General features: G+C 46.0%; 1 protein-coding gene and 1 pseudogene across 1 annotated transcript; one reads left to right on the forward strand and one right to left on the reverse strand.

Annotated features, from left to right (window-relative positions):
• The first annotated feature begins 13814 nt into the window (after window positions 1–13814).
• PDIA5 (protein disulfide isomerase family A member 5) lies at window positions 13815–104901 on the forward strand. The gene is made up of 17 exons (XM_027061005.2): window positions 13815–13996; window positions 35708–35834; window positions 38725–38812; window positions 47058–47141; window positions 47391–47436; window positions 51433–51525; window positions 55676–55736; window positions 62273–62340; window positions 69195–69286; window positions 69380–69451; window positions 75857–75993; window positions 88524–88594; window positions 89144–89304; window positions 93427–93557; window positions 97793–97863; window positions 104164–104298; window positions 104671–104901. Exons 1-17 carry the CDS (start codon window positions 13949–13951, stop codon window positions 104749–104751), a joined length of 1566 nt encoding a protein of 521 aa, XP_026916806.2. The 5' UTR covers window positions 13815–13948; the 3' UTR covers window positions 104752–104901.
• Window positions 92662–92723, reverse strand: LOC113600018 (uncharacterized; annotated as a pseudogene).
• Window positions 104902–126263: the final 21362 nt, after the last annotated feature.

Consider the following 126263-nt stretch of genomic DNA (forward strand, 5'->3'; position numbering starts at 1 on the left):
TCTAGAAGTGCACTAGCTATTTATGCTACATAACAAAATGATTCCAAAAGTTAGACGCTAAAAACAATGCACAATTTATTATCTCATGGCTTCTGGAGTCACTCATTCAAGAGCAGCTTAGTTGGGTGGTTCAGGTTTGGGACCTCTTAGTGCATTACACTCAAGATGTCGGGGGCGAGGGGCTTCAGTCATCAAAGTTTGACTAGAGCTGAAGGAGCTATTTCCAAATTGGCTCACTCAATTGAATGTTGGCAGGAAACCTCAATACTTCGTTGGCTCTTAGCAGGAGGCTCTTCTCCTTTGCATAAGGGTCTCTCCATAAGGCTGCCTCAGTGTCCCTATGGTAGCTAGCCTCTTCCAGAACGAGTGTTCTAAGAGAGTGTGAGCAGAAAGCTGCGATGCTTTTTATGACCAAGTCTTACAAGTCACACATTGTCACTTCCACCATATTCTATCCATGAGAAGTCACAAAACCTAGCTCAGCCTCAGTGGGAGGGGAATTAAGCCCCAGCTCTTGAAGAGAGGGGTACCAAAGAATTTGTTGACATATTTTAAGTGAAACCCATTCCAGGAAAAGTTGGAGAACTGGAAAAACAGGCTGGAAGCTGGATATCCAGTAGCTCAGCCAGGGTTACACCAAGCAACAGCTTGTTAGCAGTTGACGGTAGACGAGTAGATGCTGTGGGCCCTGCTGCTCAGGCATGGGTGTTCCTCTTGTAAACATTCCCTGCTTTTTTTGTAGCACTTGCTCCAAAGATAAAATCGCTGGCTTAAAGAGCTGATTGGCTGAGTTGGACCATGGTACCCACATCCCACCTAGCAATATGGCCTTCGGGGTTTCTGTAACATGAGACAGGATCTTGACCTCTCTAAGATCTACATTGTGCAGATCCCCCCCAAACCTCCCCCCCCCACCACCAACAGAGCAATGTGCATCACAGAAGGACTCCTGTCTGATTCTCCCAAGCATGTCCAATCGTTTAATTCTGACACTCCCGGAGTTAGCATAGACCTCACGTGTTAAGTAAGGGCTTATTCTTCTAAGACTGCCCCTACTTCAAATGCAAGCCATAAATGGAATCCCCAGATGATCCATGCTTCTGCCCAGCTCACTTCAAATTTGGGGTTCCCACAATTCCTCTTGGGTTTGATAACTTGCTAGAATGACACGCAGAACACAGGAGAACACTTTACTTGTGTTTACGGTCTTATAATAAGAGTTATCACTCAGAAACGGCCAACTGAGCAAGGTATATGGGGGTAAGGCACACAGAGCTTCCATTCCCTGTCCAGGTGCACTACCTTCCCAGAACATCAATAGGTTCACCAACCCAGAAGCTCTCCAAATGCTATTGTCAGAGACTGTTTATTATATCTCAATCTCCAGCTCCCTACTCCTTGGAGGCTAGGGTGGTGGTTGTAAGTTCCCACCTTCTAATCAGGTGTTGGGTCTTTTTTGGTGACAGGTCCCAGCCAGAAGCTACCTAGGGGCCCCATCCTGAGTCACTCTTTACCATAAATCCAAGTGTTGTCAAAAGAAGCTCTTTATGAATAACAAAAGACAGTCCTGTCACCCCTTGGGAAATCCCAAGAGTTTCAGAAGCTCCGTGCCAGGAGCAGGAACAGAGACCAAATATATTTTGATTAAACCACAGCTCCAGAGAGAGGTGAGGTAGCAACATAGCGATGGGGGGGGGGGGGGGAGAGAGAAGAGGGGAGAGGGGGAAATCCCCAGCCAGTGAGGACTTCCTTGGGACAGAATGACACAGGCTTTTATTATTTATTCCATTTGGGTCATTTGCTGTTTGTGGTGTTCTCCCTTAGCTGCATAATGCAACCCTCCTCCATAGTCAGTAAAGCCTTCAATAAACCTGCTGGATCTTTGTGTTTATGCTAGCCTCAGAGAGTCAAGGGAAAAAGGGGCTGCATCCTCTTTGTGCAGGCACAGGGTGGGGAGAAACCAAAATGCCAAAGAGATTCAAATGCTTCCCTGGAGACTGGATTTGAGTTCTCATCCCTGAGACTTCTCAGAATCCCACCTGATCGTCCCCAAAACCTCAGATCTACTTGTTGGGGAAGGTCTTGGGTTTCCCACCATATGTGGGATGAGGTTTTGAGTCATGTAAATGTAACTATTAACAGAAGGGTGATCCCACAAGGGAGTATATGAGGGCATCCTGGCTTTTGACACTGGGCTTTAAATGTAAACTTGAAGTCTTCAGTAATGTGAAGACCATTGCTAAGGAAGAAAATGGTATCATCTAAGGTCAATTCTGGATTTTAGTTTTAACAAGCCAAAGATTTTTCTTTTTTTTTTTTTTTTTTTTTTTTTTTAGTGAGCTAGAGCCTGAGGCCCTGTAGTGAAGCCAGTTAGAGAGCTAAGTTATAAGAGGAAAGTAGAAAATGAAAAAGAGAGAGGTCAGGGACACAACCCTCTAGGACATCTTCTGACCAGGACAAAGGAGTCAGGATGCACAATGTCAGGGTGCTGTGGTCTCATCCAAGGTCCAGGCTTCTAAAAAGGTCTAAAAGCACAGGGCGGGAGATGGTCACAAGGGAAGGATGACTGTTCCAACAAGGCCGGCTCGTCAGCTTGAGAGGCCGAGGGTTTAAGCAGCCCACAAGCTGTAGCCAGGACCCGTGGGTGGAAAGGAGGGGTGACGCAGTCAGGAGAGAGAGATCAATCTCTGAGAGGACAAGCAGAAAAGTGCTCTTACCAGCCTGAGAACTGGGTTTTTAAATGTGATATTTTCTTAATGGAATGTCAGAGGGAGAGACCCTGCAAATGAGTCTATGATGAATTTTCAGTCAATGTCCAATAATGAGTTACTAATTATTATCAATGAATAACCACACTTTTTCCAGGCCTGCCATGGAAACAAGGGGCCGACAGAGATCCTGAAGCCATCCCCTACATACCCCTGTTTTAGGAGGACATACTTTAACCCAGACTTGTGAGGATTCTTTTTTGGTCTTAAAATTACTTGACTAACCTGTTCTGTTTGTCCAAATTAATGTTGAGAAACTTTCCTTTCCTGTGTTGTCAAACACTCCTGCTAAACTTCACTTCAAACATTTAATGAGCTCCTACTATGTGCCAGACACTGGCCTGACCATGGGGGACTGAGGTAAACAAGGTAGATCAGATGTAGTCTTTATCCTCAAGAGATCACATCAAAGTGCATGCGTGTGTTGGGGTATGGGTGTTAGGGTGGTTGAGAAACTGGACACTCCAGGAAATATAATACATTGTAAAGAAGGCTATCAAATAAGAGATAAATATTCATACAGTAAAAATGCTAGCTAGATATTTTGTATATATAATCTCACTTAATCCTCAGTATAGCCCTCTGAGGAAAGTACTATTATCCCCATTTTACAGAATGGGGATCTGAAATCACGTGACTTCTCTAAGGTCACACAGCTAGTAAATGGCAAAGACAGGATGCAAACCCATGCCTTTCTAAGGTCACAGTTCATATATATTTTTAAATTGGGGTAAAATATACACAACAGAGAATTTACCATTTAACCACCTGTTTAAAAAAAAAACTGAAGAGTCTTTTTCTTTCACTTATTTTGAAATTTTCACATTTCAGTTTTTTATACTTTTGATTTTTAAAAAATCAGAGTAAAATATAAATAATATAAAATTTACCATCTTCACCATTTTTAAGTGTACTTTCCATGGTGATAGGTATGCTTACATTGTTGTGCAACCTATCTCCAGAAAACTTTTCACCTTGTAAAACTGAAACTCTGTACGTACTGAATAACCGCCCAATTCGCCCTCTTCCCCCAACCCCTGAAAATTACCACTCTACCTTCTGTTTCTAAAAATTTGACTACTCTGGGTACCTCATATAAATGGACTCACTGGTTTATTTCACTTAGCGTAATGTCCTCACGCTTCATCCATGTTGTTGCACATGTAATTTCCTTCCGTTTTTAAGGTTGAGTCGTACTCTATTGTATGTACAGTTGAGTCTTGAACAACATAGGAGTTCAGGGCACTTCTGCACAGTCAAAAGTCTACATATTATTACTACTATTGTTGACTGGAAGCCTTACTGATAACATAGTCAATTAACACGTGTTTTTGTATATGTACTGTACGTTGTGTTCTTACAACAAAGTAAGCTAGAGAAAAGAAAATGTTATTAAGAAAATCATAGGGAAGAGAAAACACATTGATATTACTGTACAGTAGAAAATGCACATGTGAGTTCAAACCCGTGTTATTCAAGGATCAACTCTATAGACCACATTTTATTTATCCACTCATCTGTTGATGGACACCTGGATTGCTTCCACCTGGTTATTGTGCTGCTATGAACAGGAGTGGACAAATATCTCTTTGAGACCCTACTTTCAATTCTTTTGGGGGTATACCCAGAAGTGGAATTGCTGGATCATATGGGAATTCTAGTTTTAATTTTTGAGGAATCACCATACTATTATATAGCTGCTGAAACATTTTACATTTCCACCAACAGTAGGATTCCAAATTCTCCACATCCTTGCCAACACTTATTATTTACTGTTGTTGTTTTTTTATTTTTTCATTTTTTATTTATTTATTTTTTTTAAAGTTTATTTATTTTTGACACAGAGAGAGAGCGAGCGTGAGCTAGGGAGGGGCAGAGAGAGAGGGAGACACAGAATCCGAAGCAGGCTCCAGGCTCCGAGCTGTCAGCACAGAGCCTGACTCGGGACTCGAACTCACGGACCGTGAGATCTTGACCTGAGTTGAAGTCAGACGCTTAACTGACTGAGCCACCCAGGAACCCCTGTTGTTGTTTTTTTAATAGTAGCCATTCTAATGGGTGGGAGGAGGTAACTCACTGTAATTTCAATTTGCATTTCTCTAATGATTAGTAATGTTGAGCGTGTTTTCATGTGCTTTTTGGCCATTTGTATATCTTTTTGGAGAACTGTCTATTCAAGTTCTTGGCTTATTTAAAGAAATTTTTTTTAATGTTTATTTATTTTTGAAAGAGCGACACACACAGCAGGAACGGGAGAGGGTGGAGAGAGAGGGAGACATAGAATCTGAAGCAGGTTCCGGACTCTGAGCTGTCAGCACAGAGCCAGAGTGAGGTTCAAACCGTGAGACCATGATTTGAGCCAAAGTTGGCTGCCCAACTGACTGAGCCACCCAAACGCCCCTCTTTGCTTATTTTTGAGTTAGTTTTTTTGTTGTTGTTGTTACTGAGTTGTAGAAGTTCTTTAAATATTCTGGATATTTACTCCTCTCAAAAGAAACATTCAGAAAGCTTTACTTGGTATGAATATTTTATTGAGCAAGAAAAAACTGCTTAAAAACAGGGAGACTTCAAACCCAAAGTGGTTGGAAGCTTGCTTTCAGCAGTTACAGCTCAGTTTATAAAGCATGAATGAGGGAACACCTTATTTTCTATTGTGACTGATTACTAGAATCTTACATTTCTTTTCATTGCATAAACTGGCTTGTTTGTGGTTGCCTGGCTGGCTCAGTTGGGAGAGCATGTGACTTTTGACCTTGGAATTGTGGGTTCGAGCTCCCAAGTTGGGTATAGAGATTGCTTAAAAATAAAATTGTATTAAAAAAAGCGTCCTTGTTTGTAGCTGATTGGCCGGGAAGCTATAAGATCATACTGACCTGAAGAAAGCTTAAGTCTTAAGGGTGGAGTCAGTATAACGAGAAAATCAGACCAGTGTTAAGTTTTGGTTATGTGACTCTGACTGTTGGGTCTAGGGGTATATTCAGACTGTGGCCTCTGTTTTGGTTTTTCTTTAATGCCTTTTATCGAATATATGATTTGTGAATATTTTCTCCCATTCTGTAGCTTGCCTTTTTACTCTGTTAATTGTGTCCTTTGATGTAAAATTAAAGTTTTAAATTTTGATGTAGTCCAATTTATCTATTTTTACTTTTGTTGCTTGTGCTTTTGGTTTCGTATTTAAGAAATCATTGCCAAATCCGATGTCATGAAGTTTTCCCCATATGTTTTCTTCTAAGTGTTTTATAGTTTGTTTTTTCATTTAGGTCTCTGATCCATTTTGAGTTAATTTTTGTACATGGTGTAAGTGAGGCTCCAACTTCATCCTTTTGCATATGGATATCCAGTTTTCCCAATACCATTTGTTGAAAAGACTATCCTCTATTTTTAACCATTTTTAAGTATTCCGTTCAGCCATATTAAGCACATTCACACTGCAGGGCAAACATCCTCACTATCTGTCTCCAGAACTTTTTCATCATCTGACTGAAATTCTGTACCCATTAAACAAAAACTCCTCATTCCCCTCTCCCTTCAGCTCCTGGAAACTACTGTTCTACTTTTTTTTTTTTTGTCTATGAATTTGTCATAGTCCATGCTCTTAAGGACCACATTTCACATGGGAAATTGTGAGCGCACAGAGAAGGGACATTTAGGCCCAGACTTGGTTGGGGCAGGGGGGTTGGTGGGAGACTGTTGAGGGTCTTCAGAGGGGGGGGTCCCCAACGTGGGTGGGTACCAGCCGAGCAGGGGAGTATGGGTGGAGTGACACATCAGCAGACATGATGAGCAGAGGCAAAGGCTCGTAAACAGCACAGGGTATCCTGGGCACTAGGAGTCTTCATGTTCAATCTCTCTTTGGTGGGACTAGCTGTTCCCCCAGGTGTATGGATCGCTGAATGACTTCCAAGCTATCTCTTCTTTGGATTCTCTCCCCTGATTTTCACCTTCCCTTTTCAGAGCTGACTTTTCTTTCCCTCCATCTCATTCCTCCTCTTTTTAAATCGTAGACTTAATGAAATATAACATATGTACAGCATAATCCATGAATGTGTGTGATGAATTTTCACAGAGTCAGCATACCTAGGTGCCCTGTACTCAGACGGAGTAACAGAACCCAACCCAAGAGACCCCTTCCAGAGATTCCCCACACACTTCCCTGCGCTTTTTGTACCTTGTATAACTGACATTATACAGAATATACTGTTTGTGTCTGGCTTTTTTGGCCCAACATTCCTCCCATTTTGTTCTGGCTAATTCACATCCTCGCTTGAGTGTCATTGTGCTAGCTCTCATCCCAGTTGAGATGATGGAGAGGAACTGGCTACACAAATATAAGGTAGTGTCACAATTCACAATAAACCACAGGACAAGAAGTTTCTCTGGCCTGGCCCTGAAGGGCTGCTGCTGGAAAATGGATGGTTCCCGTTGAGGGCTGTAATGGAGGAGGGACAGCACTTGCCCTGTGCTGGTCTCCTAATATTTCAAAGAGAGTGGAGCTTAGAATCGTTAAACATTCCCAGAAGGGCCATAAATCTCATTTTAGTTAGTTTCAATTGCAGAATTAAATGGCCTGTTTTCTTGGCAATTTTTATTTTTCCCTTTCAGTCCCTTGTCCTCTGGTTCTCTGGCTCACAGGCTCATGACTTCCTTCCTTCCTTCCTTCCTCTCCCAGACTCTTTCCCTTTTGGCAGTTACATTGCTGCAGAGTTCAGCCCTCCTCCCAACCCAGGAGCTTTTAGACAGCCTTGGACTCTTGAGATGTAAGAGTTATAAGGGATAATAGAGATTAGCAGATTTACCCTACCCTTCATTTTTTTTTTGACTTTTAGAAAATTGAGCATGATTTACATAAAGTGTACAAATCTTAGAATATAGCTCCAATAATAAGCTCAATTAATAAGTTAGTTTTTACATATGTAGACTATTGTGTAAATATTATTTAATATTATTGTAACTATAATCAAGATACAGAACATTTATAGCACCCAGAAAATTTGCTTATGGTTTTTCGCAGTTGACCTCTCCTCCTCCCCTCCCCCTCCCCCCCCCATTGGTAAGTCCTATTTTTCTATTATCGCAATAGATCACACTTGCCTCTTCTTGAACTTCTGATAAATGGAAGCATACAGTATGTCCTTTTTGTCTGGCTACTTTCACCCAAAATCATGGTTTTGAGATTCATCCATGTTGTATATCCATAGCTTGTTCTTTTTTATTGCAGAATATGCTATCATTTATTCATCTATTTTTCAAGGACATTTGGATTGTTTCCTGTTTGGGCTCCCATATTAGTTTGTTAGAGTTGCCATAACAAAGCATCACAGACAGGATTGCTTAAACAACAGAAATTTGCATTCTCACAATTCTGGAGGCTAGAAGTCCAAGGTCAAGAAGCTGGGCTGACTTCTTTTTTTTGAGTGAGAGAAGAATATTTATTTGTTTATTTATTTATTTATTTATTTATTTATTTATTTATTAAGAGACAGAGAGAGTGTGAGTGAGGGAGAGAAGCAGAGGGAAAGGGGGAGAGAGAGAGAGAGAGAGAGAGAGAGAGAGAGAGAGAGAGACCTGTAAGCAGGTTCCATGCTCAGCCTGGAGCCTGATGCAGGGCTCAATCCCATGACCTGAGCCAAAATCAAGAATTGGATGCTCAATCGACTGACCCACCCAGGCACCCCCGTGTGTGTGTGTGTGTGTGTGTGTGTGTTTATTTATTCATTAGAGAGAAAGCTCTCTCTATATAATAGAGAGAGCAGGAGCAGGGTAGAGGGGCAGAGGGGAAGAGAGAGAGAATCCTAAGTAGGTTCCATGCTCAGTGTGGAGCTCAACGTGGGGCTCAGTCCCATGACCCTGGGATCATTACCTGTGCTGAAATCAAGACTCTGGACACTCAGCCAACTGAACCACCCAGGCACCCCTATTTATTTTTTTATTGAAGTATAGTTGACATACAATGTCATATTAGTTTCCAGTGATTCTATAATTCTAAACATGACACAATGCTCACCATGAGAAGTGTAATTACCATCTGTCACCATACAAAGCTATCACAATATTATTGACTATATTTCCTATGCTGTACTGTTCATCCTCATGTCTTATTTTATAGCTGGAAGTTTGTATATCTTAATCCCCTTCACCTATTTTGCCTGTATTTCCTATGACTTATTTCGTATGGCCTGGAAGTTTGTGCCTCTGAATCCCCTTCATCTATTTTCCCTTCCCTTCCATCTGGCAACCACCGGTTTGTTCTCTATATTTATGTTCTATGTATTTATGTTTTTGTTTGTTTTGTTTTTTAGGTTCCACATGTAAGTAAAATCACAGGGTATTTGTCTTTTTTTTTTTTGTCTGACTTATTTCATTTAAGGTAATACTCTTTAGATCCATTCATGTTGCCACAAATGGCAAAATCTTATTCTTTTTTTATGGCTGAGTAATGTTCCATTGTATATTGTGTGTGTGTGTGTGTGTGTGTGTGTGTACATCTTCTTTATCCATTCATCTATCAATGGGCATTTAGCTTGCTTCCATACCTTGGCTATTGTTAAATAATTCTGCACTAAACATAGGGGCACATATATCTTCTCAAATTAGTGACTTCATTTTCTTTGGGTAAATGCCCAGCAACAGAATTACTTGATTGTGTGGTAGTTCTATTTTTAATTTTTTGAGGACCCTCCATACTGTTTTCCACAGTGGCTGCATCAATTTATATTCCCATCAACAGTGCACAAGGGTTCCTTTTTCTCCACAGGGTTGGTTTCTCCTGAGGATTTCTGTCCTTGGTTTGTAGATGGCTGTCTATCTCTGTCTTCACATAGTCTTCCCTTCTGTGTGTAGGTCTTTTTTTTTTTTTTAATTTTTGAAGTTTATTTTATTTTTGAGAGAGAGAGAGAGAGAGAGAGACAGAGCACTAGCAGAGGAGGGGCAGGGAGAGAGAGGGAGACACAGAATCCGAAGCAGGCTCCAGGCTCTGAGCTGTCAGCACAGAGCCCAATGTGAGGTTTGAACTCATGAACTGTGAGATCATGGCCCGAGCTGAAGTCGGCGCTTAACCAACTGAGCCACCCAGCCGCCCCCTGTGTATAGGTCTTAATGTCCCTTTTTTATAAGGGTACCTGTCATATTGGATAAGGGTCCATCCAATGACCTCACTTAACCTTAGTTACTTCTTTAAAGGCCTTCTCCCCAAATAATCATATTTAACGTACTGGGGTTTAAGACCTTCAGTATATGAACTTCGGGGGACACAATTTAGCTCACAACAGGTACTATGAAAACACTGTTATGGGGCGCCTGGGTGGCTCAATCAGTTAAGTGTCAGACTTTGGCTCAGGTCATGGTCTCGCAGTTTGTGGTTCACCCCTGCGTCGGGCTCCGTGCTGACAGCTCAGAGCCTGGAGCCTGCTTTGGATTCTGTGCCTCCCTCTCTCTCTCTGCCCTTCCCCCGCTTTTGCTTTGTCTCTCTCTCTCTCTCAAAAATAAACATGAAATTTAAAAAAATTATGAACACCTTTCTACATATTTTGTACATGTACTGTTGCCCAAAGTTGTTGAACCAGTGTTTACTCCCATTAGCAATGTATGAGAGAGTACTGTTGTTCTAACATCCTTACCAGCTGCTTCATCTTACAGATGAGAACTAGAGACCCATGGAGCTGCGAGGCCCACTTTTCCACATACAGGTCACGAGCTTGACGTTGCAGAGCAAGCATGCAGAGGAAGCCCTGTCCCCCAGCCTGCTTCAGGAATTTCTGAAACTCCCCACCATATCACTTCATTTAATCATTCAGTCTTTCATCAGGAACCACTCCAAGAACCACCAGAGGCTCAGGTCCTGTGGTAGGTTTAAACTTAGCTGGCAAACAAGAGAGATGTGAAACTTACATCTCAGTTGTAGCAACAGACAAGGAACACACCAACTAGGTAAGTACTTGCAGACTGTGGTAAGCACCCAACAGCAAAGAACAAACAGAACCCGAGCTAGAGAATAAGGGGTTTGGGAGTGGAGAGGGTGAAATCTCCTGTAGACGGGGAGAGCCATGAAGGATTGGATGGAGCCAATCAGACAAAGGGCCAGGGTAAGTGTTGAGGCAGAGGGAATAGGAAGAGTGGCCCTGAAGTGGGAATAGCTGTTAAGGGTGGGAGAAGGAAAATGATGGTCTGAGTAACTGGAGCCAAGTGGACAAGGCAGGAGATGAGGTCTAGAGGGCTGGGACCAGACCATGCCAGGTTTACAGGTCCTGAGAAGGAGTCTGAATTTCATTCGAAGGGCAATGGGGAGCTACTGGAGGTTTTCAGGCAAGTGACAGGCAAGATCCAACGCATTATAGGGGGTATGCAGGAGAATGCATCCAGGGATTTTACCCCTGCTTAGGTGAGACATGTCAGTGACTTAGACTCAGGAGGTGGCAGAAGAGATAGATTGTGAAGGTAGAAATGACAGGACATGATGATAGGTTGGACGGGCCTCCAGACAGTGAGCAAAGATCTTTCACTTATAACCTACCAAACCCAGTCTGTGCACTTCCTTGTACATCACGCTACTGTGTATCTCGGGCCTCAGGATGTAGTAGGTGTTCAATAAACATTAAAACAAATTCTAAAGTTTATTTATATTTGAGAGAGAGAGAGAGAGAGAGAGAGAGAGAGAGAAAACACAAGTGGGGGAGGGGCAGCGAGAGATGGAGACAGAATCCAAAGCAGGCTCCAGGCTCTGAGCTGTCAGTACAGAGCCCAAAGTCGGGCTCAAACTCATGAAGTGTGAGATCATGACCTGAGCTGAAGCTGGACCCAACTGACTGAGTCACCCAGACGCCCCTAAACATGTTTGAATGAATAACTACATGCAAGAATGTTTTAGCACATGAATGAGTTCAGTAAAGATTTCTTAAACATTTTTTATTGAGGTAAAATTCACATTACCATAAAAGCAACTATTTTAAAATGGACAATTCAATGGCATTTAGTATATTCACAATGTTGTGTAACCATTATCTCTTTCCAAAATATTTTCATCACCCCCAAAGGAGATCCTATACCCACAGAGCATTCATTCCACAAACCCTCCTGCCCACTAGTCCCAGACAACCACTAATCTGCTTTCTGTTCCTATGGATTTACCTATTTCTGAATATTCTATATAAATGTAATCATACAAAATGCAATCATTTGTGTCTGGCTTATTTTTTGCACAATATTTCAATAGATAATATTTTTTAGGTTCATCCACATTATAGCATGTATCAGTACTTCTTCCCTTTCTATGGCTGAATAATATTTCACTATATGGATGTACTATATATATATACATATATATGTATATATATATTTAAATAATTTATTGTCAGCTTAGCTAACATACAGTATATACCGTGTAGTCTTGGCTTTGGGAGTAGGTTCACATGATTCATCACTTACATACAACACCCAGTGCTCATCCCAGCAAGTGCCCTCCTCAATGCCCATCTCCCATTTCCCCATCCCCTCAACCCCCTATTCCCCTCAACCCTCAGTTTGTTCTCTGTATTTAAGAGTCTCTTATGGTTTGCCTCCCTCTGTTTTTACTTATTTTTCCTTCCCTTCCCCTATGGTCTTCTGTTAAGTTTCTCAAATTCCACATATGAGTGAAAACATGTGATATCTGTCTTTTTCTGACTGACTTATTTCACTTCGCATAATACCCTCCAGTTCCATCTTGCAAATGGCAAAATTTAATTATTTTTAATTGCTGAGTAGTATTCCATTCCCTCTCTCCCTCTCTCTCTCTCTCTGTCTCTCTCTCTCTCTCTCTCTATATATATATATAACATCTTCTTTATCCATTTATCAGTTGATGGACATTTGGGCTCTTTCCATAATTTGGCTATTGTTGATAGTGCTGCTATAAACATTGAGGTACATGTGCCCCTACGAATCAGCACTCCTGTATCCCCAGTAGTGCTATTACTGGGTCACAGGGTAATTCTATTTTTAATTTTTTGAGGAAACTCCACACTGTTTTCCAGAGTGGCTGCACCAGTTTGCATCCTTACCAACAATGCGAGAGGGTTCCTCTTTCTCTATATCCTTGCCCACATCTGTTGTTTCCTGAGTTGTTAATTTCAGCCACTCTGACCAGTGGGAGTTGGTATCTCAATGTAGTTTTGATTTGTATTTTCCTGATGACTAGTGATGTTAAGCATCTTTTCATTTATGTTAGCCATTTGGATGTCTTCTTTGGAAAAGTGTCTATTCGTGTCTTCTGCACATTTCTTCACTTGTGCCATAGTTTGTTAACCATTAATCCCTCAGTGGACATTTGCATTGTTTCCAACTCTTGTGAATAAAAGCGCTAGGACCATTTGTATACAAACATGTTTCAGTACTTATTTTCAACTCTTTTAGGTATATGCTAGAAGTGGAATTGCTAGATTGTATGGTAATCCATATTTAACTTTTTTTTTAAGTTTATTTATTTTGGGAAAGAGAGAGACAGTGCAGGAGGGGCAGAGAGAGAGGGAGACAGAGAATCCCAAGCAGGATCTATGCTGTCAGCATAGAGCTCAATGTGGGGCTCTATTCCACAAACCTTGAGATCATGACCTGAGCGGGAAACAAGAGTCAGCTGTAACTGTTTCCCATTAGCTAAATAAAGTTTTTTCTGAATGAACAAAAGACAAGGTAAGTGGGAGCCTGGGAGGAAGGGAATGAGGGCTTTTCCTACCCTTCACAAACAGTGCTGGACTCTGCCTTTTGCAAACCGTGGTCTGGGTCAAATTACTTGAATTCTCTGGTTGCCTCTCCATCCTCAAAGTAGGGAAAAGAAAACTTATCTCTGTAAGCTGAATGAGATCTTGATCTGAAACTCCAGGCACAGAGTAAGCCCCGCAAATTAACTGCCTTCGCTTACTGGCTGACCTCGCCGCCGTTTAGCACTCCACTCATGCGCCTCTGTGCCTCTGGGGCCAAGTCCACGCCGGGAGGCCCCCAGCTCAGCCTTGCCGCAAACTACGACTCCCAGCAAGCACCTCTTCCAGGCCGCCTCTTTCAGCCTCGTGCGCATGCTTTGGCAGACGTGGCACCGGGAACTCGGAGGCGGGGAGCGGCTGGGAAGTGGCCGTGTCTGTTGGACCCAGCGGAGCTGCGGGCGCGGGAGCCTGAGTGGAGAACGGAGCCAGCCGTAGGCAGCGGCGGCGGGGATGGCGCGGGTCGGGCCGGCATGGCTGCTGCTGCTGCTGGCAGTCTGGGTGAGGCTGTGGCGCTGGGGTCCGGGAGGGGGCGGCACGTGCGCCCCACGCTGGGGTCCGCGCTCCCTGCTCCCGGCCCTCGCGGGACGTGCGGGGAGCTGCCTCCAAACCCCGGGGTGGGGGCATGCGTGCCGGGCAGGCGTGGACCCGGTGGCCGCCGGGGAGGCAGTGGGGCAGTCCCCGTGCCCTCCCCGCGGAGCCCTCCAGGGCGCAGGGTCCGAGGGAACCACGCAGTGGGCTTGCGCCGCGGGCACAACTTTGCGGGGGTGCAAGTCTGGGGGGGCAGCCGGCGGCTAGGGCGGGACACAGGCGGGTTGGAGGGTGCGCCGCGCCCATACTCTGGGCCCTGCACCTGTGTGAGTGCGGGGTGGGAAAAGGGTGTTTTATATCTGTACTGCTGGAAACCTTGCTTTAGGGCCACCTTGTTCTTGGTTTCCACCCTGAGCAGCAGAGAAAGTGCCGGTCTCCACCTGGTACCCTGCCTGCAGGCAGGGCTGGGTGGGGTCCGCGGAGGAGTTCTTGCTTCTACACCCAAGTGCCCTGGCCCGAACCTCAGCCACTTTCTAGTTTGTGACACTTGCGACTTAGTCTCCTCATCCATGAAGTGGGGACGGTAAAGCCCCCCCCCCCCCCAAAGCCGTCGGGTGCGGGTCGGATGGAGGAAGTTCTGTGAACTGCAAAATCATGCAGGAGTGGAGTAGGGGGTGAGCCAGCGTGCTGGGAGTGGTGGGCTCGCTGAGAGGAGTTTGCTTACAATTGAAAGGGGCAGGGGCGGGCGGGGGTGGCTCCAGGAAATCCCTAGAAGAGGCCAAAATGTATGTGTTTGTCCACAGTGCCCAGGGCTCTCCAGGTTTGGCTTCGGTGTTACTGTGGGTGTGTGATGGGATAATGTGGCCTCTTTCCACATCACTCCATAACTTCTGGTCGGTCTCCCTTCTTTCAGGACGATCTTGGCTCCTTTTTTCCCCATGAAGTTCCCAGAAACTTTCTGCTGTGGGTACCCTCTCCAACCCAGATTTTTCGTTTTTTTTTTCTGTTGGGTGTGACAAGAATGCTGGGCAACAGGAGGAGAAAAACTGGAGTGTGGATTTAGTTGCTTTAAACAATTTCATCTTTTGATATCCTGCCTTTGGGGCATCACCAAGGAGGAGTGGCCCTGTATTTTCTGGTTGTCTGGAAGTCGGTGGGAAAGGCTGCTTCCTGTTCCCTAGATCTGACCGTTCTCCCTCTGGGATAGAACTAGTCTGGAATGGGACAGTGTCCCTTTACTTGCGTCTACCTGTGGATGATCTGTTTGCATTCTGTTTTCTGGAGCCAGCTGGCTTGGGCAGGTCTCTGGGCCAGGAGATACCGCAGGACTGTGCAGAGGGGGCCAGCTCCAGCGGGAGCCCCTATCAGGTCTTTGCATTTGGGCTGTTTTAGGGGGTCCTGCTTTCCTCTATTCTTTTTTCGTCTCCCTTCTATAAAAATAGAGGGCTTGGGAATCTGACTGGAAACAAGTTTCTTTCGGCAATCATTTATTTATCAATGATGTTTGGCGCTGGATTGGATTTTGGATGGAGAGCAAAGCACAGATTATCCCTGACCTCCGGTGCCGCCCTGGCTTGGGCAACGGAGTCGGTCCTGTGAGCAAATAAAGACAGGGCAGTGAGCACTAATACCTGAGGTGCTGGCAGCCTCCTCATTAATTTGGTGGGAAGGTCAGAGGTCAGCCATGGCTTTCCTGAGGCAGTGGGTTGTGCAGTCTGGAGGAAGTGGGGGTGGGGGGAGTCAGTGAGGCAGTTAAGGTCTGCTGGTGCTCTCCATCTCCAGGTGTGGAAGGATGGGTAGGTTTGCTGAGAGCACCAGAACCTGGGAGTCTGCAGCATGAAATTGACCTTCTCCTTTCCCCATGCCCTAGCTTGGCTCAGCAGGTGTCAATGGTGCAGGGCCAGTGCTGAGTGGCTGGTGGACACCAGGGTGGGCCTCTGTAAATTTAAACTCTATGTATGTCCAATAAGGGCTCCCAAGGTCCTAGGAGTGTATTGGGTTTCCTCGTTTGCTCAATATTTACTGAGAGCTGATATGTGCAGAGCACTGGACTGTGACCCAAGGGACATGAAGCAGTATAAAGGGATCTATAGAGATTCACGGACAGGGATATATACCTACCACGTTTTTTACAATAGTAAAAATATAGAAATGGCTTAAATGCTCAACAATAACAGCATAGTTAAATGATTTTGGGTCCTGTCCATGCCATAGAAAGTGATGTTTATAAAGAATATTTATATTTATTAGAATGCCATGTTGACTATCAAAATATTTTATATGCTTATGAAGAATATCTAGGGACATGGAAAAGTGCTTCATAATTAGGGGTAAAGCAAGTTACAGAACGAATCCCAGGGTGGCTGAAGATAGCTTCATATGTGATTGAGGAATTAGCAGTGCATCAGAATGTTAACAGCGATTGTTCTAGAAGGCACAGCTCTGGGTGACTTTTGTTTATTTCTTTGTTTATGCTTTTTTCTGTTTCCCCAAGTTTTCTATATGGATGTGTATTTGTTTTTTGATCAGAAAAGTTAATTAAGGAGAAAGGTTCCTTTGGGGCCTCTCAGCCTTCCAGAAGAATACTGGGATGAAGAGTCACAGTCAGCACTTGGGACAGGTTGGTTCTAGCCCTTCCCTCCTGGCTAGGTATCTCTGCCCTCGGTCTGGGGAGGCTGTGCTGTCCTGGCCCCACCCCTGCAGCTGGCTGCCCCTTCCTGCTGCCCTTCTTAGCTCCTCCCTGCGGTGGCCCCTTCCCCAGGCCATCCATGCTGATTGTAGTGTAGTCGACATCCAGTCCTCAGAATGGAGACATGTCGGAGCTGGAGGGGACGTGAAGTCATCTGGCTCAAGTGGTTCCAGCATCAGGCCAAGGATTGGAACTGGGCTGTGACAATTTTCACTGGTCCATAGACACACTGGAAAAGTAATAATGGTGAATGGTTTTTCCACGAATCCAGACACTTTCAGTTTAAAAACTTGTCCATTTTTCTGACATGATGTCCATATTGAAGGGAAGGGGCGGTTTTCAGTGTCCTTTAGAAAAAATTAAGTAGTGATGGTATATTGATTTTTTTTTAAGAAAGTCTTTTCTAGATAAAATTTATTTTTAAATGTATAATATACATTATATATTTTAAACATGTTATATATTTTAAAATGTTTTTAAAAATATATAAAATACATTTTGAAAAATATATTTTGCCAATCCCTGAGATTCAGAGGTCTGAGAACTCCTGATATAACTCAGCTCTTTGATTTTAGAGAAGCGGGGCTTTGAGAGGGAAGGGTCTCAAGGCTGCTGGGTTTGTAAAGACAGAGCTGGGATTGGTGCCAGTCTCCTGAATTATAGATCAGATTTCTTCCTGCTCCATCTCTGCCATCCCAGCCCCCCATCTTCCACCTGCTTCCTTTCTCCCAAGCCACTGCTAGGGCCTCTGCCCTTGACGGTGGCTTGACGCTGGCTTGATGCTCAGAACCTGGTGGGACAGTGGGTGGAGGTGCAGGAAGCAGGAGATGTTTGTCCCTGGTCTCTCCTGCAGAGCTTTTAATGTATACATATTTAGGTTCTACACCATTATATATTTAATAGGCTTTTGTGGGCTGGCCTGGGGACCTAATTGCTGTTTGGAACCTGGAGGGCACTTTTCCCACAGAAACAAACACATTACAGAGGAAATTTTAAAACAGAACTGGCACATCAATGGGAGGAATAGCCGAGCTCCGTGTGGGTGGCAAATGCTGAGTGCTGTGAGTTTGGGCAAGGGTCAGGCTGAGGGCCCCCAGTCACTAGAGAAGGGTCCTAGCTCACGCCTCACGAGGGCCGACTCCAGGCTCTGTGACAGGATCTTCCCTGTTCTGCCTGTTGTGTTCCCAGCACCTAGCCCAGGACCTGGCATGCAGTCCTCCCCAGTCCATGGTTGGCCGGAGGAACTAGTTTTGCAGGCAAAGAAAGGAAACCATCTGGGGTAGAAGTACAGACAATGAGGAGTTATGGGCCGGTCTGGATGGAAGGAGAGATTTGAGTCTCGGGAGGGGGAAATCACATTGGAAAAGTGGATTGTGATGAATGTTAAATGCCTGGCAAAGGTTTTGGGACTTGGTTCTGTAGGTGATGGAGAGACGTGATGAAAGCTGCCCTTTTAATAATAAGATCAGTCAGTCCACACTGGGGTTGCAATGGAAGAGACTGGATTAATTTTCCCAAAACAACACTTTCTTCCTCTCTCTTCTCTTGCATCTATAAGATAAAGTTAAAGTGTGATGTAATGGGTAGAACATGGGTTTTTAGCCAGCTGGGCACTGAAGAGGTGTGTGACCTTGGGCCCTCCCTCAGTTTTCTTGTTTGTCAGTGGTGGTAATAATATCCATGTGCAGAGTTGAAAGCATCAGAAATAATACAGGAAGCACCCAGCACAGTGCTTGGCATATGGGGGTGGGGCGGGGGCACGATAAATAGGAGCCAGGGCAGTTATTTCAAATTGGGAAGGAGAGGTGCTGGGGAAGCCGGTTAGGAGGCCAGAGAGGGTGTGAGCAGAGACTGCAGGCTGTGAGTTGGGGGGCTGTGCTGCTGGGATTCTCCCCATCACACTTCCTCTGAGCTGGGCTCTTGACTCGCTCCTTGCCACTCCCCAGTGGGCCCTTGCAGAGCCGCTGAGGAAGTAGAGGGGGCTGCAGAGGGTCTAAAGATTTATGTTTCTCTCCCCTTTCTTCTGAAATCTCTCTTTTGAGAATGATGATACCAACCACACTGCCTCCCTGACGGGTTTGCTTCAGCTTTGCGGTTTTGCTCAGTGGGGCTCTTGTGTCTCAACTGGTGGTGGTGGCTAAGTGACAGTGAGTCAGAGAGTGATGCATGGGGTGTAACGAACCTAAGTGCTCATGTTACCAGGACTTCCATGGTTTCTTTGGCCCCACACTCCCATTCCTCCTTCCTTTTTTTTCACATCTAGCATCTTAGATCCCAGTGGGAGAGGGGAGGAGCAGGGATGCCCACCCATTGCTGGGCTGCCTGGCCCATCCTGCAGTACTGGCTGGAGCCTCTGGCTACCCAGGTGATCTGTTGATGAGAATTATAAAACAGTTGGCGTATCTATAGAGGGCTTTGGAGTTTGCAAAGCATTCCCACGTATTTCATTTTGGTGAAACCACTTCTAAATAATTAGCTTTGCAATCATGCGGTGGGGGGTTAAATACTCAGATGGACTGTGGGGTTAGAATAGCTTTTGGTGTCTTTTTATTCTCCAAGGGCATCCTGAGCCCCCAGTTTGATGTGTACTCTGTTCCCAGATGGCCTGATGGTGAGGCTGTGCCTGACTTCATTGCAGCTGGCTGGGATTGGAGTAGAATGTCCATCTTCTGACCCCCCAGAGAATCCTACTATTCCCCCAACCCTTTGGCATGAGCAGATGTCATTAACTCATGAGCAGATGCTTTAATCCTTGCTTTGGAAGGTATTAACGGAGATCTAGGTTGAGAGCCCTACGCTGGGGCTGAAACACAGAGGTGGTCTAGTATCTGAGCTGAGAAGTGGGGTTGGCTGGAAAGTTCTGTTGTTGGGCCAAGTAGGGCAGGCTTGTGAAGAATAAGTGGGTTTACTTTTGTCAAAGGGTCTGACTTTGCTAGGTCCTGGGCAGAGTATGGTACCTGCTCCTTATTTCCAAGGAATGTAGACCAGCATCTGCATGCTACACGTGTCCCAGATGTTCATTCATCCCATAGGTCTTTTTTATGTAGTTAGTTTTAATTTTAATTGTTTTACTTTAGAGAGAGAGTGCGAGTGGGGGAGAGGGGTAGAGGGAGAGAGAGGGAGAATCTTAAGCAGGCTCCATACTCAGCATGGAGCCCGATGCAGGGCTCAATCCCATGGCTCTGGGATCATGACCTGAGCCAAAATCAAGAGTCAGATGCTCAACCAACTGAGCCATCCAGGTGCCCTATTTTTTCTTTTTCTTTAAACAGATACTTCTTGACAGTCTTTTATGAGTCAGACATACCATGCTAAGGCATTAGTGACATAATGATAAATAAGATGGCCACCATCCCTTCCTCCTGTTGCTTAGTGGGAGAGCCACTAACTTATTACTTAATTCGGGTGGTAAAGTGCCGGAAAGAGGAAATACAAGATGATAAGAGAATGTGTAACATGGGTCCCTAACCTAATGCAGCAAGTCAGGAAAGGCTTTTCAGAGGACTTTCTTAGAATCATGTTTTTAAGTGTATAAAACAGTGCATAGTACAACAAAGGAAACCAATGATACTGAAATATAGTTCCCAAATTCCAGAACAAATATGTGATAAAATATTTGTATTTATTAATGTTTCATTTAGGAAGATCTAATGGCAGGTTTGATATTTTCGGTAATATTTAGTGACGAGCATCAACAGTGTTTCAGGATATCTACGCCTATTGTAATATGAAAAGTGTGGTTTCAGGGGGTAAGGGCTAAAAAATATATGATTTCTATTGGTGGCAAAGTCACAGACACTGCTGGTGCTACTATAATTTGTTGCCTACACTCATGATAAAAGTAAGGCTAAATTTCAGTTAGAGGTTAGTGAAAATAAAGATACTATTTTTCCTCACTCAAGTTCATAGGCCCCAGTGTAAAGAAGAATTATCCAGGGGCGCCTGGGTGGCTCAGTCGATTAAGTGTCTGACTTTTGATTTCGGTTCAGGTCATGATCTTGCAGTTCATGAGGTGGAGCCCTATGCCAGGCTCCTCTGTGCTGACAGCCTGGAGCCTGCTTGGGATTCTCTCCCAATCTCCCCTCCCCCCCACCCCCCCCACTCCCCCCACCCCTAACGTGTGCTCTTTCTCACTCTCTCTCAAAATAAATAAGTAAATATTTTAAAAAGTTATCCAAAACCATGGAAATAAAAGATGCTTTAGTGTCTCTTTAATGTCATATTAGAGCATTGTCTAAGAGGGACACCTAAGGGCCATCCAGTACTCTAGGGAATATAACTGGATTATTCTTTAGGACCCATATTTTATTTTATTTTATTTTATTTTATTTTATTTTATTTTATTTTATTTTATTTTATTTTATTTATTTTAGGTTTATTTATTTTTGAGACAGAGACAGAGCATGAACGGGGGAGGGATAGAGAGAGAGAGGGAGACATAGAATTGGAAGCAGGCTCCAGGCTCCGAGCCATCAGCCCAGAGCCCGACGCAGGGCTCGAACTCACGGACCTCAAGATCGTGACCTGAGCTGAAGTTGGACGCTTAACCGACTGAGCCACCCAGACGCCTCTAGGACCCATATTTTAAAGGTAGATAAGATGCAAATGATTTCTGTTTGGTAGAGAAGAGAGACCCAGAGGTGAGTGCCCTGCAGGACTTTAACCAGTTTGATACCTAATTTAGCAGTCTTACAACAGGATTCTTTTTTTTTTTTTCATGAACCGTATGCATATTAGTTTCTTATAACTTTTTTTTTTTTGAGATCTTCTTTAAATCTTTTTTCCCTTATATTCTTTTTTGATGTAACTATTTTTAAGTGGGTCACTTATTAAGAGGTCAGTAACCCTGGGGCATCTGAGTGGCTCAGTCGGTTGAGTGTCATGATCTCATGGTTCATGAGTTCGAGTCCTGCATAAAGCTCTGTGCTGACAGCATACAGCCTGCTTGGGATTCTGTCTCTCTTCCTCTCTCTCTGTCCCTCTCCTGATCTCTCTTTCTCTCTCTCAAAATAAACTTAAAACCGAGTTCAGTAACCCTTTGAAATATGCCATTTGTATGAGATTTAGGTTCTTAACATTTGAGAATTCTATGTGACCCCAGTTTAGGAACCAGAGTGAGCAGGATGTGAGGATGTGGCTCTGAAGAGAGAGATCTGGGCTGGACATGTTAATTTAGGGGTGCTGCTCAGGAGGTGGGTGAGATCCCCATGGAGAATGGAGAGAAGGAAGAGAAGGTAGAACAAGCGAGCCCTGAGGAACTTCAACGTTTGGAGGTTGGGGGGACGAGGGATTACAAAGAAGATAGGAAGGGTGTCTGGAGAGGTAGAAGGGAGGCCAAGAGTGTCCTGCTGGGGTTCAAGAGGTTGAGGCAAAGGAGAACTGGAGGTATCTGTAACGTTATCCATGTGGAAGTCGTTGCGAGTCCTCAGAGAGCCTCTCTATCTGAGAGGGGAGTGATGTGGGCTCCAAAGATGGGTCAGTGATAGAGGTTTTTCCTACCAGGCTGTGGATCCAAATCACCGTAAGGGTCTATGTATACAGTTGGATTCCTGGCCTCCCCAGATCTGTGAGATGCTATTCTTTAAGGACAAGGCCCAGGAATCTATTGCTAAAAAGCCTAGACTTAGAGCTGGTGTGCGTGCAAACCAGGCAGATTTACAAGTAAACAACATTAATTTTGTGTGGTGGATAGTATTTTGCCAGCCAGGGCTGCTGCTCTGGGCTGGGTGGTGTGGCCCAGGTTCTGCCCAGGTCATGATCCATGTACACCGGGCACGGTGTGAGGTGGCACTTGGCTTGAACACACACTGCTTTGCTTTTCCCTGAAGGCGTGTGGAGAACTGCAGGCAAGCAGGGAGCAGGGGAAAGATGGGTCAGGCTGTCACTGTGGCTTTTTCCAGTTGGTTGTGCTTAATGGCTGTGTTGGAAGGGGAGGCAGATTTGCCGGCCTCTCCGGTCTTGTATTGGGTGGAACTCTAGTGAGTGGAGAGGGCTTGAGGGGCACCAGTGGGGAGCGTTCACCTTGACTCACTGTGCTCAGAAGGTCTGGGCTGAGTCCTGGGCTTCACCTGAGGGGTGTTTGTTCACTTCTGTGAGCCTCAGTGGTCGTATCTCTAAAGTGGGGATAGCACCACCTCCCACACAGATTGTGACATTTTTTCAGATATTTTTGCTGCAACTCCTGCAAGCACAACTGTACGTTTTACATTATAGCCAAGTATATGTAACAGACATAAATGTTTTGCTGAATACTTAGTCTTGTTATTTATGATACATACTGATGTTTTCTATTTGATGTCACTTAAAAAATGTTGGTGGTAATTCACTGAATTGATTTGTGACTCAGCTCTTGGGTTGAGTCCTGAAGGGTGGAAAACACTGGTTTAAACCCTCAGCTTTAGAGGATTGAGCGAGATAATGTGTGTAAAAGCACGGATGTACACCATGGGTCATGAGCACTTGAATTGTTATTTTCTTATCAATTAACTGAGCTTTGAGCCAGAGTTCGATTTCTGGAGTGGGAATTTACCTGCTCTTCCCCCTTCTCTGCTGCCTAATTCACTATTCCCTCTACCAGCTCTTGTTAGCAGGCCTGGCACACCAGGCTGGCAGTGACCCAAAGCCCTCTTGGCGTTAGGAGAGGTTTTTCAAAACATTAAAAGCTTTAGGGACTTAAGTCCTGGTTAAATGCACTGCGGTTGCAATTTCAGGATAAGAAAACCTGTTTTTATAAGCTCTCGGATCAGTTGTCCTGCCCCTGAATTGTCCCTTGTTGACAGCCACACGTTGCGGGGGAAGAGAGGGGAGGAAAACTGTACTGTGTACACCACATGTAAGGGATGGTTTTTAAAGGAAGCAACATATAAGAAATGCAGCTAGCTTTGTATTTGGAAGAACAAACAATGAGATGTGGGTGGCTCCAGGAATCTGTGGTCTTTGTGCTCCAACTGGGACACCAGCGATGGGGGTCTGAGTCACAGCTCTGTCACCTTCTTGCTGTGTGATGTTGAGCAGGTTTCTTGGCTCTCCTTAGTTTCAGTTTCCTCACCTATATAATAGATGTACTGCAAGTACCTACTGAAGTCTCTTGCCAAGATAATTAAATTAGATAGGCATGTGAGCTTCTCAGCTGCTCCTGATCACACAGTAAGCACTCTGTACATGGAGCTATTATCATTATTATGGGCTAATCCTTAGGCCTTGAATTTTGGAACTGAAGAATTCTCTCTTGGGTTCTATTCCTTGCCAAGTGCTTTCCCATCTCTTTCTCTTAAAAAGCACATTTAGCTCCTCGCTGCAGATAGTCAGGGGTCCATATCTCAGCCAGGCCCTGTCTGTCTGTCTTACACCCACATACCCACACACCCCATTCAGGGACTCATGGTGCTTGCCTTTATTTCGGAGGCTGTAGGGTAGACATTTGCATGTTGGGAAGTACCAGTGGTGAAATTCCCAAACTTGGTTTGAGGTTAGGTCTTCATTCCTGGTGAAGAGTGCTGTTTAGCCATGGTGGTTGGTGACAGATGCTTAAAATTTGCCTTTATTAAGGGATGTAAATTACCCATATTTAAAAATTAATGTTCTTTTGTATTTCTCTTTCTCTGTCTCTCATCAAAGACGTTCTGGGTATGTGTTGCATGCACAGTGCTTTGCAGATTTCGTATAATAGTTCCTATAAAAAACTACGCGGTGCCAGGTGGGCAGAGGAGCAGACAGGTAGCTGGAAGTGAAGAATGGCAGATGAGCTCTCCTCTTACACGGGAAAGTACTAGTGAGCGCTGGCCGGCCGGCCGGCTGGCCGAGGGTTTTGGAAGTCCTGTGGAAGAGGTGGGGGCAGTATTTGGTTGTTTTCTGGGCATCTTTTTTTTTTTTCCCCCCTGTCTTTTTTTAGGTAAAAAAAAATATTTTTTTTTCTAACTAATTTCAGACTTACAGAGGAGTTGCAAGAAGAATACAAAGGATTCCCATCTGCTCTTTACCCAGATTCCACACATATTAACATTTTATCACATTTGTTTTATCAGATTCTCCCTCACCATTTATAAAGTTCACAGACGTGATGCACCTTTGCCCCCTAAATATTTCCTAAAAGGCAAGGATATTCCCTTACATAACCACAGTACAATGATCAAAATCAGGAATGTAGCATTTGGCTCAGAACCCAGTTCAGAATGGCACGCTGAATTGTCATCATCTCTTTAGTCTCCTTTAATCCGGACCAGTTTCCCAGGCTTTTGTCTTTTGTGACCTTGATAATTTTGAAGAATGTCCTTTAGCTGGGTTTTTGATGATGTTTCTGTTCAGTGCGTTATATCCGGAGGCATATGGTGCTAATTTTACCCATTATTGGTGGTGCTAATGCTGGCCCCTTAGTTAAGGAGGTCTCTGCCAGGCTTCTCTGCTGTGAAGTTACATTTGCTTATGGGGTGATACTTAGAGATTGTTAATTATTTCCTTGATGGTGGCCAAGTGGTGATAATTTTTTTTTTCTTTAAAGATTTAAATTGGACATGCCTATTATGGTGACTGAGAAAAACAAAGGGGAAGAATGAAATCTATCTAAGGATGAAGTTTTACTTTGGTGCATTTTTTTCTTCCAGTCTTTTTCTGAGCATAATTTTGTGTGTAGTTATAATCATGCCATGTACATTTGAACTCCATTTTTTTAAACTTAACACTAAAGCAAATATTTCTTCATTGCACAGTCTTCGAAAACATCATCTAAATGGCTGTATTATTCTGTTGAATGTTTTCCTCTAATTGACCATTCCCCTGCTCTTGAATATTTAGGTTGTTTACAATTTTTGACTCTTACGAGTAGGACCATGTGAGTCATCTGTCAGAACCCCTGCTAATTTCCTCAGGACAGATTCCCAAAAGTGGAATTACCAAGTCAAGAAGCATAAATACCTTTTTGGAGATACTTGGTGAATTGTGTCAAATAACTTTGAAAAGAATTGTACTTTTGCCAGCACTTTGTGACATTTGGGTGCCATATTTTAAGAGATTCGTTAATGATGTTTCTCAATTTTTTTTTAACTGTGACCCACCAGTCAAGATTTGTGTTGAGACTAATTTCCTCTATTTTGAATTATGAAAGCATCAATATTTATTTCCCCAAATAAATTCCAGTAATATAGCACATTATTCTTTTTAAGCTCTAACACTCTGCTGCCAGCTATGGGGATAGCTCTGAGAATCATGAACATGTCTGTGTCTAAGGTAGATCATTCAGGATGGTGAGGGATTTGAGGGCACATGTGAGGAGCTAGGGTATTTCACCTCTAGGATCCTAAGAAGGAATGTGTTTGCTCTTTTCAGAGTGCAATAGGCTGATAGGCATGGGAGAGGGAGGAATTTGAGCTTTCTGATGATAAGCTATCTAAGATGAAATGGTAGGGTGGAGGACATGGACTTGTAAGTATTTCGTTCTTTCAGCCCTGTGGGCCCACTGCGTGGCGCAGCCTCAGGAATTTTGAGTCCTTGGCTCTGGAGGGCTACCTGGAGGCCTGAGATGGCATGTGAGGAATGCTGTGTTGGGGAAACCAGCCAGCCCAGCTCAAGCCTGTGAACTGCAAGGCCTTCTGGTCTCCTGCAGTGGTCCTCTTAGTCATAAAGGGCCGAGGTTGCAGGGAAACTGGAGAGCTACTAGCTGACTTTCCTTTCATTTGTGGGTAGTTGTCACCAAGTGACCAAGACACCTGACGGGAACAGGCATGGTGAAACTTGGGTAATTTAGGAGGAACACAGTGAACCAAATCTTTGATAGTCCCTCTGTCTCCTTCCTTACAACAATTTATCTGAAGTATAATACATGATTTAGTGCCTTAGACTCTTTGAAATATCCCAACTGGAGCAAATGTTAATATTTCTTTCCAATTTAGGCTTTTGTTCCAGTAGGGACTCAATATCCATTTGTATGTCTGCCAGAAAACCCAGAATGAGTACCTTACAGAGCTCATGTAATTCACTCATGTTGAAGCCTAGGAAGGGGTGTTCTAGGGCCAGTACATACTCCTGTGGGTCAGGGACCCAGGTACCTTTTATCTTACTACTACACCTCTGTAACAAGTCCTTTCTCCTCATTGTCTCAAGGTGGCTGCTTGAGTTCTAGCCATCTTGTCTAAATTCCATCTGGCAGGAGGAGGAGGAGACTAAGAAGACCCAAATGTCTATTAGGAACAGTTCCAAACACTTCTGCTTATATTTGAGGGGCCAGAGTTTAGTTGCACAGCCAGCCACACTTGCTGCAAGGGACACAGAGGAGTGACTTTTAATGTGGGTGGCCACAGATCCAGAGAAACTCAGCAGTTTTTGTCACAAGGTATAATTACCTTACAGTACTTCTCTGGTAGTGATCATGAGGATAGATTTATCAAAATGTCACAATTGGCAGGGACTTTGGAAATTATTTTAAGTCCCTTCATTTTACAGAGACTTAGAAAAGAGAGACTTGCCCAAGGTCACACGACCAAAAGGTAAAGCCAGTGCAAAACTTGGGTTTCTTGCTCTTTCCACCAAACCTCCAGCTCTAAATTCTCAGTCAGCTCGAATTCTCTGACCTTGGGTTCAGGTCATCTGTTTTTAACATTTTTCCTGGATCCCTTTACCACCAGCTTCTTTAGAGTCTAGACTTTTAGATTCTGACATTTGAAAACTATTTTGAGCAAAATGTGGGTTACACTAAATTAAAACCGGTTTCTTCACAGCTCCCAACATAGGAAGGGTATCTTTTTTCAGGTGACAGAGCAAAAAAGGTCAAGTTCCACCTCCACCCCTTTTCCTAAATGCTAAAATTTCTGTCTTCAAATCACCCTCCTTTAGCAAGCTGCTTTTACATAATTGAATACCCCTGGCTTCATGATCCACATTGAATAGTGAATCTGTAATGACAGCCAGCCTCCCCGGCTACAGAGAACATGAGGGTGCTGGCACGCACCCCAGAGATCTGGAACTTTTTCCAATAGAGGGTATAGTGTGGCAAGGAGTGTTCTCCCTATTATTTTCCAAGATTGTACCACTCTTTATCTCCTTAGTCTGGTGGGGATGGTGGGTGAGGTTAAGTGAAGAGAGAGCAGTTTAAGTGTGCTGTGTGTTAGAGAGGGAGAGAGTGAGCTGGAAAGGGGCTCAGACTCCTGTACACAACTTCTGATGAACAGCACATCTGGGCTCATTGATCCAGGGCCCTGAGAACAGGGTACTGCAGAGGGTTATAAATCCCTTCTTGCCATGGTATTTTGGAAGTTTGGGGCTTTTCCTGGCTGCTCTGAAGGGAAGGAGGTGCTCTTTTTCTGCTTGGGTCCAGGGAGCTTGTGGGGTTGAGAATAATAGACCACCTCTGGGCAGGAGCTGGGAGACCTGAACTCTAGTCCTTGCTCTGCTGCTTACCTGTTGTGTGACTTGGTAAGCAATTTAACCTCTCTGAGCCTCAGTTTCCTCATCTGTGAGATGAGGCCAGCACCCACTTGTTAGGTTTTGTGAGGAGCAAACGGGCACAGAATCTGGAAGGAGCATTCTACATGTACCGCGTGGCCTCTTGGTCTGGGTTGCCATGCAGATGGGTGATTATTGCGGGTTTCAGGTTATATCCTGAATGTTGTGTACGTGCATGCTCCTTCCTGCCTGGACGTGCTGTTTTGCCTCATTGTAGCCAGGGCCCTGGAGAGGAAGAGGTGGTTCCCGTTTCACTGTTGTTCTTGCTCTGTGATTTGTCTCACTAATAGTACTAATAAGATAATTATGATTATTATATACTTCTGTGTGCCAAGCATTATGTTAGGTTCTCTATGTGCTTTTTCCCCCTTCATTTAATCCTCAGCCATGCCCGCAAAGGAGGTATCAGTATTATCCTTTCCACTTTACAGGTGGGGAAATGGTGCTCTGAGAGGTCATGTTGCTCTAAATGACGGTGCCCGTGTTTGACCCCAGGTCTCTTTGGCTCCCGAAGCAGTGCTCTCTCTGTGCTGTCTGAGGGGTGGGGATCCCTCAAAGGGAGAAGATGAGAGTGGGCCTGTAGGCTGGCCCTGATACGGGCAGGAGAGCACTCAGGGCGTCTGGAAGATGAAAAGGCTCATGCCTCCAGCTGTGGTGGAGGTGGAGTGAGGGCTTCTGCGCCCAGCAGCCGGGGTGCTGCTGGGCCCTGAAGGGGACCTGTGCTCTGAGTGGGGGTGGAGGCTGCTGTTACTGTGATGGAGGGGCATGGTGTTCTAAGAGGGGGTATATACTTTGACAGGGGACGCTGACATGTGGGGCTCCAGGATTCCCCAGCAGCAGGAACAGAGGCAGCTGGCCTTGCCAGCAGTGTTCTGCCCTGCACTGGGGGAACGTTTTATGGGTCTGAGCCCAGGCCCTAGTGTAAATACTGTTAGAGCTGAGGGTTGGTGAGCAGAACGATCCGAAGCCAGTGACTTAGAATGTAAAGAGCTGCCATACCCGGGAACAGTTCTATGGCTGGCTGGGAAGGTGGCTGGCTGCTGAAGCACTTCTCAGACGCTGCCCTCTCCCCCCTGAGGGCTTGACAAAGCAGAGAGTTTGTGCATCATTAATGTTGTTATTATTGTTGTTATCAGGGTTTGTGGGTTGTGACTTATGAAGTCTGCAGGAAGGCTCTTGGCAAGGCGATTCAAGGCTCACTGGAGCTGCATCTTCAGGAAAGGAAGGAGCGTGCACACTGCAAAGGTTAAAATAGACGGAAGCGGAGGAGAAAGGAGAATGTTAAGTGGCTGGAGGAGAGACCTCTTGGGGAGGGAGGCAAGGGCAGTCCTCCTGACTGCTCCGTGGTTGTGAGCTGACGTGATGGTCCGTCTGAGGCCAGGCACCCAGGGGCCTTTCATCTTCCCCCCCTCTCAAAGATACTAAGCACGGCATCTTAGCTCTTAGTAACCAAGTCTTCTGGTTCTCTCGGATCTGGGTATCCTGACTCTTTTTCCTCTCTTGCCCCCAAATCTCCAAATCCTGCCTCTCTAGGCCAGTTCTTTTCTCCTGTGCCCACACTTGTCCACAGTGGAGACAGCCCATCCTTCTCCTGACCCACTGGACTACCTGCATGGCTTCCCCTCATCACCCCGGCTCCCACACTGGGGTGTGCTTTCCCTTCTCAGCAGCCTGACTTCCGGTTGCCTTCCCCCCACCTCTCTGCTGTTAAGGTTTGCTTGTTATGTCCCTGGGGACTTTGCCACAGTCTTTGCCTGCAGATTGATCACCCCCTTTCCTGTGTGTCTCCTCCCTGGTCTGTGTTGACGCGGGACTTCCACTTTATCTTTCCTGATCTTCCTCCTGGTCCTTCCTCCTCTCCTCAACTGAGGATTTCCCTTGTCATCTCCCTCTGAACCTGACCCTGGAGCCTTCACCGGCCTCAGGGCTCACTCTCCAGCCTGAAGAAAGCCTGTGTGTCCACATGTCCATGCCTGAGCATATTATCTATCACCTCCCTCAACAGAAGACCAGAGCCTCTTCTGCCACTGCTCCCGTCTTCCATCTTGGCTGTTGTTCCACACTCCTAACCCAGATCCTTGGAGTCACTTTAGCCTCTTCTCTGTACCCTCCTTGCTTACATAGGAATAGTCACTGAGTTCTGTTGTTTTCCCCCGAGGCTCTTGGATAGACCCATTTCTTGGGCAGCCACCTCGTTGGTCCTTCCACCTCCAGCCTCCCTGATGGCTTCTCAGTCTAAGGTCATGGCCAGATGAGGCTCTTGAGCCAGGCTTTCTTGAGGTGGGGCATGGTCCTACCCACTCTCTCCCAGACCTTCACTGTGCTGTGGTTTGTCTGCTTTGGGTGGCCCCTTCCATGTCTCCCAAGAGCTATTATGCCTTCACTTTATAACATCTTCCTAGTGTGTGATCTCTGTAGAGGTCAGGAGTGTGGTAACCAGTGTGATTTGTCAGGTTTATGTTGCTGGGCAGATATTTCCTGCGGGCTTTCAAGGGGCCAGGCACTCTGCTGGGCCCAGCCCTCCGGAGCTCTTAGTCTAGGGGTGGAATAGGGATTGGGGGAGGTGGAGAGGAGACACCTCCATAGAGAGTTCTAAACTAGGCTGGCTATGGGCAGTGCCCAGTTTAAGTCCTAGCATCCTACTGGGTGATAGTATTCAAGCAAAGTCAATTTGCTCAGTGTATTTCTTATTGAGCTTAAGTTCCCTGCTGTGTGAGAGTGAACGTTAGGTCAGAGCCTTTGGTAGCTGGCTGGAAAGTGGTTTTACTTTGAGGGTGGCTATTGGTTAGATGATCTGAGGGGTTCACTGGGTTTGTTTAGAAAGGAAGCTGTGGGTATGCCATAAGACTTGACTCTTGAGGCTTCTGCTGTACACACTTTGCTGTCACTGTGGCCCACCAGCATGCCACTGTGCTGCCTGGGCAAGTGGGCTCCGGACCCATCCTCCCTCCTTTCCCCTTTCCTTCTCACCAGTTCCAGAAGCGTAGGTGCCTGCCAGTCTCAGGAGTGCTGGTCTACAGGTCAAAGTGCTGAGGCACTGGGCAAGGGTAGTTGTTTTTCCTGACTGATAATATTATCTGGGGATTAAACACAGAGCAGCATCAATGTGGTTTTCCAACAGATTCTTTTCTTTTTTTCCTTTAATCATGTGCATTGAGCTATGGACTTTTTAGTCTGAAGTCCATTAGCTCCCTGGGAGCACTAGAATAACATGTAATAACATAATGGAATGACCTTTTTGGTGAGCTCTCAAGGTGGGCTGCGCAAGGGCAGTGGGTCCTTAGGCATTATACACAGCTCTGGGAGGGCAGAATGAGGGTGAAATAATTCCTGAACTCTTCCTCCTGGATAGTTTTACCCTAGGGAGAAGGAAACTTTGAATGCCAATGGCAGATTATATTTAGAAACACTAGAATATGGCCACATTTCTATCTTCTATTCTGCTGAGATGGAAATTTGTATTATATATTATGGTAACTGATACTGTTGAAGTGCTTTATGATTTATAAAGCATGTTCAGTAAGTTACCCCATTTCATCCTCACAGCAGTCCCACTAGGGAGGTATCATTATCTCCATGTCAGATGCAAGGCACTAAGCTGTAGAAGTTTGAGTGATGTTGGCTAGGCATCTTAGGTACTAAGTAGTAGAGCTCAGAGGCAGCTCAAGACTTCTGGCTGCAAAGAGGCAGTGGATTGGCAGGGCATCAGGTTAAGTAGAGAGACTAGGTTCAGGTTCTGGTCCTGTTACTCATTAACTATGTAACTTTGGTCAGATTATTTAACTGATCAGTATAATCAAGCATATCAGATAATCTACAATTGTCTCATTCATCCATAACCTTTTGTCTTTGCTCCATTATGGGCTCATTGCTTTATAGACTACAGGATATTTGTCCTGGACTCCTCTTCACTGTCAACATGGTAATTTTCCTTGCCTCTGTCTGTGGGATCCTTTGTTTCCTAGGTTCCATGTTTTTTCTCATTTTTTATTCACTTGTTGTTTTGGTAGAGCATGAGTTCCAGTACCTTCCTGAGAAAGGGTGTATTGGTCGTAAGTTTTTCACATCTCAGCTCTTAAGTGTAAGTAAGTCTGTACTCACTATTGACAGATAGTTTGGCTGGGTATAAAATTCCAGTTGGAGATCATGTTGCATGAGAGTCATGAAGGCAAGGCTTCATTATTCTGTGGTGTGCTAATGAGCAGTCTTATGCCAATTCTGACTCCTGATCTTTTGTATATGGTGGGATTTTTTTTTTCTTTGAAATTTTCAGAATCTCCTGTTTGTCAGCAATTTTCGGAAAGTTTTCAGTGATGTACTTTGGTGAGACTTTGTTTTTTTTGTTTCGTTTTGTTTTTTTTTTAACTCGTGCAGGGCTCTCTTGACTGGAAACTTATATTCTTCAATTCTGGGATATTTTCTTGAATGATTTTTTTTTTTTTAATAATTTCTTTTCCTCTGTTTAGTTCTTTTCCTGGAGTTACAGTAAAACCTTGGTTTGTGAACATAATTTGTTCCAGAAACATGCTTGTAATCCAGAGCACTTGCATATTAAAGCAAATTTCCCTGTAAGAAATAATGGAGGGGCACCTGGGTGGCTCAGTTGGTTAAGTCTCGGACTTCAGCTCAGGTCACGATCTCACAGTTGGTGGGTTTGAGCCCTGCGTCAGGCTCTGTGCTCACAGCTCAGAGCCTGGAGCCTGCTTCGGATTTTGTGTCTCCCTCTCTCTCTCTGCCCCTCCCCCACTCAAGCTCTGTCTCTGTGTGTCTCTCAAAAATAAATAAACATTAAAAATTAAAAAAAAAAGAGGGGCTTCTAGGTGGCTCAGTCAGTTAAGCATCCGACTTCAGCTCAGGTCATGATCTTATGGCTTGTGGGTTCAGGCCCCGTGTTGGGCTCTGTGCTGACAGCTCAGAACCTGGAGCCTGCTTCAGATTCTGTGTCTCCCTCTCTCTCTGCCCCTCCCCCTTGTGCTTTCTCTCTCTCTCTCTCTCTCTCTCTCTCTCAAAAATAAATAAACATTAATTTTTTTAATGTTTATTTATTTTTAAGAGAGACAGAGACAGAATACGAGTGGGTTAGGGGCAGAGAGAGAGAGAGAGAGAGACACAGAATCTGAAGCAGGCTCCAGGCTCTGAGCTGTCAGCACAGAGCCTGATGCGGAGCTCGAACTCACTAGCTGTGAGATCATGACCTGAGCTGAAGTCGGACGCTCAACCGACTGAGCCACCCAGGCGCACACCCCCAAAAAAATTTTTTTTAATTAAAAAAAAGAAATAATGGAAACTCACATGATTCATTCCGCAACCCAAAAATATTCATATAAAAATTATTATGATACTGTAATATAATACAAAATAATAAAGAAAATAAAAAATATAAAGAAAAATAAACAACCTGCAGTTAAACTTTTAAAGCCTTCGTTACTGGTATGAGGGAGATGAAAGAAGAGGGTTATTGTGTAGGATGACTTTCACTATCACTAATGGAATCACTGCTATCTGTTGGCTCCATGGAATTTTTTTTGCATGGGGGCCATTGTATACACTCACATAGATGTTGGCTATAGTGCAGTATTAATAAACTCTTGTCATATACTATATTTAATGTAACTGGCAGTAAGGCAACAGAGGAAAGGGATCTATATCTGTAGGCAGCCTGACCCAGAATGAAACAAAGTATTCATTAGCTTACTTGTATGGAAAAGCAAAAGACTGTCCATAGGTGCTTTGAAGTGACAAAAAATGCACTAGTGCCAGTTGTGGGTACCATCCAGTGTTCTGAAAAATCACTAATTTCTGTCAAATGCCACAGCCTGAGGCCGAGCATCTGAGTGTGGGAGCTGGTCACCCATAATCCTAAAGCGAGAGAGAGAGAGAGAGAGAGAGAGAGAGAGAAATCATTGGCTCAGTTGTGATCATGTGATGTTTGGCATCATGTACTACTCATATTGCAAGACATTGCTCATTTATCAAGTTAAAATTTATTAGAAATATTTGCTAGCCTTGCAGAGCACTTGCAGAACAAGTACTCACAATCCAAGGTTTTACTGTAGTTTAATTTGGTACTTGCACTTAATGGATCCATCTTATTTTTCTTATCTTTTCTTCTATTTTTTATCTTTTATTTTTGTGTTTTATTTTCTAGGAGTTTTTTTTTTTTTAATTCTACTTTCAACTCTTTTGAAATTTTTTATTTCTGTGAGAGTTTTTTGTAAGAGTTTTTCCTGATTCTCTTTGACTATTCCTGTCTCATAGCATTCAGTTCTTGTTTTATGGATGCAGTATTTTGTTTCTCTGAGAATAATAATTATAGTTTTACTGTTTTCTTCTGTTGTTTTTCTTTTCTTCTAAGTATCATCTTTCTTTTAGTTTGTTTTCATCCCTGTCTTTTGTGTTAAGGGCTTTCCTCAAATATCTGGTGAACTTGAGTTATCTGTATTGAATAGCAAGGCACTGGCATGGGCGTTGGAGACTCTGTGAGTGTGAGGAGGAGGTGAAGGGCATTTGTTTACTGAGAGGGCCTCACAGTGGGTATCTCAGTGGGAAGTTAGTTGTTTCATTGGAGGATCTCCAAATCACCATCTTTAGGTTATTTTTCTTGTGCTTCTCAGTTTCCTTAGAGAAACATTCTCTAATGTCCTGCCTAGGGGAATAAGACTGACAACATTCTGGAAAAGGGAAGGGAGATGTGGGGGGAGTTGGGGCTTGAGGATCAGTGATCTCAATGTTCTGTGTATAGACTTTCCCTTAAATCCCCTCGTTTTCTCTCAGGGCCATACTTCTACTCCCTGCCTGGTATCTCCCAGGAGAGCTTTTCTTAGTCTCTCCATATAGTAGCCCCGTGTTTTCTGACAGCTAGGCAAGGAGCCAGCTATGTAGGCTGGGTGAGGGGATCTGCTGTATGACTGTTCCTTATTTGGACTTTTAACACACCTCCTCCCCCAGCCTCTGCTTCTGGCCACCCCTCCTTGTGCCTGCAGAGGTGCCTGGTGCCTCCACTGCTCAGAGTTCTCAGGGTTCTCTGGGAAGAATTGGCTCATTTCTTGTTGGCTGGCCTCCTGAGATCATTGGCTGAGTGGGAAAAGCTGAAAACCTTCCATTCCCATCCTGAATATGAGAAGTGATGTTACTTCTCTGTGGATTTGTGCATCCGTGCTTCTAGGTGGGTGGCATTTTCACGTTGCTCTGGTGTGTGGTGTTGGAGTGCCGTGCGGAGTACAGATGTCCACCTCCCAGACAGGTCTTGATTGAGTGGGTGGCAAGTGTGTCCTTGCAGCATTCTTGTGTAGTATGCAGCCCCTACAGCTTGACAAACGTGCCTGAAGACGAGGGGGGAGTTGGAGACTGGGAATGGTCTGGGAAGTGTCTTGGGGGAGAGGTGTTGGTAATTTGGAAAAGGGATGATGTGGAAAGATTGATGTAGTCCTGAGAAGGGTCGGTGTGCCCTTATCCTTCTGAAGTAAAATGTGTTCTAGGCAGCACTTCTGCGGGCACCCATTCTTCCTTGGGCTTGGCGGGAAGCTGGGGCTCATGGTCCTTGGCTCCTTGATCCCCAGGTCGTCCTGCCGACGTGGCTGTCCTGCACAAAGGTCTCCTCACTCATCGAGAGAATTTCTGACCCCAAGGACTTGAAAAAACTTCTCAGGACCCGGAATAATGTGCTGGTGCTTTACTCCAAATCTGGTGAGTGCCCAACCTGGCCTTGGGGGTCATCCATCAGCGATGGGATGGTTTGGGTTCAGGGCACCAGTGGGAGGCAGAGACCTCAGGACCAGGAGCCACTCAGGGAGGGTCCAAGGGTCATCGGGCTTGTCCACTTTCCCCAAGAGATGAGGCAGAAGCACAGAGGGGTGTTAGTTCTGTTTCTTTTGCATCCTGAGAGGTTGTTTCAGTTCCCTATAATCAGTCTTTCTTGGGAAGAGCCTCTGCAGTCCTCACTACCTCAGGAGGGAGAGGATGTGTGTGAAGGGAGACGGAGGATGGTGGTCAGTGGGGTGGATGTTGTGGCTTCCTGGACAGGCACGGACTGGCCATCACAGGACATGCTTTGCCAGAACTGTTGATTAGCTGGCTGGGTCGGCCTGTCACCAGCTGAATTGGTCCCAGGCTTGGGAGCATGCACCCAGGTTCGCAGCCCTGGCCCTGCCTGGCCCCCATCTGTCCTGCTTTGGGGTCAGAACATGAGACTGAGTTTGCAGTGGGCTCCAACAGAGCAGTTTCAGTGGAGGGTGGGACTGTGGCTTGCTTGCCTCTTCTGACCTTGAGGCTGGCAAGGGCATAGTGGATGGAGAGAGGTTTGCTCAGCTCTTGGCTGCGACTTTGAACATCTGACTGTTGGTGTTGTTCCAGCAGAGTTAAGTGTTTTCACTGCTCCTAAGGATGCCAAGTTTTCTGTGCCCTGGAGAAGCAACAGCCAGTGGCTGGGCCAGTTCCTGGGCACAGTTCTCCCTGGCAGCTCATCCTTGACACTCATTGGCACTAGGGGCTGATGGATGTTTTGGACGTGTGTCTCTCCTGAACCCTGCATCCTCTAAGCACCCTGGCACATGCTACTTCTTGCCCTTTTGAGGGCCTGGCACACACTTCCTGAGGTTGTTGTTGGGAGCCCAGAATGTGTCTAGCATCTCTGTTGTCAGGAGTAGGGGGGAAATTGAGGCAAGGGAGGAGCAGAATTGCTCCTGAGGCCTGGAGCATAGGGCCCTGAGTAAGCATGGCTCATCCCCTTGGATGCTCTTGGAGCTGGGCAGTTGCCAGTGCTGGACCATGCTCAGTTCCTTCTCTGGGTAGGTCCCGTCACATAAGCTCATCATCTGACAAGGACTGCAAGGACCTTCTGCGACATGCTCCTGTTTGCTCCTTTGCCTCCTTGAGGGAGGCGGTGCAGGTTGTCAGATAATGTCCAGTGTACAAGTGAGGAAATTGAAGCAGAGGGAGAATAGCCAACTCATCTGAGGTCTAGCAGCCGGTAGATGGTGGAGCTGTTCTCTGTGCTTCCTCTGCTGGAGGGTCGGAAGAAATAATATTAATCCTGCTGGGACGGAAGGGTTCTGAGATCACTAAATGGTTATGGTAAGTTAGAGAGTGGGAATGTGGGGTCTCTTGATAGGGGCTTGTGGGGCAGGGGGCAGGGCGAGGACCACACTTCTTTTCTCTTCTGCCCTCAGCCAACCCTTGTTGGCACTGAGACTTCCGGTGCTTCCTGCTTACTAGACCCCTCTCTGCCTCCTACTGCTGGGGTAGCAAGACCCAGGTGACTACCTTTCTGCCTCCTTGCCCAGGCCTGCTGCAACACATGTGACCCTCAGTGGGTTTTTGGAGCAGCGCAATAACTGGATTTTCTCCACTTCCACCCTCTCAAGCAGTGTGTACCTTTCCTGTGCCTCACCAAGCCCAGGCTGAGCCCAGAGGAGTGGTGGGGCCATGGCCTTTCCCGCCTCTGCCACGCTCCCTCCTCCACCTGTCCTTGTGGGGGTTCTTGGGAGTGCCTCCCTTGGGTGGCTCCCTGTGCATCTCTAGAAAGATGCTTTTTGTTCACTTGCATGAAAGGCTCAGCATGCTTTGTATTCACAAACAGCTACCATTATCCACACTAGAAAAGGGGATCTGTGGAGGTGAATAATTCAGACATCAGTTTTGCTTGGCTTTGGAATGTATCTTAGGGTTTTTGGGGAGGGAGGCAGCAGACCTGCACTTGCTACCAGTGTCTGTGTGGCGGGCCCTTCAAGTGAGCTCACAGATGTGATGGGGGAAGGGGACACACTGGCCACAGCCACTCTGCAGCAGACGCTTGCAAGTTGTCAATGTTGAAATCCTGGCCACAGAGGCTTCATCCCCAAGTACCTGCCCTCCTACAGTAGTTCCCAGTGCTTTGCCCAGGTACCTGGACAAATGAAAAACTTCCTTTCTTGTGTTCACCCTACCTTGCCTCAAGGTGTAGTCCATGTTTTTATAGCTACCCCTGAGGTACTGCCAGGGCTGGCCCTTCTGTCGCTTCTGGGGAAATGGGCTGTGAAATGTGACTTGGGTACACTTGACATTGGTCCATCTGGGACCAGTGTCCCATATAATCCTCATTTAGCCACCAGGTTGCTGAGCCCCTGCCAAGATGAAGATGTGATGCACAAGTAAAGGAAGTATCTGGTCCCTGCTCTTGTCAGCTCGCAGTTTGAGCTCCAGGGCAGATGAGTGTGGAATTGGCAACCTTGTTCCCTATATTAGTTATAGAACTGTAATTGTTTGGTTATAGAATTTTCACAGTTTGTCCCAGAAAAGTAATGAGTCAGAGTGGAGGATCTGACTGCGAGATCCTTGGAATAGTAAGGCATGAGATGTAGTGTCACAGAGGTGTGAGTTGGGGTCTCGGTGTCTGTGGGGAGGAGTCCAGAGCCTGGCAGGAGCAGGGGTTTCTGAGAAGAGTTCTCCCCGAACTACTGATTACAGGGTCAGTGTTTTAGTGGCGCTCAGGATCTCACCTCAAGGATGGCTCCCCATTCTTCCTTGCCCCTAAAGGAAGATGGCAGGGGTGACCCTCATGGACTTGGGCACAGATGTTTAATTTTTTATTTTTTTACAGAGGCTGCAGCAGAAAGTCATCTCAGGTTATTGTCCACTGTGGCCCAGGCAGTGAAAGGACAAGGCACCATCTGCTGGGTAGACTGTGGGTATGTCCTGGGGACATGGGGCGTGGTGGCTGGAGGACGGGGCGTCCTTGGGGGATCTGGAGGGTGGGGTAGGAAGTTGTCCCTGATTAACTCTTTGGGAGAGAGGCTGTGATAGGAGAGATTGCTGCAGAAAAGCTTCCCTAACCCTACTTGAGGGTCACCTGTGGACTGGAGAAGGGGCAGTTCTGGCTCTCCCACTAGTTCTTTCCAGCCCCAGCATTCTTCCTCCCTTTTTACTCTGTTGTCCTGTGTGACTTGACTTTTTTCTTCCCAGCAGGTGAGAGAGGGGGCCTTGATGGCCAGAGAGACAAGGTTCTTTTCAGAGGCACCCAGTGGGCTTGCTCGTGATGGGGGTCTGCAGCAAGAATCATGGGCTTCATCTCCAGCCCAGGGCATTAATAGAGGTCTCCACTGCCCTCGGTGCAAAGGTGGTGGAATCAGCCACCTTGCCTTCCGAGGTGGCTCCATTAGATGTGTCAGTGGCTTTGTCCTTCTAGCGCTCTCTTCTGACCTTTGTCTCCCTGCCTGCCACTGCCTGTCCTAGTGCTGGTGCTCCCAGCTCCTTCTCCTTCTCTTTCTCCTCCTTCCTGACCTCCCTCCTCCCAGAGACTTTCTTGTCTGTGTTAAGGCGGCAGGATCAAACACCAGCCCACAGGAGGGAGTCTGTAGGAAGGGGGGCTACTTCTTAGTGTGGGGAAGGGGGCTCTTGATGGAATTCCTCTGATTCTTCCTAGTGTGGGAGTTTGAGTCCAGGGTGTACTCAGCTTCCCTTTCTTTTCAATCATTAGGAATAATTTCCACATCTCTCTGTGGTCAGTGCATTGTGCATGCAATGCACACACACCCACACCCCCTCTTGTTATATAATTAGCTCCCAATTTGGCCTAGATTGGCATAAATGCATAAAAGGCACTTAGATAGTGAAGGAACTTAGGAGGAGAGGTAACTAAGAGCAGGTTTGTCCTTTGCATGTTTGAACACCTATTGTATGCAAAGGTCTATGTTGCACTTGACCTGGATACCAGCGTTATATGCCCTTGTGACTTCGGACAGGAAGAGTTTCCGGAGTCACTGTGTCCAGCCACTTCTCACCTGGACTTAGGGTTTATCGGGAGTATGAGCCTGGGAAGAGGAGGGGAAAGGAGAATATTGCACTCTTGCAAGTACGGGAAAGAGGTGGGTCTCTGCTGGGAAAAGGGCTTTTTAACCTTCACTTTTATTGTGGCTGTTCTTGCCTGAGCTACAGCCTGGCTACCACATTTAACCCTGTGGGTTAAATGAGCTTTAGGGCTGTACTGCAGTATAGCCTTCTTCCTCTTCAATCTGAGTTCTAAATTTCTGGTTTTTTAGGGGCGCTTGGGTGGCTCAGTCCGTTGAGCATCTGACGTCAGCTCAGGTCATGATCTCGTGGTTCGTGAGTTCAAGCCCTGTGTTGGGCTCTGTGCTGACAGCTCAGAGCCTGGAGCCTGCTTTGGATTTTGTGTCTGCTCCTCTCTCTGCCCCTCCCCTGCTCATGCTCTGTCTCTATCTCTCAAAAATAAATAAACATTAAAAAAAAATTTTTTTTAAATAAAAATAAATTTCTGGGTTTTTTAAAATTTGTTTTTTAAAGTTTATTTTTATTTAGAGAAAGAGAGAGTGTGAGAGAGAATCTCAAGCAGACCCTGTGCTGTCAGCACAGAGCCCCATGTGGGGCTTGATCTCACAAACTATGAGCCAAAACCAAGAGTTGGACACTGCCTGAGCCCACCAGGTGCCCCTAAACAGCTGTTTTGTGAATGAACTTCTGGCACACAACTGATTTATAAGTTGATGGCCTCAAGTTTGTCTTGCCCATGATTGAGGAGAATTGAAGGAGATTTATATTTTGACAAAGCACTGAATGAGACCAGGAGAAGGAGTCTTAGCTGAGTGGTGTTTGCTGTAGGGGTGTATGTGCGTGGGTTCATGCTCCTGTCTGGCCTCACACCTCCTGATTTATTCAGACATCAATTTACTGGAAGAGACTGCTCCCCAGACATTTGATAAGATCTTGGCCATTGGTTAATTCTAGTGCATAGTTGGTCTAAAAGTGTTCTTGTCTTGTAGGTATGTCTCAGTCTCCCACATTTTACCAAGAGTGTGCTACGTGACTGGTACATAGCCTTTGTCAGTATTAGAGGGGACAGGACACTTTGGAATCTCCATATCTGAGGATGACACCGGTTCTGCCACGCCAGCCGATGGAGCCTTATCACAGGAAGTTCTTAGGCTTGCAGGTGGCAGAAATGGGCAGAAGAGCTTTGATTTAGTTGCTGCATTCCCCTGCAACATTCCCAAGCATTTACTATGTGCCTTGAGGTACACAGATGGACAGTAGTGTCCTCAGGAGCTCAGTGTGCAAGGAGGAAGCAGACATCGAACCAGGTGATTATAATCCATGTGAGAAGTGTAGTGAGTGGAGGCTATATATGAGAGGGGTTTCACTTTATTCTGCCTGTAAAATTCTGCCTGAGAAAGCTTCACAGAGTAGGTGGAGTTCCAGTGTGATGCAAAGACCTTTGAGTACCAGGTCTTTAAAGTGCCCTGGCTTTCTCTGCAGGCAGCTCCCTGTGGTATGGGCCCCGAGGACTGCCTGGGCCATCTGCTGATGGGGGTAGAGGTGGCAGTCCTGCTCTGCTCCATGCAGAGGCAGGACTAAATGGGGCCAGGGTTAACGTGTGAAGACAGACTAAGAACATTAGAATTCAGGACTCGTTTGGAGACATGATGTCTGGAGTCAATAAAAGTGCCAATGGGAGAAATAATCCTATGACTTTTGATGTGCTAAAATGGAAATCTAGGGAGGTATCTTAGAGCCTAAAGAGGTAACCTTAAGACAAAAGGATAGATTGTTCTGTGTAGTTGCCACTCAATTCATTCCTCTAAGAAGTATAAACTGAAATGTTAAATAGCTTTTAAAATAGTTTAGATAAGTAGATGGATTATGGAGCTCTAATGGATTGTGTTAGAAGAGGGGGGTATCTGGGTCCAAATTGGAAATCATAGGTAGGGTGTACTGAAATCTTCCCAGGGCAGCCCAAGGGACAAAACTTGGGGCTCTAGTCCACAGAGTCCACGGGTGGGGGGGGTGGGTGGCAGTTCTCATGGATCACCATTACATAAGGAGTTCCCCAAGGGTGATGGGTCTGCCCTCCTGCTTGGCCACACCTGCTCCTGGCCTTCAGAATGTGTCCCGTAAACCATTAGGGGAGCCTACCACGTTAACCCCGTGGCCCAGTGATGAAAGCTCTCACCGTGTCCTAAGTGCATTCAGTCTGTGTTTATGAGTCTGAGTGAGACGCTCCAGGGATGGGCAGAAGTGCTTTCGAGAACGCTTTCTCTTGCTGTCTGCAGTGGAGTGAGCATGTGGAACGGAGCCAATGTCTGCTCGCTTTGTATCCTAGTGGCTACTAAATAGCAGGTGGTCAGCCAGAGTGTGCCTCCCCTCATGTAGGGGAGGCTCAGTCAGTTAAGCATCAGACTTCGGCTCAGGTCATGATCTCATGGTTCATGGGTTCAAGTCCCGCATCAGGCTCTGCACTGCCTGGGATTCTCTCTCCCTCTCTCTGCCCCTCCTCTGCCTCTCAAAATAAATAAAACTTAAAAAAAAAAATAAATAAATAAATAAATAAAGGACAGGTGAAGGGAACAGGGGACATTCTAGGGCAAGAGAAGACAGTGCTCTGGTGTGAAGTGTCTTTGAAGGTGTGCCTAATAAGGGCAGAGGCCTGGGTTGAAGGTTCTGTTCTGCTACTTACTAGCCCTGTGACCTTGGACAGGTCTGTTTACTCATCTGTAAAATGGGACAATAGTGCATATTCTGCCTTCTTTCCAGGTCCCAGTAAATGAGCTTTTTCTAGAATATAAATATGAGATCCCATTTTACTGTTATTTTTCATCTGGGCAGGATTGTTTCAGAGCATTCCCAGAAGCTGATGGGGAGAAGTGGTGCATGCATTGTTCAATGGCTCTTTCTTGGGTGAGGATCGCTTGGTTGTTGAGAGGATGCCCCTGAACAAAGTCCTGGGCATCATAGTCAGCCCCAGTGTTGAGGATGATTTGCTGTGACCCTTAAGAAGTCTGGAGTGCATTGGGACTTACAGGACTGCGGGTCCTGGGGCTTGGTTTTAAGTCCAGACTCTGACAGCTAATAGCTGTGGGATCTTTGGCAAGTCGCTGCCCCCTCTGGGCTTCAGTTTATACTTGTGTGAACCATGGAGTTGAATCTTCCAGTTTGCTCTCATCCCTAAATAGCCTGGTTCAGAAAATCCTGGAAGCTGCCAGGCTTTGTGTGTAGTGTGTATGTACCTAAGTGTCCTCCAGTCTTTTGGGGGGTCTTTCTGTGTCTCCCCCCATTCTGGGCGTCTGCTTCTTAGGTCTCTCCTGTTTTTTCCTTAGAGCCTCTGTCCTCTCTCCTGCTTTGTTCCCTCTTCCTTGCTGGTTTCTGTCGCCTCTTCCCACCTCTGGGTCCCTGCCTCCCCCATTTGTTTGGTCTTTTTCCTCTGCTCTTCTTTATATGGGTATTTCTTTTCCCCTTATTCTCAATTTCCTGGCTCTCCACTCCCTACCCTTGCCTGTATGGCTGAAAGCACCCCCCACCCCACCCCCACCCCTACCTATGCTGGTTTTCTCCCAGGTCCCAGGCCTGGTAGCTTGTGGCTGTGAGGTGTCTGTAGGGTGTCTGGATTCTATCCAGGGGTTTGTTAGCTGTCCCTTCCCCTCCCTCCACCTCCTGGCTCAGACCTCAGCAGGCACGCTCGGGTTGGCTGGTGGTGGTTGTCCGGCTGTTAAGCGGGTTGTGTGCTAGGGAGTTGGTATTCCCCTCGTGCCCTGCAGCCTGGCATTGGGCTCGGCCTTGGCACGGAGTGCTGCTGTCAGGGCAGCTGAGCTGGAGCCAGCAGGCGGGAGCTGTGCCTGGTATGCTAATTCCTGGGGCCGATTCTCACTGGGCTGAGGCTGCATATCGGGAGCTCACTGCTTTCTTTTCCTGAAGGTTTAAGGTCATTACCTATAGCCACATTTTCCTTCTTCTCCCTTCTCTTTCTCCCATCTGCTTTAGTTTCCCCAGAGCAGTGCTGGCTTCCAGATCAAGACTTGGGGCCTTCCAGGGCAGGCATAACATATTTTGAAGTCTTATGTTTTCTTCTAAAAATTATTTGCATTTAGCATTTGCTTCTTCATGTGTAAGCATATTTAACATCACTTACTGGAGCTCAGTAGACAGAGCCCAGAGAGCCAGAAGTGCAGGGCCTCATCCCGACAGTGAAAAGACAGCATCATTCATTCATTCACTCCTTCGCTCAGGCTATTTAGAGAGTGTCTGCTAGGTGCCAGCTGCTGTTGTAACTCTGGGGAATCAAACAAAGCCCTCACCTTCATGGAGCAAACATTTATGATGGGGGTGACAGTGGACACGGTCAGATGTGGAGCTGTGCTCTGTGGAGAGAAAGACCGCGGGGAAGGGAGAGTGGGAATGTGGGAGGTGCTTGGCTGAGGCTCTGAGATCTGTGACAGAGGTGCTCAAATAGGCCAGGAAGCCACCTCCCCAGTGACCCCCCTGAGAACTGTGCATTATTGCGAGCACGCGTGTTGTGCGCATTTGTGTGTGTGTGTGTGTGTGTGTGTGTGTGTGTCTGTCTGTCTGTAGGGAGCAGGGGAGAAGAGAGAATCCTGGGGGGAGTGTCATAACCCAAAGAGGGAAGTGGGTTGCACCAAGTCTGCAACAAGGAATCCTGTGGCAGGGACAGCTGTGACTCACTTAACTGGAGTGGGGGGGCCACAGGCCGAAGGCAGGGCCAGACCCACAGCCAGGGGTTCACTCTGAGGAACAGGCGGGAGAACCTCTGTGTCCCCCCTCCCCAGCTCCACTCAGCCTTGTTGGTTCCCCTGGTTCCCCTAAGCCTGGTCTGAGCTCCCCGGGGACCCTACTGCTGCAGCAGCAAGACTTTTCTTTGGCGTGGGTTCTGGCAGAGCAGGCAGGGATTGGGGTTAGAATGGTTCTGAGCCCTGTCCCTCCTCTCTCTACTTTATGAAAGTCACGGGAAGAGGCTGCCAGCCAGGCTTGAGGGAAGAGAGCCAGCGTGGGGTGGCGCTTCTCCCCTCCGGTTGGCTGCCTTGCAAAGTCTGAGCGGCCACCTCAGGTGCGGCAGAGTGGGCAGGCCCATTGGGTGCCCCTGCTGGATGCCAGGATGGGGCTGAGGGAGGCCTGAGGTGCTTGAGATTGTTGTTGCAGTTGGGTGAATGGCAGGTGGTCACCCAGAAACAGTTGAGATTGGCAGAACAAAGCTGGACAAGGCAAGTGCCAAGCGAATAGTTGTAAACATCCCAAGTGGAGTTCCTCTCCTGGGGAATTAACTCAGGCAGGGAAAGGGCACCTTAGATGCAGTTGTTTGCAAACAAATCTACCACCTGTAATAGAAGGGCTTCACCACAGAGCCCCTGTGGGCAGGGCAAACCCAAACTGTAATAGCCCTTGTCACTTGGAGGCGTGTATGGCATCCCCACGGGGCTTTAGGGGACGAGTTTCTAGCAACTGGATTCCGTGGGCTGCCCTTCCAGGAGCTTTCTGATGTATACCCTCAGCCCATCTGGATCTCCTCCCCATCTCTGCTTATCTACCTTCTCTCTGGATTCCCGGTCTCTAAATGCCCTTGCCACCTTGGGGGAGCAGCCACTGTATTGTCATTAGCCTTTCCTTTTGGAATTTATCATGCATTTCTTTTGAGTCCCCACTGTTTGCCAGGTCAGTGGCTGTGGTGTTGACTACCACAGGCAAGACTAAATAGGGAGGGAAAAGCCTGGGCCTGGGTTGGGGTGGGGGCAGGAGGGCAGCCCCCTCTCTGACCTACACACATCTCTCTAGTAAGACATGCTTCTTGAATTGCAAAGTGTGTTCTACACTTAAAATGAGGTCCCACATTTTTGCTTGTCCATTGATGAATGTTGCTTTTAGAATTGAGCTGAATGGTTGAATTAGTCTATCTGTATTGGGGCTGGTGCACAGCTGTGTGAAGCTGATGGCTGTAGAAGGTAGTGAGGTATGTAAACAGGTGAGAGATGAAGGGACTTCTCTCAGGTGGCTGTCATACCTGGCAGAACAAAGTTTCTCATGCAGTGTGGTCAGTGGGAACCAGTGGACTTGGGTAGTCCAGATACCCTCACTAAGTCCATGTGGCTCTGGAGAGAGGGCCCTGCATGGGTGGGGTAGCTGGCTGCCTTTGGCTGGCCATTGGGCAGACTTGGCTGAGTATGGTGAGGTTATGGGGAAAGCTATGAGACAGATGGGGTCTCTGAGGGCCTGGTGGGAGTCATAGGGGAGGCCAAACTTTGGAAAGATGAGGGAAAGGAGGAAGAGCCAGAAGAGGACAGTGGTGTGCATCAGGATCACCTGGAAGGCTCCTTAAGACATAGTTGCTCAAGTACCCGCAGAGTTTTGATTCAGCAGATTTGGGATGGGGCCGAGAATTTGCATTTCTAACAGGTTCCTGGGTGGTGCTGATGCCGCTGGTCCAAGGACCACATTTTGAGGTCCGTTGATCTCACAGGAAGGAAACCGGAGATGAGATCAGGCATGAGCACTCTGTAAACGCTGAGTGGCACCAGACAGACGTTTCTTATCAGAAGAAGTGTGAGAGTGTGATATTGCAGGAGCTGCACCTCGCTGAAGCGTTCTCCTCTCTCCCTGTGGCTTCTGTCAGTACCTGCTCAGATTTCGTAACTTCTTCAGCCTTGTGGGACATTCTCCTCTTATCCTGGTCAGATGGTATATAGTAGGTGGGATATGGTACACATTTGAGCTTAAAAACAAAAACTTGCTTGGGCCTTAGGCAGAGAGTCTGAAGTAATGGTCTGGGAAGGGCCACGTTAATCTGTATTCTTTTAAATTTCCCAGGTGGTGCTGATGAGCAGCCAGGACTGGGAGCCACAGATCTATACTGTAGTTGGATTTTCTTCTTAGAATGGGCTGTACTCCTGGGGACTTGCTTTGTCCAGAGCTGTCCATGTTGCCCCTCTGCTTATCTCTGTCTTTCTTGATCAGCCCATATCCTTTTGGTTACTCTGCTTCCTCCAGTTCTCTGAGAGCCCACCTATAGTCAGGGCCTTTCCTGCTATTGAGAATTTCAAGGTACCAGGCTTTTTTTAGGCCACGAGCAGATTTTACTCTGTCAACACCTTTGTGAGGACCTCAGGTAACAAATGGTTTCGGACATTTGTGTCTTTTCAGTGATGCTGAGAGTAGAAAATTGTGCAAGAAGATGAAAGTTGACCTGAGCCCAAAGGACAAAAAGGTTGAATTATTCCATTACCAGTAAGTACATGTGGGCATTTCCAATTTCCAAGTAAGTGCTAGAAAGCTTTCATTGGTATTCCCAGTGAACAGTTTTGAGTTAGGTTAATTTTATTTCAGTGTTTTTCTTCTGTGTTTACAGTTCTTTTTTTAAAAAAAATCTTGAACTGTGTTCAATAGCTGAATGTTATTAAGATGCTGCAGGAAACCAAAGGTATGTATCTTCATAACCATTCTTAAAGTTAACACCTTTTTCTCCTCATTCGACAGGGACGGTGCATTTCATACTGAATATAACCGAGCTGTGACATTTAAGGTAAATTTACCTCCCTCATTCTCAGCAGAGGTAGAGTCTGAACAGATGCCAAAAGCCTGGCAGGTTTTCTCTGAGAGAAGGAAGGGCAGATTGCACAGATAGCTCTTTCAAATGACCTGAGGGATTCTTATCTCTAGAGCACATGTCAGCAGAATATCTGGAAAAGTTTGTAACCGTTAGCACAACGGGGATGGCCAGCCTTGTAGATAAGTGTGTGAATCTATCAGCAGAGGCATGTGGGTGAGACATGTGACGTTACGCCTCTCTCCTCCAGAGGCCTGGGTTTCCTTTTGCTGTGGCTTGAAGCGCTCCTTCATCTCCACGGTAGTGTCCATACTGGCTATCCAGAGTCTGTGGGGCACTTAGCACAGGGTGCAGGACACGGGCAGGTTGGCACCTGTTGGCTGATGCACTTCATTTCAGATGACACGCCGATGTCACTGAGTCATTCCCCTGCTCCAAGTCCGATTTAGCAGTGGATGGAAAAGCATCAGTGAAAATAGGTGTGGAAGGTCTTTGACCCACCACCCTGAGTCCTTCGATTGCCTTTGGATTCTCCTCCTTCAGCTACCCATTCTCTTCCTCAGACAAGTCTCCTATCTCTGGTCCGGGCGGCATGCCTCTGCCCTGTCTGGGGCCATGTATTTCTTCTGTTCTCAACATAGACTGAACTTATTTTTTCAGACTCTCCTGCTTTGCGCTCCTCTTTCTGTCTTTCTCCATCTCCTTCCATTCTTTCCTGTTCATCCATCCGTGCAGCTGTCAGTGTCCCACTCCTCTACCGCTCTTCCTCGGCTGCCTGGTCACTTCTTGCTTATCTACCAGCACTCGTTCTTTTTTAAGTTGCTACAGCTTTACCTTATACAGATTCAGCCTGATTACTCATCTTAACACCCACTTAGACACTTAGAGAAAATTCTACCACCTAGAGTTTCTTAACCTCTTGTTCTGTGTTAAGATGTCAGCCGAAGCCCTCAGAGAGAACACGCACTCCCCAGGAACAATGTGTAGCCGGGCAGGGCAGGGGAAGTGCTATGCAGTGATGGAAGGGGGTGCCGGGGGCTTTTAGTTTTGTCTTTGGAGGCTGTGTTCAGTTTACATTTAGCGGCTCCCTCTGAGCAGTCTGTCCTGGGATCATGGAGCAGGAAATAGCAGCTGCTCAGAACTGTAGTAGCTAGGAAGGAGCAAGGAGCCCAAGTGGTCTGAGCTTGCCTAGGTCGGGAGGCTGAGTCCTGGCCTCTGTCCACCCCTTACAAAGACCAGGTGTGTGGCATTTGCTCACTCTTCATCCTTCCTAGGATTTCTGCATCAATAAGTTGGAGAAGCAGGCTGAGCATTGGACAGGGTCAGAGTCTTTAGTGGAGAGAGGGCATCCTTAGTTCAAGGGTTCCCCAAAGCCCACAGGGTCATCAGGGACTGGGGTAGGGTCCCTGGAGTTCTCAGGGCAAGGGTAAGCAGCATATTGTTTCCCATAACTGCCTGATGGCTTCTGTTCATCATTGAGCAGGAGCAGCTGAGACCAGTGCCCTCCTTGGTCACAGGTTGGTTTTCTTCTCAAGTTTCCTCCTGGGCCTCCATCTCCAGAGAGACAGAGGAGTCCCTGCCAGGGTTGGGTGCCCAGTTGCAGGTTCCTGCTCTGGCTATTGTTGTTGTCATCCTGTGTGGTTCTGGGGGGGGCCCAGTCACAGGCACCACGCTGTGGCCCCTAAAGAAGCCAGAGACCAGACAAGTGAGGGTAAAGAGCAGGAAGCTCAAAGAGGGGAACTTCCTGTATAAGTGGCCTTTTGCTGGTCAGCAGTCTGTCCTGCAAAATCCTTATTATGTGTCAGTGGTGAGGACTGGAGATGCCTGGAAGCCAGGATTCAGATGACCCTCTGACAACCTTCTCCCAAGACCATGTAGCTATGAGTGTGGTTTCCCAGACGTGAAGATGTCCTGAAAACCAAGGTGTGGGTGTGGGGCCATTTCCCTGGCATTCAGAGCACCCAGGACAGGATGGCTGAGGGAGTGGGGTGTTCCCCATGCGGCTCCCTGCAGATTTTTCCACCCAAGATCTCATCGGTTACAGTGCTTTGGAGAGAACCTATGGATGGAATCACTCAACTTCAGTTAAACAAGAATAATCTCCACCTGAAAAGCAAAAGATTGCTAGTATGATTATTTCAGTTCTTACGTTAGAAGAGGTGGCTCCTTTCCTCTTTGCGTCCACTTTTGTCTTTTCTCCTTGATGCTGAGGCAGGGGTGGGAGTCGGGGAATGGGAGATGGTGCTAACCCTTTAACTCTGCTTGTGCTGGTGCGTGGACAGGAGGCCCCTGAGAGCAATAGTTCCTAACCGATTTTGGGTTCCTTGTCCCACTGAAAAGGCATGGATCTTCTCCCTAGAAACAGTGTGTTTGCATGAAGTAAATGTAAAATGTTGTCATGTGAGTAAATGTAAATGTTAAGTAAAGTAACATGAAGAGTAATGCTTTCATGTGAGGCTGGGGTTTCACAGACCCCTGAAGGCTGCCCGTGTACCCTAGATTGAGAACCCCTGCACCAGGCATTTTCTGAAACAGGTGGGCAGCTGTAAGCATCTTTCTCACATGGCCCAGGTGGGCAGGCGCCTGTGCAGCTGTGGGTGAATATGGGTTTCAGGAGGCCCTCCAGTTCCATTCTGGTTTATACTGTCACAGGGAAGCTTTGACAGGGACAGAGGAGGCAGACCTGCCTTTGCCATGTGGAAATGGCCCTTTCTTCTTGCCAGAAGGCGTTTCACAGCCCCATTTGGAACAGCAAGGGAGCATTACCTGAATGAAATTCTACGAAATCTTAGCTGTCTCCCATTTTTCCATAGTAGCTCTTCCCAAATAATAAGCTCACGGAGGTCCTGTGTGCGTGACCAGTGGATGGCTGAATGCACAGCCTCCCTAATAACGTGTTTCCTTTTCTCACCTCAGCCCTCCTCCCTCCCACCACACTTGTGGACACATTCAGGTTGTCATCTGCTCTTTGGGACTTGATCGAAGTGGACAGAAGTCACAAAATCTTGCATCAAATTGGGGACGCTGAAGGCTCTGTCTGTTGGCATGGAAGCCAGCAACTCCCCTCCAGGGTTGAAGGGATGGAGGTTGGCTGGTTTCTGGTATTCGTTCCTGGCTCTCATAGACTTTGAGCACCATTTCCCAGAATGGCTGTCTGAGGGAAGGCTGCTTCTGTCCTGGACCAGTGAAGTGTGGCAGGGTTAGAGGGCAGTAGAGGGACAGCGGGCCTCCACATGGGAAGATTGTGTCTTTCCCAGAGGGAGTGAGATTTGAGTCAGTTGTCCACATGACAAAGGCTAGGTAAGTCCTTTATCCTGAAGGTCCTTGTCAGATCTTCATCCTGGGCATGTAGAGGGAGGGTATTCAGGCAAGTAGGCAGTCACAGAGATGAGCACCCTGCCCCTGGGGGCTTCCCGGCTTGAGCTCCTCAGAGGATGATCAAGATTTAACGCACTCTCAAACCAGTTTAGATCACAAAATATTGAGCAGGTGGCAATTAGGTGTGCTTACCTGCTTGTGTGGTCAGCAGTTTTGGAGGCTGCACGAATGTGGAATCCTTGGACAGGACTGGAGACCTTTATTCAAATTGATTAGAAAGGCTTCCTGGAGGAGATGAGACTTAGAAGCATGAGCCTGTCTCTGGTTTGAATAAGCCAATGAATTATCTCAAATCTCCTCTTTGATGTCCATGAAGAAGCACAGTAGGTATGGATCAGCTGACCAGATTAAGGTGTCACGTGGCTGAAAAATTTTGGTGGAGGTGGTGGGGGTGCATTTTTAGGGCCCTCAGCAGTGAAGTCAGTGGGCAGTGGAATGGCACCCCTGCCCCCCACGGGGTTGCCCACGTGCGACATGCAGACCCTCTCCAGGCACGTGGGTCTCTGGGCAGAGAGATGGGGCAGGTTCCTGATTTCCCCACCTCCCTCTTTTCCTGGCTAAAACGACTTTTCCCTTCTTTGTTCTTTTCCTCAGTCTATAGTGGCCTTTCTGAAGGATCCAAAAGGGCCTCCACTGTGGGAGGAAGATCCTGGAGCCAAAGACGTTGTCCACATTGACAGTGAAAAGGTAACTTATTTTGCATCGATTCTGGTGGACACTGGAAGCTTCCCCCAACCAGGGTCTCCCTAGGAGGGATGCCCAAAGAAATGAGGAATGGGACTTTTCAGAGACCAGTTGTACTTTTCTCCAAGGGAGCCGGGCCCCTAGGCCCCTAATATTTGTTCTCCTTCCCAGCTCCATGACGGAACCTACAGGAGATCACAGACTGGCTGCCTGAGACCTTGCCTGAGACCTCCCATTCTTCACTGCCTTATTTAATGTATTTTAATGTGTTTAGATTTTTCTCAGAGAAATATCCATTTAAAAAGCCTTTCCTTATTATGTAACCCAGTCATTGCTGGGATTGGCTGTGTGTGTGTGTGTGTGTGTGTGTGTGTGTGTGTGTGTGTGTGTGTGTTTAAAAGTAAGTTTTGTTTTTTTGTTTTCTTTAAGAATAATCTCAGAGGTTTGGGTTGGAGTTCCAGAGACTTGGGTCAGATCTCTATAATTCTAAGTCATGTAAATTTGAGCAAATTATTTACCCTCTTAAGTTTTAATTTCTGGATTTGGCTGGGCTAGGGAGTTAGGGAGTAGAACAGTGGTTCTGATTTATAGTCTCCATACAACGTGACCCTCCTTTCTAAGCCTGCCCCACCCGACCTGAATGTGCATCTTTATCCATGTATTGTGACACGTGCGTACCTCATTTGTTTGGCTGTGTCTTCACCTAAGGATGGGCAAGAACGTCTTTGTTATATTCCAGATGGTCTGTGAGGCAGGCAGTGCTATTTTGTAGATGGAAGGAGAATGTCCTTTTTTTAAAAATCTATGAAATACTGTTGACATACAGTGCTATATTAGTTTCAGATATATAACATAGTGATTCGACAGTTCTACATATTACAGAGTGCTCACCATGAGAAGTGTGGTTACCATCTGTCATGATACAAAGTTATGGCAGTATTACTGACTCTGTTCCCTTTGTTGTACTTTTCATCTCTGTGACTTATTTCTCTTATAATTAGACATTTATACCTCTTTTAAAAAAAATTTTTTTAATGTTTATTTATTTTTGAGAGAGAGAGAGAGAGAGAGAATGCAAGCAGGAGAGGGGCAGAGAAAGAGGGAGACACGGAATCCAAAGCAGGCTCCATGCTCTGAGGTGTCAGCACAGAGCTCAATGTGGGGCTGGAACCCACAGACCGTGAGATCCTGACCTGAGATGAAGTCGGACACTAAATTGACTGAGCCACCCAGGTGCTTCTGGACATTTATACCTCTTAATCCCCTTCACCTATTTCACTTATGCCCCCACTCCCTTCTCTCTGGCAACCACCAGTTTTTTCTCTGGTTTTATCAGTCTGTTTTTATTTGTTTGGTTTTGTTCGTTTGTTTTGTTTCTTAGATTCCACATATAAGTGAAATCATATGGTATTTGTCTTTCTCTGAATTATTTCACTTAGCATTACCCTCTAGATCCATCCATGTTGCTGCAGATGGTAAGATCTCTTTTTTTTATGGCTGAGTAATATTCCATTGTTTGTTGTGTGTGTGTGTGTGTGTATATATGTATATATGTATGTGTACATACACACACACATATATATACACATACATACATACCATGTCTTCTTTATCCATTTATCAGTTGATGAACACTTGGGTTGCTTCTGTATCTTGGCTGTTGTAAATAATGCTGCAGTAAACATAGGGACATGTATATCTTTTCAAGTTAGTGTTTTTATTTTCTTTGGGTAAATACCCGCTAGTGGGAATTACTGGGTCATACGGGATTTCTACTCTCAATTTTTGGGTGAACCTCCATACTCTTTGCATAGTGACTGCACCAGTTTATATTTCCACCAAGAGTGCATCCTTGCTAACACTTGTCATTTGTTTTTGCGATAGGAACTGGAGAATGTTTGTTCTTATCTTGATAACATGAAATGTACTTTTTATATTCCTCTGCCTCCCCTCCCTTTTCATTTAAAATTATTGACCCTTAATGTTTGTTAATCCAGAAGAAAAGGATGCCATTTATACTTTCTGGAGGAGGGATCATGTGTGATCGTTACGGGCTGGGCAATTTGAATTAAGGGGCTGGCCATCAGCATTTCTCTGGGATAGAAAATGCCAGTATCATCAGAAGGTAACAAGTATGTTGCTGGCAGGGGAAGAGGGGCAAATGTCAGGAGGTGGTGGCATCTGTGCCCGTAGTTATGAGGAAAACAAGCAGCCTAAGCTCACTGTTGCTCATGGGAAGATTTTGTGATAATGCATGTTTCTAGCCTTTCTGGAAAGTGATTGCCTGCTGTCTCCTTCCCCTGAGATGATCATGTCCTGAAACTCCTAAGATTGCTCTTCTGTAACTAGAAATATTAAGGAGAAAAAAAATGTTTTCACACCTGTAGGCAATCCTCTTGTTATACTTGGTGCTGTTTTCTCTTTTGTAGAAGTTTAAGGTACAGCCGCCTTTCTGCTGATAGAATCTCCACATAAAATAACTAAAAGTTCCCAATTCAAGTTAATTGCCAATTGTATTTGTGAGGTTAGTATTCTGCACTGTTGAAGGTAATTAAGCATCTTTGAATGTAATGTAATGATTGTTACTACCCAGGGTATGAAACCAAATGGCTACAGGCTCAGAAAACCCTTTTCTTCTCAGATCTCCAGGTTTTTTCTCCAGGGATTTCAGAAGATCATTTTCAAAGCGTTTGCATTTTCTACCCATAGTCAGGGTCAAAGATCTTAGTTGCTAATTCTGTTTTGTAAAATTATATAATTCTAGTTATGTAAACAAGGGTGAACATTTTCAGAATTTATTATAAAATGTTTTAAATTCCTACAAAATATTTGTAATATTTTTTATCTAACTGAAAAATTATAAGCAATGCGTATTCATTGTTGAAAATTTAGAAAATACAGCTTAAGTTTAAAAAGAAAAACAAGTTACTTTATCCCTTCCCATTGAGAAGTACCCACTGCTGGTATTTTCTGTAGCCTTCCAGGCTTTCAACATAATGCATACATATTTTTACTCACAAAAGTGTCATTACATTTTATATGCTGCTTTCTAACTTGCTTTCTTCCCCCCACTTAACGTAATAGGCATATCTTATTGTGACATTAAATATTCCTCTTCATCGTTTTTAATGATGCAGTAGTATTCCATAGAGCGGGATGTACCCTCATCTATTTACCTAATGCCTTGTTGCTGCCAGAAAGCTGCATTTCGCAATCTCCTTTTACTTTCCTTATTATTCAAAAGAGAAAAACCTCTAATTTTCTTTTATGGAAACTGGTTAGAGAAGCAAATTATTTTAATCAAAACATGCTTTGTCATTGCGTTTCTCTGCAGTCCTTGATAGATTTGCTTTTTCCGGAACATCGTTGACTTTCGTTGGAAGAAAGGTCTTTGACCCTGCTTTACACTGAAGTCTCTCCATTAGCACTGTTGTGAAATATAAAAATGTCTTTTTTTTTGCATTTATTGTATTTATTTAACAAATAATTATGTATTGCATAATAATGTGCCAGGCACTGTTTGGAGGATTTTACAAATACAGATGATCTGTACCCCATGGGTACAGGAGGGCATGTCTCATCTGTGTGTTCCTGTGCACACAATGGGCTCCTGGGCACATGGACGGTGGCGGTAGGGCTGGGGAAAGAGACAGTGGGTTTGGGTTAGCCCTGTGTGACCTTAACCAGCAGATCTCCGTCTAGCCAAGTTGGGCCACGTGAAAACAACCAACCCCCTACAACACAACCACTCCATAAATCACTTGAGGGGGCAGGCTGGTTGAGCCTCACAGGACATAAATAGTTCCTTGCAGGTTTTTAATCGTTCAGGTGGAGCTGCAGGTAAAGCTGGTAGCCTGGTCCTGACTACTTCATCATACCAGGCGGCCTTGGGAAAGCCATGTGCCCCCTTGGGGCCTCAGTTTCCTCATCTGTAATATGCAGGGATAGTACAGATTGTCTCGATCGTCCAGCTCCTGACAGGCTGAAACTCTGGCTGCATGCCCCAAACCCCACGTCAGACCATGGGACATCTGAAATGCTGGACAGCTCCTTCCACCATGGTGGTGCCCCCACCCTCCAGAGCTAGGGGCATGTCGCCTCCCTGTTGTGTTATTTTGTGTGTGACCTGCCGTGTTCTCTCTTTGTGCCTCAGGACTTCAGACGGCTCCTGAAGAAGGAAGAGAAGCCCCTCCTGATGATGTTTTATGCCCCCTGTGAGTAACCTTTCTCCTTTGGGCCAGAGTTCATTGTTCAGCCTCTTGGAGGGGCAGCTGGGGGTTGGGAGGTGGGGGACTGGGAACTAGCCCCAACTCTCTTAGAATGTGAAGTGCGTCCCTCACCCCATCTCTCCGTCTGCCTCTTTGCCTTTTCATTTGGCTCCTCCCCTCCTACTGTCCACATCAGTTTTTCTCTCACTAGAATCTGCATCCTTCTGCCCTCCTTGCCCCAAGCTCTACCTAGCAACAACACAGGTCTCTCCAGGTATTCCTTTCCCACCAGCTGTGTGCCTGGTGGAGCTGTGTGCCAATGGAGCCATGCCTCACCCTCTAGGTCCACTGCTGCTCACCAGCCAGAGCCTGGCCAGCCCCCCAAGGCAGCCATTTGCCCAGCTCTGGCTCCTGCACACCTCTGCTGGTGTCACCTGGGAGGTGTGGGGGAATCAGGACCAGGGAGAAAAGGGCCTCATATTTTGGTTCATTCTCTAGATGAGGCACAAAGCCATAGGAACAGCAGAAAGATCATTGAGATGACAACCAGAAGACCTAGGTTCTAATTCCAGCTATGCCAACAATCGAGCTGGGTGACCTTGGTCAAATCCTTTGCTTTCAAATCCTTCATCTTCAAATCCTTCACGTCTCTGCCCCTCAGTTTCCATTGCTTTAAAAAATTTTTTTTTAATATTTACTTATTTTTGAGGAGAGAGAGCGTGAGCAGGGAAGAGGCAGAGAGAGAGACACAGAATCTGAAGCAGATACCAGGCTCCAAGCTGTCAGCACAGAGCCCGACATGGGGCTCGAACTCAGGAGCCATGAGATCATGACCTGAGCCAAAATCGGATTCTTAACCAACTGAGCTACTCAGGTGCCCCCACCCCCCTCAGTTTCCATTTCTATATGAAAAGAGAGTGTATCAGAGCAGTGGCTTTCAGACTTTTTGACTGTATTTCCTAGTATTAATTTAAAAATACTTTTCATGGCAACCTGGTGCTATAAGTATACATGTAACTTATATATACTTACAGTAAATAAGTTGACTAAGTAAATAAGCTGAAACAACAGTTTTACAAAACCATACTTACCCTTACTACTTGCCATCTACTCTGCCAGATGTAGTATGCACTATTTCGTTTTTCTATTTTGTTTTATGTATGTATGTTTGTTTGTTTATATTTGAGAGAGAGACAGAGCACAAGCCGGGGAGGGGCAGAGAGAGAGGGAAACAGAACCTGAAGCAGGCTCCAGACTCCTAGCTGTCAGCACAGAGACCGATGCGGGGCCCAAACTCATAAGCCATAAGATCATGACCTGAGCTGAAGTCGGATGCTTTAACCAACTGAGCTACCCATGCACCCCAGTCTATTTTGTTTTATTCAGAAGTTACTGGTTTTTCCTATAACCCTCTAATAGAGGGTCTGCAAACTATGGCCCGTGGGCTGTCCATCTTTTTTGGTAAGTTAATTTTTGTTGGAATAGACATATTCATTTGTTTATAGATTGTGGCTGCTTTCAAAAGCTAAGCAGAGTTAATTAGTTGATAGTATGTTCTATAAAACCTCAAATATTCTGCCTGGGCCACCCTGGAGTCTAACAGGTCCTAACCCACAGATTGAAAAACCCTGGAATACAGCCTATGTAAGGCCCCTAGAGCTGTGGCTCTGTGATCTGCATAATGCCCTTCAGAAAACTAAAGACTGGAGAGAGAGGGGCCATGTGTGGTGGGATGTAGGTGTGCCCTGGCCTGTCCGTGGCTTGGAGGAGTATCAGTGGCTATCATCCATCACCCCACAGTGGACTTCCTTCACACACCCCAGGCCCCTTTCCCCTCTGGTAACCACTGAACTATGAGTTTGTTTTTGTTGTGTTTTGTTTAGTTTAGTTTTTAGATTTCACATGGAAGTAAAATGATAAGGTTTTTGTCTTTCTCCTTCTGACTTATTTCACTAGCATAATGCCCTCAGCGTCCATCCTTGTTGTTGCAGGGGGCAAGAGTTCATTATTTTTTATGGCTGAGTAGTAATTCTGTTGTGTATATATGTGTATGTGTATATATACATATATATATATATGTATATATACACACGTATATATACTATACATACCACAGCTCATTATCCATTCATCCACTGATGGACATATAGGTTGTTTCCATATATTGGTTATTGTAAATAATCCTGCAATAAACATAGAGTGCATGTATCTTTTCAAATTAATGTTTTTATATTCTTCAGATAAATACTGTTCCAGTAGTGGAACAGCTGGATCATATGGGAGTTGTATTCTTAATTTTTTGAGGAATCTCCATACTGTTTTCATAGTAGTTGTACCAACGAACGTTCCTACCAACAGTGTACAAGGGTTCCTATTTCTCCACATCTTCGCCAACACTTGCTATTTCTTTTTGATAAAATCCCTCTGACAGGCGTGGCACACAATGATATATCATTGTGGTTTTGATTTGCATTTCCCTGATGAGTGATGTTGAACATCTTTTCATGTGTCTGTTGGCTCACTTGATTGTGTTGAATGATCCTTTTAATGTATTGTTGAATTTGGTTTGCCAATATTTTGATGAGGATTTTCACGTCTATGTTCATCAAGGATATTGGCCTATAATTTTCTCTTTTTGTGGTGTTCTTGTCTGGTTTTGGTATCAGAGTAACTGGCCTCATAAAATGTATTTGGAGGTATTCCCCTCCTTTTCAGTGTTTTGAAAGAGTTAGAGGAGAATAGATATTGAATCTTTGAATGTTTGAAAGAATTTATCAGTGAAGCTGTCTGGTCCTGGACTTTTGTTTTTGGCAGGTTTTTGATTACTGATTCAATCTCATTGCTAGTAATTGGTCTATTCAGGTTTTCTGTTTCTTACTGATTTAGTCCTAGAAGATTATATGTTTCTAGGAATTTGCATATTTCTTCTAAATTATCCAATTTTTTTGGTGACTAATTGTCCATACCAGTCTCTTAGGATCCTTTGTATTTCTATGATGTGAGTTGTAACTTCTCATTTCAGTTCTATTTACTCTTGTAAGCCTGCCTTGAATCCCTTTTCTTGAGAAGTTCTTTGGACAAAGACCCCTCCCATTTCCACCTGAATGATCATGCCTCCCAACATGGCTGCCCTTTTATGAGGTTCTGGTGGTTCTGTGGTTAGTTCACCATAACAATAGCCTGTCCCCAGCCCCTGTTGATTGCTGGGTATCCCCCTAACCCAGCCTCCTCTCAGATACCTTGCTGGCCTTAAGGGTGTGCCTGCCTATAGAAAGGAGGCCCTGGTGTCCTACTTCTAGTTAGATCAGGCTTTGCTCAGAATGGTCATGCACTTTAACCTTGGGTCATTCTCTTCTTTAATGTTCACTGGTTGGTTTCACGCCTTTTTGTTTCTCCTTGGAGGGATCTTATTAACTGCTTAGCTGTGAGTTGCTTCAGGAATTGTCCTGCCTACCCAGCCCCTTGAGGAGAGGGCCCCCTTTGGTTTATCTCAGAACCTTTCAGGATTCAATGTATGGGCTAGATGAGATTAAAACCGAGTATATGTCTGTATATAGTTCGTGTCACAGGCAGGATCATGGTATAGTCGTGTGGGTTTCATTAAAATGACACTAGTCCATCACTTACAAAGGTGGTTCCCTAGCAGTTTGCGCTGGAATGTGTGTGCCATCTCCCCCACCCCTTTCCCAGGCTGTCTGGGAGGTTGCCCATCCTCCTCCCCATAGCAGGCAGAGAGGCATGCATAGTTATTACCTTTATATAATGGAAAGTGGGATAGAAGTTAGGTCCCTTGTTGGTGTCACAGAGCAGTTAATAGTCGAGAAGGGAGGATGAAAACTTGGAGCCGTTAAGTTCAAATTTGTGAAGGGGTCAGCCTGGATGGCCTCCTGGGTCCCAGGTAATCTCAGGACTCTTTTGTTGTTGTTTTTGTTGAAACAGACGTGTGCTTTTTATTATACTAGTCCACTCAAGCCTTCATGGCCTCATAATTCAGCTTATTCCTGGAAACACACCAGTTCCCTAACTGGGAAGTCTTTTAGGACTCTGATCCTTTGATCATGTTCGGGGTGAATGAACCCAAAGGCAGTGGGAGGCTTTACTTGTGACAAGGAATCTGGGTCCCTGGGACCTATTGTTTATTCAGTCAATGTTGACAGAATTAGTGAGAAAATAGAAGGGTGACCACTCTAACTTTCAGGGTTTGAGAGTGACAATTAGTCTTATCTCTTCCTGTGCCTCCTGGTTGAATCCATTGAAAGAGATTCAGATAGGGATCATGGTACCAGCTCTATTTTTGGTCAAGTTAAATTGGAAACTGGCTTGGCCTGTAGCTTCCTATTACTCTTCCATCACCTCTTCACCTCACTAACTTCTTCTCCCAGAGCTGCTGGGCTCCACCCATGGGGATCTGGGGGGGACATGAGGGTAATGTTGCTGCAGGCTGCAGATGGGCAGAGCTGGAAAAGAGACGCCACCCCTGTGGGAGTAGTTCATAAATTAAGCTCCTGACTGATGTGGCCCAGTGGGCGTCAGACTCCCACCATCTCATCAAGCCACTGAATAAAGAGTAGATGAACTCCAAGTGCACTCCCCCCTGCCCCCGACTTACTTTCCCTCCTGGGAGTGACATCCTCTGTCCCCTGTGGCGTGTTCCCCCACTGCAGACCTAGCAGGTGCAGACACTCAGGTCTTGTATTGACAGTGCCTTCCTTGCTGAGCGTCCGGCTCTGTCCTCCCAAGTGTTGGCTCTGCCCCTCAGCCTTCAGGGGAGACTCTGTGTCCACTCCATAGATGGGAAAGCTGAGGCTCAGACTACTCGCTCAGTCTTAGCACAGGCAGCAGACAGTCAAGGGGAGACCTGGGTCTCATGCTCCCCAGAGCTGAGCATCTTGTTTGCTGTGTGCCCCCCGTTGTCCCTGCTGTGTGTCATCCACCATGGAGCATGGGCACCTGGCTGGGTCGGCCTTGTTGTCCCTGTTTCTCTCCTCTGTGAGTGTCCCACCATGGGAACAGTGTCCCCTGACAAATGTCATGTTCTTTTCTTCATGACACTTGTGGGGATGGGGCTGTGTGTGGCAGCTGATGGAGAGAGGTGCATCTTGTCTTCTGAGGACAGATGCTGCGGGCTGTCCTTGCAACCACTCCCACACTCCTGAGTCTCCCTGAGTCTGAGCCTGAACTAATGGCATGAACCTAAGCCCAGGCTGGTGTGTGTACAGTGTGTGTCCGTCTGTCTGCTGGGCAGGAATGTCACAGGAGGACCATGGGCATTTGGGGCCCCCTGCATCACATTTGGTCCAGCGGACTTGTGCTGGGGAGGTTCCTGTGGAACCTTGGACCTGCTCACAGTTCTCCAGTGTCTGTATCTGGCCCCGTGGGTGAGAGCACCTCTCCGATCTGTATTACTCTGCCCACAGTCTGCCAAGGTGTTAGCTAAACACGGATTAGAGCTTGTCCACCTACTGCTGCTTGGCCCTGTCCCCACTGTCATGTTGAGATGAGATCCAGCCTGACACAGGCGTCTGGTCAGCTTTGGTGTCTACAGCCTTCAAGTGCATCTCAAAGCCTTTTTGCAGCAGAGCGGCTGTCAGAAAGAGTAACAGCCTGACATGTCTGAATTCCTTATGTCTGAAGAAACTGGTACATGTGTCCTGTGGGATCACTATGGAAATGTGGCCTGCTCTGATCGATGCGGGGGCGGGGTGGGTGGAGAGGTTTTAAAACAAGGTCGCTCTGAAGTAGTAGTGGATGTTTGGGGCCTGGCTGTCTTGGCCCTGTGTCCCCCAAGGCTTGGGGGGCCTTCATCATCCCAGGAGAAGAGTGACCACAGAACCCCACAGAGGGTTGAGCCAGAGACATCACAGAATCCTCGATGTCAGAGCTGGAAGGGGCCTGAGGTTGTCTGCTCCAACCTTCCTCATTTGCCAGAAGGAGCCATCACCCAGAGAGCCATGTCCAGGGCCACCACGCAGTGCATCCAGGGAAGACAGGCCCTCAGGTGTGCCAATCCTGGCCTGGTGCGCCTCCTGCAAGGCCCGAGTCAGTATTTCACACCCAGCCCGTCTCCACTCACTGCCCAGTTATTCTTGTTGATTAAGAAAAGAGGCATGGAAATCCCAAGAGTCATTGTACCCGTGGTTGCACATTTTTCTTCCTAATGGCATCTGATTCAGGTTCATTTACAGTCCCTGACTGTGCTTTCCTGTCACCTGTTCAGGTTCCCTGTATTCCTGTTGAACTCATGATCAGCCCTAAACTCTTCCACGCTTTGACCTTCTCCAGCTGTGTCACATTTGCTTAGTCAGTCCCACATTTATCGAGGGACTGCCGGGCTGTGTCGTGATCTACACTATCAAGATTGTAAGCTCTTTGGAGGGCAGGGCCTCTATTCCTTCTGTGTCCTCAGGGTCAGCAGCAGTCCTGCCCTCCTGCAGGCTGAATAAAGGTTTGCTGGCAGAGGTTAGCCTGAGGGGAGGGAAGCCAGGGCATAGGGGTCTAGCACCCACCATAACCGAGTTTGTTTCTCTTCTATCTGTGACCAGGGTGCAGCGTGTGCAAGAGGATAATGCCACATTTCCAGAAGGCCGCGACCCAGCTGCGAGGCCACGTTGTGAGTGAGGCCCATGGGCCTGGCAGGGCTGGCCAGCTCCCAGACTTCTCCCTCTCACCTGGAGAGGCAGTGGGAGGAAGGGGCCTAGGGTGCAGGGAGAGGGCAGGTCTGCAGATCTCAAGGAGTCACCCTCCCGCTGCCCTGGGCATGTGACTCAGACCTGTTCTTGGTGGATGGCAAGAACTCCCCAGACTTGCTGGGACCAGGAGAGTTCAGTGCTTGTCCAAGCAAGGCCAGTGATGAAATAACCAGGAAACCAGCAAGAAGCCCAGGTGGTATTGCTGGGTGGCCAGGGGCCATCAGCAGAGCATCAGGGCTCCAGAATTACTGGGGCTGGGCTCCAAAGCAGGTCAAGGCTCCCAGTGCTGGGCAGCCCACTGGCGGCAAAAGGGGCATGGTGACCAGTGGTGGGCCCAAAGCAGATTCATGGGAAAGTTTCCTGCCAGGCTTACCAGGGACATGTTTTATGTGGGGCTGGAGGAGCCGTGGAAACAACAGCAGAAAGAGGCAGTCCAGGTGGGGAGTCGGACACCCAAACTCACAGGCGCTCTCTGAAGGAGAGTGTGCAGTGTGTGTGTGGGGGGGTGGGGGTGAAGCAGACAGGAGGCAGGGTTGTGTCAGGAGTGCCCATCTTTCAGGGACAGGAGGGGGAAGAGGAGCCCCTGAGGAAACGAGCCTCAGGAAGGAAGAACAACCAGGATGGTGTAGCAAGGGCAGGGGAGACTGGACAGTCAGACCTCAGCAGGCTGAGGACCACTCACTGATGGTCTCAGTCATCTCGGCAGCCTCCACCTGCCAGCCTTGTCTCTTCTGTGCCACGTGTCTATCTAGTTTTGTGCATTCCCTGAGCCACACGAATACCGAGGGTTTTTTGTTTCGTTTTTGTTGGTGGTAACAGAAAAATAACTGTTGGCCCCTCTAGGGAGCATGGAAAAATCCATATGCTTTTCATGAAAGGTTGTGGGGAGGAGAGCCATCACCATGGGGGCTGGCCAAAGTCCCACTAAGGGAGTTCTGATTTCTTAAAACTGAATCATGATCTTTACAGATCAAATGAAGTTGGTGATTAGTTCAGAGTCAATTTAAAAAGTTTACATGGGCATGGTGACACAGCCCTGCTAGCCTAGCCCGCTACAAGCCTGGGTTGTAAAGAACCAGTGCTTTCTCTTTGGACCTCATTCTGGGGCAACGCCAAGGTCCTGCTTGTTTATCACTAATGAATTTTTAGCAACTCACCTGGAGATGTTTGGCCTCGGGGCACACATACATCACTTGGGGGAAGTTTCACTTCGCATTTTGGGGCCTTAATAGATAGCATATATGACGATTATTTCGCCTGGAGAAAAGACTTAATTATCCAGTGTTCTCCCTACTCATAACTCGCATACCCTTAGAAAACTTCTCCACTCAACTTCCTAACTCTGTGGTGCGGTGGAAGTTAAATAGCTCCAGCCCCAGTCACATCACAAATACCTGGCCAGCCCCACCAAAGCAGGTAAGGTCTTGGTGCTATTCTTGTGCACCTTCTGGAAGGTTCCCAGCCAATGCTGCATCTACCTGCCAAACTCAGTGTTCCAGTCCCTTCCATGCTCCCATAGAGTTTGTCCTTGCCGTGCACGGCCAGGTCTGCTCATCTTTGCTTGTATTCCAGATCACTTTCTTCACCAGTTGCTACTAATTATAGTATGATTTTCTCACTGTAGTGTGAGCTTCTTGAGCACTGGGACACTGTTTGGTTCACATCTGTTTCTTCAACACAGAGCACAGGGCCAAGCTTGTGGTACCCCATACATACGGATAAGTGAATGAATGAATGTGTGGCTTATCACTCTTGAGCACATTTTATTTTAAGCTCGGTATTTACATTAAAAATGTTTCTCTTTTTGAAGGAATTCAGAGCATCAGTTATTAAGGACAGAGACAGAGTGGGAAGGATGTTTGTGAGCTGAGGGCTTGCCCCTTGGCCCTGGGCTCATACTATGCTCTTTCTCAAGATTATCCCTGAAGATTATTTGTGTTAAGGGTACTTGGTTCCAAAAAAGGAAACAACAACAACAGCAGTGCCTGCCTTTCCTGCCTGCACCCAGGTCAAGAAACATAAAAAGTAACCCTCCCAGTTCCCTAGACAACGTTACAGAAAACTCAGTGGGATCTCCTGAGTACCTGGAGAGCCTGGCTGGTCAAGCCCAGCTTTGGCCAGGTGTTAGTTACCTTGGCCTAAGGCATCTGTGTTGTATGAACACATTCATTTCCTTCTGTATTTTCTTGCTTGGGGTATGTTTTGTTCTGTTTCTTAGGAAAGCATCTTTGGAAAGTTCTTACCCTTTCCTCACTCCATAAATAGGGAATGGTCTGGCCACATAGACACCACCTTCTACGAGAGGCCTCTGGAGGCCAGGGCTCACGGTGCAGCCACAGCTCCCCAGAGAGGGTGATTAGAAGCATGATTCCTTTCCGTCCTCACATGCAGGGCAGAGGTGGGCTGCCCCCGGAAATCTAAAGCCTACCCCTCACCACTGCTGAGACCTAGCTGAACTGGCACCTCGTCTCCTCTTCATCTCTGTCATCCACGAACCCTTTCTGGCTAGCCCATGTATGTGGCAAGGGTCAGAAACCTTCCTCCTCTACAGATTTCTTGGGAGGTGTCCAACTTGATGATGTCATGAAGATGTAAGCCAGGCCAGAGCAGGGATGCTCAGCCTTTGCCATTTTCCAAACTCAGTTCTGCCTCTCTTTTGTTGTCATTAATGTCTGGTGAATCATCAGTGTCTATCCCACCTATCCCTGCTAATTGCCATCCTCGTCAGCAGCCGTTGCTGCTCCCTGTCTCAGAGCGGCTGTCAGAGAGAGCCTGTCCCCATCTGCTTCCTCTTCCCAGCTTTGCTAGTTACTGAGGTCCACGCTGAGTCTTTTGTTTCTCTTGGCCATGATGGGCCATCTAGATGTAAACACCATGACATGGGGTGGTCCTGGTGATAGACCTGTGCACATCAGACTCTGGATCTGGCTCTTACTAACCGGCGAGGAGATCTTGGGCAAATAGGCTCGGAGTCTCTGTTTCCCTATCTGTAAAATGAGATGATAACGCAAACCCTGCCCACCTCACTAGGTTGTTGTGAAGAGCAAGTGGCTGGTGTGTGGAAACAGCTCTGTGAGCTACAGACACTTCATAGACACACTTCCTATTTGTACTTCCCATTCCTCCCACTCACTAAATGAGGGTGCTCCCAAGATTCTGCTTTTTCAGCTTCTTTTCTTATTAGGACCAAGGGCTTGGCACCGTACTTTCCTTGTTGTGATGGCCTCTCCCTCAGTGATTTTATCTACATCCATAATTTCAACAAAATGTAGCTCCATGGAGCCTGAGTCCCTGACCTCCAGTATCATGTATCAGATTCCCTGCTTGACATCTTGGTCTGGATTTTTCTCCCTGTGTCCCAAATGCAGAATGTCTAAAATAAAATTCAGTACCTTTCCATCCAGCAGACTGGCAGCTTTCTTTCATGACTCTTCCCAAGTACCCCAGGCTCCGCTGACAACGTGCTTTTTTGCCAGGGCATCATCACACATCTCTCTTCCTCACACCCTGTCCTCTCCCATCCTGGGTCAGGCCCTGGTTAGCCCACACAGAGTGGTTGCCAAAGGCTGCTGATTTCTCTCCCTGACCCACGACTCACCCCTTACAGCTTGACCTGTTTATATTTTTTTTTTAAAAGAAAAGAATGCAGCTGGAAAACCCTCCAGCACCTCTTGAACAAAGTCCTGGTTTCTTAGGCACTAAAGCCTTTTCCAGAGTGAGTTCACTGAACCTGTCCAGCCTTCTCTTCCTGCCCCATTCTGTGTCCTACAGTCCAGTTAAACCAGCATATATTCCTTACCTCTTCGGCTGCATCTTGTTTTGTCTTGCTTCCACGTTCTCTTTCTGGAATGTCTGTGGAAATCTCACTCTCCCTTGAGCACCAGCTCATGTGTTGTCTGTTCTGTGAAGCATCCATGATTGTTCCTGTCAGAACACGGGCTGAACATGAGGCAGAACGGGTCGCGCTAACCGAACGGCACCAGCACATGTGGCTCAGGGTCAGGTGTTGTGGCTGTAACTTTTAAGCCGAGGCCAGTTTTGCCTCAGTTGGCTTTCCAGACTCCAAAAAGTGTACGTAGTTGTTCAAAAAATATTTATCTCATTAATAAATGCCCCCAAGTGGTACAAGAGTGCTACAAAAACTCAGAGAGTTGAAAGTTCATCACAAGCAAAGGTGGTTTGGAAAGGCTGTCCGGGAAGGTGGGATTGGATTTGCCTTACAGGATGAATAAGTCTTCGGTAGTAACTGAGAGATGGGACGTGGGCATCCTAAGCAGAGGGACGAGAAGACAAAATGTCAGGGCCAGGGGAGCACAGCATGTACAGAGTTCAGAGCTGCTTTGTAGTATTGATGAAAACAGCTAGCATGTTCTGAGTGCTGTAGTTACTCTACTTGTACTATCTCATTCAGTCTTCACAGCAGTCATAAGAGGTGGTTACAGATGAGGAAACTGGCACAGAGGCATCTGACTTATTCAAAGAAATGTGTCTACTAAGTGAGGAGTTTGGACCCAACATCATGACGCCTGAGCCTAGGCTCCTGGCCACTGTGGTATATTACCCATCTGCAAGGTGCCTTAGACGGAGATCGGTCCAACTTCCTCCCTGTGCAGAGATCTCAGACTTTCCAATTCCTGGGAGAATCATAAACCTAGACTCTAGCAGGTGTACAATTAAGGGTTTTGTAAGAAAGAAGAATTCAGAAATGAGATAGGGACTGTATGATCTTTGAGCGTGCAGTTAGATTCTAGCTCATATTTAGTGGAATTGAAAGGTTTTGTGCAGGGAAGTGATGTAATGAAAGAGGAGGATGTGGAGGATTAATCTCATGGTGGATGTGCACTGACACTAGGGAGATCAATTAGAATAAAAAAAGAACTTTAAAGTAGACAATTATTACTGGAACAGGCTGCTGAATCAGTCTGGGGAAATGAACAGAATGGCTTTTAGAGGGTTTCAGGTCTTCTAGTAAGTTCTATTTCAGACTAATTCTCCCTGTATTCCTTGCAACATCCCACAAATGAGCTGGGGGGGGGGGTGTGGAAATTGGTGATTTAGTAAACATTGTGTGCCTACTGTATGCCAGGCATTGTGCTAGGTACCTAAAACAGTTGGAAAGACATGGTTAATGTTTTTTATTTATTGAGAGAGAGAGAGAGAGCGAGCGTGCAAGCACACATATATGCATGTGCAGAGGGAGAGGGGGAGAGAATCCCAAGTAGGCTCCACGCTCAGTGCAGAGCCCGAGTCAGGGCTTGATCCCACAACCGTGAGATCATGTCCTGAGCAGAAATCAAGAGCTGGACACTCAACAGACTGAATCACCCAGGCGCCCCAGAAAGACTTGTTTAGATGCCTCTAGGGATGGTGCTGCCAGAGGCTTTCATCACCAGGAGGATTTGGTAGGAAGTCAAGAACTTGACGATTGTTCAACATCAGTCCTGTGCTGAACCTTTGACCTGGGTCACCTGGTTCAGTTCTCTTAAGAGCCCTGTGATATTCCCATCGCCCATGTCTTCCACACAAGGAGCCTCAGTGAGGGTAAGTGACTTGCCCAAGGCCACATGATTTTAAGTGGACACAGTCTTCTGAATCAAGTTTCTTGTCCACTGAGACTATTGTCCTTTTTCTTGTCCTATGCTTCCTTCTTTGTTTTTTTAATTTTATTTTTTTAATTTACATCCAAGTTAGTTAGCATCTAGTGCAACAATGATTTCAGGAGTAGATTCCTTAGTGCCCCTTACCCATTTAGCCCATCCCCCTCCCATCCTGTATTTCCTTGTATATTGTTCAGCAAAATGAGCTTCCCGTGTTTCTTCTCTCTGCCTCTGTAACTGCTCCTGGCTTTTTGAAGTCCCTTTCCCTTTTCCTCCATGCTGCCCCGCTTTGTGGAACAGCCTTCCTGTATCTGGCCACTCTATCTTCATTCTCCTAGAAGAACAGATTCAAAGTCCTTTCTGGGCACCTGATCCTGCCCTAGAAAAGATTACTGCTTCAGGGAAGGAGTTTTAGAGGACTGGGTTGTTCTTAGTATTTAGCCCTATTGTCAGTAACACAGCTACTAAAATTCTCCTTTCCCAGTTAGAAGTGTTGGATATGGGGACCCCTGCAACCAAAAAATGTTCAAACTTTGGAGATGGTACAATCAGGCTGTAGGCGATGCTTACAAACAGGAGGAGAGAGGTGGGGAATCTGGGAGTCTGGAGGGAGGAGAGTCAGGCAGATGGATTGTACAAGAGCCACACTCTCTCCCTGGCCACGTACAAGCTGTGAGGTCCAAGAACATTGCACACAAAGCCTGGGTGGACAGACTGAGGACAGGCCATGAGGATGTTGTGGGGTGGCTGAGCAGTGACTGTAACTTAAGAGAGGAGTGAAACCTTAGTTGACAGGGGCAGGGAGGAGGCATAATGTTTTTTTGGATGGCAGCAGCCCCACTCTAGGACCTGCTTGAACTTGGTGGCAAAGCCACCTGTCTTCCTCAGCCCTCAGAACTTGGGTTTCACTCTGGGATAGCCACCCCGCAGGCAAGTAAAGGGAATGCCTGTACAGAGGGTGCCACCTGACCCAGGCCCCATGTCTTCCAGAGCTCTCAGCTCTCAGCCCTCATTCCCAGCTGCATTAGCTTCCCATGCTCCCCCCTGCACGTCAGTTTGTGAGGCTTTGTCCCCTTCATCTGTTTCTGGTGGGATAGACAGATAAGCTGTGCTTGGCAAGGTGGGGATGTTGTCTGCGGGGCAGAGGGCCAATAGGCCTGTTCTCCCTTTGCTCCTAGGTGCTGGCTGGGATGAACGTCTACCCCTCGGAATTTGAAAACGTCAAGGAGGAGTATAATGTGCGAGGCTACCCCACCATCTGCTATTTCGAGTAAGTCTCCTGCCTCCCTTCTGACGCTCGCTCCCCTCCATGGTGGCATTTGCATCCCTGGCTGAGCCAACATTGTCTGTCCACATTTCACAGGAAAGGACGGTTTCTGTTCCAGTATGACAACTATGGGTCCACAGCTGAGGACATTGTGGAATGGCTGAAAAAGTAAGTGGGGCGGTTGGCTCAGGGGTGTGTGCCTGGAGGGAGGGTACCCCTTCCCCAGGGCGGTCCCTGGTCACAGGGCTGTGGCTGGAGCTGGGGAAGAGAAGCAGGAAGGCAAAGGGCCCTTTGTGCTGCCACACTGTGGTTTCTGGGTTGCTTCTAGGTGAAGATGGGGTCTTTGTGGGGTTAGGATATGGGAGCCAGGAGGACTTGGTGTGACTGTGGCCATGGTGACAGCATTTTAAATAGCGTTTCCCCCTTACTGTCTATCTGCTGGCTAAGGGTATTTCTCGCCTTGGATGTCAGTTTTGAGAGAGGCCCCACTGCAGGTCTCTCTGAAAATTGAATTGTCAACTGAACACTTATTTCAAACATAATTCTGTGTTCGGTGCTGTGAAGCTGCTAGGAAATACTCTCATAGCTTAGATTTGCAGAGTGCTTTGCCATTCATGTGCACTCCCCACAGACGCTGCTTCTTGGCGACCTTGTGTGCCTATTTGTAACGTGATAGATCCTTACAACCCAAAGTATCCCTCACCTGGACCCCCATCGTACTAGGCGTGTGGCTTGGGCATGACCTTGACTGGTGTGTTGAATGGGGAGTCTGTCCCCCCCACCCCTTCCCGTCACGGGAGCAGGGGAGGGGGTCGCCTCTCCTGGCAGCCTCCTCGGGCCATCCCCAGCTGAGCACTTACCCTGCTTGCTCTGGCTCTACCTGTTATCAGTCTGGCACTTACCAGTCACTGCCGATGTATGGCTCTTTGTGCATAATTCTTGGAATAATAACCAGCTAACATTTTTTGGGCTCTACTTTGTGACTGACCCTGTTCTAAAGACTTCCTATGGATTCTCATGTAATCCTCAGAACAGCCTTGTAAGGACGACATTATTGTTAGCCTTATTTAATGAAAAAGGTAGCAGTGCAAAGCCATAAAGAGCTTGTCCAGGCTCCTGTAGGTGACAGGTAGCAGGGCCAGGCTTGCCCCTGGGCAATAGCAGCTCCCCTGAGTTTTGGCTGGAGCCCTCTACCCCTTCCCCAGTTGCCAGCATGGTGGGTCTTCATTGACATCATTCCCTGAGGGGCAAAAGGTTAAATCATTAGTTATCCAAAGATACGGAGGTTGAAAATGTGTATTTTCAGAATGGGAAAGGAGGATGAATTTTGTACCCTCCCCCACCAAAAAACAACAAACTGTCAGATTCTAACGGTTGAATCTCTGTCTTCTGTTGTCAGTCCCCAGGAGATAAAACACAGCGGAAGCACCATGTTTGCATAGCATCTTTTGTTTCTTGGAAGCATTTCCACATGTCTGTCCCCATCTATCACTCATTTCCAGCCCCTGCCCGGGAAGGTGGCTCCCCATTCTTGTGTATTCATTGTCTTAACCTGGGCCTTCACTCCCCTGGTTTCTTTTCTCATTTGATAATAAGCATGTCCTCTCTTCCAGCCAGACACATCTCACTCTGCTTTGGGAGGTTTCAACAAATAGCCATCTCTTTTGTCACCAGAGCATAAAATCTGTCTGCTTCCCTCCCCCTTCTCTAACCTTTTCTGGTTTCAAAATATACTCCTATCTTTTTGGAAGGATAAGGTTTAGTTTTCTTTTAAATAGTGTTCAGACTTGCTTGCTAACCCTGCACAAGGGGAGCACGTCAGTGGAATTTCTGAGACAGGTGATTAGCTCCCCACTGGAGCCTGGCAGTTTGTTCCCCACCCCACCCCCCTCTGCCCACCGCCATCCCACCTCCTCCATCACACTGTGCTCTGGACAGAGACCTGGAGGCAGTCCTGGGCTGGTGCCTCCCCACTTCCCACCTCCTCCTTCCTCCCTCTCCTCACCCCATATGGGAACTTGGGAAGGAAACCTTGTTAGCAGTCCCTGGTCCAGCCCTGGTCTCCAGGCTCTTTGAGAAGGTTAGTAGGGTGACTCCAGGGAGGGGGTGTGCAGCATCGGGGTCTCCCTGAGCAGCCCTGCCCAGCTGCCCAACCCCCCATGATCACTGTGTCAGGGGCACTCATGGGGGCAGCTCCTCCGAAGGCATGGCTGTAGCCCACCCCACCCCAGCATAGCAAGGGTAGGTCCTAAAGGACCCCGCAGTGAGCTGCCTCCTCTCACACCCCAGCACAAGCTAGCGATATCACTGTTTTTTAATTTTTTAAAATGTTTCCTGATTTTAGGACTCTCCAAGTGAGACATGTTATTATAGAAAAACTTAAAAATATATTTAAACAAAAGGAAAGGAAGGCCCTTCCATCACCCCACTGTAAGATTATGTGTTGTGATGTTTTTGTGAATTTCCTTCCAGATTTTCCCCTACAGGTACCCAGGTCTGTGTGTGATTTTTCCCTGTGCCAGATGTTATTTTTCTTAAATTTTTTTAATGTTTTATTTATTTTTGAGAGAGAGACAGAGAGACAGAGTGGGAGTGGGAGAAGGGCAGAGAGAGGGGGAGACACAGAATCCGAAGCAGGCTCCAGGCTCTGAGCTGTCAGCATGGAGCCTGACATGGGACTTGAAGTCACAGACTACAAGATCATGACCTGGGCTGAAGTCGGACACTTAACTGACTGAGCCACCCAGGTGTGCCCCCCTCCCCCTGCCGTGCCAGGTGTTTCATGTCTTTACCGGTTTTGTCCTACGTCTTGGTGGATAGCAGTGTTCTCATATTTCCTGCTTCCTTGCACCTCTTCCCTGGGCCTCCCTGTTGGTTGCTCAGGGCTTATGTGTGGCTAAGTGTAGAAGAATGAGAATGGATCTGGCCTTGTTAATTCTCTGGATGACTTTCAGAAGACCAGGAGAGAGGAATCCAGAGCTCCTTCCCACCGTCCCCGAGTGGCTAGCCACTGGGCACTGAGTGAGGCCAGGTGAAGACCTTGGGGTCTGAGTGTGCAAGGGCCCCAGCGTGGGTGTGTTTATCATGGCAGGTGGGGCCCCTTTGGGCCCCCACTGGCTATGTTTCTCATTCTCCTCTCTGTAGGTTTCATGCTGCTGAGTGGGTTGGCACATAGAGGGTATATACATGGCAGTCCATTTTGACTTAGCCACCTGTTTCTGCCTGTGTATTTTTATCCCAACCAGCAGTGAACTGAAAGTAATCACAAAGTTTTCTTGACTTCTGATGCTTATTGCATCTTCTCACCTGTGGCATGGGCACCTACCTCAGATAAGGATCTGATTTGTGTGAATTTCCCAGTCTGGAGAGCCCAGGAAATCAGAGTCGCAGGATGAGAAAGGAATAGAAACATCAGTGAATCTGCCCCTAGAGTTTCCCTTGTAATGTTTGTATTACCTCTAGAACAGATATGGTTACCTACCTCAGTCCCACTCGAACACCTCAGGGAACAGGGCCTTGCCTCATGTTGAGGTCGCCCACTCATGTTTGAATGATTTCTATGATTTCATTTATGAAGGATATGTAGGAACATTTGGGTAGTACTTTATAAATTTATAAAATATCTTACTCTGGAACATTATCTGTCTAGATGTACCTGAGAGGTAAGGAAAGGCCTCCAAATACTTCATCTTGTAGGTGTCTGAGGTCAGGTTGGTGGCTTAAGCCGCAGAGCTGGTAAATGGAGGAAATAGGACTCAAATGCAGCTCTTCTGGCTCCCAGCATGGCTCTCTTTCCCTCCCATCTCTTGTAGGTAGAAGGTTCTTCTGTTGACTGAAGGTTCTTTCTCTGGATCTTCTACTTGTTGGTTCTCCCCTTCGGAGCCATAGAAAATAAATGTTACTTTCTCTTTCTGATGCAGTGTGAAATATTTGAAGATAGCTATTGTGTTCCCCACGTCCTCTCCATATTAAACACACAGTTCCTTCAACCATTCTTCTCTAATTCCATCATTTATTCAAAATGCATCTCCTGGGTGTGTGCATCATTAGGTGTGGGAGGTACAGTGGTAAGTGGGAGCCCCAGTCTTCAAGGAGAGAGATGTAAAAGGCATAATTCAGCCATTGTGTTTGGCCTCAGACTTCTGCTCAATCCTTCTCTGTCTAGTGTACTCTTGCCACTGTGCCCAGCTCTGGCAATCCTCTCCAGAGAGTCAGCTGTTGTCTACTGGGTGGGAGAGGGGTGTTCACCTGGCTGCTAGTCTGAGGGCCAGGATCTGAGGGCCTGGCTTTCAGGCTTTCCATGTGCCCTTGTTTCTAGCCCCAGCCCCAGCCCTGCTTCAAGGGGTGGTGCCTCGGGGTCCTTAAGCACCTTTGCTATGGGTGTGGTTGTCCCCCGCCCCCTGACTGCACCCAGCACCTCAGGTCTCTGCCTTCTGTTTTGCTAGGTCCATTTCCTAGCTTCTAAAATTGCACTGACCTCTTTTTCTATCTTCGCCGTTGTATTCTTTCCTGTTCTTTTTGCTTCTGTGGGTTCTTACTTTCTTCTTTTTAAGTCTTGTACTATTACTGTGGTGGTTTTAGAGTGTGTTCTCTGTGCTTAACTAGAAGTTTCTCAGGCACTTTCATACATTTGTACAGCAGCTAAGCCATGGCTTCTCCATTCTGTACTGTCACAAGATGTTTAAAAGTTATTTTCATTTTTGAATAGATTCCATTCACGTAATAAAAATGATTCTTTAAAAAGATACTTAAAAATCCTACATTGACAGGTCTTGCTTCCATGTGTTTCCTTCATCCTGTTCCCCACCCCCCAACCCCCTAGAGGCAACGACTTTGATTAGTTTCTTTATGCAGATACAAGCAAATGCGGATTATTAATTTTTTTATCTCTCCCTATTTTATGCAAAAATTAGTATGTTATGGTCTGTTCGGTATGTCCCCGTGGTCTATCCATGTCCATGCATAGAGAGCTTTTTGTTCTTCATCATGCTGAACCCCCATAGTGTGGACGGACTGCAGTTTATATAACCATTTCCTACCAACTAACACAGGTTGTTTCTAGTCTTTGCCATGACAGATCATCCTACAACAAATACCTCAAACATACATAGTTTTGCATGTGTGCAGGTGTACTGGAAAGATAAATTCCCTAAAGTGGAATTAGTGGTATTTTGAGTCCAAGTATGGGAGCCTAGGTCTCCTGGTGTCGGTCTAGGACCATCATCTGGCTAGTGACTCATTCTAAAGCTTGATTTTGCCACCAGCCACATCTGACACTGGCCGTGCATGGGCTGGAAGTGGTTTGCCCTCTTACTGCTATTTCCCATTGCTTGGGTTCAGGGTGGCTGAGGCCAGAAGGGAGGGCTTCTGAAGGTGACATCAAACCCAGGCCCTCTGTGGGTTGGGAGTGGCAGGTTCCGCTCTGCTAGTCACACGGCGGGGTCGGCAGATCCCATTGTGTCAGCCACATTTTCTCTCATTATCTCTAGTTCTGGCTGCTGGAACCGTACACCTTTTCTCTACTGTAGGCCCTCAAAGGCAGGAAACGATGGTTGTCTTTTCATATTTGTCATCCTAAAGGGTTTTTTCAAGTGGCAATTAAGGTGCTCTGGCAAAGGTGCGTGTGGCAGCAAAGCAGCCGGAGCTCTGTGTCACCAGCAGTCTTGTCCTCAACTCTGGAGCAACAGAGGGCTCCTGCAGCCTCTCCCCATAACATCTGGTGATGCAGATACCAGCGTGTGGTCATCCCAGGTGGAAGCAGGCTCCTGGGAGGTTAGACAGCTTCCCCAGGTTTTCAGCTAGCAGGTGGGGAGGAGGGATCTGGACTGACCTCCAAGCCTGACTTCCTGCTCCAGCGCTCTGCCTCTGAGAGAACTAGATAACTTCCTTCCAGTTATCCAGTTGTCTCTAGGAAGGATTAGTGATATAGTGTAGATGCTGTCAAGGTTAGGGTGTCCCTGATCTTGTTCCCCTTGGCCTCACTCTTCCTCATCACAATCTTCCTCCCATGCTGGTCAGTGAACACCTCGCACCACCCATGTGGCAGCCTCCCTTTCCCAGCCCCTTCCCCAGCCCAAATTTGGTCTTTCTCATACAGTTGGCCTCTCTCTTTCCTCCATACCACTGCACATACCCTGCCCCCCCGTTCTTTCCTCTCCCCACTCTCTGCCCTTCCTGTGGGGAGCTACCAAGCACAACAGAGAGCTTTTCCAAAGGTCACTTTTTTGTTGCTATTTATTATTGCCAGTTTGCTGAAAGTTTGAAAGAGCTTGAGATGCTATCAAACCCCCAGATTCTTGGGAGGAAGTGGGGTTTCTTGAATTGCCTAGGGAGCTCTAGCTGAAAGCCACTATTTATAAGAAGACATCAGCTCTACACTTCTGGGGCTCTGAGGGGAAGGCAGGGTGGGCAGGGCCAGATCGCTCACCCCTGGCTTCTCCACTGAGGGGTTTCTGGTGAGCCCTTGCAGCAGGCCATATGAGCCAGTGGGAGCTTTCACCAGGGGGCTGGATTTCGTAAGGGCTGCTCAGGCCCCGGGCTTGCTCTGAGCTCTGCCTGTTTTTGGTCTTCCAGTCCACAGCCGCCACAGCCCCAGGTCCCCGAGACTCCCTGGGCAGATGAGGGCGGCTCCGTTTATCACCTGACCGACGAAGACTTTGACCAGTTTGTGAAGGAACACTCCTCTGTTCTCGTCATGTTCCACGCCCCATGTGAGTGGAACCTTGCTCCTGCCACAGCCTTTCCTCTCTCAGCGTAGGACAGGCACTGCTCTGGGACACGAGTCCAGTGAGCATTGGCCTGTTGGATGCCTCCTCTATGCCAGGATGCACTGGTGCCAGGCAAGGTTCCCCGCCCCCACGGCACACACAGCCCACCCTGCATCACCATTGGAACAGTACCCATGTCCTCATCAGGCCCCGGTGTTCCTCACCTCAACCTAGTGGGCCTGAGCACGTTCCCCTAAGTCAGCATAAGTCGGGAAATGCAAATAAATTTCCCAGAATTGGAGGAATTAGGACTGGAGGGGTCCTGAGATACTACCTAGAACAGTAATCACCTCTAATCTAGGTGGGGGAAATTGAGGCCCCAACAGAGCCTGTATCTTGCCCAGCAGCTGAGACGGCCCAGCAAGGCCAGGTCTGGAGCCTCAGATCCCCCAGCATGTAAAATGCCTTCCTTCTGCTTCACCTGAAAGTTTCATGCCCTGAAGTGGCCACAGTGGATCAAGGAAGGGAAATGTGTGAGTGCTGTAAAAGGTGTCTGCAATAATGACTGGGAGGCCTCAGGAGTTTTCTAGGCGAGTGTCCTCCCCATCCTCTTGGAGAATGGAGAAATTGATTATAATTTGTTTCCAAGAGGGAGAAGGTTGCACCTGGAGGGGTGAGCAAGGGGATGACAGCCCTGGGACACAGAGTTCCTAGGAAAGTCAGGCCCACTGCCATGGGTGCCCAGGGTCCTCAGCACCCTGGGACAGATGGGAGGCGGGGCATGCTCTTCTTTTAGAGCTTCTTGCCAGCTCTTTGGTCCAGTGATGGCAGGAAAGAGATTGTGAAGAAAAACAAGCAAGAAATAACTACTTTGGGTTTATTTTATTTTAGTTTTTAAAGTTTATTTGTTTATTTTGAGAGAGACAGCACGAGCAGGGGAGGGCCAGAGAGAGAGGGAGACAGAGAATCCCAAGCAGGCTCCGTACTATCAGCATGGAGCCTGACATGGGGCTCGAACCCACGAAACCATGAGATCATGACGTGAGCCAAAACCAAGGGTTGGATGCTTCACCGACTGAGCCACCCAGACACCCCTATAAATAACTTTGTAGATCAGTGCCATAAACCGTCCTGTCCATAGAGGCATATTCAGTGAGGAGAATGCAGTATTAATCGTCGCATGTGTAGGGATCTTTATGCTAACAGCTGTGTATCACCCTGTGGTGATAAAGTGGCTCCCCCTAGGGTCACCTTTCACCTTACCCACAGCGCCAAAAGGCAAGTATGATTAGCCCCATTTTACAGACAAGGAGACTGTCTCACAGAGAAATGGCACAAATTGTACATTGCTCTATAAGTCCTATACTGCTGAGCCCTGGTCTCCCTACCCTCCCCTTTCTCTGCTGTATCGCATGGGTTTGGTTAGTTGGGAGCTGTTCACAAGCAGATCACCATTGGGGATTTCCTCAGCTCCTTTCTTTCTAATAAGTGCCAGATTTTTAAGAGAATCCAAAGGAAAGTATTCCTATACCCTTTTTTCTGAATTTCTAGAAAACTGACAAAACACGCAAACAACTAAGTTTCAAAGAGCTTCCTGCTTAAGGGTGATGATGGGGCCTTGGGAGCACTTCACCCCCAGCCCTGCCAGGGCCTTAGTGAGCGTGTCCCTGTGGTTGGCAGGAACCGAAAAGCTGCCTGCCAGTGAGCCTTGCAGCGTCTTCCTGGCTGAGATGTGCTCTCCCCACCCATGTCAGAGCTGCTGATGGAAGCCAGTCGGGCAGCAAGTTACATTGCATCTAGAATTGGGATCACCCCGCCTGTATCCCTGTCCCAGCAGTACTGGCTGACTGTGATCAGTTCCTCCCTGGGAATGTCACCCCTGCGTGTCGGTCCTTGCAGCCTGCATCAAGAGAGCCTACCCAGTTCCTGACACAGTACAGAATGGTGTGAGCAGTGATTTGTGGTTTATGCATCTCCACGTGAAGAGTATGGACCCCTTTGATGAATCCTGTATATTATTCCAAAACAATGTGTACCAGATACATTGGAATTGTTTTGTTTTGTTTTGTTTTGTTTTGAGAAGGGGAGGTACAAGTGAGTGAGGGGCAGAGAGAGGGGGAGAGAGAAAGAGGCGGGGCTCACCTGAAGCAGGGCTCGAGCTCACGAACCACGAGATCATGACCTGAGCCGAAGTCAAGTGCTTAACCCACTGAGCCTCACAGGCGCCCCATATTGGAATTGTTTAATAATTGTTTATTAAGCCCTTTCTTTTTCAGAACCTGGGTTGCACACTGGGTAATTTTTGTCTGTGTTCTTTCTTGTAGTCTTTGGTTGTGAGCAGTCTATTGTAGTAGCTGATGCTTACAGGGTCTGGGGCCTGGAACCTGTCTGTCCCTTACCCTCTTCCCTCCCTGAACCAGAAGGATCTTGTTCATTACTTCACCCCTCCCCCACCCAAGGTCATCTGTGGGCATGGAATAAGGGCTTAAAGAATGAGAAAACAAACTAATAAAGTTGTTTAGAGCTAAATTAGAGAAAGAGAGCCAGAAACCAGATGGCTCTTGTTTTCCCCATTAGTCATTGTTATTAATAAATATTTTGAAAGCCACCCCGCTCTGTGTAGAGCCCTGTTGAGGGGGCTATGATTTCAAACTTAGCAAACGGGAGACGTCTGCGGCTTCTGCTGGTGGGTGTCTGCCTGTGAGGGCCCCTGCGTTCCCAGACGAAGTACCTGCTAGCCCCCTGGCTGTGCACGTGTGTGCGTGTGTGGGTTTACTTCTGCTGGACCAGCAGTGATAGGGATCAGGGCAATAGCATGAGGGGAAACTTCCTGATGAGCTGCCTGTTACTGTTCCTGTCAGAGGGGAATGGCTTCCCATTGGATAATCTCTCTGCACAGTACTTCCGTATCCAGGAGTATGGTCTGTCATCTGAGAAGGGAGGGAATGCACGCAGTTTTGAGAGAATTCGGAACCCAAGAGGGGAGAGCCGCAAGCACCGAACTTTTGGCTGCCTAGCTGTGAGTCTTATGCTGGAGTGCTCCCCATAACCTGCAGTGCTTGGGAAACCACTTTTGTGGCATTTGACCTGGGGAAAAGGATAAACGGCAGGAGGCCAGAGACTGGCAGTGCTGTCCTAGTTTTCCTAAGTGCCTAAAAGGTGAATGCTGGAAATCAGTAGTATTACAGGCTTCCATCCCAGAGCAAACAGGAAGTGGTTTAGAAGCAGACCGTTTGGAGGCTTAGAAGAACTAGTTGGGATCTTTCAACACAGGAGACCATAGTTTCTACTAAGGATTGCTGGATGTGCTTGATTTGTTTCTTAGGACATGATTACTGAGTTCGTGAATTAACACGTCTTTCTTTTATCAAAAGCAAATCTCTGTTTTCCTGACTGTATGGATAAGAGGGGCGGGATGGGGCCGCCCTGACAGGAGCACCTCCTTGGTGCTGAATGAATGTGAGTCAGGCCTGGCTCTGTCTAGAGGGTGGTACTTGTTTTTTATTCAACAGTTTTGTTAACACTCTAAAAAACAAGGCATACTTCTAAATCTGCAAGGGTTAGAGCTGGAAAAAGGATAGCTAGCTAAAATATTGAACAATTGCATTTAAGATTTTTAAAGATGCCAATAGTCTGAAATAGGGCTCAAACTAAAAAGCTGAATTTGTTTTTCTGACTTTCTGGTAATTAAAAAGGGATGCATGTACATTTTATAAAGGGATAACGTAGGAAAATATAGAGAAGAAAATTAACATTCCTGACACTGACTCCCAGAAACAGTCATGGTCCCTCTTTGCAGTGTTATTTCTATGCACAGAGTATGTGCTTGCTCAATGTCAGATGCTTCCGGTTCCACTCTGAAAGGCCAGGAAGAGAAAGGATCTTCAGCTTTCCACCTTACTGATGCCTGCCCAGGTGGGTGCTCCCTGGCATCTGTACGTTCCAGAAGCAAATCACTTGGTTCTGTGCTTGAACTTTCACAGGGTACCTATGGAGCTGACCCCCTGGATTCTTGGCAGGAAAAGCCCCTGTTGTTGCCTATTATCAAACCTCCAGTGGCCTCCTGCTTCTTTACCGTCTTTTCCAGCTTTCTTGCCACTTACTTTCCACCTCAGCCTCTCCTCTTGCCTTATTACCTTCTTTCCCTCACCCTTGCCTTCTAGCTGGAGTAGGTTAGAAACCTCACACAGATCCTTCTGCAGCCTCTACATCTGATGCCTGAGTCATCACTGAGCAAATAAGCACAGGCGCTCAGCACAGTGCAGGGCCCTCCACGTACGTTAGTTCCAGTCCTGGCCCAGATCACACCGAGGGAAAGACAGGGGCTGAGATTTACAAGCAGGTTTGCTCCGTGGACCTCGCCTTCCGGAATTGGGATGAGCCTCCTGGGGAGGACAGTCTGAGTGTGAGCAGTGGGCTCTGAGAGGAGGGTGTGTGCTGTGCAGTGTAGGGATAGAGTGGGGGGCTCACTCGTAGCCCTGGGGCAACCCTCCATGGCTCAGCGCTTCCCCCTTTGCATCCATCTGGCCTTCAGTGTGGGGCCTGGCATGGACGAGGGAGGCTGCAGCACCAGGCCCAGCTCTCTGACCCCACAGAGGACAGTGTCCAAAAAGGGTGTGGTGGCCGAACACGGACTACTGCCGCTCCTGGAGCCTTTTGTTTCTTTCTGCAACTTCCTGAAGGAGAAAAGTCAGAATGCATTGTCCTCATCTTCTTGTCACTGTGTGTTTGGCTGCAGGAACACCCACCTGCTCCCCCCGTCTGTGTGCCTGCAGCCCTGCATTGGGCCACGGAAGGACACTACCTGAGGGAGCGTCACCTACGTGGGGCTGGTAGAAGGAACAAAGGAGGGCTCACAGGGAGGGTGTCCCCGAGAAGCAGCTTGTCCCCCCCGTGCACCCCTGCCGCACCCACCTGCATTCCTGGGCAACAGGTCCAGGGGTTTTCTTGGAAACGTGTGCTGGAGGCTGCTGGGCCTGGCCTGCCTTCCAGGAGCTGGGCTGTCTCCCTTGGCTCGGTAGCAGAGCCCTGTCAGACTCCAGATTTTCTGCTTCTTACTTTCTGTCTTATTCTCAATTAATATGATCTTCGTATAAAATCTAGAAGGTACAGAGAAGTATAAATGATCAAGGTGGAAAAAAACCACCTACGATCCCGTTATCCAGAAGCAACCACTTGTCACTTTTTGGCGTCATTCTTTCTAGTTTATTCCCCCCCCCCCTTTTTTTTTATTTTTTCAATCAACATATAGGTAAATAGAGTTTTTTTCTGACATGTGTGGATTTGTGTAACTGTCATGCCATAAAAGTCCTTCATGCTATCACTTTTATTTTTAATTGCACAAACAACATAAGGATAATATTAACGTTTTTATTATTGGCAGCGCAAGGTTCAAGGGATATAGAAGAATCTAGTATGAACAGTGAAGTCCCCACTCCCTCCCCTGAGCCCCTACTGGGGTTGACCATTGCTACCAGTTGGAACATCTTTCTCCTCCTTTTGTGCTTCTACCTAAATATCAGTGTTTTGAGTTTAGGTTTTTTATATTAATAGTATCATTTCCTGTCTTCTTCTGTGGCTTGCTTGTTTTCACTTACCAGTGGGTCTTGAAGATGTTTTTGTGTACATGTAGATGTTGGCATATAAATCTACCTCGATCTTTCCAACCATTGAATGGTATTTAATAATTGAGATATAGATTTTAAACCATTCCCTAGTGATAGACATTGGCCACCAGTCTTTGATTAGTCAAACAGTGCAGTGAACATTTGTAAGCATATGTATTCGGGAACATGTCTAAATATTCGTGACTCACTCCTGAAACTGAAGTTCTGGACCACAGGATGAGTGTGCTTGAGCTTCGATAGATACTGCCAGCTTCCCTCCAGAAAGTCTTTGCCACACCTGGCAGTGTGTGACAGCCTGCATCCTTGCCAGCCACAGATACTGTCCGCCTTTTCAATTCCTGCCAAACTGGGCAAAAGGGCAACTTGCCCACAGCTCCTTGACCTCTGGAGAAATTGAGCATCCTTTCATGTGCTAGTCAGCCTTCCGTAGTTCTTCTGTGAACCACTTATTCGTATCCTTTGCCCATTTTTCTGCTGGTTTTTTTTCTTCTCGAGCTGGAACTCTATACTTATCGATAGTAATCTTGATAAGTTTTCTCACACGAGCCACGTGTTCTCTTTGTAGTCTGTTACTAGCTCTAACTTTATGGTGCCTTTCATTGTACAAAAGCTTCCTTTTTTGTAGTCAAATAGTTAAGTAGAATATTTATGGAGCACTTACCATGGATCAGGCATTTGTTCTAAGCAGTTTGTATCTACTAACTCATTTGATATTCACAACAGATCTTAAGAAGTAGATATCATGATTTTCCCTAATTTATAGGTTGAGGCAGAAAGGCACCAGAAGGTTGAGAAACTGGCCAAAGGTCACTTAGCCAAAAAGATAGAGCCAGGATTAAAACCTGCACCCCTGAGCCTTCTGCAAGCCTGTCTTTCCCCATCTTGACCTCTGGGATTCATGGCTTGCCTGGGAAATCCATCCCTAGGTTATAAAACCAGTGCCCTGCATTTTGTTCTAATATTTTTGTTTTTTTCATCTTGTTCTTTAATTCCTCTGTATTCTTCATCTTGTTGTACCAGATGGGAAGAAAGGGTTTAATTTTATTTAAGTCCTTTTTTCCATGCATGTTTTTCCCTTACATCTTTCTTAAAATTATCTTGTGTTTTCTTATGTTATTAAAAATTCTTTTTTGTACATGCTTTTTGTGGTCACATAATATTCCATTGTATAATGGCACCATAAATTACTTAGCCAGCATCATAATGTTGCAGGTTCGAGTTGTTTACCGTATTTCCCCATTATAAATCACACTGCAGAGAACAGTTTCATGCATAAATATTTGTCCACATGTCAGATTATTTCCTTAGGATAGAAGCCTGGAAGAAAAAATTTAAAAGCTTGTTATCTACATTTTCCACTAATGTAAAGGAAGAGAAAAAAAACCAACACTCTCTTTTTGCACAAGAAGAGGGCTGTGTGATGGATGGAGGCATCCATCAGTGTGTGAGCCTGCCCCCAGAGTGTCTGTGAGTATCTACGAGTCAGCTTTGTTGTGTATACAGCTAGAAGCTTTGAAAGAGCCCTGCGGTCCCTGGAGGAGCTCATCACAGTGTTAAAATGTGAGTGTGTCTGCTAGCATCTGTAGGAGCCCCACTTCCTGACATGCTCTCAGCCAAGTTCCAGGCAAGGCAGCAGGAATGTGGATAGGAGAATCCAGGCTCCCTATAGGGTCCCAGTTACATGGGAGCTTTCCAGATTAATCTGGTCCCCTGGAAAATCCTGGTTCCAGGATCCATGGAAGTCTCCATAGCTGATCTGTAATAAAATCATAGGTATAATTAAAGTTGGTGTAATCCAGAGGAATTGGAAAGCTTGGGGTTGACGGGAGGCTAACATTCCCACAGCCAGAAAAGAATGTGCTCGAGGAGTTGACACGCAGCCCCTGTGCCAGGTCATGAAAATCAGCGTAAGTGCACTTACACAGATGATAAAAACCCAACAAGGAAGTTTGGCAGTAAAACTTAATGGCCTATCAAATCACAATCAGGACACTAAAACTCTGTGGGCTGGAGTCCTGCTTCTGCTCTGTAACCTCCTCCTCTGGCTCTCACGCAGCCCCCATGGCCAGGACATCCTGAAGGCCAGGCCCAAAAGGCTGGGGCTGGGGTCAAGGCAGGCACTGCCCAGGACCCACAGAGCTCCAGAACAGGTGGGTACCAACAAGGGAGATGTTCGTCTGGCCAGACCTTTCTCTTCTTTGGGGCCTGGTCATTCTCCTTGTCATAACTCTCTTTACAGAGGTTTATTGCCTAGCCTTCGTATCTTGTTCAGGAAGCAGAGGGAACTGGTGCTGTAAGCAAGGGGAAGAGTACTCTAGGGTATGAAGGAGAAGCTGTAGAACAAAATCTATAGATGTTGGAGATTTCCAGAGATGTTTTACAGACCTTGTAAGGAGCAGAAGTGAATAAATGGTGGGCAGGGGGTGGGTATGTACCCAGTAACTGGCTTGGCTGCCAGTTATACTAAATAGTCAAACTAGCAACTATTCGGATACAAGCATGACTCTTGCCCCAAAAGAATTTAGTCCAGTTAAACCTTGTGCGCACAGGTGTAAACCTGAACAGTATAGGCATGAAGTTAACTCATCCAAAATGTGTGTTGACTGCCATCCTCAGTATCAGGGATACGGTGGTGAGCTAGACACACAGCCAAGTCTGTACAGAGCTTGCATTCCAGTTGGAATGGACAGGTTCAAGTAAGAAGATGACTCCAGTTGTTGTTTTTTTTAAAGTTTATTTATTTACTTTGAGAGAGAGCACGAGCTGGGGAGACGCAGAGAGAGGGAGAGAGAGAATCCCAAGCAGGCTTCGCTCTGTCAGCACAAAGCACGAAGTGGGGCTTGAACTCACAAACTACAAGATCGTGACCCAAGCCGAAATCAAGATTCAGATGCTTAACTGACTGAGCCACCATAGGCACCTCCTGATTACTCCAGTTGTTTTGAGTACAGTTAAGAAAATAAATAGGATATTGGAAGAGAATATGATGGTGTGAGGCTCCTCCGGATTAGATGATCAGGGAATTTCTCTGTGGAAGTGACATCTGAGCTAACACCTGAATGATGTGAAAGTGGTCAGCCGTGCACAGACATGGGGAAAAGACATGTTCCAGGTGAGAGTACATGAAGACCCGTGAAGTAGAAGTGAACTTGGTCTGATAGAACAGAAAGAAGGCCACACGTTGCAGAGCAGAGGACAGGAGGGAGGTGACAGGAGCTGAGGTCGGTGGGTGGGAGAGTCAGATGGCGTGCAGTTTATGGCCATGGTGGAGTTTGGATTTTGATGTACCTGTAATGGACAGCCATTGCAAAGTTATAACCAAGAGAGTTTGATCTGATTTATGTCTTGAAAAGATGTCCTGGCTGCTCCTAAATATCAGAAGACAGCAATATAACAGTCACAAGGCAGTACGAAATTAAATGCCATGGAAATATATGAATAAGTACTTTGTGAGTAGAAGAGAAATGGTTGGTTTGGTGGGGATGGAATGAACCAAAGACTCAGGGTAGGGGCCGGAGCCTGGCAGGCACTGTGTGGAGATGCCTGGTCCATCAGGGCAAGGGCTGTGATGATGAGGAGTGGGTGCTGACGGACAGAAGAATTTGGGGGGAATTTTGTGTCATGTGGACACAGTGATGGGAACTCCAGCCAGAAGATCCACCTCAATCCCATGTCAGGGCCCATCTCTGGCTCTAATGAGCTTGTCCCATCTGTCTCATTGGGCTGGCAAAGCCCAGTACAGTGAGCAAGTACTTTTATTATCTTAAGGAGAGTCCTGGGAGACCGGGCCAGAAGTCCAGGAGAGAGGCATGAGTGCAAACTAAAGAGGCTGGACATTTCCCGGCATATCTTCCACTTGTCCCTCCCATGTCTGCGATAGACCCTTCCTCCCAGTGAGTCAATTCTCAGGCTCAGAGTCCATCTCTGGCCCACCACAGATAGAAGCTAGCAGGTGATATGGAAGTCTATTTGCTACCCCAGCAGGACAGTGGCATCAAAGGGCCAGAACTTGATAAAGGTATGAAGGTGAATTCTCTTATCTTCAGGGGTCCTGTCACATTGGGACATTTTGGAAAGAAATAGTGGTTTTCTGTCAGTGGCAATGGCTGGCTTTTCTTTATCTTCCCTCCCCCAGTCCCCAGTCCGTCGCACTGCCCACCTTGACCATGGGCCCTGCTGGCACTTGGCCTGACGATACCATTCATATCTTGTTTATGGGAGAGGGTGGTCAGGGGTGAGTCTCCCTGCCACTCCTGCCTTTTTTAGAGGCCAGTTGGAGCCTTGATCCCAGGTCTCCACTGGACTGAGTGGGTGACCCAGGCCACTCACTTCCTCTTCTCCAGGTCAGGCTGAATTCTTGGGTGACAGATCAGCATTAGGAGTTCCTCTGAGCTTCCTTTTCCTGACTTCTCTTCATGCAAGGTGAGCCTCCACCACCACAGTCAGGAAGGGCCAGTCTGGGAACGGGAGAATGGGTGATCCCTTGGGGCAGGCTGCCAGGAGCTGTCAGCCTGGAGGCAGGCCGAAGGAGTGGGGGTCCACTTTAAGAATTCTAGAACCCCTTCATCCTGACCATAAGCTCCAGAGAATGACTTACTCCTTTGCTCTTAGTGAGAACCAGGAAAAAAAAGTTCATTTTAGTATATTCCACGTCAAGTCAGTAGACTCTTCTGCAGAATATTCCATTACTCCTGACACATGGATTGGTGTGAATGGACACTTGAGCCTTGACACCTGTAGGGACAGCTCTGTGCTCTTTTGCCCCACCTCCCATGGGAAAGAATGCCTTGGAGTTGGGCCTTGTGTGCCTTGGCTTTTAACTGGGGACTGTGAGCCAGATAGGGGATCGGATCCCTATGAAGTTATACGTAAATTTGGACTTTATACGCATCAGTCTGGGAGAAGGGAAGGAGAAGCTTTTATTAAATTCTTAAGAGTGTCAGTGACCCAGGAAGCCCCAGAGTCCCACCCTGAGCTGAGGAAGATGCTCTCTCTTGCTGTTGTGGGTAGCAGCTCGCCGCAGGCAGAGGCCTGTGTGGTGTCCGGAGCTGGATCGTGTGTTTTCCATCTGGGGGACAGTTCAGTGAAGTAGAAATAACACTGCACACTCTATATGCTTCAGGCACATTCTGTTAAATGGGTTTTTATAGTCTTTCCTGAGAACCTGCCTAGAATCTGTGTATGAAATTGTTTCTTTGGGGAAAACGTGTTTTCAGTTCTAGACAAACTTAACTGAAACAAAACAAAACAATCCTTTGTAACCTGATTGCTTAGAAAGTGACTAATGGCTTGTGATAGCACTAAATGTTCATTTCTGGCAAATGATGTTCTTATGTTTCAATGTCATGGTGATCTATGGTTCAAGGCATCCTGAGTGGGCTGTAGTCAGACCATGAACCCACAGGTTTCCCTTATCCTTGGGCCCATTTGAGAAGGACCAAAATGCTGGTGCCACTGAGAATTGTAGCTGCTCTCTGGGCTGAATTCCATCAGGGACAGTTCTATCCACTGAGTCATCTCATGGCTCCCCAGAGTGCTCTGTCCAAAGAGGGGCTTGACGGCTCTGGCCTGGATGCTGCATGATCACTTAAAGTTTCTACTATCAGTGTGTGGGTGGGGGAGGGGGGGATGCAGCATAGCCACTGTGGAACCCCTTGTCCCTGGGAGGAACGGGTAAGCGTGGACTGAGGAAGCTGAGAACAGGCAGGGGTGGAGGGGACATGTTTGTGTTCTGGTACCCCCTGGGGCTGAGCTCTGCAAGAGTGACCTTGGAGAAGACAGGAACTTTTGCCCCAGCCAAGTGCTCAGATGGAAGCAGGAAAGCCCTTCCCATGGCTTGGTGGCTTCCGGAGGCTGTGGGAGGTCTCCTCTGCTAATACTGGTATGTCTGTCTGCCTCCCTTTCTCCCAAGTTAGCTACAGAATTGCAGTGCTGTTGGCTTCCACACGGCCGTACCCCACGAGAAGGCCGAGCTCTGTCCCTGCCTTCTGCTTAGCCTGCTTCAAGCATGGCCCCCACGGAGCCAGGTTCACCTTTTAGCTGTCCCAAGCCTGAGCCAGTCTGGACCTCCTTGCTTCACAGCCCCTGCAGTGTTAGAAGCCAGAAAGTACTCTCTACTAAAATGAAAGCCATGTACAAATGTCCTGACATCACCTATCAAAGTGTTTGTTTACTTTTTAATGTATCAAATTTTATTATTCATGATGTTACTGCATGTGTGTGGTTGGAGGAGAGGGCAGAGCAATCTTTATATGAAGAAATAGGCATTTGGAAATGACAGGCCTGATCCCTGTGCCTGTCATATCATACATCCTCCCCTGTGAGGACAATTGGAATGTATTCTTGCTTCTGTGAATGCTTATTCCCGGTTCAAGCCTCGGGCTCCCTTTGCCCCTGGGGAAGGGGATGGCAGTGGTAGTGGTGCTGGGAAGCACACACTGCCTGTGACTGTGGCCTCCAGCCACACTGCTTGGGTTCGCACCCTGGCTCTGTGACCTGTGGCAGTGTAAGTAGCCTTGGCCAGTCCCCTACCTTCTTGGTGCCTTAGTTTTCTCATCTATAAAATGGAGATAATCAGGTTATACCTTGCAGGGCTGTTGTGAGGATATAAAGCTCTTATAGCAGTGCCTGGCACACAGGACCTATATATGTATATATCCAGTATAGGACCTATAGATACATATAGCCAGTCTTTTTCATGTAGTGACTTCATTTTTGCCTCTTGCACACCTTCCCCTCTCTACCAAGTGGATTAGGGAAAAGATTTCTTGCCTCTGAGCTGGTGCTGCTTCTTTTCTCTCAGGTCCCCCTGGTGTCTGTGAATAGGGCCCATCTGTTGCACAGAGGCAGGGGCATCACTGGAGCCTCCATGCCATGGGGATGTTTTCTCTTGATTTCTTCCCACAGGGTGTGGTCACTGTAAGAAAATGAAGCCAGAGTTTGAGAATGCAGCAGAAGTCCTCCATGGAGAAGCAGACGTAAGCTTCCTTTTCTTAACCTCCCCACCACCGTTTTCTTCTGAAGAATCAGTGACCTGAATCATCACAGTGACTTTCCCGCGCAGGCTCCGCAGCCACTTCCCTGATCCCTGAGGTCTGCAGGACTTCACTGTCCCTGAGTACACATGTTGTAGACAGTGGGGCCCGGGGAGCAGGGATGGAGCGGTGCAGAGAGACGATGGGGTCGTGTTCCCATGCTGTCCATGCGGCCTCTGCCAGGTCATGGCTCTGGGGTGAAGCCTCAAAGTTCTCTCTCTTTGCTCTGGGACCCTGGCTATTGGGAACAGCCACAGTCTACACAGCCTAATTGGCAGGGCAGATTTAAAAGTCTCATTTCAGCCCACAAATGAGAAATAATGCACTTTCTAGTGTGCAGTCATTCCCTGGAATATATGAGCCCAGGGAGCCAGCCACTCCCAGTGAAACACTGGCAGGTCCCAGGCGGGTTGGGGGCTGGCATCTGGGCTCCTCTTCTGCCAGCACGGTGTCTGAGGCTGTCATGCATGGTTGGCCTCTCCCCCATCCCAGAGCTCTGGTGTCCTTGCAGCTGTCGATGCCACTGTCAACAAGGCCCTGGCAGAAAGATTCCACATCTCCGAGTTTCCTACATTGAAGTATTTTAAGAACGGAGAGAAATATGCAGTGCCTGCGCTCAGAACAAAGAAGAACTTTATTGAGTGGATGCGAAAGTAAGTGTTGTGGTCTCAGTAGCACATCCTGACTCCTGGCTGGCGGCCACTGGAACAGGCCTGGAGGAGACAGAGTAAACCTTCGAGGCTGCTAACCCTGGCTGAGGGCCACAAGAGCCAAGGCGGACTGGATTTCTCCAATTCTAAAGCCACCTCTGGGGTGCTGGCCAATGTTCTCACGCAGCACATCACTGGTAGCCTTCCCGGATGCAGTTTCACCAGCACCAGTGCAGCGGGTGGCATGTCTGTCTTCTTAGACCACCCCCTCTCCCCATGACCTAGCCCCAGGCTTCCTCATGGCGTTTTATTCCATCTGCTTTGATGGCTGGAGGACACACACAGCTCTTCACTCTCAGAGCTGAACTCATTCAGGACCAGGTCTGCTGGTGGTTGACCAGGCCTCCGGTAATGTGTCCACGAGGCAGCCTGTGGTGGTCTGGGGCTGACAATACAGATTGTGAAGAGCTCCCTCAGTATATGTATTAGTTTGCTGATTTATCACAACAGGTAACACAGACTTGGGAGCTTAACAGCAGAAGTTTATTTTCTCGCAGTTCCACAGACCAGAAGTCCAAGATGAGACGTCAGCAGAGCTGGTTTCTTCTGAGGCCTCTCTCCTTGACTGTCTTCTTCCTCTCCACATCTTCACACAGTCTTCCCTCTGTGTCCGTGTCCTAATCTCCTCTTCTTGGAAGGGCATCAGTAAGATTAGGGTAGGGCTTATCTCAGTGAATTCATTTTAACTTAATTGTCTCTCTAAAGACCCTGTCTCCAAGTACAGTCACATTCTGGGGTACTTGGAGGCTGGAACTTCAACATGTAAATGGGGGCTGGGGGGTGGGTATGGTCACAACTCAGCCCATAACAGCCTGCAAGTCCAGAGAACCTGAGTAGCCTCATAATTACTAGCCCAAGGACCTCCTCCTCACCCAAGGTCTTTGGAACCTGCAGTTCTTAGCATTTCCCTGTCCTATGAGGAAGAAGAACCATTACACAGGTACCCTGGGAAATGGAGGAAGTCCCAGGCCTTGCTTGAGAGGCAGAAATTGTTAGGACGTAGTTAAGGAGACTTTCTCCTATCTACACCCTTCCCCCAAGATGCGCGCGCATACACACACACACACACACACACACACACACACACCCTTGAATATTTGGGAATATTTCCTCATTTCAGCACTGGGTAGGCAGGGGAGATAAAGTAAAAGAAGACATATTCCAGCCTTTGCTGAGGTCCCTGGTACAAAGCATAGTATATTCCCATATGAAAACCAAGACTTTAGAGTCAAATGTAACATGAGAACCAAGCAAAATAGCAGCATCTAGATTGAGTTACTTTGTTAGGACATTTGTGCTCAAACTTAGGAGTATATATGTGTCACATTGTATTGAGGTGCTTGTTTAAAGTACAGATCCTGGGGCTGCTGTCCCTGAAGCTTTGATTCAGGAAGTGGGAATGGAACCCACAGCCATAGTGTTTTGAGAAATACCCACTTATAGAATGGGAACGAAGGTTCCACTAGGTTCAGGAGAGACCCCTGGGAAGAGGTGGGTGCACTAGTGAGGTCCTAGTCTCAGCTTCTCCCACTTTGTCCTGCTCATCACTGGGGGCAGGTTCTCAGAATAGCCTGGCCTCCCTCTTAGGGATCAGAGGCGAGTGGTGGCTCACTTCCAGAAGGGACAAGGTACTCCCTCTTCTGGGTTTTCTGGCGTCAGAAGCAGGTTACCATTCACACCTGCCTCTCCAGCCTCCCTCCGGTGCCAGAGCTGGTACCCTGGGAGGATTGAACACGGTGGGGTTCAGGCAGTTTCTTGGTGCTTGCACTTGTGGTGGGAGAGCTGAGGGAATCAGGAGAGGCCTGGCTGCAGGTAGTGAGCACAGAGGAGCTGTGTCTGTTCTTTGCAGAGTCTCTCTGCTGCTGAGCACCTGAAAAGCACTGAGGGTAAAACATGGACTTTGGAGTCTAAGAGACCTGTGCTTAGATTGTGACCCTGGGCCATTTACTTGACCTCACTAAGCCTGTTCCCATCTGTAGAACGGAGACAACACTTTCCCAAAGACTCATCTAGAGAATTAAATTAGACTATTGTGCTTAGCACTGTGTGTGGTGTGGCAATACTCAGAGAAAGGAAGCTGTTTTTATTATTGATGCCAGCTGTTATTTGGATCTATAACTGACAGTATTGCCACATAAGTGGCAATACCTTCCCAGGCTTTGCCAATTGCTTTTGTATCTGTTGCCCATTTCATCCTCAGATCCTATGAGGTCAAGAGTTTTTATTCCTATTTCTTTGATGAAGGAACTTAGGTTCAGAGAGGTTGGCGGCCTTGCCCAGAGACAAATAGTAGTTCTTTTGGGAGCTCGGAAAGAATTCTCAGGCAGAGCATGAACAGCAGATAGCCCTGAGATGGAAGACCGAGGCCTGTCACGCAGGAGCAGGGTGAGGAATTTGGGTGAGGCCGATGGTGTTTCCAGGCTTGTACACAAGTGTGCTGTGAGTGACTGAGACAGGCCCACCAGCAGGCCAGCCCAGGGAGGCAGGATTCAGGGATAAGGTAGAGCAGGGAGGTCAGGTGTCGTCCACGAGCCAGGGTTAGGGCAGGGGACCTAGAGGAAGAAAAGGGAGGAAGACAGGGTGGCTGGGAGGGGCCGGTCTTGGTCATAGGAACAGCAGTGCCATTGACCAAAATGGAGAGGTAGCTGAGGAAAGCTGGTTTGGGAGGTGTGGAGGAGGGGGAAGAGTGATCTGTTCTGTTTTGTTAGGATTGGGGTGACCTCCAAGTGGGGCCTTCCAGCAGAAGTATCTGAAAAACACCTGGAATTAGGGAGCCTTGTTGAGAGGTCTGGACTCAGATCCTCCTCAGGCACAGGAATTATGGAAGCCATGTGGATGAATGGGATCTTTTGAGAATTGCAGGGGCTCAGATAGAACCTGAAGAGGAGGGAGACCCTGTGAACACTCGATAGAGGGGACTTTTGAAAGAGGAATGGTCCTGGGCTGGCTCAGGGCTGCACTCAGCTGGGTTCGGGGCTGGGGCCAGGGCTGAGGCCAGGGGTGGAAACCAGTGGTGCATGGGTGAAGGAGAGAGTACAGGGGATGATGTGGCAGCACTGGGTGCAGACCACTCCCCAGAGACCCTTCTCAGAGAAGGAGCAGAGCAGTGTGGTTGTAGAGAGGGGGACAAGGCAACAAAGGCTTTTAAAAGAACCTGAGATCTGACTTTTTTGTTTCTGGGTTTTTTTTTTTTCAAGTTTTTATTTAAATTCTAGTTGGTTAACATACAGTATAATATTGGCTTTAGGAGTAGAACTTAGTGATTCATCACTTATATATAACACCCAGTGCTCATCACGAAAAAATACGGAACATTTCATGAATTTGTGTGTCATCCTTGCACAGGGGCCATGCTGAGATCTGTCCTTTTGTGAGGCACAATGGAGGGAACTAGTGGACAGAAAAAGACTGAAAAATTAGAAACACACAATGAATGCCTAGTATTTCTTAGAGCACATGGGCTCTTAGCAACTGTTAGTTGCTGGCCTGACTAGGTGCCCTAGGTACACTGTCTCTGCTCTTCATAGGGATTCCAGGAAATAGGTATCATTGTACTCACTTAACAGAAAAGAAAATGAAGCTCAGAGGGGTTTGGTAATTTACCTAAGTCCACACAGGTGATAAGCAATCTGGATCCAGACCCATCTCACTCCTTGGTCCATGCTCTCTCCACCAGCGCAAAGCATAATGGAGGGTCCTTCAGGATCCCAGAAGAGGCAGTAGGAAGAGGGAGGGAGAGAGAGGGAGGGGAACCCAGGCGAAGGAGTTTCTGTACCCGTGGCAAGATGATGGCTGACACCTGGAGAGACTGCTCTGCCCTAAAAGGAGCTCAGGTCTTCCACACCATCACAAAATGGCTTTTTAATAAGCTCCTCAGAGGAAATCAGAATATCTTTGTTGATGGTACAGATTTATTCATGTTGGAACACAGGTTTTAAATTAAATTTTAGAAAGGATGCAAAGTGATTTCTTCTTGGGTGTTCCTCTGAGCAGGTGGGTGTGGAAGTGTATGCCCTTGCACAGGCCTCCCTTTATGACCGTCTCCCCTCCCTGCCATTCCTGCAGCCCTGAGGCCCCTCCACCCCCAGAGCCCACGTGGGAAGAGCAGCAGACCAGCGTGTTGCACCTGGTAGGGGACAACTTCCGGGAGACCCTGAAGAAGAAGAAGCACACCCTGGTCATGTTCTATGCCCCTTGTAAGTAGCTGGGGGGTGCTCGCCAAGGTGCAAGGTGGAGGGGTGGGCCAGACTGAACCAAGAAGATCCCTCCACCAGGGAACAGTGCAGCCACAGGCGGACCCTGGGCTCATCCCTGCTGTGTCAGGGCTCCTCAGTTTCATCCCAGGCTGAGGTCCTTCCAAATCCAAGGCCTCTTCCTGTTAGCTCTGTCAGGGTCTCTCTCCCTGTTTCTGGGGAGCCTTGCTCACATCAGTCGTAAAGCCCTCTGCTTCTGTTTGTGGCAGGGGCCTGCCATAAAATTATTCAGTCTCCTCATGTCCCTGGAATCTTCTAGGCTGCTTGCCTCCCACCTGCCAATTCCACCTACCCCTTGGCTCCTTCTGTCCCACAGAGCACTGACTTTACCTTAAAACCCTGGAATTTAGCCGACCTATTTTGGCCTCTGCTTTCCTGGTCTTCCTGAGTACCCCAGCCCAGTCCTCCTCCCTGACCTCCTCCACGTGGCTTTGATGCCATCGAGTTTGAATCTGTGGGAAAAGCACACCACATTTTTCTGAGCTAACTTCCCCCTCTATCCCCCTTTTAATCAAAGTTTAAGTTGAGGAAGTGACACGTGTGATTGTGACCTTTGGATTTTGTGTTGTTCCATCTTGAAGTTAATTGATATTTAAAAGGGAAGGCTCTTGAATTTCCCACTGTTCTGTTGCCCTTGTCTCTCTCCCCCCGGTTACAGCTCAGCTTAATGGAGTGGGGATAATAAAGCTTCGCTCTACAGAGAAGCCAGGCAACTCAATCTAGTCATAAACCTGCTTGCTTGTAGCCAGCCGTCCTGTTGCCTCCCCTCCTGCCCCACTTTTCAAGTGTCAGTAATCCGTAAAGTCACTCCTCCCTCTCACTTTCTGAGAGGGCTTGCCTCCTGCCCACCTTTCCCAGCCTCAGACCCCTGCCCTCAGGCAGCAAAGTGTCCCTCTGTTTTTGCCTTTTCTTCTCCAGGTCAGATCGGGACTTGGGCTCTCTCCATTCCCTGCAGAGCCTCTCACTGTCTTTGTCTGTCCTCATCTGTCCTTAGCATATGCCTAGAAGGCTGAGTGGGTTTTAAGAAGTTGTCTTCCTTCTGGGCAGAATGCCAGGCACAGGACTAAGACCCAGAAGATGTGTGACCTACCCAAGGCTTCGGAGCACTGAAGCGACAGAGCCCTCCCTGCAGCCTGGGCTGGTGCTCTTTCTGCCATAGACATAATTCAGAGAGTATGAGCTTTCTCAGCAGCAGTGAAACCCTGGCCACAGAAGCAGAGGTCCTTGACCAACCCCTGGGTGGACTTTAGAAAGTCCAGACTACAAACTTTCCCCTGGGATTGCTCCCCTCTTTCCCCCAGACCTCTGGAGTCAGGACTCCTACCCCACTGGGGTGCTAACGACCTCCCTCACAGAACCACTGTGTGCTGGGTAGTATCTGGGGCCCAGGATACAAGGGAAGGAGTCATGGTCCCTGCCACAGCTCAAGGGCTTCACAGTCTATGTACTCTGGCAAGAAACAACTCGAAACAGTCCGTTCAGGGCTGCTCCACTGGGCGACTCGGTTTCCTTCAAAGGGCCTGGCACCTAGAGTTTCCCTTCTCTACTGCATGTTCCTGTGCCTGAACCCTATTCCAGAGATGCTCATCAGGGAGGTGGATCTATCCAAAGGCAAATCTTTAAAAAGTTTTCAGTTATGAAAATAATATATACTTATTTATATATAGTATATGACACATCCTTACGGTTATTTACATATAAAGAACCTAATACTAAGAAAGATCACACACCTGATAAAGGTAAGTATAAAGTAGAAGCAAAAGCCAATCCCCATATCCTTCCCCAATCTCTACTGCTTCTCACCTCCCCCCATGTCCCCCACCTCCCATCTGCCTCCCACCTCCTGTCTCCCACCCACTTCCCACCTCCCCAACATGTCCCATACTTCCCAGCTCCCCCCATGTCCTCAAGCTCCTGCCCCCTCCCACCTCCCACTTCTTCCCTATGTTCCCCACCTCCCACCTCCTTCTCCCACCTCCTCCTCCCACCTCCTCCTCCCACCTCCTCCCGGTTTATACAGAGATTTTCCTCTGGCTATTTCATTGTTTTCTCCTGTTCCAAGCCCCCACTTTGCTCTCAGTGGTCTGGTCATGGTGACTGCCCTTCTTAGGCCAGCTTGCTGAGTCTTTAGCATTGGAATTTTCTGTCCTGTCCTCGGTCTTTCTTTCTGTCTCCCCACTCTGGGAAGTTTCTTTCCTTGCTACACATAGGTGGTGCCTTTTTAAAGAGCCCAGATTAAAAGATCATGCCTCTTCTGGCCCACCTGACACCTCTTGGGAACATCTTCATGCCCTTCCTAAAACAGCCTCCCCTCCAGTTATTCATCTGCCATGCTCTTTCTTTTGGATAATGATAAAATTAGATGCACCAGAAGGTGATTAATCTGAGATCTAGATACTTTAAATTGATGGTAATAGGAATTTGCACTAGGCTGACAATTACCTTTATACATTCAGTAAGCAAAGAGCTTAGAAAGGAAAAATTAATAGTGATACCAGGTTTGGAGGAGAGGATAACTTCTTTCCAGCCAGCCTAATGCTATTAGTGGGCATCCGTGTGCCACTCACAGGGGACCGCTAGGTGCTGCGAAGATGCTGAGCCTTGTCGACCAGCACATTGTGCCCTCTAGATGTTTTGGAATCTATAACCATCATTCCTCTATAGTGTGAAATTTTCATGAATTTGAGCTATTCTTCTCTCCATTGGGTCAGATTAGTAAAGAGTTCTTGTAATTGCCATTGAGGCCGTTAAAAGATCATCTGTTAGTATCTGCCACAAGTTAGGCACTCTGCGGCATTCAGTTCTGATAGAACTCACATCCAGCCCAGCTCTCTTCTCTACACCTGCAGTGGATGTTGGGAAAATCCTTTTCCTGCCCCTCCCCATCATTGTCCACACTGTTCTGGGGCCAGCTGGCAGCTCCACCAGCCAGGCCATATGGGTGATCCTGCCCATCTCAGGAACTGGCTCCAACGCTAAATTCACATTAAAGTTGTAGCTCAGCTTTAATTTGGTTTCACAAAACTCTTTGAAATGCCAGTCGTTATTATCTTATTTTAAAAAGAGAGAAAGCAGATGGACAAAGCCATTTCTGTTCCTCGCCTTGGCCGGCCCGACTGTTCACCAACTCTCCCCATAGGGCATTTGGCCTTTCCCACCTGTGCTTTGATCAGAATTAATTACCAGAGTCAAGGAAATCCTCCCTCAAAGCAGTTCCACTCTCATGGCAGTTGTGTTCAGTGTCTGGGGAATGGTAGAAAGAGGTGGGCTTGGGTTTGGATCTGTTCATGCTGAGGGAAGGGCCAAGAAAGGGGGTCTGTCACCCCAGCTGACACAAGCATTGTTGTCACACCCTGGGCCTCTGGAGTTATGGGTCCTCATCCATTGTGATAGGCCTCTCTCCATAGTCGGGAACCCAGGTCCTGATAACCCGGTGGCTTATTCTCCTCTTAACCTGACCTTGGGTCTCCTGTCCCTGGATCCAGGGCTCAGGTTGATTGTAGAGCAGAGGATAGAAGGATAGCGTGAGGACCTGGGGCCTGGTCTGGCTGCTTGGTCTGGGGTGGGGATTTGTTGGGAATGTAGACGTTAGCAGCAAAACATGAGCAGTGGGGGCTCAGACGGTTGCTCCTGCCACCACCTTTCTCCGTTCCGTTTTCTCAGTCGTGACATGGACAGATTTATTGTTGTCCATAAGGCAAGAGCAGGGCTTTGTAACAGACTCAGAGAGTCCTGAGCACACATTCTCCTTTTCCAGGCCCAAAGCTCCCTCTGTGCCGTAGCTCCCAGCAGCCCTCCGTGGAAGGAGCTTGCAGAGCAAGACTGCAGTGACCATCTCCTCCACCCTCAGCCTCTTAGACCCGGTGTATGGCAGGAGGATGTGGGGTGGGAGGTCCCGGGCAGGAGCGGACCTGACGTTTGCACACAGACTCCTACAAAGCCCTCGTGCTGACAGCAGAAACACAGGGCAGTGTTTGAGGGGCAGAGTTGACACAGGACCCTGACAGTGTGGTGTGCAAGGGGTGGGAGTCAGACAAACCCCCCCCCCCACCCCGCACCACAGTCTGTTGGGTGGAGGGAAGCTCCTGGAAAGGTTTCTCTATCAGTTCCAGGAGGGGCACCTGGCTCTGCAGCCTCCCCTGCACGTACGTGCAACATTCTGTCCTCTTTTTCCGCAGGGTGCCCACACTGTAAGAAGGTCATCCCTCACTTTACGGCCACCGCCAACGTCTTTAAAGATGACCGAAAGGTAAGAGACCCCTCTTTGTCTCTTGCCCTGCCTCTGACTTTGCTCTGCCGCCATTTCCTACACCTTCCTCCCTTCCCGTTCAGGTCCCCTTCTTGAATAGGCTCTGCTGAGATCAGAGAATTCCTGGGAACCAGGACATTCTTTTCATAAAGGCAGCATAGAGCAGGCTGAATGTTTGCTGTAAAGTCAGCTAAAAGGGATACACTGAACCGTTACAGCCCTTCATTGGAAGAGGAGGGCGGTAAAGGGGTCATCTGTTTATATTTTCTTAGTGCTTCAATCTTTTTACAGTAGGATTTGTAGTCATGCATCACTTATATAATTGAAACTACAAATAAAAAAATTCAACAAAAGTCAACTGGAGGCAGCCAAGGTGGAGGAGAGCAAGGCTGTGTGCAGAGCCTCATCCTGCCTAAGGGAAAGTCTCCTGTAGCTGCCAACCGATGAAGCATAAAATTAACAAGCTAGAGCTGCGGGATTGGATTAGAGGGGAGGAGAGGGGACCCCCCAGGCACGTCCCCCAGGCAGCTCCAGCAGTGAGGGCAGTGTGGGTCCCTCCCAGGTGAGAGCAAAGTGTGACTTTGGGGCCAAAGGGTGTGTGGCAGGAGAAGACTCTGGAACTCAGGCTGGTACAGCTTTTGGCTGCTGCTAAACTGTATGACTCGGAGAAGTCACATCAGCTCTTCAGGCCTTGAATTCTCCTCTCTCTAAGATCAGGGTGCTTCTCTAGACGATCACGAAGACTCTTCCCAGCCTGGGACTCTCTTCACCCAAGAGGCCCCAGAAGCGTGCTCACACATACCCAGACTCAAAGTCACACGCATCTCTGCTGTGGTGCCTTACATTTTTTTGAGTGAGTTCCTCAGGTGAAGCCAGGGCAGGCTGGATTTCCTGGGGTTGGCCTTGTGATGACATGTGAGAACTATACAGGGTCAGCAGGTCAGAGAGAGCCAGGCTGGGGCACGTGTGTGGGGAGGGGGCAGACTCAGGACTCAGACCCCAGGACCCTTCCCTGGACTCACGATGTCCTGTCATCACCCACAAGGTCTGGCTGTGCCCCTGTGGCTCACTTCTCCTTTTCTCCTTTGCCTGCCACTTGGCCTGCATTGAGAGGGGCGTGGCAAGAAGGGGCTTCCCGTCTTCATCTCTGTCCCCACCTGCCCCCTTCTGCCACCCAGGGCCAGTGCATACACAGGAGCTCCTCCTGGGGGCCTGGGGAGGTCCATCCCGGCAGGACTCCCTCACAATCTGGGTGTTGGTTGGTTGGTGTGGGGATGCCTTTACTCCCTGGAGCCAGCCCAGGACTGTCAGTCACTCCACACTGACTCCCTTCACCCCTCACCCGGAGAACTCTGGGTAGACAAGAGAGTGGCTGAAGTATGGGGTCTCCCTGCACCCCCTGCCCCCCGACCTCCGGCTGCTCGGGTCTCCATGGCTCCAGGATCTGTGAAGGGATCACAATAGTCCAAGCAGGGCCAGGCTGGCTATGCCCATAGTGAGCAGCCGAGGGCCAGCCCTCCTCTTCCTCATTCCCATCTGCTGATGCACAGGGATGCCATTTCCATGGAGACCCCCCTCCTTCTCTGAGACACTGATATGCCCTTGCTTAATTGTCTTAACTTGAGCCAGTAATGTCACTGGCCTTTTCCGGGGGTCATTTCCTCTGTGTCATTCCCTCTGTTCTCTCCTTCCAGCTTCCCTTATTCTAAGCCAGAGATTACCCTCGCTCATTTCCAGGAACATGTTTACTCTCTCTGTCCCTCTCTGCCAGGCAATTGGCAGGCCTGGGGTTCCTGGAGGTGGCTCTCAGTAACACCAGGGAAGTGTTCACTCTTGGCCTGGGGGACTAAAGTTACTGGTGCCACGATTGCTGGGTGTGTCCTAGAACTATCACATCAGAGGTCTAGAGACAGTTCCAGGAATTTATAATTTTTAAGAGCTCTTGTACTGGCTACTGGCTTGTATTTGGGGAGTGGTGGCCCATCCAGCCCTCTCCTACTCATGAGGGATCAAGGCCCAGAGAGGACCGTGTCTCTTGCCCAGGGACACCTGGCTGGTCACTGACAGCCAGAACAGAGTCTCTTGACTCCTAGTTCTTCCGGACACCCATGCTGCCACCTCTTAGCTGGAATTGTATTTTTTTCTACCCAGAAGCCAGTCTCTGTTCCTTCCCCAATCAATATGCAGTTGGTTGTTCACTTCCATTTTCATAGCCAAAGTCAATATTAGCTCCTGCAGAGATTTATTTTACTGAATCAATAAATCCGCATGAGGCAGCTCATAGTTTAGCTGGGGAGCCTCCACCCCTCCCAGGAGCTTACTAGGGAGCTTTAGCAGTTGACACACTGGGTGGAGAAAAGGCTACATACTGCTAATGTTGGAACAGATGACCGTAGGGAAGGGGCCATGGAGGACAAGGACCTGAGGTGGAAGGCTGGTGGATTGCAGGCAGGGGTCAGGCAACCACTGGGCTGGCAAGGTGTGGGGCTGGGAGTGGGGCTGGCCTTGAAGGCAGCTGTTGGGGAAGTGTGAAGGTCATCCCAGGAAAGGTGCCCTTAGGCAGCAGGAGCTGATGGAACCCTGGCCCTGGTGTGTTTAGTCCCTTGTGTTTACAGGGCTCTCTGTCCTTCAGAAAGGAAGGCTCCCTGAGGGCAGGGACTTCATTTGCCCTTGAATTCCCTCCAGTCTTGATGCCTGAAGCCTCTGTAAATGTTGACTGAATGAAGAAGCAATAATATATTTGATATTTTCTGAAAACTCTTCCACTGATACTTGAGAGCATTATGTCATGTTGTCCTCATCATAGCATAACCAAGGAGATATTATTAATCTCCCATTTTACAGAAGAGGAGATTGGATCTTACAGAGGTTAAAAAACTCTGTCAAACTTGTCCAGCTGGAAAGGGGCATCTGAGAACCAGATAAACAGGCATTGTCAGATGTTTCCCCAAAGCAAACTCAGGTTCTGGCCCTTGTGTGTAGGGGGTTTATTTGGGAGATGGTCTTAGGCTACAGCCTCAAGGATGGAGGAACGGGGAGCAGGCGGGGAAGGAGCCAGAGCAGGGGAGTTGATGAGCAGATTAGTGCATGGGTGATTAGGTTCAGTCGCTGGAGACCTCATGGGGGACCACATTCTCAAGCCCCGTCCATCACTGGCCTTACGCAGTGGTTCCCTGCAGCCAAGAGTTATGGGTGCCAGTTAGCAAGTATTTGGCCAAGGGGCCACAGCAGGATACCAAGTACCGGGGAGCAGATCTCAAAGTGATAGTGTACATTCAGTGCTGTAGTTCAGTCAGTGCAAATCTGGAGTGGGTGTAAGGGGTGCAGGCATTTAGACAGGAGAAATGGGGATAGATGAGAAGCGGAATATTTGCTGTCTTTTTTCCAGAGTCTAAGCCCCTTCCTTTAAATTTTTTTTTAATGTCTGTTTATTTTTGAGAGAGAGAGAGGAGGGACAGAGCATGAGAGGGGGAGGGGCAGAGAGAGAGAGGGAGACACAGAATCTGAAGCAGGCTCCAGGCTCTGAGCTGTCAGCACAGAGCCTGACGTGGGGCTCGAACTCACAGCTGTGAGATCATGACCTGAGCCAAAGTCGACCCTTAACAGACTGAGCCACCCAGGCGCCCCCTAAGCCACTTCCTTTAGAAGGAGCCGCACTTCACTCCTCTCTTCCTGTAGAAATGGAGGGTAGAGGAGCCTTTGCAGCCAGAAGTAGCACTCTATGTACGTGGCTGGCAGCTAGTTGAGGGGATTCAAAATAAGTACACATTTTTAATTTAGTCAATTTATAAAACCATACACTATATTTCCCACAGCTCCAGGGCATGTATACAAATTAAATTCATAATTTAAAGCAGATGCGGGGAGAGCAGCAGCCTGGAGCAACACTCATCAAACACTCTGTCAGTGTAGCAGAGGGGCATCGGCCACTCACTGAGGGCCGGACGCAGAGGGCTGCCCGGTGTGTGAGGGCTCCCTTGGGCCGGGCCCCAAGAAGTGGAACGCCGAGGACAGTCAGAGGAGCACCTGCCTCATGTTTCTAAATAATTTAGGAAGTGTTTTACAGGGTGAGCTGAGGTTCTCAGGAGACTGCAGGGGCCCACCTGCTAGCCCGGCGAGTCAGGCTCTGTGTAGACTTCAGCAAACGGCTGGGGGAAACCCACCTGAAGGAGACCGCTGCCCTCTGCTCCAGCCATGTGTTGCCTGTGGGAATGCAGGGCAAATGCCATCAAATCTGGCTTTTAAAGAGAAGCTGGAGAGCCAAACTTTTATATAAAATCTTCTGGCTCTTTTTCTAGGTTGGCAGCTAATTCAGGTTTATTTTTTTTTAATTCTGTGTGGGCCAAATAGAACAGGACTGAAAGCCAGATATGGATTGTGCGCAGCAAGTTTGCAAACTCTGCTCTGAGAAGTCTTATTATACAGACGTTATGTAGCTGAAGTGGGAGGGAAGCGTGAAGGCGGGGGAGGGGCAAGTGTGGCACGCTGGTCACCAGAGAGAGAGCAGGCCACACTTCACTCTGTCAGTCCCGCTGCCTGCAGAGCAGTGGCCCTGCTCACTCGGGCACGAGGTCATTGACCAGTAAATGTGACTGTTGGTGGCCTGCAGGGCTCTTCTGCCTGGAAAGGGGGCCCCCATCCCAATGTGAATAACCCGTAGCCATAGAACCATGTGAATTGTGGCTATTGAACGATTTTAACTTTCTTTCAAGTACGGTAAGTGTTCAGTCTGAATGCCTTAATGGGCTCTGGTTCTCTGAAGCAGCGTGCTTATTTTTCTCCCTGGTTCCGGCATGGGCTGGTTTCTAGGTGGGTGCTCTCTGCTCAGGCCTTCGTGCACCTGCTGCCTCCTCCTGACTCAGGTCTCCGATCAAATGCTATCTCCTCGGAAAGGCCTTCTTGGCCAGAAAGGAGCCCCTCCGACTATCGTTTTCTTGAATCACCCTCTTTTAATTTCTTGAGAGCATTCCCTGGGCTCTAAAATGATCTCCCTTGTTATGTGTCTGTTAACTGCTTTCCTGCAGTAAGGATGGCAGTCACTTGATGACTAGATTTTTTCAAGGTCATCACTGTACCCCTGACATCTAGGACAGGCTTGGCACATAGCAGCACTTGGGTGAAATGCTGTCTTTCCTTAGAATCTCCCCTCCCTTCTTCTATAATGCTTGTGTATGGTGTATTCCCATTAAGCGACCCTCTCCCCCCTTCTCTGCGTTGTGACCCTCAACAGAAAAAAGGTTCTCCCGTGCCTGCTTGATACCCTCTTATTTTGAAAGAACAATAATTAGGAAAAACTACCCAGCATGTGGAATTTGTTAGAAGGGCAGGAAGAGGCCAGTGGCCAATTTGGGAACCTCCTTCTGACCAAAAACCCTGTTTGCTGTAGTCCTGCTGAACTAACTCTTCCAGTTCCTGGAATGTGCTCCCCTGGCCGAAACTTCTTTCTCCTCCTCCTTCAGGACGCCGCTCAGACGGCAAACTAGGGCAGAGCACCTTTGTGCCAGTTCTCTTGGCACCCTGGACCACCTCCGTCACGTCACACCCCCTATCGTGCCTCGGAGTTGTCTCTTTATCTGACTCCCCTGACCGGACGCTGAGCTCCTACTGGAGACAGGACTTGTGTCTGGAGCCGGTAGGCGCGACTATAACAGCAGCTAACATTACTGACCACTAACCATGTGCCAGGTCCTGTGGCCGATTCACCTCCCCTGAATTCTCTTACTCAGTCTTCATAATTTCCTGATAACCTATGTGTTGTTATTACCCCCGTTTTACAGATGAGGAAATTGAGGCTAGAGGCTAGGTAATTTTCCTTAAGTCTGAATATGCAACCAAGCCAAGATCTGCACTTGGGAAACTTCACTTCAAAGCTTTTGTTCTTAACCTTGGTACTATCCTCCCTCCGCAAACAGATGTTCAGGAAGTGTTAGTTGATAAATGAATGAGTCCTACCATGCCTCATAGAAATGAGCCTCACAAAACCTGTGGTGTTTACAGATGCTTTCAAGTCATAATTTCCTTTATGGCCATTATACTCTTGATTTTAAAGGGTAGTCTGAGGGTGCTGCAAGCTGAGTCCCCTAACCTTACCCAGCTGCCTTGAGAATTGGAAACAGGCATCACCAGTCTCAGTGGAGCTCTGGGCTGAGGCTGTTTGGTTCAGCTCATCCCTGCTATTGAGGAGAAAAAAAGAAAGCACATGACGTAGGCCTGAAGTGCCGTCTGTGTGCAGAGGGTCCAGGCCCCAGGTCTCACGTGGGAGGCCTCCTGTGCTGACCCACCCTTTCTTTGGGCCTGTAGATTGCCTGTGCTGCTGTTGACTGCGTCAGAGACAAAAACCAGGACCTGTGTCAGCAAGAGGCCATCAAGGCCTACCCCACATTCCACTACTACCACTACGGGAAATTTGCAGAAAAGTATGACAGCGATCGCACGGTGAGCTGGGGAGAGGCATCTGCCCTGGGCAGGGAAACAGCCACCGAGGGGGCAGCAAAGGGAGGTTTCCAGAGCAGGGCAGAGGTCAGCACTAGCACTCTGCTGGGAAGCAAGGGCCGTGAGCCTGGCTGGAAGAGTTCCCCAAGAGGTTGTCCCAGAGTCCAGCTCCCGGAGCAGGGACAGGTTCCAGGGTGTCAGAAAGGGCTCCCCAGTAGCCAAGCAGACTGTCCCCTCATTGCCAGGTGCTTCCACTGGCTGCTCCTCTGTCCAGAGAAGTGAGCACGTGGGGCATCAGGGAAGGGGGAGAGAGGGTGCACATCCACATCAGGGGTTAAAGTTTCCTTTTTCTCTTTCTCTTCCCATTCCCTATAGGAATTGGGGTTTACCAATTTTATTCGAACGCTCCGGGAAGGAGACCACGAGAGACTAGGGAAGAAGAAGGAAGAGTTGTAATTTCTGCCTCAGAGAAAGCTTTTCCATTACACTGTGAATAATACCTGTTTTGTTGTTCTTTCTGAATTTCCACGTGTTCTGAAGACAAAATTTTTTATAGCCGCTTATGGCCATTTTGTACAATTTTGAAATAAAATTAAACCAATTGTTTGGTGGTGTGGGTTGTTTCCACGGAGCCTGTAGTAACAGGTGGGTACTCATGAAGTCCTCTTCTGGGAGGCGGGGCAGAGACTCTTGAGGGCGGGGACAGGGTATGAGGAGGGTTGCGCAGGGCACGGCCTCTATCAGCCATTGGAGAACAGAACAGGGAGATCAGACCACAGAATATCCTGTTGGAAATGACTGCTTCAGACAGGAAACGCATTAAGATAATCAGGGAAAACGGGATGCTGAAGCTGACGGTAACCAAGTACTAGCCTCTTCTGGATCATTGCGGTTTCAGTGTGTGTGCGTTTTCCTGGAACTCATTGACGTGTTTCCCTTTCTTCAGCTATTTCTGTCTTCTCTGTTCCTCTCTGCAGTCCCTCCCTGCCCCCCCCTTTACAGAAAAGCTAAGTCTCTGGGGACGAATATAGTGGTGAAGCCCGGGCTCAAAGGGCCATCTAGAATGGAGTGGGGAAGGGGCTTTTGTGCTGCTGCTTGTGCACACTGGCTGGGAAGGGGCAGGGTAGGGGACGTGGGTGGCATATTCTCTGCAGGCATGCAGATGCTGGGTCAGCATCCCCTCACCTGCCACAGTAACCTCCAAACCTTCCCCCGACCGTGTTCTCCATGGATGGGCGCCACCCAGGCCCCTGCTCTACCCTACATCTCAGTCTGCCTCCTGCTTCCATACGTCTCTCTCCTGACTGGCTTTCCCATGCTGGTCGTGCTTTCTGCATCGCTGGGTGACTAACACCAGCTGTTTGCCCAGCGGTGCTGTCAGAGCCAAAGCACCCTGTGACGTGTCTTGTCCATCCAGTGGTACTTTTCCACGGGGAGAACATCCCTGCTCCCTCTGCCTTGCAGCCATCCTAGCCTTGGATTTGGGCAGTTCAGAAGTGGGGTTGCCTAAGCACTTAGCTACTTACTAGGGTGGTTTTGTTGGTGGCTTGGCCTTCAGGAACACTGTTGTCTCCTAGACCAGCCCCCCGCCCTGTGGCCTCTGTCCTTCTTGCTGACGAGTCTGCTGAGAGGAGGACCAGAGCAGCACAGAGCCACAGAGCTCCTCATGGCTGTGCTGACGGGTGCCACTGCTCTGCTGGGGGAAATTGGGGGTTCCCAGCTTCCCAATCCACCTCCTGCTGCTTCAGCCTTCCTTTTTTAATCCCAAGCAGGCACTTTCTCAGCAGTGGCCCCTGGTCTTGCCCCAGGTGAATGGGCATGAAAGAAAAAAGCATGCATGAGCTCCTGCTGGGTTCTGTACACAGGCATACAGGAGCCACGTAATCCTGACATTGTGCAGTATACTCATTCCTACAAGGGGATTTGGGGAGGACGTGTGCACATGGACATGCTTTTCCTTAATGGTGGTGTGGAGCCTTTGTGGGAGGAACTGATTTGCTTCTGTCTTCAAAAAAAGTTGTTGAGGCACCTGGGTGGTTCAGTTGGTTAAGCATCTGACTTGATCTCAGCTCAGGTTTTGATCTCAGGGTTCTGAGTTCAAGGCCCGCATTGGGCTCCATGCTGAATGTAAAGCCTACTTAAAAAAAAAAAGTTATTTTTAACTGCATCTTTAGAACAATACCTGACAAAAGCCACTTCCTGCCTGAGGACCACTGGCACCCACCTTCAAGGCATGGAGCTTGCTTTCTTTTTGTCCATTTCATAGCCTCAAGGTCAGATTTGCCTGGTCTGGCTTCTTGGTGAAGGCTTGAAAGCACCAAGGAATGGCATCCTCTTCACTTCTCTATTTGCAGGATTTTGTCATTAAAAGGCTTTGTTGGAATGTCTAGTGTTTACCATGACTTCGGGCATGACCTGAGCAAGTTCACCCCAGCTCTGGGCAACGGTCTCTGTGGATAGAGCTCCTTTTCCTCCAGTCCCCACCGCCACCCTCTGCTTGTACACTGTCTCCTGCACCCTTCACCCTCATTCTTCAATTCTGGAGCTCTGTGCAGATGGAGCCTGTACCACGGCATCTGGTTAGTTCCATTCCTCATGCCCACACTTGTTTCATTTGGAGTTCCTTGGTCCTCCGTGCAGACCCCTCTCTACCCCTTGAGGACCTGCTGTCACCTCACCGCCTCTATTCCTCTGGATCCTGCATTTGCAGACTGAGGTCTCTACAGAAGTATATGTGATAGGAGAGAACTGATTCCCAGTCTTCTTTCTGAGGCTTTGACATAACCTTCACCTCAGCTTCTCTCCTTTGGGTTACTGTTTCTGTTTACCCCTCCCACTGGTTTGCCTTAGTTTCCCACCTTACTCTGCACCCCCCCCCCCCACATGCCTCTCACACACCAGTGATTTCCCATCACTGCCTAACTGGAACTTTCAGAGCTAGCCCCCCAACCCATCTCATCTTCCCCATGCTGCTGCCTCCCTTTCTAGAGGTGCTTGGCTTCCAGAAAGCTCTGTTCCAGGTACAGGAAGATGATGCTCTAGGTTTAAGAAGTGAGTGAGTGTGTGTGTGTGTGTGTGTGTGTGTGTGTGTGTGTGGTATCTCATTGTGGTTTCGATTTGCATCTCCTTAGTGATTAGTGCTGTTGAGCATCTTTTCACTGCTTTTTGGACATTTTTATATCTTCTTTGGAAAAATGCCTATTCAGGTCCTTTGCCCATTTGCCAAATGGGTTGTTTGTTTTTTGTCGTTGTTGCTGTCTTATAGGAGTTCTATATATTTCTAGATATTAATCCCTTAGCTATGATATGCAAATATTTTCTGCCATTCTGTGGGTTGTCTTTTTCACTTTCTTAATAATGTGCTTTGGTACACAAAAGTTTTTAATTTTGATAAAGTCTAGTTTATGTATTTTTTCTTTTGTTGCCTGTGCTTTTGGTGTGATATCCAAGAAATCATTACCAAACCCAACATCCAAAGCTTTTGTCCTATGTTTCCATCTAAGAGTTTTATAGTTGTAGGTCTTTTATTTTTTATTTTAGAGAAAGAGAGAGCACATGAGTGAGGGAGAGGAGCAGATGGAGAGGGGGGAGAGAGAGGAGAGAGAATCCCAAGCAGGCTCCATGCTCAGCACAGAGACCAACACGGGGCTTGATCCCACATCCCTGGGATCGTGACCTGAGCCAAAATCAAGAGTCGATGCTTAACCAACTGAGCTACCTAGGTGTCCCTAGCTTTAGGTCTTATGTTAGGACTTTGATCCATTTTGAGTTAAATGTAAAGAGTCCAGCTTTATTGTTTTATACACGGCTATCCAGTTTCCCCACCACCATTTGTGGAAAAGACTGTTCTTTCCTCAATGAACAGTCAAAAATCATTTGACCATAAATGTGAGGAGTTATTTCTGGGTTCTCTATTCTATGGCATTGGTCAATCTGTCTTTATGACAAGTGCCACACTGTTTGGATTACTGTAGATTTGTAGTAAATTTTGAAATCAAGAAGGGAGATTCCTCCAACTCTATTCTTTTTAATTTTTTTTTAAACTTTATTTACTTTTTTGAGACCAAGAGAGACAGAGCATGAACGCGGGAGGGTCAGAGAGAGAGGGAGACACAGAATCCGAAACAGGCTCCAGGCTCTGAGCTGTCGGCACAGAGCCCGACGCGGGGCTCAAACTCACAGACTGTGAGATCACGACCTGAGCCGAAGTTGGACACTCAACCGACTGAGCCGCCCAGGCGCCCCAACTCTATTCTTTTTAAAGATGATTTAGGCTACTCAGGGTTCCTTAAAATTCCACACATCTATGCCATTAATCACGTGTGTAATTTGCAAAATCCACCCTGCAATCAAAATGTAGAACTGCTCCATCACTAAAGGTTTCTGCTGTGTTTCTTTATGTTCACACCTATTCTCCCCTCCCTCTGATCACAAACACTGGCAACCACTAACTTGTTTTCCATCTCTATCCTTTTTTTATTTGGGGAATGTTATATAAATGGAATCATACAATACGTTATCTATTAAGATGGGCTTTTCTTATTCTACATAATGTCCTTGAGATCCATCCGAATTTATGTTCAATGTTTTGTTTCTTTTTATTGCTGAGCAGTATTCCATGGTACAGATGGAAGTACCACAGTTTAACTATTTACCTATTAGGAAACATTTTTGTTGTTTCCAGTTTGGGGCCATTACAAATAAAGTGGCCTTTTATCTAGATGTAAATTTTCATTGCTCTGGGTTAAATACCCAGGAATATAAATGCTGGATCATATGTTAAGGGTGTATTTTGCTTTTAAGGAAACTGCCAAACTTTTCCAGAGTGACTTTATCATTTACTTTCTCACCAACAATGTATGAGAAATCCAGTTTCTCCATATCCTTCCTGACATTTGGTATTGTCATTATTATTATTTTTTAAATTTTAGCTGTTCTAATAGGTATATAATAAGATATCATCATGGTCTTACCATATGTTTCCCCAGCAATTAGTGATGTTGGATATTTTTTCATGTGTTTATTTGCCATCTCTTTATCCTCTTCAATGAAATGCCTATTCATGTCTTTTGCCCATTTTCTAATTTTTCAGATTTTATTGTTGAATTTTAAAAGTTCTTTATCTATTCTAGATACTAGTCCTTTGTCAGATATATGGCTTGTAAATATTTTCTCCCATCTGTAGGGTGTTTTACAGAGCAAAAATTTTTAATTTTGACATAGTCCAGTATATCGACTTTTTTTTTTTTTTCATGGATCATGCTTTTGGTGTCATATCTAAGAACTCATGACCAAGCCTTTGGTCTTAAAGATTTTCTTCTGTTTTTTTTTTTTTTCTAAAGTTTTACATTTAAACATAAGATACATTTTGAGTTAATTTTTGTACAAGGTGTGAAACTTTGATCAGGCCCGTGGATGTCCAATTATTCCAGCAACATTTGTTGTAGACTCTTTCCTCCACTGCATTGTTTTTGTGCCTTTGCAGAAAATCAGTTGGCTGTACTTTCAGAGGTCTATTTCTGGGTTCTCCGTTCTGTTGATTATACATATGATACATAATACATGATATATACGATTATATAAGATTATACTTATATAATGTACTTGTTATAAGTCTTCAAGTAGACTGATTTCTCCCATTACCTTTTCTTTTCAAAATTGTTTTTAGCTGTTGTAGTTCCTTTTCCACATAAATTTTAGAATAATCTTGTCTATATCAAAATTTTTTCTGGGATTTCATCATTTCAGATGATTCAGGAAAAGAATATTTAGGTACACATATATGTGTATATATACAGAAATATATGATATTTCTGTATATATATACACATTTATATTGTATTTCTGGAGAAATATTTCTGTATGATATTTCTGTATATATATATGAATATGTGTATATATATATATACATATATATACACATGCATACACACAGAGAGAAAGATAAAGCCAAATACACAAAATGTAAATGCTGAATTTTAGGCAAAGGGTATATATGACTTTTTATAAGTTTGAAAATTACATCAAAATAAAAAGTGCTTTCCTTCCTCCAATCTCCCACAAAAACATTTTTATATATGGGGGAGAAAAAGCCTGCCCTCAATATATAAACTCAGCAACCCAGTTTAGCAGGGAGGGCTTGAGTTTAACTCTCTCTCTAGACAGCCGTGCTCCATTGTGGCCAGGAACCGGAGTTTTCCTGTGCCCTCGCCCAGAAGGGTAGGGAAGTTGACGAATCTGGCCGGGTTTGCTAGGGGGTATCATGGCAGCGAGATCACAGCCAACCTCAGGGGTCCGCGGTACCGGCAGGGATGAGGTGGTGCCCAGCCAGCACTGAAGGAGGAAGGAAGCCCCTGGTTTCAGTGGCAGACAGGCACTGAAGACCCCAGAGCAGGCCCAGTTGGCCCTTAGCAGCCACCACTTCACGTGCAGTGTTGACCAGCAGGGGGTGCAAGGACCTGCAGGACCTGGTGTACATCTAAGTCCCTCCCTGGCTGTGCATCTAAATCCTCTCCCTTGTAGAGGAAGGGAGTTCTGAAAGACTGGGCATTTATCTAGGGAGTCATCCTATAGTTGCCTAAAGAGAATTTTCAGTTTATTGGGTCAGACTGAGATCACTGCTTCTACTAAATCAGTTAATGGGAAAACACACTCACATGCATCTTTCTCTGGATAAATAGGCACTGTGTAAATACACAACTCCTACATTTCTGATAAAATGTAGTGCCCAGTACTGAGCACAAGAGTCCAGGTGAGACCTGGACAGCACAGGGGGAGAGGACCATGAATCCCTCATTCCAGATCTTATAAGATAGATCTTGGCTAATCTAGTCCAAGACTGCAGGCCCAATGTCAACCAAAGCCATCAAAACTTTTTCACACTGTTTACAGAAAAGACCAACCCTTGATAGTTCATTGAATTTTTTCTTCACTGATCTTCAAGGTGTGATAAGAAACTTTGCAGAAAAGCATGCAGAAGAAAATTTAAATCACTTGTAGACTTGCTACTCATCAGTTATTATCCAGTATGTTGGTGTATTGTCTTTCAATTTTTTATCACACACAAGTGAAATCTTTTAGTATTTTATAACTTTGAAAAAATTTTATAAAATGTTTAAATATTTTTTGGTATCATCCGGTATTCTTCCTCAACATAATTTTTAAAGATCATATAGCAGAGTTTCTCAACACTATTTGTTGGCACTATTGACATTTTGGGACAGATCGTTCTTTGTTGTTGTTTTCCTGTACATTGGAGAAGTTTTAGCAGTATCTCTGGCCTGTACCCCCTTAATGTCAGTACCACCTCCCCTCCCCAACAGGTTGTGACAGCCAGAAGACTCCAGACTTTGCCAAAATCGCCTGGGGGGCAAAATCACCCCTCGGTTGAGAACTGCTGCTATGTATTACTTCATCCTATGTGAAAACCACCCTTTACTTACAAATCTATATCATTAGATGTGTATGTTATTTATAGTTATTCTTGGTCATAAGTAATGCTGGGATGGATATCTTTGGTTTTGCTATTTTACACATTTTCAGAAGCGGCTTTCTGGGTCAAAAAATAAGCTTTTGTTGTGTGAGAGTGAGAGCGTGTGTGCCACGTGCGTGGGTCTGGGAAGGGGCAAAGGGAGAGAGAGAGACTCTTAAGCAGACTGCACGCCCAGCATGGAGCCCAACAAGGGACTCGCTCTCACCACCGTGAGATCATGACCTGAGAGGAAATCAAGAGTCAACGCTTAACCAACTGAACCACACAGGAGCCCTAGAATATGCTTACTTTTAAGGCATGTGATATGTACTGTCAATTTTCCTTCTGTGCTATGCCTATTTATACTCTTACCAAGAGTATATGAGATTACCTGTTTTTTTTTTTAACTCTGGGAATTATAATTTTTAAAGATCTTTGCAAATTATATTTTTGATATAATTATGAGACAAAATTATTTTAGTTACATTTTATCTTGAAAAATCCATCTTTGTTTTAGCCTGACAGGGTGTTTTAGATTCTGTTTTTGTCTCTGACAAGCTTTCTATCTTTAACTTCATGTCGCTTGCAAGTTTGATAAGAATTAAAATGTGAAAGATAGAGTATAGCCTAGAACGTTGTGACAGGCCAACAGAAATTTCCTGTCAGTCAATTAGTTCAGCATCCAGAGGCACGGTCATTCAGCAAGTTCCTAACCCACTCGGTTGCCCCAGCCTCCAACTCCTATTTTCCAGCCTTGCCTGAAAAATACAATGAAAAATGTTATCAGATGTTTTGTTGAGGTCTGGCTATCCTGTATCTAATCATGTTCCTCTGCTGAATCAATCTAATAACCCTGTGAAAGAATACTAAAGCTTCACCTCACCTGTGCACAGCCCCTTACAGTGTGGAAGCATCTTTAGCTGCTCCGTTTCAGCCAGTGCTCACACCCAGCTGTGGTGTGATGGGGAGGCCAAGGCTTTAGGAGGTTAGGTGAGGTTAGGCAGGTTGGCCAAGTTCACAGGGCTGGGGAGTAGCTGAGCTCAGATGCAACACAGGGTCCCTTTGTCTCCTCCATGACCAACAGAACTTTTAGTTGCTGATGCTTCTTTCTAGTGGTCATTGCCTCCTCCCCAGCCCCATGAGTCATGACTGAACTAACCAGCATAATGCCTGCTCAGTACATCTTCACTTCCTGGGCTATGACACAGCCACATCTCACATGCTTTCAGGACCCTGAGGGGAGATTTTTCTGAGTTAAAAATTTTGAAATTATTTAGAGCAAGCAAGTGCTTTTCTTCAAACTCTAAACCAATGTTGTTTTTCTACAAATTTGTCTTTATTTTATATATCCTCTCTGTAATACTAAATCAACTAATACCTAGCTAATAAATAAATATATAATATATATTTATATTATATATAAGATAATGTATTTAGTTATTAACTTAGTATGCATATATTTTATGTATGCATATACATATATGTTTTATGTCTGTATATGTATATTTATATATAGAAATATATATATACACTAAGTTAATAACCAAATAATATATATAGAGAGAGAGAGAAAGAGAGAGAGAGAGAGAGAGAGGGAGATTGAGAGAAAGAGAGAGAGAAACTGTCTTTATTGTCCTCTAGTTTCATGTCCCAGAAATAACTGCTGTCAAGTTTGATGTGCATCCTGCCAAGAATTTGTTTTGTTTTCTTCTTTTAGTTTATGAACAAACATGTAGTATGATTTTTGTGTGTGTATGTATGTTTGTGTGTATATGTATGTATACATGTATATATGCATGTGTATTTAGATACACAGATTTAGAAAAGATATTTGCAAATGACATATCGGACAAAGGGCTAGTATCCAAAATCTATAAAGAGCTCACCAAACTCCACACCTGAAAGACAAAGAACCCAGTGAAGAAATGGGCAGAAAACATGAATAGACACTTCTCTAAAGAAGACATCCGGATGGCCAACAGGCACATGAAAAGATGCTCAACGTCGCTCCTTATCAGGGAAATACAAATCAAAACCACACTCAGATATCACCTCACGCCAGTCAGAGTGGCCAAAATGAACAAATCAGGAGACTATAGATGCTGGAGAGGATGTGGAGCAATGGGAACCCTCTTGCACTGTTGGTGGGAATGCAAACTGGTGCAGCCACTCTGGAAAACAGTGTGGAGGTTCCTAAGAAAATTAAAAATAGACCTACCCTATGGCCCAGCAATAGCACTGCTAGGAATTTACCCAAGGGATACAGGAGTACTGATGCATAGGGGCACTTGGACCCCAATGTTTATAGCAGCACTCTCAACAATAGCCAAATTATGGAAAGAGCCTAAATGTCCATCAACTGATGAATGGATAAAGAAATTGTGGTTTATATACACAATGGAGTACTACGTGGCAATGAGAAAGAACGAAATATGGCCCTTTGTAGCAACGTGGATGGAACTGGAGAGTGTGATGCTAAGTGAAATAAGCCATACAGAGAAAGACAGATGCCATATGGTTTCACTCTTATGTGGATCCTGAGAAACTTAACAGAAACCCATGGGGGAGGGGAAGGAAAAAAAAAAGAAGTTAGAGTGGGAGAGAGCCAAAGCATAAGAGACTCTTAAAAACTGAGAACAAACTGAGGGTTGATGGGGGGTGGGAGGGAGGGAAGGGTGGGGGATGGGTATTGAGGAGGGCACCTTTTGGGATGAGCACTGGGTGTTGTATGGAAACCAATTTGACAATAAATTTCATATATTGAAAAAAAAAGAAAAGAAAAGAAAATTCTTTTCCACCATATAGTTGACCCTTGGACAACATGGGGATGAGGGGCACCAACCTCCCTCTCCCAGGCAATCAAAACTCTACATATAACTTTGACTCCCCAAAAACTTAACTGCTAATAGCCTACTGTTGACCAAAAGCATTACTAAAAACGCAATCAACAAACAAATATTTTGTATGTTATATGTATTATATGCTGTATTCTTATAAAAAAGCTAGAAAAGATGTCATTTTCAAAATCATAAAGAAGAGAAAACACATTCACAGCACTGTATTTATTGAAAAAGTCCACATTAAATGGATTTGCACAGTTCAAACCCACGTTGTTCAGGGATCAACTGTATACATTCCTTTGTGTTTTTCTTGGCATTTTAAAATACCTCTCAAATTTGTTTCAATTTGAGGAATCAATATCCAGATTTTTTTTTAAGATGGCTTGCCACTTGCCCCAACAACATGTTGAATAATTTATCTTTTTTTCCTCACTGAAATGCCACTATTACTGCATAGCAAATTTCAAAATCTATTTGGGTGCTGTGCATCCTGCCCTGTTCCACTGCTTTACCCATTTTCATTTCGTTTTATTTTTAAACATCCCATTCTAACTACTTTTTTTTTATTTTTAGAATTTTCCTGGCTGTTTTTGCATATTTTTTTTTAGTTAAACTTTCTGTCTTGGATCTCCGTTCCTCATAATCAATGATCATTCTATCCTTTTCAGTACAGTGATCATTCTCCTTGACAGAGTAAACAGAACATAGGGGAAGGAAAGGGGAAAAAATAGTTACAAACCGAGGGAGGGAGGCAAGCCATAAGAGACTCTTAAATACAAAACAAAACAAACTGAGGGTTGATGGGGGTGGGAGAGAGGGGAAGATGTGTGATGGGCATTGAGGAGGGCACTTCTTGGGAGGAGCACTGGGTGTTGTAAGTGATGAATCACAGGAATCTACCCTCAAAACCAAGAGCACACTGTATACACTGTATGTTAGCTAACTTGACAATAGATTATATAAAAAAAAAAGATTTGGTAAGCAGTGATTGAACGAATTAAATATAATGTAGAGATGGTAAAAAAAAAAAAAGGATTAACAGTTATGGCATTTCACTTTCTTTTATCATCCATCAACATTAAGTAGTTGGCTTTAAGCAGTGAGCCCATGTCTCCTTCCAAGAACCTCTTCTCACTTCATTACAGCGGCCCTTTCCCTCATCCATAGCTTTTCGTTGCAAGCCTCAGTCAATTGGGCTTCCCAGGAACACCCTCCAGATCTCTTTATACGCCCTCCTTGTTCCCTGTTGCTTTCCCATCTGAGCTGGCCTCCACTGGATATTTTTTCCTGTGTGTCTTCCTTTTCTTTTCACCGAGATCACTTCCAAGTGTAAAGTCAGAAAATACATTTTCAAGAACCTCTTCATCCTCTTGGATCACATCTCCTACTCCAAGTATTTTAGCTTAGAGGGAAGGCGTTCTTTCTACAACAGCACCTTATAGCCTGAGCGCAGAGTTATGCCCCATGGGTCCCAGATGTCCTCCTCTCTCAAGCTCTAAGTCCCTCACAATGAGAAAAAGGAAGGAAGAGATGCCATCAGCATTTTGTCATTGGAAATTGTTAGCCCTAAGGGCTGAATTCAGTACACTTGCCAGGATTTTCTGCTCTTTCACTCCTTGGGAAAGGGATAGATCGACATTCTTTGCCGTTTTTCCCCAGATACAATGGTTCTCAATCTTGGCTGCATGATTAACCACCTGGGGATTTTGAAAAACAATCAGAGCCAGGGGCCCACCCCAAACCACCGAACCAGAATCTCTGGGAATGAATCCCTGGCATCGATATGTATTACAAGATCCCAGGTTGTTCTGATGTGCTGCTGAAGTTCAGAACCAGCAGGTTGAGTCCTGCAGGCTTCACCAGTGTGCAATACTGAGCTCACTTATACAGATGGAAGCAAGGCAAGAGGAATTTGAAAAAAAGTAAGGGAAATATGTTTTCCCAATATTATTCTCCAAAGGTGGAAATTTTTCATTATGATTAAGTGATTAAGTTGCTGTGATCTATTGCTACCTTTAACTCTTCTGAAAATTGTTTCAGAAACATTCAATAGGAAGCTACATATATAAATCTGTCCACATTATCAATGCAATGCAGGATCCATGCAGCTAAAATATCTTGGCTCCAGGACTCAAAAGCAGCCAAGTAAGTGATGGTAACAACACCACTATATTTGTGCAGAGCATAGAGTGAGCAGGACACGCAGAACATGACATTTCAAATGCTGCCACATCACTGGGTGATCAGCCTGGCATCTAGGCTGGGAGTCTGCCAGGCAAATGTCTCTTCTAACAGGATGTTAAAGCCTCAGCAGACTAAGACTTTAATTCCTGTCATCATCTGACTGCTTTCAAACCTTCCACTTTCTGTAGCATGGAAAGAAATTGGTCTGGGTTTCAAAATTCTTCTATCAAGAAATAAACTAACATGTGAAGCATAGAGGGGCTTATCTGAATGCAAACAGACACTGGGTTTCAGAAGTCTTTGACATGTTGAAAATAAAAGAGGTGTCTGAAGCAGGTAAATTGCTGATAGCAAGAACTCAGAGAATGAATTGGAATAAACCAAGCTCCATTGGCCAGAGTGGGAGGGAGGTTAGCAGTAGAATCTGGGAGTGTATCTTTTGCCCTGCGTGTATTATACCTGTCCTCTTTTTTTCAGCCTCACTTTTGGGTGTACTTGGGACCCCCAAATCCTAAGCCTGCCCAGAATTCTGTAACATGAATCTGCTTCTGGGCTTTTCCACTACCAGGCTGGGCTTCTGATCTGCTGAGCCAGTGACCACCCACCCCTGACAGAGATGAGGGACTGATGCCCAATATCATTGTTAAGAGGTCCATCTCCCAGCCTCCCTTACAGAGTGCTGCCAGCCATGAATCCATCATGAGTGAGGACTGATGCTTACACAATTTAGGGGCCCTCTTTAATAAAGGGAAGACAAAATTAGGGACAAAGGCAAATATTTATTCAGAATGAAAAGGAGAAATCACAAATAAAACACTTAAAAAATGCACTATACCAGAAATACCACAAAATCCAGGAAAATAATACTGTTTGTTTGCTAGTTTGGAATCTGCTCAAATACCATCTCCCCAGAGAGCCCTCCTTCTCTCACCTCCCCATGCAAAGGCAGCTCCCTTTCCATTGGTCTTTAACCTTTACCTTGTTTTCTTTTATTCCATAGCACATGTCTCTTTGGATGTCCTATCTATTATTATTTGTTTGCTTATTGTCTTTCTTCCTCACTAGACTATAAGGTCTAGGACAGCAAAGAAATTTTCTGTCTACTTTTCCATATTGGCCCAACACTAAGAACATGGTAAGTGCTTGATGAATGTGTGTTGAGTAAATGATGGAAATTTTCACAAAGACTTGAATATTTTACAAAATATAGAGAGAGTACGATCCAATTTTCACAATAATGTGCATAGGAATATACATAGGAAAAAAAGACCAGAAATATATAGGTCAGAATATTAAAAGTGATTATCTCTGGATGATAAAATTATGGTTGATTTTCATTTTCTTTATCTTGCTTTCTAGATATTCTGACTTCTTTTCAATGACATATTACAAATTTTAGATAAATTAGAAGCAAAAGTGAGAAAAGCTAGTTACAAAATGTATCTAATAAGATCCTGATCCTGATTTGTTCAGGTTTAGTATTAGTATTAGTATTAGTATTAGTATTAGTATTAGTATACAAAAAAAAAAGACTTGGGACATCTGGGTGGCTCAGTCAGTTAAGTGTCTGACTCTTGACTGCGACTTAGGTCATGAGCTCATGGTTTGTGGGTTTGAGCATGGAGCTTGCCTGGGACTCTCTCCCTCTCTCTCTGCCCTTCCCCTGCTTGCACACCTGTCTCTCTCTTTCTCTCAAAATAAGTAAGTAAACTTAAAAAAAAAGACTTGAAGGAAATACAGCAATCAGTTAAAAGTGATTACCTCTGGAAGTTGGAATAACAGGAAGTTTTCATTCCTTCTTACTTTGTTGTACTTTTGCAGTTTTTATAATGGGCATGAATTACTTTGATTATGAAAATTAAGACAAATATTAATATGAAAAAACAGAAATTATAAAAAATGAGGTCTCCTTAACTAGAGATGCTGCCAGATATTTGGTGGTATTCAAAGAAAGAACAGGAGAAAATAAAAAGAAGGGCACCCAGAAGGAGGGAATAATATGGGAATGGGGCCCTTGATGAGACTAAAGTAAAATAGTGATAGGGAAAGAAGAAACCAACCACTTGGAGTGATGAATATAATAATGGAGAAGGAGAAGTGGAACAATGGCCTTAAAACTAAGTAAGTTGGACTTTCCTTCATTTGATTCAGATAAATGCCTGCCCTCAGAACATCCTAAATTTTGGAAAAGTCCCAAAGTTAAGTGGGAAGTAAATAGATATTATTTTGTAAACTTCTGATGGGCTCTTTTAAAAAGCAGTGAAGAAAAAAATACATTGTGAAATTACTCCCCAAAGTCTTCACTCCAGTTTTTCAAGAGAGGCACCTGAGTCTACGTATTCATGACTTGACTTAATTGTGCATTAATTCCAATGGTGATGACTGACCATAACTGCAAATAACAGGACACATTCTTGTGGTCTCCAAAGACTACTTGGGTGATGGAATAATAATGATAATTAAGATAAGGTGAATCCACCTTCTCACTATGAAGTAAAATGCCAAATAGAAGTAGTTGGTATTCATGGAAAGCTGCATGTGAATAATCAGATAAAAGGAAAGTACTTAGTGAAGGCACAAAAACACTTAGTGAAAAATCCTGTAACATTATTTTTGTAGCACAATAAAATAAAAATGTGGGTTAGTTTTAAAATTCATAGCTCCTCTAAAGGGGCTCCCTGGGACTTACTGCCTACATATAAAATTACTTTGAAGAGAGAAATAGGGGACTGTATTATAAAGTGGGAAGAATTCAAAGTTCCTTTTTACTAGAATACACATTGATCTTGGAAAGTGCTTTTAATTAGAGATAATTAAAATAATAGGCTATATTTAAAATAATTACATACTAAAAGATGTCTACAAAATGATGGGAATTTGGCTATAAAATGTTAACCTGAGCAATATCAAGACATAATAATACCGTACCTAAATGAGTATGTTTTTTTATTAATCTATCTGTTCACCTCACTTGCCCTTCTGCCTAGGGAAAAAAAAAAAAAACCCAAATCTACTTATATACAGACCCTGGTTCAGCAGGTATAGGAGAAATTTACTGGAGTTGTATCTCTGTGACAAGGTTATAAACATAAATTTACTATTGAAATAACATTTGGAAGTAATAGATCCCCAGACCTATATATTCAAATTCATATATCTATAGCTGTAGATAGCCACATATATAATACATGACAGATCAGACCATGTTCCTCACAATAATTAATTTAGAAGAAATAAAACTGGAATGTCCTACCTACAAAGGATGTTGAATTTAAGTAGTCATAAAATGAAATGCCAATTTGGGGCACCTGAGTGGCTCAGTCAGTTAAGCATTCTACTCTTGATCTAAGCTCAGGTCTTGATCTCAGGATTGTGAGTTCAAGCCCTGCGTTGGTCTCTGTGCTGGGTGTGAAGCCTACTTAAAAAAAAAAAAAATGAAATGAAACTTAAAACTAGGAACTTTTTTTTCTCACTTAAATTAATGAAGTATTTTTTTAAATGATCGTGCCCAAAATATCATCATCAATCATCACCAGCAGCAATTCGAAGCGAATCAAACCTTTTGGAAAGTAATCTGGCAATCTCTCTTGAGAGGCTCACACACAAAATTATAACTTTCAGTTTAACAATTCTAGGTATGTATCCCAAGGAAATAATCCCAAGCATGGAAACAGCCACTATAAGCAAGAAAATGTTCATCTATGCATTACTCATAGTAGGAAACAAAGCAAAAGGCGAGAGTTTCTGGAAAAAATGCCAAATATTGAATAAAAGAATAGTTATGTAAACTATAGTACTATTCATTTGATATATCCTGCAGCTGGTAAAAATGCTAGTTATGAAAACTAGGGAGAAACATGTCAAGAATCTTATGGTGGGTTAAACTTAACAGCAGAATGCAAATTTATATATACTGTATGATTGCAATTCTGCAAAGATAAGCTAAAAAAATGTACCAGAAGTAAGTACATGAAGATGATAATGATGGAACTACCAGGGTGATCAGAGTATGGGCACTTTTACACCTTTTTTCTACTTTCTGCATTTTTGTGATGTGATTATATTACTTTAAAAATAAATGGATGATGCTTGGGTGGCTCCATTGGTTGAGGGTATGACTTGGCTCAGGTCATGATCTTGCAGTTTGTGAGCTCGAGCCCTGCATTGGGCTTGCTGCTGTCAGCACAGAGCCCACTTCAGATCCTCCATATACCCCTTTCTCTCTGCCCGTCCCCTGTTTGCACTTCTCAAAAATAAATATATGTTTAAAGAATAAATAAATAGAAATGAATGGGTTATTAAATTCTTGTTGGGAACTTGCTAGTTTGGGACTTTTTTTTTTTTTTTTGCAATGTTTTCCCAGAATCTTCTCCAATTCTACTATTTCTTTGAAGGCTTGATAAAACCAGACAGTATAACCTTAAAGTAAAATTTTGGGGGAAAATTTTAGGTAAATTACAGGTAAAAATGCTCACGATCAAATATGTGAAAAAAATATGGGAACAAAATGTTTTATCTAATATGATTCTTATTTTTAAATATTTTTTATTAAAAATAAGCCTTGACCTTCTTATATATGATATGAAAATAACGAGCAACAAAAGAAAAAATAGATAAGTTGGACTTCATCAAAATTAAAAACTTTTGTGATTCAAAGGACACCAGTGGAGAGTGAAAAGACAATCTGTAGAGTGGGAGAAAATATTTGCAAATCAGGTATCTTATAAAGGACTTATATCCAAAATATGTAAGGAATTCATAACAATAAAAAAGAAAAGTAACCCAATTTTTCAAATGGACAAAATATTTAAATAGACATTTCTCCAAAGATATACAGATGGCCAAGAAGCACATGAAAGATGGGCAACATCACTAGCCATTAGGGAAATGCAAATTAAAAGCACAATGAGATACAACTTCACCCTCACTAGGATGGCTATAATCAAAAAGATGACCAGTGTTGGCGGGATGTGGAGCAAGAGAAACTCTCATTCACTGTGGTGGGAATCTGTAGTCGGGCACCTACTTTGAAGAACAGTTTGGAAAAAAATTAAAACATCAGGTGGCCATGTGAGCCAACAATTCCACTCCTAGGAAAAATGAAAATGTGTGTCCATATAAAAACTCATATGTGAATCTTTAAAACAATATTATATATAATAGCCCAAAAGTAGAAATAACCCAAGTGTCCATCAACAGATGAATAAAGAAATGTGGCATATACATACCATGGAATGTTTTCAAACGGAAGGAAGTTCTGATAAGTGCTACAGCATGAATCAACTTTGAAAGCTTCATGCTAAGTGAAAGAAGCCAGTCATCAAAAAAGACCACGTGTTGTATGTTGCATAATTCTACTTATATGAAGTGTCCAGAGTAGGCACACCTATAGGGACAGAAAATACATTAGTGGTTACCCAGAGTTGGAGGTAAGAGTGTGGGGGTGTGTATATGGAGCTTATTTTGGAGTGATGAAAATAATCTAAAATTAGATGGTAGTGATGTTGGCACAACTTTTTCCAGGTACTAGAAGCCATGAATCCATACACTGTACTTTAAGTGGTCATTATGTGGTATGTGAATTATATTTCAACAAAGCAGTTAAAAAAGAAATAATGAGCTCAGCTGGTTGAGCATCTGACTCTTAATTTTGGCTCAGGTCATGAGCCCAGGGTCATAGGATTGAGTCCCACGTTGGGCTCCATGCTGGGTATGGAGCCTGCTTAAGATTCTCTCTCTGTCCCTCTCTACCCCTCTCCCTTGCTCTCTCTTTCTAAAATAATAATAATAATAATAAATAATAATAATAATAATAACATCACCTCTATTTTGACCCAAGGGTGAAAAAAAAGTGTTAAAGGAAATACAGCGATAAATTAATAGTTGTTTCCTCTTAATGTAGCCTCTAGAATGGCAGGTGACTCCCCCCTGCCATTTTTTGTGTCAGTCAGTATTAATATCAATAATTACTGTTAAATCTTATCAGAGGGCCAGTGAGGCAAAGGTGCTAAATGCTTCAGTTAGGGCTTAGGTCACAGTCCTTGCTCCAGGCTGCTATCATCTACTTGTGCGACCTTGGATAACATTACCTGATGTCTCCGTGCCTTAATTTCTTCTTCTGCACAAAAGACATCATGATTATTTCTCCATACTGGGTTGTTTCAAGCAATAACAGAAAGTTGCGAAACAGCAGAGCCCAGTGCATGGCCTATGACAAACTCACGAACTGCAGGTTAGTGATAGGAGTGACCACAGGATAACAGTAGTGGTAGGAGTACTGGTGGTAGTAGTGATAAGAGACCCAGAATTGCCAGAAAAGACGAGATAAGTACAGGCACCTCCAGTGGTAAGGCCCTCTCTCTGCAGGTTGGCCAGTTGTCATAAGAGAGGAGGGCAAGGAAGGCAACTCACAGGGTTTCTGCAGAAAATGTTGAGAGAAGCCTTCTTCTGCTTTTCTGGGCATGTGAATTCCTACTACTGTTTTGTTTTTGTTTTGTGTTTTTGTTTTGTTTTGTTTCTGAGCTTTGTTTTGTTTTGTTTGTTTCTGGCAGCCCAGAGGGAAGCCAGGCAGAGGCAGAGTATATATTTATATTTATATTTATATTTATATTTATATTTATATTTATTTATTTTTGCTGCTCTGTACAATTAATTTGTTCCCTTTCATTTTTCTTTTTGAAATTCACATCCAAATAAATGGTTGAATTTTAATTTCTTTTTCAACTAGGATTCAAAAAACTACACTTTGAGAGACATAAAGGAATGGACCTTAATGGGATGGAAGGTTTATTTATCACTATCAGACCTGTCTTGTCAGCATAAATTCTACAATTTTACTGAGCTTTTGCACAACTAGGGAGAGAGTAGGATGGATTATTTTGCTCTTTTTTATGCTTAGATTTGCTGCTGAGATCAGTGTGAAAAGTCAGGATTGGTTGTTTCTATAAATAAGTGGCCACATACTATTGTCACATGCATCAAAAATTAGCAGTTTTTTATTTTCTCAATAATTTTCCTTAAGCCAGTCCTCTGGCAGAGGGAGCACAATGCATTTCTCATCCTGTTTGCTTTTCTTGGGCCCTCAGAAATTCTGTTTCCTTGCAGGTACGGGAGTCTATGGCTTTGCTTTTATCCATGAAATGTAGGGGAGTGAAGTAAGCCACCTTGAGTTTGGCTCTTTTTGTTTTTTTCATCTTTTTCATTTAATTTTTCTTTTACTGTTTACTTATTTTTGAGAGAGAGGTAGAGCGTGAGTAGGGGAAAGGCAGAAGGAGAGGAGACACAGAATCTGAAGCAGGCTCCAGGCTCTGAGCTGTCAGCACAGAGCCTGACGCGGAGCTTGAACTCACAAACCTTGAGACCATGACCTGAGCTGCAGTCGGATGCTTAACCGACTGAGCCACACAGGTGCCCCCAGTTTGGTCTTAAAATGACCTGTGTGATCCTCCAACTCTCTCATCCCTATTTTCCATGTGTTTGAGATGAAGGAACCAAGATTCCTGACTTCCTCTTTGGAGAGGAGCTGCCAAGGGAGCCACGCTACCCCAGACGGTGATGTGAGCGGTAAATAAAAACCTTTACTGTATTTTTAAAAAACTTTTTAATGTTTTATTTATTTTTGAGACAGAGAGAGGCAGAGCATGAGCAGGGGAGGGGCAGAGAGAGAAGGAGACACAGAATCTGAAGCAGGCTCCAGGCTCTGAGCTGTCAGCACAGAGCCCGACTTGGGGCTTGAACTCACAAACCGCAAGATCATGACCTGAGCTGAAGTCGGACGCTTAACCGACTGAGCCACCCAGGCACCTCTAAAACCTTTACTGTATTAAGCCTATATCCTGTCTTATCAAAACAAATTGCTTTTTAATACCCAAAACCCCGAATTCTCCCATCACAGGGGTGGTGTCACATCATACTAACTGTGAGTAGTTTTGGTATATATTTGGTTCTGCTTTTAGTAATAGAAGTAGGATCAGATGTTCACAAAGCCTGTATCCTTACATGTTACACGTGGCATCCCTTGGATATTTGCCTTTATGTTCTTTTCACTTCAATGTAAGAGAAGGCTTGTGTTTACCCATGCCAGGGGATGCGACATCCGTCAGCAGAGCTCTCTTTCCTCTCTGTGGGCTTCTCTTGGTTCTTCACTTGTAGCCACGTGCAACAGTTCAAGAGAACTAAGAACATGACAAAGGGTATATCTATGAAATGCCCTCCTTTCAACTCAAGATGATAGCTCTTTCCCCTCTTGGAAAAAAAAAATTGGTAACCAAATTACTAATTCATTAGAGAGATTATCATACTGTCTCTTTTGCTAAGAATCCAGAAGTTCTTAGCATTTTACAAGCCATCACATTCATATTACAAATTTGCTTTTCCCCTCTAATTTATAAGCACCATAAGGTCAGGGGACCAGGTTTGTGTTTTTGTTTGTTTGGTTTGTTTTTTTGCTTTTAATCTCAAGTGCTGAGAGTTGAGTTAAGCTTACTCCTTGATTCATGGCAAATTATCATCAGTCCATGCACCCTGATAGTCGTCTCCCAATGTATCTGATGTTGTGAAATATGTACGTATCCTTATAAAATATGGGTTGTGTGTGAGTGTGTGTGTGCGTTTGTGTGTATGTTTATGTGTAAAATCTTTGTTTATTCTCCATAAAGGTTAAATAACATTGTTATAAAGTCTGATGGAAGTATAGGCTGGTTTCTAGAATATAAGTAAGTAAGTAAGGTACCTTCCTCCACAGACTTTCAGGTAACACGCTGATGATTAGACTATGCAACTTTATTACGTTTATACGGTTTTCAATGCCCTTTGAAATGTGATTAGTTCTTTTAAGGATCATGGACCCTTATGACACTTAGCTTATAAATAATTAAATCCTATTAATACTCCAGACTGAACCAAACTTAATTTATTTCAAGTTCTGGTTCTCAGTAGAGAAGGCCTTGGCTCACTACTTTCATAATAATATCACTACCTCATTCCATCTTCCCCGTTAATTCATTTGAGTGGTAAAATACAGGTGACAGGAGAGGGGGAGTTATTCATGTAGAGTATATATTAAAATATGGTATCTTATTGATCTGAAAAACCCTTCAAATTCCAGAAAAGTAGAGAGAATAATAAACCACGTGCCTCCAAATTTCTTCTTTAAAAATTAATTTATTTCAGATACTTAACAAGACACTAAAAGAATATAGAGCATCACTGTATCCATTCCTCAGCTTTAGAGCTTACACAGTTGAAAGTACCTTCCTGATCCAATTCCCCTCTATCCTTCCACCTCTAAAATCACCATTATCTTGAATTCTGTGTTTGTGATTCCCATGTAAGTCTACGCGTTTACTACTCCTATGTGCATCCAAAACAGTCGTACTATTTGATAGAGTTGAAATCTTATATAAATGATATTGTACTCTTAGTATCCTTTTGTAACTTACTTTTTTATTGAACTTCTTTGGAGATTTTTGTTT

Source organism: Acinonyx jubatus, chromosome C2 (genome assembly GCF_027475565.1).
Source record: "Acinonyx jubatus isolate Ajub_Pintada_27869175 chromosome C2, VMU_Ajub_asm_v1.0, whole genome shotgun sequence".
Classification (NCBI taxonomy): domain Eukaryota; kingdom Metazoa; phylum Chordata; class Mammalia; order Carnivora; family Felidae; genus Acinonyx; species Acinonyx jubatus.

Bases quoted from the DNA above. Each gene is read 5' to 3' on its own strand.
- PDIA5 (XM_027061005.2), top strand. From the start codon at position 13,949: ATGGCGCGGGTCGGGCCGGCATGGCTGCTGCTGCTGCTGGCAGTCTGG. The intron at 55,737-62,272 runs GTGAGTAACCTT...ATCTGTGACCAG, and splicing joins GATGATGTTTTATGCCCCCT to GGTGCAGCGTGTGCAAGAGG. The intron at 104,299-104,670 runs GTGAGCTGGGGA...CATTCCCTATAG, and splicing joins AGTATGACAGCGATCGCACG to GAATTGGGGTTTACCAATTT.